The sequence below is a fragment of the Lissotriton helveticus genome, chromosome 3_1 (assembly GCF_964261635.1).
Source record: "Lissotriton helveticus chromosome 3_1, aLisHel1.1, whole genome shotgun sequence".
In the NCBI taxonomy this organism is placed as follows: domain Eukaryota; kingdom Metazoa; phylum Chordata; class Amphibia; order Caudata; family Salamandridae; genus Lissotriton; species Lissotriton helveticus.
In genome coordinates, this window is record NC_136061.1 from 1,827,024,999 (window position 1) to 1,827,169,177 (window position 144,179).

At 44.8% G+C, this 144,179-nt stretch overlaps 1 protein-coding gene across 2 annotated transcripts; it reads left to right on the forward strand.

Annotated features, from left to right (window-relative positions):
• The first annotated feature begins 4,555 nt into the window (after nucleotides 1-4,555).
• LOC144823871 (cytosolic 5'-nucleotidase 1A-like) lies at nucleotides 4,556-119,196 on the forward strand. 2 transcript variants are annotated; one of them, XM_078682753.1, is made up of 7 exons: nucleotides 4,556-4,683; nucleotides 32,778-32,848; nucleotides 41,405-41,572; nucleotides 64,700-64,829; nucleotides 67,945-68,067; nucleotides 93,254-93,432; nucleotides 116,482-119,196. In XM_078682753.1, the coding sequence occupies exons 2-7, from the start codon at nucleotides 32,801-32,803 to the stop codon at nucleotides 116,821-116,823; spliced, it is 990 nt and encodes a 329-aa protein (XP_078538879.1). In that variant the 5' UTR covers nucleotides 4,556-4,683; nucleotides 32,778-32,800; the 3' UTR covers nucleotides 116,824-119,196. The 2 variants fall into 2 exon arrangements, with proteins under 2 accessions (XP_078538879.1, XP_078538880.1); XM_078682754.1 differs by lacking the exon at nucleotides 67,945-68,067 and having other exon boundaries at nucleotides 4,566-4,683.
• Nucleotides 119,197-144,179: the final 24,983 nt, after the last annotated feature.

Sequence of the window (144,179 nt, forward strand, 5' to 3'; positions counted from 1 at the left end):
TGTAAAGCTCTGTCACAAATTTCGATCCTCAGAGCCCGGCACACTGAAAAATCTATGTTGGGAAGAGATAAGAGCACAAATGGCCCAAGAAGTACCTACATCATGGGGAGCCTATTTGATTAAATCTCTGGTGGAACTTGACATCCAAGGAGTATGGGAGAATATGGCAGAAAAGACAATATTCAACAAAGCCATGAATGTGTCCAGAAGAAAGAAGAAATCGCTCCTGGAAGACAAAAACATTTTGTCTAAACGACGTCACGCATGGACAGTAATAAACTCCTATACCCATACAAGGCCACAAGCCTACCTAGCAGCCCACTTTAGCTCCGAGATAAAAAAGAGCTTCATCCACTATCAATTGAGAATCCACGACTCGAAGGACTTAATGCCGTCATGGAAACACAATAATTAAGAGGCGAACTGTCGTTTAGGTCATTCTAACAAAACATTAACCCATTTGTTGTGTGTATGCTCAGCTGTAAAGGCCCTAAGGAAATCCTTTTCAAAATTGATCTTTAAAGAGTTAAATATTCGAACATGCAGGCAAGGCGTGATTAAATGATGGAGGGCTCATCAATTATTCTGTCTTGTCGGGGTGTAAAATATTTTACACAGATTAAGTAATACCTCCGACAAGCAGATCAAGCAAATAAAAGCACTGGTTTAAAAAATCTGAGTATAGGTGGTCCGAAAAGTATAGGCTATTTAGCACTAAGCACTCAAAAGGCTCTACTACCCTAGGCACATCAGCACTTTAAACGTATGATTGGTTTTAAATTAACATCTTTTCATGTACCCTTGCAGTTTGTGCATCACCAAATAAGAGATAGTTTTGCGGGTTGTGATAATAATTTTTATCATGTTACTTCAAAATAGAAAGAGATTTGTTTTAGGCATACCATCTTGTATTTATTTATTTAGCCTTAACACGTGCCATTGATTTTATTTTACATGACCTCACGGTTTTTACTGTGAAATTTGATTTATGCAATTTGTAAAGATTTTAATTAATCATGCAATAAAGAATAAACTGAACTGTACTTACCTGTATACTTTTGCCTTCATAAAATGTTGTTGGTACTCAATATTTGGTCTACGATATTACACGTGCCATTGATTTTATTTTACATGAACCCACGGTTTTTATTGGGAAATTTGTTTTATGCAATTTGTAAAGATTGTAATTAATCTTGCAATAAAGAATAAACTGCAACTATACTTACCTATATACTTTTGACTTCATAATATTTTGTTGGTACTCAATATTCGGTCTACGATATTTCTGTAGCACAATATATTTTTTCTCCAGAGCCTGACATAGAAGAGCACCAGTCATCTCAAGCATGGACTATGGAAGACGTTTTAACTGGTCTTTCATACAACGTTCTCTTTGATATGGAATACAAACAGATCTAACCACTCACACCGATCTTTACATACCTAAGTTGTCTTCCCATAGAACGCTGTCTGACATATAACACTAAATGAATAAAATATAAAGAGCTCCAGATGAACCCTTTGGAAGGCCTTTCTTAAAAACGTCAGATCTATGGTGAAAGAAGTGCTCTAAGAGGCCAAGCTCCACTAAAGCTCCCTGCAGGCATTCAGGTTTGTAAAAAACTGACCCCTTAAACGTTCTTTTTCAGGAAATGCAACTAGGATATAGAATGTTCTTCTGACGTTCATCTAAATAGCAACTTTGTTTTTCACCTTCTAGAGAGAGCGGAAACTATATATTCTCAAATACATCACATATATATTTCTTCACAATCTAAAAATTGCCTTTTTTGTCGAGGGTCATTATTTTTCCCACTCATCAGAAAATGTATTGCTAGCCCCCCTATAACAATGCAAATTTGGTATTATGCTGAACTCTGTGATTATCATGGTGGGAGTAATGCACGCTGTCGCCCTCTGCTGGGGACTTTACTGTGATATATCGAAAAATAACAATAAAGACAGGACCGCTAAAAGCATCTCCCGTTCTGTATCCTGGTAAGGCACACCTTCCTCACCCAAAGGGGAGATTCACCACCGTTAACCCTTAGATCCTGGGTGATACTGAGCAATGTGAAAGTTTCCTGTGGAGTCTTAACTCGTGATATTATCGAGTGCGTGGAACTTAGTGTACACTTTGCATATTTCAGTTCACTGGCGTTTACTTCTTTTTGTTTCCATCTTTTACTCATCAAATGTACTGGTTTCTTGTTTTTCCCGTCTCTTATCTGCGGCTGTACTGCACATGTTGGGTGACAGCATTCCTTTTGAGGTCTGGCTTTAGCTAAAAGACCTTTTGATTTTACTAAAATTATGCGTATAATATATTGTGGTATTTCAGCTAACCTTCTTCAACCATTGCTCTTGTATTGTGCCAGTCACGTTTTTCCTCCACCCAATGCAGCATACAGCCTAGGGCACTGCAGCCGTTGACTAACTTCACTGTGCGTGACAGCATTCTGTCCTTTCACAAGAAGCTCATCCAAAAATGCCCCGATTACTTACCGGTAAACTTCATTACTCCGAGTATAGTCTTCCTTGCCACTTATAGAGGTCAGTTGGTGATGGGTCGGCCATCTTGGGAAGGGATGGGAGGCATGGGAGGCTGACTTTTTGCTTTGGAGGGTTCTGGTGTGGAGCTGAAGCTCACTTTGTAAATCATGTGGCGAGGAAGACTAACGAGGAGGTAATGACGTAATTCCCTTCAAGTGCTCGGTTCTACTAGTGCAATATTTGCTTTAGAGGCAAACAAAATCTTTTGCTTTTAACCACTGTTGTTTTTTGATTGACTGCTTTCCCATCAATAAAGTTGTGCAAAACCAGTGACAAAATAAAACAAGCAATAACAAAATCAAGGCTGGCATCCAATGCTTGTTATGGGCTCCCTCCTGCTAATCCACCCCTTGACGGATTACTTCTACTTCCTTGCTCTTTAATTCTGTTTTTGCCAATGTCTTTTTCTCACTTTGTCTCATGTATTATTAAATCTGGAATTAGCTAAGATCTTTTAATTTTATTTAAATGATATGCATAATATACTAACTTGGATTGGCTTGCTGCTAGTCCTCTTTTTCCATTGCTCTGTTACTGTGTCATTCACATTCGTTTTACGCCCACTGCAATATTCATTATGGGCAGAGGCGCTGAAATTATGCTATTGTGCGCCTGCTGCATTTTTTCTTAATGATAGATTTGCATAATCCATCATCTGCTGCATAATCTGCAGATTTTTTGTTAACGTTTTGTTTCTTGCTCAAACGGTTCAAAATATTACAAAGAATGCAGTGACACGTGTTGCTGCGTTGTGGTTAGCCCTTAGCAAAGGTTGATTGGATCACCTTACTGTTGCTTATTGCTATGTCAGGGTGTTAATGAGGTGCAACCAATGCCCAGTGTAAAAAAGACAAAATAATGTAGCAATTCTATTGCAAAATGTTCTGCATTATGTGGCATAATTAGCCTTTTCTTGACGCATAATTTATTCAACCATGCCTCATATTTTGGCGCTCCGTGCCGCATAATCCAGGAACACTGATCATGGGGCAATGGGTCAGCTCATTTCAGCCACTGTCGAGTTTCACTGTAATGGCATCCTACCCTTTCATAAGCAGCATATCCATACATGAAGTAATTCCCGTCGATGCCACAGACTGCTTTAGCAATGGGTGCTTTTTGTGACCAAAATATTATGGGTTTTAGCCGTGTTCTTGTTTTTAGTTTGACAAGCTCCGCTCGTTCCTCGACAACGTTTTGCAAAGCCCACAACAAAACAAGCATTTACAAAGCCAAACGGATGGCAGCCAATTTCAGAACTATTTTCTTTTGCCAATGCAAGTTGTATTTCGTGGAGGCACGTTGGTCCTGCTGGGCCACTGGGTGAAGACGGTGACAGTCTTCGTGCCACGCTGTGTGTTAGGAGGCAGCAACAGACTGGTGCATGAGGCGAGATGTGCTGGAGAGGCAGCGGTCAGCTACCCTTTCATTTCCAGACTAATTTTAGCTCGTGTCCGCTGTGCCGCCCTGTTATTATCTGCCTGTATGGGATGGCTGGGAAGTATACCGCACGAGGGTCTCCACACAGGGGCGTAACACATGCCCTGGAGTGCAGGGGGTGGGCGGGGGACCCTTCGAGAGTCCCCCATAGGTGGCGAAGGGTGCATCGTGGATGGTACAAAGATATTTGAGTAAGCCAGGTAGTGAAACCGTGGTCTCATGCGACTGAATTTACCCAGCTCTTCCGGCCTTTCAGAGACAACCTTGACAGGTGACTGATTCCAAACGGGTCCCCACAGTACCGAACTCTGCGACTAGCCTGTGACAGGCAGCCGGGCAGACTGCACTAGTCCAGCCCGTTCCCTTTCAGAGGTTGGTCTTTCTCACGCCCCCGTGCTCCCTGCGGTTGGAGACGAGTCGAGCGGCCTCTCAGGTTTGTCTCTGCTCCACCCTGCGTGCCAGGAGCGGGTGCGGCAGCCGCCAGTGATGAATGCTCATCCACCCTCCAGGGAGCCAGGACTACAATCCCCAGAGTGCCACGCGGGACGGGCGTGTATTCACTACAACTATTTCTCTTCCTGCTGAAGTCCGGCTGGCTGACAAGGAAGGTGCAGGGGAGTCGAGGGCGCCAAACCACCTAACACCGGCGAAGTGATTCATCTCTGTGCCGCACAGCATCCGCAAACACCGGTAAGACAGCAGGGACTGAAATCGGTCTGAAAAATGCATAAGAATGCATGATTCGCATCCTGGTGAAATAGAAGGATTAATGTGCCTCAGGCAAATATTTGCTCGTAAGTTGCAGGTCACGAGCTAAAGTGCCTCAACACCTGGCTGGTCATATACCATGCGATCTGACATCTGAAGTTCGTAGGGCCACATTCTGCCCTGATATCCAAGTGGGTTAATGCGCTTACAAGTTTAGACCTGAAGGACACATGTGGCAATCGCGGAAAGAGTGTTCATTGGGTCCATGCACCCACGGATGGTCCTACACAGAGCTTGCCTGCCACAAGCTTTGGTGCTGTTGCGTTGACTTAGGTTTGCAAGGTTGATATAGCGAAGATCGCCTTTTATGGGCAGAGGTTTCACAGATGTTGCACTTTGGTAGAACTCTCGATAAATACAAGTTCTTTCCGCAAGTTGACATAGGTAGGCATCTATACTTTCCCTGGTCACAAAGATCAACAATGAAATTTATAACCTCATTGTGACACCTGGACATTTTGAACTGGTGAGTTGGGAATACTTTATTTTCATTCTATGTATCGCTCCATCACAATTTGTATGTTTTTAACCCCTTAGCTGCTAGGCCTTTCCCCCTTCTGTGCTAAGCCTGTTTTTTTGGCTATTTAGGGTAGTTTGAGCTTCGGCCCGGTAACTTTTTGTCCACATAAGGTATCCACGCCAAATTTGGGTCCTTTTCTGCCAACATCTTGGGGATTCTAAAGGTTCCCACGGTTAGTGGATTCCCCTGGAGGGAACTCAGAAATTAGACAAAATACAGCTGAATTTTGTTTTTGGGGAAAATGGGGAAAAAATGCTGCAAATGAAAGAGTCTGGTTTTTCCCTGCAAATGGTATCACCAAAGAGTTTGTGGTGCTGAAATCACAATATTCCCAGCTTTCAGGGACTGACAGACTTGTTTCAGAAAAGCAACATTTTTACACAGTTTTGCATTTTACTGGAACATAGCCTATTTTTGCTCTTTTTTGTGCTTTCAATGTTCTTCAAGTTAATAGTAGAAATGGGTATGAAAGCAATAATGGGTTCTGGAAAGCTATACATTTTAGAAAAGCAGACAAAACTCTGAATTCAGCAAGGGGTCATTTGTGTAGATCCTTCAAGGTTTCTTTATAGAAACTAACAGTTGAAAATTGGAACAATTGAAAATAAGTTGAAAAAAGCAGCCATTTGTGCCAATGTTTTTGCTTGTAACTTCTAAGTATGACAGATTTTTTTAAGCAATATTCTGTCCATCTGCTGGACCTTTCCGGTTGCCGGATGTGAGAAGAAAAGGAATCGCCATCAGAACGCCCGTAGTCTGACGGCACCTCCTGTCGAAATCGCCGCCTGGGCTGCATGTCAAATTAAACGCGGAGGCGTACTGTGAGCTACATATTGCCACGGCCCCCTGGTCCATTGAATGAAGACCGATGCGATTATTCATTAGACGGAACATTCTTTAGCAGGCAGAACACGACTGTTTACCCTAATCTGCCTACAGACTACGCTTCCCACCCGCCTAAACATCTATATAGGATCTCATGAAGGCGCCGAAAATGTGCTAAATATCAAAAAAAGATTGGTCGCCATCATAACTATAGCACTCTACGCTCCGCGTTGTATCTGAACGCCAGAGTGCCTGGATATCTGAAGTTTTAATTTTACTGTTCAGCACAACCCCTCCTTCCTTTTCTTTGCCCTGACGAAGGTGCGCCCTATCTTGGGGCCTGGCACCGAAACGCGCGTCGGCGTTGAAACCATCAACCCTGAACATCTCTCCATCCATCTCTGGCCTATGGCTGAGATAAAGATTCAGGATGATCTCAGAGCAAATTGTCTTTAATCGTATCTGAGTAGAATGAATGAATGAGTTTTGTTTGAGCATGATTGGGTGCGATGTTTGAAATTGTCTAAGTGTGAATGCTGGAAGGGATGATGGGTTGTGTATATATATGTTTTTATCTTAACAATATGAAAACTGTCTAAAAAATGACTTTGTGTAAATGTGCTATATATAGAGATCTATGAAATAAATAAGAATAAAATGAATTTTTTCTATCATATTGCCTCTGTCCAAACTGTATCTGACCTTGATTTATTGGTGAGTGATTAAATGGGTGACTAGTGAAAATTCCGGACTCGAACTGAGCCGATATTTGATCCTACATGGGCAGATCTACCTTCTCTTTTATGTAATTTGACTGTGGGGATATATAGGACTTGTCGGTTCACCAAGAAACTGACGAACCAAGAGCCAATAACTGAGCAGCGTTTTGCAATGTTTTTTTTATTGTGTACCGGGTATAGAGCAATTAATTTGGGAAAATATATACAATGAAAAATCGGGATGAAAGAGACCTATTTATTTCTGAAATTAGAACAAAATATAGACTTTAGAAAGAGTAGCTATTTGCACATTTGCAAAATTGTGAGTACCCATACCAGCATGAGAATTAGAGGTCATTTTTCAAAGTGACTTCTTTTTTACACATTGTCTTTCATTTGGAAGGCAGAAATGCATCAAAAGTCAACAGGTAATAACAGTTGCTCTACAATAATTCTGTGTTACCCTAAGTCTCCTGATAAAAATGGTACCTCACTTGTGTGGGTAGGCCTAGTGCCCACAACAGTAAACAGTTCAAAATGCAACATGGACATACCATATTTCTACAGTAAAAATTGACCCTTTTTTCCAAAGTGCCTAGCTGTAGATTTTGAACCCTAGCTCTGCCGGTACCTCGGGAAACCTAGCAAACCTATACGTTTTTTTAAACTAGTCACGCAGGGGAATCCAGGATGGGGTGAGTTGTCTGGCTATCACTAGGTTCTGTTACCAAGAATCCCTTGCAAATCTCAAACTTTGTAAAAAAAATAAATAAACATTTTCCTCACATTTTTGTGATGGAAAGTTCTGGAATCTGTGTGGATCCACAAAATTCCACCCACCCCACATTCCACACACCTAATTTTTACAGTGAAAACTGACCCTTTTAAGGTTGAGCCTAGAGCAGGGCGCATCCGCTGCTTTCTCAACTTTTAGTGAGGGGCTTCAGAAAGCTCCCCAAGTTCATCACACGCTCGTGCGTGTGTTTTTTTTCCCCTCACAGGCTAATGGACTTTGCGTGCGTCTTTCAAATAAAGACAGCACGCAATTGGGCAAAGGCGGGTGCATGTTCCACCTTTGCTCTGCCCCCGGCCTATTGCTTGCGGTTACCCGCACAGGCCACATCTGTTTTCAATTATCTTGCCCAGACACGGGCGCAATAATTGAAAACAGATTGCTCACTGTGGCGCGTGTGCGCGCACCACTCCCGGGCTTGTCTCTGATGCTGCAGTAAGCAAGGAACTGCTAGTGCAATGGGGTGGAAATGGGCTGGACAAGGGTGGTATGTTAATTTAAACATTAAAGAAATCAAGAAACATCAGGAGAACAATATGAAAGTTATTAAATGGCTAAAGGTTACTTTGAAGAAAGACAGATGTGCAAAGGGACTCAGTGGCCGCACCATGATGCTGTCTTTTACGTGTCTTGAGCGCATGCATTTACTCGAAAATCTCTGAGTTAGTGCATGGACTGCAGACAGCAGAAACACTGGACTATAATTGATTTATTGTGTTTACCAGCCCTCCCTTCAGCAAAACATGCACTTATTTTGCGATTTTTCAAGTTAATGGATGTGTCGAAGATGCGAAAAAAGAAAGCACAGACGATCGTCGTTGGGGCCATACAGAAAGGGGATTGTGATACGGGTCCAGGGCTTAAACCCCACAACTGGAGTGCAAATAGAGACATAAGTTACTTTTATTGTTAAATATCTCAAAATGAAAAAAGTATAAGATACTCTACTGCACAACTTGTTGTCAAGAGTTCACAACATGGCAAAGTTTTGCATCACCATTTGACCGCCTATTCACCTGGAGTTTAGACGTGAACTCACAACACATAAGAGAACCATCAGAGAAAGTGAAATGTATTACAAAAAGGATCACTTCTGCCTGGGCTGGTTATCTTGGAGGAAGAGAAGGTTCAGCCCCGACATCAGGGATGCTGTACACAAGGTCTAATCAAAGGCTCCAGAGGGGGGATGGCTGGACACCTCAAACATAGCCTCTATTTGTAAAGCCACCTTGAACCAACATCAAACAGTAAACCATTCCCTCCTTAAAAACACTCAAACTCACTCCTAGACACACATGCTGGGCTAACCCTGCTGAGATCTCAGTAAGTTAGGAAGCATCTGTGCAGCTTTTACAGCGCAGGTGATGGCAACAGGATGAAAAGCCTCCCTAAGGGGGCGTAAAGGGCGCATGTGCCCTCCTAATTGCCAGATACAATTAAATGTATCAGTGGGTTGTGACAGCAATAAGATGACCGCAAGCTGATGATGATCAGCCAACGAGCTCGCGATCTTAAGGACTAATCATCACAAATCTGGCTGCAAGTGTAATTTTTACTCAGTCTCTTTCCCAGTAATCATCAGCTTGCGGTCATCTTATTCCCTGTCCTGGAAGACCCTGTAGAAAACCGCTCTTGTTTTTAGCCCAGGACCGCTGACTGCAATCAATCAATCAATCAATCAATCAATCAATGCATTTATAGAGCGCACTACTTACCCGTGAGGGTCTCAAAGCGCTGGGGGGGGGGGGTGCTACTGCTCGAAGAGCCAGGTCTTGAGGATTTTTCTGAAGGTGAGCAGGTCCTGGGTCTGCCACAGGTGGGTGGGGAGGGTCTTGGCAGCGAGGATGTTCCAGGTCTTTGCAGCGAGGAAGGAGAAGGATCTTCCGGCGGTCGTTCGTTGGATGCGGGAAACAGTGGCGAGGGCGAGGCTGGCGGAGCGGAGCTGGCGGGTGTGGGTGTAGAAACTGAGTCGGCTGTTGAGGTAGGCTGGTCCGGTGTTGTGGAGGGCTTTGTGTGCGTGGGTGAGTAGTTTGAAGGTGATCCTCTTTTCGATGGGGAGCCAGTGTAGGTCTCTCAGGTGGGAGGTGATGTGGCTGCGCCGGGGGATGTTGAGGACCAGCCGGGCGTGGGCTTTTTCAATGCTTTGCAGTCATCGAAGGTGTTTGGCCTGGATGCCTGCATAGAGTGCGTTGCCATAGTCTAGCCTGCTGCTGACGAGGGACTGGGTGACTGTTCTTCTTGTTTCGGTGGGGATCCACTTGTAGATCCTGCGGAGCATACGGAGGGTATTGTAGCAGGAGGAGGTGATGGCGTTGACCTGCTTCGACATGGAGAGGGAGGAGTCAAGGATGAAACCCAGGTTGCGTGTGTGCTCGGTGGGTGTCGGTGCTGTTCCAAGCGTGGTTGGCCACCAGGAGTCTTCCCAAGCTGAGGGGGTGGAACCGAGGATGAGGACCTCTGTCTTGTCCGAGTTCAGCTTCAGTCAGCTGTTCCTCATCCAATCTGCGACGGCCTTCATTCCATGAAGTCCATGTGGTCTGTGTGGCTGTCTGGTGTTCGTTCATGGAGCCATTTCTTCTCCAGTTTCCAGCAGGTGCGTTTTAAGGTCTGGAGTTCTTCGGTGAACCAGGTGGCTTTCTTGCTGGTGCGGTTGTCTGCGGGTTTCTTGAGTGGGGCGAGGGTGTTGGCGCAGCCGTCGATCCAATGTCTGAAGTTGCGGGCGGCGGCGTCTGGGTTGGTGGGTTGGTTCAGGGTGAGGGTGGCGGCCAGCTGGCCCTCGTGACTTTGCTCCAGCAGTGATGGGGCAGTTGTTGGGTGCGGTGGTGCGTTGTGGCCTTCTTGTAGGTGAAGTGGATGCAGCGGTGGTCAGTCCAGTGAAGTTTGGTGGTGTTGTTGAAGGAGACGTGGTTGCTAGCGGAGAAGATGGGGTCAAGCGTATGGCCGAAGGCGTGGGTAGGGTCGGTGACGAGCTGTCTAAGGCTGAGGTTGGCGAGGTTGTCGATCAGGGTGGCGGAGTTGGCGTCGTCGGTGTTCTCGAAGTGAAAGTTCAGGTCCCCGAGGAGGATGTAGTCCGTGGAGGTGAGTGTGTGGGTGCTGGCGAGATCGATGATGGCGTCGCTGAACTGTGGCCGTGGTCCGGGGGTCTGTAGACGAGGGTTCCCCTGAGGGTGGTGTTGGGGTCAGTGTGTATCCGGAAGTGCAGGTGTTCGGCGGTGCTGAGGGTGTGGTCTGAGTGGGTGGAGACCTCGAGGGTGGACTTGTGGACGATGGCGATTCCTCCTCCAATTCCATTGGTGCGGTCTCTGTGGGCGATCTTGTAGCCATCCGGAATGGCAATGGCGATGTCGGAAGCCGAGGAGTCGTTCCACCAGGTATCAGTCAGGAAGGGGACGTCTGGGGCGAAGGTGTCTAGCAGGTCCCAAAGCTTGACGGCGTGTTCGCGGGCGGATCAGGTGTTGAGGAGTAAGCAGCGGAGGTGGTTGGGTACGGTCCTAGGTGGTTTGTCGCATGCGAAGCTACAGGTGCGGCAGGAGAAGGGTCCGTGGGTGCGTTTCGGGGCGGCCTGGAAAGAGATGTGCAAGCTTCTGCCACACAAAACACAAAGGTTATAGGCAGCACAGTAGATGCCTTCCTCACAAAACACAGGGAGCAGGGGGCATTGTAAGCCTCAGCTCTAAACAGATATAACACCCATACCAGGGATTATAGTAGCTGCAAAGTATGTCTATGTCATATGAAACACGAACATGGGCAGCAGTGATGGCATAGGTGTTGCCTAGTTAACTGGTTATACTATTTCATCTGTGATACCTTCCGACAGTTTCTCATTGTTTTTTAGCCAGAAGGACTTTGCAGACTGAGATGTTTAACTCAATTCTAGCTTAGAAAGGTAAAAACAAAAAGTAACCTGGTGCTACTTCAGAAAGGAAAGTTCAAAACTCCTGAGTTCCAGAAAGCACGGTTATTCAGAAGGTAGCACGAGGTGGAATTTGAGCAGGAACAATGGTGCAGTAAGATACCATAGTGTCCCAATGTACGCAAAACAATGAGCCTCTTACCTCGTTTAATAAAAAAATTTAACTGCAATTGGGTGCAACATGTCCCTGCATCCTGTGTGGTGGTGCACCTGCTGCACAGTTGATTGCTAAGCTCAGGTTTCTAAAATCTGTCAGTAGCCCTGTTAGTAGCTTTATATACCTAGATTTCTGGGGAAGATTAAATACAGTATTGAAGTGTTATACATTTATATTCATAATATTGAGAGCTAAGTAGCTTTTCTCATAATACAAACCAGCACCACGTTTCTAGTACTTTGCCTTTTGACTCCCAGCATATGTAAAAGAAAGGCAACATACACTTAACCTTTTACAGGATTGGTATAAACTCTTGGAAACAGTTTAGCCAGAGGCCTCTTAGATACCATGCACAGGACAGACAGACAGAGAGAGAGAGGGAGAGAGAGAGAGAGAGAGAGAGAGAGAGAGAGAGAGAGAGACAGAGAGAGAGAGACAGACAGAGAGACAGAGAGAGAGAGACAGACAGACAGACAGACAGAGACACACACACACACACACACACACTCACTCTCTCACACTCACTCTCACTCTCACTCTTTGTCCTTCTCTAAACAGTTATCAGGTCACAGGCACTGCGCATGCCAATGTATGACTACTGTGGAACAAAATTACTTGAGTATCACACTATGTGTGTAGACCAGCCTTCTTTAACATGGAGCTTTTGAGCTAATGTTAGCTCTCCAGCTACCGGGACGTCAATCAATCAATCAAGGTTTATAGAGCTCACTACTCACCTGTGAGGGTCTCAAGGCAACAGGGGTGTGGGTATGAGCAGATCTGTTGGTCATTTGAAGAGCTAGGTCTTGAGGTCTTTCCTAAACTCGTGTAGTGTCGGGCCTCAGCGGTTGTGAAGGGAGAGTTTGTTCCAGGTCTTGGCTGCGACCTAGGAGAAAAATCTACCACCTGCTCTGGCCATGTGGAAACGAGGGACGGTAGCTAGGGTAAGGTCGGCTGAGCAGAGGTTTCTCTTGGGGGCTTGGAAGGAGATTCATTTGTTGAGGTATTGGGGTCCGGTGTTGTGGAGGGCTTTGTAGGCGTGTGCAAGCAGTTTGAAGATTATTCTTTATTTGACGGGGAACCAGTGGAGGTCGCAGAGGAGTTGGGTGAAGTGATCATGTCGTGGGATGTTGAGGATAAGTCTGGCTGCGGCCTTCTGGATGTCTGGAGTTTGCAGAGGAGTTTTTTGTTGATTCCGGCATAGAGATTTTTCTGTGGTCCAGTTTGCTGCTGATGAGTCCGTGGGTGAAAGTCTTCCTTGAGTCGGGGGGGAGGGGGGGCGGGGGTGATCCACTTGAAAGTCTTGTGAAGTATGCTGAGGGTAATGAAGCATGTGGAGGACACAGCGTTGATCTGGCTGTTCATGGTGTGTGAAGAGTTGAGTATGCTGCAGAGGTTGCGTGCGTGATCCGTTGGTGTGGGTGGGTTTCCGAGGGCGGGTGGCCACCAGGTGTTGTCCCACATAGAGGGGTGGAGCCGAGGATGAGGACTTCTGTTTTCTCTGAGTTGAGCTTCAGACAGCTGTTGCTCATCCAGGTTGCAAAGTCTTTCATCCATTCTTGGAAATTACTCCTGGTGATGTCAGGTTCCTTGGTGAGGGTGGGAATGAGCTTTGTGTCATCCGCATAGGAGACGATGTTGAGTCCGTGGTTTCTGATGATGGTTGCGAGGGGGGCTATGTAGATGTTAAAGAGTGTGATCTCTGTCAGTTCTGAGAGGAATGCTTGAAGTCTTATTCTCTGTGTTCTGCCTGAAAGGAGAGACCATATCCAGTTTAAGGCTGTTCCTTGGATGCCGGCGTCGTGGATCCTGGTGGCTAGTGTGCGGTGGGAGACGGTGTCCAAGGCTGTTGAGAGATCCAGGCTGTGTGGTCTTGGTGAGGAGGGTGCGGATGTTGTCGGTGGCGGCTACGAGGGTGGTCTTGGTGCTGTGGTTCCTGCGGAATCCGTATTGAGAGGTGTCTAGGATGCTGTTGGTTTCTATGAAGTGTTCTAGCTAGGTGTGGACAGCCTTTTTGATGACTTTGGTGGCAAAAGGGAGCAATGAGATGGGCCTGAAGTTCTTGAGATCCGTTGGGTCTACGGAGGGCTTATTTAGGGGGGGTTTACTTCAGCGCGTCTCCAGACGTTGGGGAATGTGGCGGTCTCGAGGGAGCAGTTGATAGTTCGATGTAGCTCGGGTGCGATGGCAGTGGCAGCCCGTGGAATATGTTGGGTGGGCAGGGGTCAATAGGTGCTCCAGAGTGGATGCTCTTCATTGTCTTTGCAGTGTCTTCCGTGGTGAGAGCGGTCCAGGTGAGGAGGGTCTGTTGGATGGCATCCCTGGGGGTAGGAGTTGAGGTGGTGCCATGGTCTTGGTTGTCAAAGTTGTCATAGAGCTACTTGATCTTGAGGTGAAAGAAGGAGCTGAGTTTGTTGCAGAGGTCTTGGGAGGGAGGGACATCGGTTGTTTTAGTGTTGGGTCTGGCAAATTCTTGCATTATGAAGAGTTCCTTGGAATTGTTGGTGTTGGAGAGGATTCTGTCTTGGATGAAGTTTCTCTTTGTTGATTTGATGAGTTGGTGGTGTTCCGTAACGGAGTAGGCAGAGTGTGCTTCTGGGGTTTTGCTGTTTCTCCAGGTCTTTTCCAGTCATCGGCAGGAGCGCTGGATTCACAGAGGTTTGTGGTGAAGCAGTTGGCTTTCTTGTCCTGTCGTCTCGTGGTGTTCTGGAGGGGGGCGAGCGTTGGAACAGTTGACAATCCGTTGGTCAAGGTTGCTTGCCTCTGTGTTGGCATCTGCCGTAGACGGGGGAGGAGTGAAGGTGAGGGCGGAGGTGAGGTGTTCTTCGGAGACTTTGCCCCAGCTTTTGCATGGGATGGCTTCTGCATGGGGGTGCAGCGTGCACTTGTGTGCAGTAGGTTTCGAGAAGGTGAAATGGATGCAGTGGTGGTCTGTCCAAAGCGGTTCCATGGTGTGGTTGAAGCAAATGTTGTTTCGTTCGGCGGAAATGGGGTTGAGTGTGTGTCCTACTGTGTGAGTGAGGGTGGAGACCAGTTGCTTCAGTCCTATGTTGGTGAGGTTCTCCAGGAGGGCAGTGGTGTTAGTCTTGCTGTGGTTGTCTAGGTGGAAGTTCAGGTCTCCAAATAGTATGTAGTCAGTATATGCGACTGCATGGGGTGCAATGTGGTCTGCAATGACGTTGGTGAAGAGGGTGCGGGGTCCAGGAGGTCTGTAGGCGAGTGTTTCATGAAGTGTTGTTCTGGGTTTCGGCTTGATATGGAAATGGATGTGTTGCACAAGGGGCGAGGCGTCGTCCGAGTTGGTGGTTGTTAGTCGGAGGGAACTTTTGTGGATGATGGCGAGGCCTCCTTCTGGGCGGTTGGGGCAGTCTGTCCTCAGGATCTTGTATCTGTCAGTGATTGCTGTTGCGATGTTGGGTGCAGAGCTGGCGTTCGTCCAGGTCTCTGTGAGGAAGGCAACATCAGGTGAGTGAGTGTCAAGGAGTCTCAGATTTCTACGGGATGTCTGTGCAGGGAGTGTTCGCTGAGAAGGATGCCGTTCAGTGGCTTGTGTGCAGTGGCATCTGCTGAGTTGGGGTAGCTGCCTGGGTCCAGAAGTGGGTAAAGGTGCGGCGGCAGTGCCGGCAGGCGATCTGGCTCTGGGTGTTGCTCGGTGTTGAGAGCTGGCAGTTGTTGCATCCAGGGTTGAGTGCGTGCAGAGAGCTGGGGTCGTATCGGCGGGCAGTCAGGGGACCAGGGTCCCTAGCGCTCGTCGTGGTGGGGTGGCGGACGGGCATGATGTGCCTTTGGCCAGCGGTGCGGCCGCACAGCGGCTGCCATTAATTAGGGGGAGGGGGAGCAGCTTGGAGGTGGGAACAGGAGTGACAGCGGCAGAGAGCAAACAGAAAAGGCATACAGAGAAGGCAAAAAAAAAACAGGCAAACAGAAAAAGTCAGACATAAAAAAGGCTCTTCCACTAGACCACCAGGGATGAGGCACAGGCAGGAGCCAGCGGATGGAGGAGGGCATCAAACACCTACCTGAATTTCATGCTGGCACTAAGGGCAGCGCCTTACTTGTGGAGGTGCGTGGGGGGAAGAACAGTGACTCAGACCAGGAGGTCAGAGGTCTTGCTTTCCTTGGCGCGCTGCGGCCGCCATTAAGTAGGGGTCGGCGGAGGGTGAGCAGCTGGGTAGCACCAGTGGGAAGAACACGCTGGGTGGGAGGGGCTGCGGGGGCAGCAGCGGCAGGGAGCAAACAAAACGAAAAACAGAAAAGGCAGACGGAGAAGGCAACCAAAGAAGGCAACCAAAGAAGGCAACCAAAGAAGGCAACCAAAGAAGGCAAGCAAAGAAGGTAACCAAAGAAGGCAACCAAAGAAGGCAAACAAATAAAGGCAAGCAAATAAAGGCAAGCAAATAAAGGCAAGCAAATAAAGGCAAACAAATAAAGGCAAACAAATAAAGGCAAACAAATAAAGGCAAACACAAAAAGGCAAACACAAAAAGGCAAACACAAAAAAGGGAAATTCAAAAAGGCAAACACAGAAAAGGCACAACCTAGAAAAGACAAACAGAAAAGGATGAAACACACAGAGTGGACTAGCAGAAGATCAGGCTCTTACAATAGACCACCAGGGTTGAGGCTCAGGCAGGAGCCTGCGGGTGGAGCAGGACCTCGAACACCTACCTGAAGCTCATGCTGGCGCTAAGAGCACAGCCTTCATGGTGGAGCTGCATGGGGGAGAGCAATGACTCCGACCAGGAGGTCAGGGGTCTTGGCTTGCAGCGGCCGCCATTAGGTAAGGGTCTGGGGAGGGGGAGAAGCTGGGAGACGGGAGCAGGAGCGACACGCTGGGGGGGAGGGGCCGCATGGGCAGCAGCAGTGGGGAGCAAACAGAAAAGGCCAACGGAAAAAGGCCAACAAAAAAGGATGGCACGCACAGAGTGGTTTAGCAGAAGATCAGGCTCTTCCACTAGACCACTGGGGATGAGACACAGGCAGGAGCCTGCAGGTGGAGGAGGGCATCAAACACCTACCCGAAGCTCAATCTGGTGCTAAGGGCAGAGCCTTAATGGTGGTGCTGCACGGGAGAGAGCAGTCACTCCGACCAGGGAAGTAGCTCTTCTGTGCACATCACAGTCTACTAAATTAGAAGCTTAAGCTTGGGTGAATAATATAAGTATATTAAAATTTTTACTGTGTATTTGGTAGGAAAAAATATGTATTTTGGAGGAAGTGGCATGAATTTAAAAATACATTTAAAGAGTGATAAATCATGTGGTGTTGCGGAGACATTACTACTATTACCTTGATGTATGGACATTTACTTCTTTGGCTGTTATTATCCAATTAGAATAATTCCACATTGACGCTGCCTTTTTTTACATTATTGTTGGGAACAATGATGCAATGAGGTGACCACTTCTGACAATATTGCAGAGGGTGCCCACTAATGTAAGCTATTACAAAGCTAATAATATTAGTAGCTCAGGGTGACTTTCATTCAATATAAGTAGTTCTTATTACAGGAAAGGTCGGAGACCTATCTAGACAAATTATTGGGGCTCTACCTCAGAGACCTGTCCCCTCCCTCCCACCTCCCTTTCTGTGAGCGGTTGTGGTCAGCAGAGAAGGGGGCCCATGCAGCTCTTCCTTCTTGAGCAGCTCGAGCCTTGCTGCAGAGCTTTTAAAATACGTATGAATGCATGTATGTATAAAATGTTTATAAAGCGCACTATCGCTCTAAAAGAGCATCTTGGCGCTGTTCTGAGGGGAGGAAAATAACTCGAGAATGCTATGAACAAATGCGGGAATCAGATATGCGAGAGGCACAGGGAATCCGGGGCATGTACTTTATGCTGGCCAGAGGTGCAGGCTACATGACAGGGGTCGCAAGCTGTAGTCCAGAGGTCCCATCTGCGACCCTTGGTGACCTCTAAATGACATCTATGCAAACCCCTACCACTTATAAGGTAGAACTTCTGACGGCTCTACATTTTTAAGATTCGAGTGACCAGAAGTGGCTCTTTACCTTCTGCCACTAGAGCCAATGGGATGTATTACATTACAACGCATCCTTTTACCACGCATGCCTTTACAACGCGGTTTTTACAACGAAAACCTTTACAACGCATAGGGCTTTGGGGTGCTGGATAGTGAATAGTTTAATTTACTATTCCAACTCCAGTCCCCGTGGACACTAGGGAAGGTCTTGGATAGTAAATGAAACTTATTCCCTATCCTAAAGCGCCCCCCAGCGCAATGCGTTGTAATGGTTTGCGTTGTAAAAGTTGCGTCATAAAGGCACTGCGTGGTAAAAGTTGCGTTGTAAAGGATGTTTCCCAAGCCAATGGCAGCTCTGAGCAATAGCTGGCAAACTATGCTTCTTAGAATGAATGAACAGTCAACTTGTAAAGCGCAAACATTGCCCAAAGGCGTCATGGCGCCGATAGCGGAAGCCAGGTCAGGATAAGGTAGAAGTCAATACTTTGAAGATTTAAAGGCCAAAAGCCAGGTCTTTAAAGATTTACGAAATAGGGGATGTGACGCTAGACAAGAAATGGATATAGGAAGGGTGTTCCAAAGTTTAGATTGCCTTTCCGAACCTAGGTATTACCAGCCAGTACTTGTTGGTAGAATGCAGCTGTCTGGCAGGGACATTGCCCTGGAACAGGTCTTTAAGGCTTCTGGGCCAAGGTAAAAAAAGTGCCTTTTGAACAATACATAGGGCCTTAAACAAAATGCGCTTTCCGACAGAAAGCCAGTGCAGATTTCGAATGGCAGGGGATATCAAATGAAATTTCAGATCTAAAATCAGTCTTGCTGCAGCATTCTGACCAAGTTGCAACTTATGAATGGATCCCTTGTGAATGTCTAAATAAAAGGCATTACAATAATCCAATCTGAACAGAATCAGGGCAACCGCTGCGTGTTTTCACGATGGAAGGGATAAAAAAGGAAAGATCTTCCTCAAGATCCTAATAACCCAGAAACAGGATGATGGCACATGGCATTAGTTTTGTACATAATGATTCACTATGCCTTCAAGTCCCATGATTCCTTAGGCGAACATTCATCTGCAGGACGTTTTACAGTACGTGGCTTAACCTAAATACCAAATGGACCTGGTGGGGGTGGACTGGGCTGGAAGAGATTAAATTCCATCTATGACAAAGAAAAAAGATTCATCCCACACCCATTCTTGAAGGACAAATGGTAACATGTCACCCATTCCTAGTGAGTGATTGAGGGTTTGACAAAGGACACTAATACGGTATACAGACTAATTACCTACATCAGGACAGGGGTACAGGAGACACTAAATTTATTTGTGGCTCACAGGCATCCTTTGGGAGAGATGAGCCAGAGGTCTGGCTTAGCTCTGAGAGCCTAAAGCGCGAGCCTAAACATCAAAAGATATGAATTGAGCATCAAATATCATTAACAATTATGAAAAAGGCTTGATAATGGAAAGAATATATTTTTGAACATTTCTCTGTGTCTCAGATAAGTACTTATGCATATCACTGAATCGAGTGACAATTATTGAAAGCAATTTGAAAGTGATTTTTTAAAGCTTGAAACATTCACGAATTACCCCAACCGTTACCAGGTCACCACGAGTTACTAAAATGTGTCAGTTTGTCATTTTCTCAATTTATGTAGCATATGCTTTTATTAAATGTGAAGCCAGAATATTTTATATTAGCCATATATAAGTGAGGTTTTTGCATATCCTGTACTGAATTATTTCAATATACTGTCAAACAGGATGGTTAAGGAAATTTGTACATTGTAAAGCAGTAGATCACACAATTTGGTCAAGTCGTGGAGCCAGGTTTTGAGACCAGGATCGCATGTTGTGCAGTTCAAAGGCTTCAGGGTTACATCATTCTGTTTTGTGTTTAACACCAAAGTACAGTGCTTTGTGTTCAGTTCTTCAATTAGTGTTTAGTATATAGAGTTGAATAATTAAACTTATTGCACCTTAAATCAAACTTACACTAAACATATATACACATGTGCGGAGTCATACGATTTAAAGATGTACTTTTCTATTTTGAATGTTTCGGCAGCCACTGAAAATCAAACCCAGTAACTGGACATGCCTGTCTGAAATCATGACACACTTCACAAATGTCTCCTTGAAGAGGTGCAACCGAAGGAGAAAACTTAGTTGAGACTCCGAGACCTATTCGATTTTTCTAATTATTTAACTTTGGCCATTAAGGTGTTCTGCCTCGCCTAAAGTTGGTCTTCTTATCAAGTTAGCTGAGACAGCAGTAACATTAACATAAAAAAGCATCCCCTGCCTTTCCTTATTCTGCTGGTTAGCCTGGCTTGATAAACAGAACGACTTTGGTCAACACCACAACAACTACAGTGAACACATTAGTAAAACATAGAGGTCATGGAGCTCCCACAGAAATTGCTCCATAGGTTACTTCTCTTCAAAGAGACAGAAAATGTGCAGCCTGTCTTTAGAGAGACATGGTATATATGCCACTGTTTAATCCCCAGTGTCCATGTTAAAATAGAGGAGTGGGGGGATATTGTTGCCCGTGTTCTCCCCACTCAAAAATCGGGTGGGGGGGATGGAATAAATCCCCATCCGCCACCAATCGCCCACGGTTTCTACGCTCATGCACCAGGATTTGTGGTGGTTCACATAAGGGGGTGAGCATGTATACTTGGTGGCCAGATGTGGACAATGGAGGTCATTTGCCACTGCAGCGCTCCATTTGGAAAAAGTACTAATGAGAGTGACCTTGAGTTTTGGAAGGCAGGAGGTTGAAGTATACAAAATGAAATTGCCTAGGTCCCCGAGGAGGGATTTCTACTGCAGGGGGCTGAGGTGACTGAATATGAATAGGATGAGTGTAGATGGTTACTACGTGACAGTCACAGGGGTCTTCATGGCTTGTGGCAGAAGAGCATGCTGGTGAGGTATGAAGGATAAAGCCTTTGGTTCGCAGGGATGTTAAGGGTCAGACGCTTGTTTATTCTTATGTTTTTGTACACAACAATCCATCCTCATGGCACACCTTTCACCACTATTCCTGTGTCTGAATGGACCAACTGGTCAACCACTACCTCAAAATCACTGTGTTTGTCACTATCGGAGCTGCCTCTCATTGATATGTAACTCACTGTTACCTCCACACCATTGCTTTGTTTGTATGTCATTTGCTTCCCTAATCCTCTTCCCGAAGATCTACACCTTTCCTTTACCCTTACCCTGTTTTAACACTACACTGATTCCTTTCAGTAATGCTAACCCTCAATTTATGCATTTACTCTGACCTTCACTCTAAACCTACCCCATATCCTAACACTAACCATAAACCTATCCTCTCTATGAACACTAATCATAAATCTATCCCTGATCATAAAACTAAACATAAACCTAACCCTGATCCTACCCACCTAATCCTATCCTTTACTCATAAGTTCATGTCTTATAGCCCCAAAACGATCCCTTATTTCCTTTACTCTTTCCGTAACCCCAAACCTGATTACCCAATTTACCTTAATATGTTAGGTTGAGATAATGACGAGGCAGAGCCACTGAGCTAGACGTGACTGACAGGGTGAAGTCAAAGAGCTGGGTATTAGTCAAGGTAGAGTACCAGGGCTCAGCGTGATGATACCAATGACTTGGTTTAGGGGTATCAAAGTATACCAAAATACATTTAGTAATACATGTTTGCTGATTACTAGCTAGTTGAAGAAGTCCTTAGCCATTTGAAGGGCAATTTTGGGGGGTGGGCAAACCGTTCTTGTATTCAGTCTAGGGTAGCTTGATGTGGTGGAGATGAAGCTTTCTTGGTGCCTGACAGAAGTGAAAAGAGGTTGAAGATTTATACCAGAGGGGGATCACGCTTAGGTCATGGTAAACACTGGGGTCAGGGAGTGTGCATGGGGCAGTGGGTGCAGGAAAGTAGGGTATCAGTCTTGGAGGAGTTCAACATTAGTGAATGAAAAGCCGTCAAATCAGGAACTGCGTAGGCTCGAAGGTGGGGGAGGATGGAAAAGTGAAAAAGATTAGAGTATTGTCGGCATGTAGGTGACAGGAAAAGCTAAATGAAGAAATTATGTGACTGAGAATGGGGATTTGGGGGGGTGGCCGACCAGCGGGAGGCTCGCCCCCCCGGGGAATATTGGGGCACCGGGGGAGGGGGGGGGTAGGAAGATGTCACTCGGGTCTCGCCGTAGCTGGCGTTTTTGGGCTAGTTTGGGCTGGTTGGGGGGTTTTGGGCTGCATTTGGGCTGGTTAGGTATTTAACCGGCCATTTCGTGTCACTGCACGCGGTTTGGGTGCAGTGACACAGCAGCCAGGGTCGTCAGTTTTTTGTGTCCCTCCCTCCCTCCCTTTATTTTGCTGTCCTTTCTGGGTGGGGGTGGGGTGTTGGTGTTGGTCCTGGTTATGAGGTGCTTTGTTGGGTGAGGGTGCACTGGTTTAGGGTCCAAGTTGTGTTGTCGCTGGAACAGGTGTGTTGCTGGAGGCGCTTTCCTAAGGAGATAGGGTGGTTTTGCGGGAGGCCTGGGACTGTATGGTAGACGGGGGTGAGGTCATGGAGGTCACTGTGGCAGTCAGTAGAGGGGTAGGTTGTGAGCGGACGTGTGGTATGACAGTGCAATGTTGGGATTAAACTTTAGGGGTGGGGGTGCGGGGTTTGTTAGGAAGTTGTTATTTAGTGAGCAGTAGTTTTGTTCGGCACAGGCTAGGCGGGAAATGTTTTAAGTGCACCTGATTCCAATAAAAAGCGGCCTTTTTCACACACAATTGGGGTCTGTGTCAATGCTTCCTCCCCCCCTCACCTACTGGTGTGCCCCAAAAGAGGTTAGAAGAGAATTGTCATAGATGATGCGCAAAAGCTATCAAATGGGACATATCAAAGTTGGTGGAATGAAGGGCCCAGAAGCTAGTCTGAAGAGGCTTAATTAGATTGAGTGCTGATAGGTGGAACATAAGGCAGCAGAATGCAGGACATTTGCCAGTGTTGGAGAGAAAAAAAGTTGAGAGGTGTTGGTAGGTAAAGGGGAAGAAGGGAGCTGACATGAGTTTCTTTAACAGTGGTGTCGAATCATGGACGGTATATGCTAAATAGTAGGGAATGATGATTAATCTCAGGTGAGGCAGAAGAGAATATTGAGAAGCTGCAAGCATTGTGAAGTGATGAAATATTGGTGGTGAGGTCCAATGTGAAATTTGATGTGTGCTCGGTTTGAGTTTTCCTCTAATTGAGGAGCAAGTGCATTTTTATTTTGACATGGATAGCCGGGGTTATACAATATTAGTAGCATGGAAGTGATTGTGTGTGCAGAGCTAGGGTAAAAGGCCATCAGAAAAATGTTATTGCATCTCATAAAAGTTTAAATAAAGGAGAGAGTCTATGTAATTATGATTTTGACTAAGGTGTGACAGGATGGACTTGGTTGTCTAGTTTCATTGGCTAATGGTGAAGGTTGGAGCAGTTTTAATCTGGGGTGCTTGATTATGGTCATGTTAATGATGGGCATGATGGGATTGACATGCAGTGTTGGAGATGAAAGCTCATGATTAGAGTGGGTAGATTGACATATGTGTGGGTGGGGCAGGAGTGAGTTCCTATGAGGGATTATTATTTGTGAATTTGGATATAGTTTGCGTGCTGTTCTTTAATTTGCAGGTCGAGAGTTAGGTACTAATTGTGATTTGGGAGACAGAGTGAGGAGGCAAGTCTAGGATGGTATCTAGACCATCAAAAGAAAGTTCCTGCATCACTTGAGGGCTAATAAATCATAAGGATGCGAGCCTAAAAAGAGACAAGCACAGAAATGGAGATGTGTTGTAGGGAGCAGTGGGGGCGGTCAAGTGGTTTGTACATGATTTCTTAAGGAGGAGCCCAATCCTATCACTCTTGTTTTAAAAGCCTGTTAAATAAATAAATTATGTGTGGTGTACCAGTATCTTTGCGATCTATCCAGGTTTCTGTGAAATGTTTTGTTAGAGCGTGGAGTCAGAGTGTCTTTGGCAAATGTTGTCTTGTTATGGATAGATGTGGATATATTGAGGTGGGGATGTTGTCTGGATACTTGTCTGCTGAATATTGGCATAGATGTGAGGTCAGATTGTTGGAGGACTACGAGCAGATGCTGTGGTCAATGATGATGAGATGTCAAGAGGAGGGAGTGGAATAATGTGAATTCCTGTAGAAGAAACAGGGGTTTAGACTATTGTGAGAAATAATCTGCAGGCTTAGTCTGACCATTCCGGATCTAAGGACCCAAGCCCAAAGCAGGCTGATCATAGAACTGCACCCATAGGTGACTGATATATGTTTGCAGACCCCTCCGTTTGGGCAACTCTAGACCATATAGAACATCACCTTACTTCCAGAAGGTGTCTCTGAGCCGGTCATTTTTTTAACCCAAAGGCTCACCTCCTATCAGCGATCACACACCAGCACTACCTACCAGGACTCCTCAACGGAGAGGTCCTGTCTGCTTAAAGTGGCAGCCCCATGAGTAGAAGTGACCCCCAGTTTGGCCGCTCCTCACTACTCTAAAGCCATAGCTTATCATCTGACTAGCCAGATTAACCTACATTTTTGAGACAAGAGCCTGATCAAACTCCGACTATATTCCAGAACAATCCCTGCTCAAACACCGAGGATAATTGTTAACCCTACCCTCAACCCACTCTAGGTGGGTCTGTTCTACCCATCCCCCCTCCCGTCTACTCCCTTTTAGAGACTTGATCCCCTCTGCGCACTCCACCCTCACCATGGCACCCGACTCAACAACCCCCCCAAACCAATCCCTACCTGCACATCTGATATCCCACAGCCCTAACTCATTCACCATTAACTTCCCCCCACATCTCTCTGCAAAAATGAGACGTAGCTTCAAACAGAAACTAATCCGACAACACAGAGAAACCCTATTCACAGACATCTACCACTCCTCCTCTAAAGGTCTGATTAAGATGGACCTTATTTTCCACACGGAGAGGCCAGAAGACTGGATCTCCATGCTCAGAACACATCTTCACATAGCCAAAACCACATCCACACTACACAGCTGCAAACTAACAACCCTGCTCCCTAACCGCATGTCTAGAAGAGGGACCACTTCCATGACCGTCTACACTAACGGCACGGTCCTCATTCAGGCAAGTAATGAGAACCTTGAAATATTTGACTCCCTCTTCCCCTCACTTCGATCTGCTCTCCCCCTCCTGCCCCGCTCCTTCTCAACACAACTCCTGCCTACCACTACACTCAACCCTGAAGCTTTAGACCCCCTCCTCCCCCAACACCGATTGGCTCTCCCCCACATACCTCGCTCTGCCTTTGCCCCTCTCCCACCTTCAACATCTCAGCATCAAAAAGTAACTCAATCCACACCTCCCCTTCCCCCCACCGCACAGCTCCCACGAGTATTCACCCAACACGAAGTCCCTACCAATCATGCGCCACAGCTCCCCAAAGTTAGCACAACCTCACCACTCTACCGGACTCACTCATCGCAACCTCTAGAAGGCGCCCAACAGACAGCGACCACTAATCTCACTATTTACCCCACAGATCTCCCTCCTAGGATCCCAAAAAGAGACATCCTGTCATACACTATAAATAAGAGACAACACTGCTTCAACCCGACCTCTACCTCACAAGATGAATCCCCCCAAGTCGCCCTCAACCCCTCCCTCGACTCAATGGCGCAGCGACTTGCGGCACTCGAAGACCAAATAGACTCGATCTACCAGGGTCTAACCGAAATACTCTCCAACCTAACCAAGGCCCGCAGATACCACCAAGCTCCCCCCTGGGTTCCCCCCACCGCCAACGACCAGAAGAGCCCAGCCCGATCCCTAGAAACCCCTGCAACATATCCTCAGAGTCCCCCAAGAAGGGGCTCCAAACCCTGGCCTCCAACAGCCCTGACAGCAAGACCCAACAGAACAGAAGCAACCATGTCCGATATGGAAGCAGCCGCTCTAGCCTCCTCCTACGATACGCCACCCTCCGACTCACCTAAATCCAAAATACAAGTGATCAGAGGTCTCCGACAAGACCTTCCTGTCACAAAACACCCGAGACCGCCCGTCCTGACCACCATACCTAGGGCACCCAAGGAAAAGAACGCCAGCAACAAAAAGCCTTTCACCAATTGCCTACTCATCAACTGCAGGTCGGCCTCCCTGCATGCAACCGAACTAGCAGAGGCCATCCTCTCCCATGACATCGACATTGCCTTCCTCACGGAGACCTGGCTCAACAAGCTATCCCCTCCATGCCTAGACATGCTTGTCCCCCCGGGCCTCTCCCTCAGACAGAAAAGACCAGAGAGGAGGAGGGGTAGCTATCATCCATAAAGACAACATGGCCATCACGAAAATAAACTCATTCGACTACAACTCATTCGAATGCCTCTCAACCAACATCAAGACCAATGACAATGGCTCCTTACTGTGTCACCTTCTCTATCATCCTCCTGGTAAAAACTCAGAATTTGGAGAACAATTAGCCGACCTGATAGTTCAAGGTGCACTTGGCGATACCAACAATATAATTCTTGGTGACCTGAACCTACGGTGGAACGAGACCAACAACCCGTTAATCCAATCGCTAACCACTCTCCTCTGTGACAACAATCTAACCCAGTACTGCACAGAAGAGACACACTACAAAGGAGCCACCCTCGATGCCATCATCGCGCAAAGAAACAAAATCACTATCAATCACATACTTCCCGTTGACTGGTCAGACCACCACATGATCCTATTCCACATAAACCAACTTACTCTCTCTCAACCGGAACTACGAGAACCCCCCAAATGGCTGCGAAACCTCTCCGATGTTCCATTGGGAGTCCTCGAAGAAGAGATAAGCTCACTTCTCCCAGACAACACTAAAGTCCTCTCTACTAATGACCTCACTGATTGTTACAATGCCAAGCTAATTTCTATCCTCGACAAAGTAGCGCCCCTAAAACTCAAAAAGAGTAGAGCCATCCCATCCAGATCATGGTTCAACTCCGAACTCAACTCCGAAAGAAGATTTCTAAGAGCCATAGAAAGAAAGTGGAGAAATAACCCTTCCTCTATTCTTCGTGACCAACTCAAATCAGCGCGCAGGAAGTACAACAATCACATCAAAAACAAAAAATCCAGCTTTTTCCGCTCAGCACTGGACAGTGCCAAAAACAGACCCAAGGAGTTATATAGCATCATCAGACAACAAACCTCCAAGCCCATACCCTCCTCGGTGCAGGCGTCCAAAGAACTATGCAACAAGTTCGCCAAATTTTTCAAGGACAAGATTACAAAAATCGAACTCTCACTGGCCGATTTCAACACGCAGCACGCAAAGAGCAATGCGGCTGGGTCACCAGACCTTTCACCTGTTCTCTCTCCTGGTCCCTCCCCCAATTCCTGGCTCAGTTTCCATCCTATCCAAGAAACTGAGATAATCACGCTGATCTCCACCTCCAAACCCTCAGCCCATGTCCTTGATCCCATTCCTCCCCTACTGACCAAAAAAATGAAGCACGCTCTAGCCCCGCTCTGGAGCACAATCATAAATAGCTCCCTGAAAAGCGGAGTGGTTCCTGACTGCCTCAAAATGGGCCAAGTCACACCCCTGCTGAAAAAACCCGGACTAGATGTGACAGATCTAAACAACTATAGACCTGTGTCGAACCTCCCCCTTCTCTCAAAAACACTTGAAAGATGCGTCCTACATCAACTGACCCAGCACCTGGACAACATCAGCCTCCTGGACCCCCACCAGTCTGGCTTCAGAAAAGGCTGCAGCACAGAAACCGCGATCCTCAATATCATCGACGATATACATGGATCTTTAGACTCTGACCAATGCTGCCTCCTCATTCTCCTTGACCTCTCGGCAGCATTTGATACTGTTGATCACAAACTCCTCTTAAGGACTCTCCAAGAAAGAGCCGGCCTTGGCGAGGTTGTCCTCAAATGGTTCTCCTCCTTCCTCCACATCCGCACACAAAAAATAAAAATAAAAAACTTTACCTCCGACCTCCAGCAAGTCAACAGGGGAGTCCCTCAAGGCTCGGTGCTTTCACCGCAACTCTTTAATATCTACATGGAACCTCTTTCCAAACTACTCAGAAAAGCCAACATTCACTTCCATCTCTATGCAGATGATACCCAGATCTATATGGAAACAACCTCTCTCAAAGACATACAAAGACTCAATGATGTCTTGAAAGATGTCCAACGTTGGCTCACAAGCAATCACTTAAAACTTAACCCTGACAAGACAGAGACACTCCTCATCTCAAATAAGGAAGACAACCCACAAATTGCCGAGTGGTTAAAAGCCATTGATGCACTTAATGGAAATCTGATTCTAGCAGACTCTGCCAAATCCCTAGGCATTACTCTCGATCCAAAACTGAATATGACGAGGCACATCAAAAATTCGGCCAAAAACGCGTTCCTTAGCCTAAGACTACTGAACAAATTAAAACCCTACATTCCGCCCAATGACCTCAAACAGGCCACCCAATCTCTGGTTCTGTCAAGACTGGACTATGGGAACGCAGTCCTCTCAGGAATTCCAAAATCACACTTGGCTCCCATCAAAACAACGCTACATGCGGCGGCTAGAATGATCACCGGTATCAAGAAATATGATCATATCTCCCCCGCACTCAAGGAACTGAAATGGCTCCCAGCAGAAATGCGGATTAGCTTCAGAACAGCTTGCCTCACCCATAAAGCCCTTCACACCGGCAAACCAGATTACCTGGCAAAAAAACTCATAAAAGCAGGTCAGTCCAGGAACCTAAGAAGCTCAAACTCCCTTCTACTCATCCCAGCTAAGACCAGAAAGAAACAAACTGCTGACCGATCTTTCACTGGAAGCGCTCCCAGAATCTGGAATGCCATCCCCCCGCATATCAGAATCATTCCCTCTTATGTAGAATTCAAACGCCAACTCAAAGACCTGTTCCTCAACCGCTCCTTTGGAAATGGATAGTGGGGAGCAATTAACAATGATCGAGCTCCGCTCCAGCTCTAAGACTCTGAAGTTCCCTGAAAATGTCATTTACTTCAATGTGTTGCTCTTTCACTACTTTTTTCGCTCCTCTGTGGATATGTCTCCCCTCTATTCTTTATCGGTTGATAATCTGTGCTGTACCGACTGTAAAGCGCTCTGATACCCTGGGGTCTGGCTAGCGCTATAGAAAACGTCTTACATAAAAATAAATAAAAAATAACCCTCGTTGTATTGTGAAACTGACATTTTGCTCATACCAGCCACTTTCTAGAGACATACAGGACCATTTTGGACAAATTGCTAGTAGCCAAATTGGTACAAATGCAATTCATGCTCCTTTTAGCACAAGTGTATACCAGGAGTTAAGCCCATATAGGGCTCACTTCAGTCTTTGCTTGGACCCTCAGAATAGATCCTGCATGGTGGTATTACCCCTGGTCACCAATGCAAAGGGATAACAACGTCTGCAAAAGGGACACTGATGCCCTTTGGGCATATCACTCTCCATATTTATGTGCACAGATAAATGCTACAGAAACACACACATACTTACCGCTAATGTTGTTGCCTCCGTTATTACATGTGAGGCAGATGTACTCGGCCTTTTTATGGTTGCAAACCCTGTGAATCACCAAATCATAGGGTTTGAGCAAAATAGCTTTTTGGTATGTACTAACCCCATTTTGTGTTTCGGTAAGAATTACTATATGACAAAATGGGTCTATAAATTGATACTTGTTTGCAGTTCGGAAGGGGTGCATTTAGGACGTACCTTCAAAATTGCACATCGGTATGCAATGTGTAAGTGGTTTACAACCACCATCCTATTTGCAAACCATTGAAAAGTTATCAACTACTAAAAGGATGTGGTAACCCATTTGCGAAGAGGAATGGCCCCTGCCCCTCTGCGAATATTGTAAAATGTCCATGGTAATAATACTAACTCTTAAACTAAAAAAAAAAATTATGTTTAAACGTGGCCTTGTTTTCTTTAATGAAAACATGCTGCATTAAAAAAAAAAGGGTTTACTTTACTAAGAGACAATCCTAGACATGGTGGTTTGATGATCTTACCAGCCCACCATTACTCGGATGGCCTCCACTAGCAGAGAGTTTCAATTTGCGATTTAACTCACGCATATTGATGAGATAAGTCGAGTTCCACCCCACTCCGAATCCTTATTTTTCAATCCAACTTATTGGTACATTGGTCGAATAGCAAAATCTGGTTTAGTATGAAAAATGTTGGTGTACAATCTGCGACTTCTTTTTGCAAATGAAATGTTAGTACATCAGGTCCCAGGTTCCACATGAACTGGTTATGCTATTTTGTGTTAGCATAGATTTGCTTTTTTCATGCCTTCGTTTACAGTACTCACATTTTCTGTGGTAGGCGTTATATACAAACATTTCTTATTTATGAAATAACTTCACACTCAGCCACCACCTTAAACCCTACCTCGGAGTCTCTGTTTGGTGGCACAATAAATACTGTTTAGGGAGGAGTCGCTAGATCACCCCACCTAAATCATATCTTCTCACAATCTGAAGGCGCTAGTTTACCACCTATTTTGGTAGTTGTGGGTCTCTGAGGCTTCAGCTCTAATCTTGACCGCCCTCCTTTATATATTATTGTGATCCGGGCAAAACATTTTATTTTACTATATCCCAGTTTCTTCATCTGTAAAAATTGGGAAGTGCTTAGAAACCGGCTGACATTCGGTACAAGCTGATAAATAGGAGACCTTCAGTCTCTTCATGTAAGGGCTGGAAGAAGGGCCTGACCACACTATTGTTTTCAAAGTGCTATGATGCGGATGTTCATCCTGACCGCCCAACAGAATAAGACCGGAGCTTATCCTTTGCAGTGAAGTTTGCCAACTGGCCTCTACATGCAGCCATCTCTCCTCATCATGCCCTCTGACCCCAGGCCACCAATGAATGTATATCTATCCTGTATGTCTCCAAACACAATGCATATCCTCGCAGGTCACCTATGAATGGATAGCCTAGGCATGCTCACTGAGACAGTACCGTGCATGCCCTTTGACCCCCGTCACCTATTAATAGAGACTTATCTTTTCCCCGCCCACAGATTACACTAGAATAGAGGCACTATGCCTCTTAAATTTCCCTGGGCCATCTGTACCTGGATGCTCCAAACCTGCTCGGTAACTCTAGGATAATTGTGAACTGAGAATCCATTCCTATCCTCTGGCTTCAGGTAACTAGTGTAGGAGACCCCATACCTTCTCCCAGGTCACGTGAAAGAACACATGCTTATTCTCCTCCAGAGTGCCTGTGAATGAAGACTCAATGCCTTCTTAGGGTGCCTAGGCCATTTGTGAATGGAGGCCCTATACCACCACTCTGACCACAATGTATCTCTGAATAGGGGTCCAAAGCATGTTCACTTACCCCTAGGTTTCCTGTGAATTGAGGTGTCTTGTGCTTTTTTTGAAACTAGATTACCGGAGAGTGAGGTCCCCCGCCTGTTTACTAACTCAGGATCTGTTCTAATTGAGGCCCCATAGCTATTGCCTATCCCGGGTCATCTGTAATCAGAGGATACCTATCGTCTCACTGACCTCTGTACACACACACAAATAAAGGCTACGCACATGGCCATTGGCCCTAACCAACTTTTGATAGTTGGCCTCTTACTTGGTCTGTAACAGCAGGTCCCATATAAACTGAGGCCCTTTACCTGGTACTAGTCTCAGGTTACCTGGTCATGGAACCTCCATAACCACCCCCATCCTGTCCCCATTGGCCCTATTCATCTGTGAAAGGGTGCCTCTTACCTTCTGTCTTACCCAAAGTGATGTATTATTGGTTGCCCCTATGCCGGCCCTCTGATTCCAGGTCACCTGTCAATAGACCCTCCCTACCTGTTCTCTTACCCCACCTTACCTGAGGATGGAGCAGCCTTACGTGCATATTGACTCCAAGGTTACCTGCCAATAGATGCCCAGTACCTACCTGCTGAAACCTGGTCAGCTTTGAATTGTTTTCTGGTGTGGCAGTTTGATTGGTTCACAATCGGTTGGTAGAATACGCTAATTTTACTAACTGAAAACCGAAAATTACAACAGAGGTGTCGCGGTGACATGTAGTCCTTCGCTTGCTGTAAACAAAGTATTACCCGAAGGATCGTATTACTGACTAGTCGTTCACCTATAAAGCAGTACGCTGGAAGATTTAGTCCCATGCCAAACGCTTCTACAAGACCGACAGGGCTGGGTAAATTCAGTGAAATGCCTGGTTTGCCGTTTTCACAATTCTGATACGACATCTGCTGTTTTGAGTGGGACTGCAGGTTAAAGAGACATTTGCCCTCTCAGTGACCATGTTGCATTCAGTCACTGCTCTAATCTGCTTATTGCGAAGCAGCGTTTCTATTTGCTTCTTTTCTCCTCGTCGCCATGTTTGGAAAGATAACCTGGACTTCTTTAAGATTAAGTTTTCTTTATTCAGCCCCAAGCGTATAATTCAGAACAGCGACACCCTTCTCTCGCACCCATCGAACCTCTGGAACCCTGTAAACAGGGAATATGTACCTCATTACCACATAAAGTGAATCAAATTTTTCCTGTTGGAGGCGTTTTTCCAAATAAAGAATTTATTCATTTTACACTGTCTTCCTTGTGATTTTTTTAGAGAATGAATTGTTGAAGGTTTTCAATACCGGAAGTTGAAATTGGAAACCTGCTTCTAGTTGTCCAGCCATACATTGAACACCAAAAAGTTAGCAGCAAGTTTACAAACTAAGAAAAGGTTAAATTCCTTGAAGAAATTTAAAGGCTATATTTCCTCAAATTATCAAGACCAAGAATATGTTTAACACCATCACCCGTCCATGTTTGATGTGTATATTTTGATGTGCTGCCTCTGTATATTGGTGCCCATTTTTCTGTCCCGGTGTGCATTGGAGCCTCATGAATGTTTGTCAAGGTTTGCCTGCACGTCAGTGGCTGAGTTGCTGAGCCAGCATGTGTGCACATTGTGTGCCTGTGTGTTAATACACTGTACAAAAGACAGCTCTATTGGCTTTATCATTACTTGTATTTCTTCTGCTAGACCTTTCCGGGCGAGCGTGGAACATGCCTCAGGTGGATGAGCGGCTGGTAATCAACACCCTGGTGAGACAGGTAAGGACGGGTGCAGTACCTGTTTGACGGCTGCGTCATGGCGTCTTCTTGGCTTTGCTGTAGTTGCACTGCCTGATCCCAGGGTCATTGGAGCAACCCTATAGACAACGTTCTCTCATTCTGTGATAGTCTTGAGGCGATGGTGCTGCTTGGATAAGGAATGCCAACTGGCAAGTTAGAGAGCTCTGTGGGTTTATTCTCAACACACTTTCCAGGCATAACAAACATGGTCTGGGACTACCGACCGCCCCCTCCCTAGTATGCCAACACCACATACAATCCCCGTAATAATTTAGCCAGGCGAGGGATTTCTTTGGAAGGCAGGGGGTCTGCGACCCCCCGGCCGTATTTATTAAAATATGAAAACAAATAAAAATTGGTAAAATAAACATTATTTACATGATTATTAAATGCAAAATTCTGGCATTAGATTTACAGCAAGGTAGACAGGTATGAAGGGCTAACCTTAACAAATGTCTAATACAGCGTGTTCCCAACCAAATCTAACATCCTATTTATCAATTTTGCATTAAAAAATTCTGAGGCCTACAGCAAGGTCGCTAACCGGTGTCAGATCCTTTCCAGCTGCGCACTCACGTCCGAGTGCGCATGCGCAACAAGGGCCCGGTTACCGGGAGAGTAGGTACCTCTCCTGGTTACCCTCGTACGCACCGTCAACTCCATTTAACCATAACAGGAGGGCCCTTACACTCGCGCCATTTGATGACGTCATAGTGTATGTGCGGGGTGGCTACCGGCCTGAGGAAAGCGTGCACTCCCTCCCCCGCACCCTTCCAAGCAAGCTGATATCCTGCCCCTGAAGTTCTGGGAGAGACCAATGGCCCCTCCCCCTGGGCGACCCCATTCGTGAATGGTGGCGCCCCCCAAGGATCTTAAATTGCTGCTCACCGATTATGACCTTACCGCCTGACCAGTATAATAAATACGACAATTAAGAGACCTGTGAAGGGAAAAAAGGCCTAAGGAGAAAACAAGTAATTGCACATCCACATAACAATTGAGCACATTCCACTAATATTGCCTGTAAAATGGAAAAGGGCCTAAGGAGAAAACAAGTAATTGCACATCCACATAACAATTGAGCACATTCCACTAATATTGCCTGAAAAATGGAAAAGGGTCTGAGGAGAAAACAAGTAATTGCACATCCACATAACAATTGAGCACATTCCACTAATATTGCCTGTAAAAGGGGAAAAAAGGCCTAAGGAAGAAAATTACCCACATATCAACAGCGTATACTACCATCACCGATGCTAGCTACCAAACCCACACCGAAATTCTACTAATAGGGATGGTGGGTGGGAAAAATTTAGCGGCCCCTGCAGCAGGGGAGAGGAGCGGGCCCGTGGAGCGCGGGTGCAAGAGGCCGCTTCCCGCGCTCCCGGGCCTTTTCTAGCCTCCTGGTCCCACCCGTTGACCCGGAAGCACTCACCCGCTTCCGGGTCAACGGTGGGACCCATACCCAATCAGGAGTGGAGGGGGGGGGGGGCCGGGCCCAGCCATGTGTGCGTGGGGGCCGAGCGGCCCCCCCTTTCCTCATGGTCTGGGACTACCGACCACCCCCTCCCTAGCATGCCAACACGACATACAATCCCCGTAATAATTTAGCCAGGCGAGGGATTTCTTTGGAAGGCAGGGGTTCCGCGACCCCCCGGCCGTATTTATTAAAATATGAAAACAAATAAAAATTGGTAAAATAAACATTATTTACATGAATATTAAATGCAAAATTCTGACATTAGATTTACAGCAAGGTAGACAGGTATGAAGGGCTAACCTTAACAAATGTCTAATACAGCGTGTTCCTAACCAAATCTAACATCCTATTTATCAATTTTGCATTCAAAAATTCTGAGGCCTACGGCAAGGTCGCTAACCGGCGTCAGATCCTTTCCAGCTGCGCAAGTAGCATACCTGCAAGTCTGGACTATTGGCTTTGTCATTGGCTGTTTGCTGCCTAAGATAAGTAATTAGCAACCATGATTTGTATATAACATTTTGAAAAATAAATAAATAAATAAATCTGCCCATCGTTTCCTTATCCGGCTTCAGTCAACTTGCTCACTACACTTGTTTTACACTTTGCTGGAAAGTATCCCATTTCGCACTGTTCGGGTGCATTTTTAATTAAGCAAAAGAAGCCTTTTAATTAAAGCAAAAGAGGAGTGTATATTTAACTAGTGGCAATATTTTGTTCAGGGCAGAGATGAAGAGCGATTTTACCGCACAGCAATTTAGAGTGAGCGGAAACATGCCGCCACCCTTTTCTCACAGACTTGCTTCATATATCCCACAGCACCTGCATTTTTAGCGGCTAACACACAGAGGGCTGCAATTAGATCACGCGCCTGAGAAAATGATTCTCATTGTGTCCTGCGCTCTCCTCCCATCATGAATGTTCAATACGATATTCTCCATTTTTTTAAATGGCCTGATTATACATTGCATTTGTCACACGACAGCTGTAAGTGATGGATACACAACAATTGGCGCAGATTCTGACGTCCCCAGGTGAAGAAAAACCCCTTAGTCATGCTGACTACACTTCCTGCCTAATGTAACAGCAGAGCTTTAATGCCTCCCTAGCCGCATACAATTTGTACGCCCCAGCCTGCACAGGAGATCATAAAACAAAACTTTAGGATCCGTATGGTCACTCCCTCGCAAAAAACATGTAACATACCCCTCACAGCGCTGTAACTAATGAGCTTGGTGGGGGGACTGCTCGTATATTGCATGTTCATCACCCGAAAGTCAGGTTAAAGGTGGGCGCTGCCGCTGGTGAATTTTATGCTAATTGTAATTGCCTTTCCCTCGCTTGCCGAACTGTATCAAGAGAGTTCACAGCCTGTCTTCCATATGTTACATTTTTAACGGCCAGTGCTTCCTGCGAACTCCCTCCGTGCGAAATATGATTATAAATCACGTGAATTATGGATACGGCCATTGGAGTTATATAAATAGTTAAAGTGCTGAAAGTTCACCGCAGCTGCCAGTTCCTCGTGCCTAATGCAGAAGGCGGACTCTGCGGTACAGACCGAGAATATGCCGCGAACTCCCTCCGCCCTGGTGATGTTACTTCTAAAGCTCCCAGGACACAGGCTAGCCTTATCAGGCCGTCTAAGAATAAGATGTCATATCTTTTTAATTTTTTGGAACCAGCTTCGCAATTGTGTCTCCCCGGACGATACTGACTTATCCGATGCTCGAAATGCACCATTCAGAGATTATTGCCCCCCGTGTTAAAAACAAACGTGATTCCGGGCAGAAGCATTAAATATTTCCTTAGTGCCGCAGCTGGCTTTGACTCAAGGGACGTGTACTTTGGCGTTAACTGTCGCACCGCCCCTGCGCCACACCACCATCATGGATGGCTACCTCACCAACACGAAGCACACTCGAAATATCCAGCGAATGTGAAATAAATTACGCTGCCAACCAAGCGCACGCTCACCATCAATAAAAAGGAGGAGGTGGGTGGAGGCAGCCGCTCACACCGCAGCTGACCGACGCAGCTGTTCCTTCGAGGTGAGTTGCCATCTCCGCCGACGGGCCCATCACCGCATTGGTCGCACGCCAGGCCCAGCTGCTCTCCTCACACCGCGGGTCACCGCAAAAAAGGGGGGCAACCTCCACGCTCGTCCACCGGTCAGCGGCGAAGAACTTTAGGGAGATCCACGATCCGCCGGACGTCCCAGTGTTCTAACGCCGCCCTTATAACCTGCAAAATAAACAAAAAATTTAGCGGCCCCTGCAGCAGGGCCGAGGAGCAGGCCCGTGGAGCGCGGGTGCAAGAGGCCGCTTCCCGCGCCCCCGGGCCTTTTCTAGCCTCCTGGTCCCACCCCTTGACCCGGAAGCACTCACCTGCTTCCGGGTCAACGGTGGGACCCATAGCCAATCAGGAGTGGAGGGGGGGGGCCGGGCCCAGCCATGTGTGCGTGGGGGCCGAGCGGCCCCCCCTTTTCCTTTCTCTTGACACAAATTATAGAATGGGATGGTCCCTAGTGCAATTGCCGATCTTTCTGATTGATTAAATAATTGTCATTCGTCCTATGGCGCTTTAAATGTCAGACATGTGCCCACGCGTGTCTTGAGTTCATTGTGGCACAGGATTGTGCTTTATTTAGCAGAACATAGCTGTTGAATTTGTTTTTTTTTCTCGATTTGCTTTAAAACGATAACTTAATTTTAACAGTGTTTTTCCACTGAATATCTTATAAAAGTATTTGTGTTTCCTGATCCGTAACCTTTTTTGCCAGTGCACCTGCTATGCATTCTAGTGGTTTGACAAACGGTCTGGTCTGTGGTCAGGCACTGCACACAGCCGGCTGCCCGTCGTACTGATGGATACAGTGCCTGCCGTGTGGCCACGCTGTCTGACCACCTGTGCTTGCAGTCTCCCCCCGGGCTGCCGTCAGCAGCCTACTGCAAATATTGGAACCAAGAGCAGGCCCTGCACCCTCTCATCACTACACCCTAGGGGGTTGGGGGCTGGGCCAATGGCCAATGGATTGAGGCCCAGATCTCGGTACTGGGGTGAATGTTTGGCATTGTTCAACATTCTATAGGGAAGCAGCCATCACAACGCGGGCATAACAACGCAATGCCATTACAACGAAACTTTTACAAAGCAAGATCCATTACAACGCATGCTATTATCACACATGCCATTACAATGCAGATGCTATTACAACGCATGCCATTACAACGTAAGTATGGGTAAGTATTTAATTTAATTAATATTAATTTAATTTTAATTTAATGTACTTAAATTACTGTTATTATTTTAATTACATTTAATTTAATATATTTAAATTTAATTTAATTAAACCCCAACACTATCCAACACTAACCCTACTATTACACCCCCTGGAGTTAGAAAAGTCATTTTAACCCGTACACTATCCAACACTAACCCTACTATTACACCCCCCCTACTATTACACCCCCTAGAGTTAGAATAGTAATTTTAACCCCTACACTATCCAACACTTACCCTACTATTACACCCCCTGGAGTTAGAATAGTAATTTTAACCCCTACACTATCCAACACTTACCCTACTCCAACACCCCCTGGAGTTACAATAGTAATTTTAACCCCTACACTATCCAACACTTACCCTACTACTACACCCCCTGGAGTTAGAATAGTAATTTTAACCCCTACACTATCCAACACTTACCCTACTATTACACCTCCTGGAGTTAGAATAGTAATTTTAACCCCTACACTATCCAACACTTACCCCACTATTACACCCCCTGGAGTTAGAATAGTAATTTTAACCCCTACACTATCCAACACTTACCCTACTATTACACCCCCTGGAGTTAGAATAGTAATTTTAACCCCTACACTATCCAACACTTACCCTACTATTACACCCCTTGGAGTTAGAATAGTAATTTTAACCCCTACACTATCCAACACTTACTGTACTCCAACACCCCCTGGAGTTAGAATAGTAATTTTAACCCCTACACTATCCAACACGTACCCTACTATTACACCCCATGGAGTTAGAATAGTAATTTTAACCCCTACACTATCCAACATTTACCCTACTATTACACCCCCTGGAGTTAGAATAGTAATTGTAACCCCTACACTATCCAACACTTACCCTACTCCAACACCCCCTGGTGTTAGAAGAGTAATTTTAACCCCTACACTATCCAACACTTACCCTACTACTACACCCCCTGGAGTTAGAATAGTAATTTTAAACCCTACACTATCCAACACTTACCCTACTATTACACCCCCTGGAGTTAGAATAGTAATTTTAACCCCTACACTATCCAACACTTACCCTACTCCAACACCCCCTGGAGTTAGAATAGTAATTTTAACCCCTACACTATCCAACATTTACACTACTATTACATTCCCATTAAGTAAAATTAAAAAATACTTACCCATACTTACGTTGTAATGGCATGTGTTATACTAGCATGCGTTGTAATGGATCTTGCGTTGTAAAAGTTTAGTTGTAATGGTATGCATTGTGGATGTATGCATTTTAACGTCATACATCCATTCTATCCATTAATTGTTCTTTTGGCTTGACCTAGCCCATACCTTACTGCCCGTGCTGCACACTGCCTTCTTGCCTTCAGCTGTTAGCACAGTTGACATGGATTAAGGCCTGGCCAGCGACCTGGTCCTTTCCCAGGCCCGTGCCATCAACACCCATGTACACAACATTCGGCGATAAACAGCCTGCTGCACACCACACTTTAACAATAAGTAGTGCACTTTGGGCACAGGGCGTGCTTTGTATCTTGACCGTGCACTTGCCCCTGTGCCACCGAGCTGTGGCCATCTGCAGAGACTTTGGGCAAATGGCCTGGCCACACAGTGTTCACGTTCACTGTACACATCCATTGACTGCTCGCTTCACACACTGAATTTTATTTGCTCAATTTTTTAATGAATTTCCAAAACAAATTTTGGGTCCATAAACCCTGACAAAACTCACGACAAAACACGGGCTTTTCTTCTTATTTTGAGGGCAGTATCTTCCAATTTAGCACTTGCCCACATCCTCCTTCGGACCAGTGATGCTCCACAGCCTATTAGGACCAAACGCCTCTTTTAAGGATGTGGGCTAGGCCGGTTATATGTTCTTACAACGAATTCCGTTGCAACGCATGCCTTTACCACGCATGCGTTACAACGGAATGGTTTATCAACGCATAACTTTTTCCTCTAATTCGTGCGTGGTGACGTCGTACGTCGTTAAGAAGAAACTGAAGTTTCTTTCCATTTCCTCTTAAACGACGACGATTTCAGGTGAGGTTTTTATTTGGGGGGGAGACCCCCCCAAGTCCCCCTTATTTATTTTGAACCTTTACCAGGTATGCGTGGTAAAGGCTTTCGTGTTAACCACGCATGCGTTGTAATGCATGCGTGGTTAATGTATTCGTGGAAACGGCCGCGTTGTAATGGCCGTTTCCCCTAGCCTGGCATTCTGAAATTGTCATCTCAACAAAAAAATAGGTTGCTGCTAGCCTATCAGGTTTCTTTGGTCTGCTGATCCCGTCTGAGTCCTTGGACCAAACCAACAATATATATTTATGAAAAAAAAAAAATCAACCATTCTAAGCCTACCTTTACCTTTTTCAATCACAAAAAAACCGAATGCCACAAAAAAAACTCTTTGGGCGAAGTTCAACTTTTATGCCTTCTTTTGGTGCTAATTATTTCAGTTTTACCTTTTCCTCCACTGGACAGATCTGCAGAGCCAGATGTGTCAAGCAGGTGGCACATCTCCAAATCTGGCATTATTGGACTGTAATACACGTCACGTATTGTGAATGTTGTATATTATATGTTCATTCTGGCGCAGGCAGCATTAACATGATGCACGTTTAAAACAGGAATATGTTTAATGAAGTAAGTTAAACACTGGACTAGACTGCTTGGTTGGGTTGTTGTAAAAATAATATAACATGTTTCATTTATGTGTTCTGTAAGTGAATGATTGTAAACATATTTTTGCTTTGACAAAGGAGTGCATTTGACCTTAGAAGTGAATTGTTTAAAAGTTTGGCTTCGCAATACTTGCTCAGTTGACCAATTTCAAAAGAATGTTAAACTTTTGTTTACCATTATCAAAGAAATTAATCAGCTTCGAATAATGAAGATGAGCTGCGCATCGCCATACTTTCATTAACTGAGAGACTAATTAGCTGGCAACAAAGAAATCAAAGTGAACTTAGGCTTCTCTGCGGACAGATCCACACGTTACTGAATCTAGGAGTGTTGAAAACAATTTACAGGCTTCAAACAATCCCCATGAAATACGACTTTTGAAAACACTGCCTTCTTGGCAATAAAGTTAAATGAAAGACGTAATAGGTACATAGTGTTAAATTTACCTGATGTGTGCTAATCTTTTTTTTTTACCGAATGTAGCTCACATACCAGTTTTTTAAATCATTTCCTTGAGTCCAAACAGTGTTGCTCTTTGCTTATTCCCCTTTCGCTTTCAGCATCAAACACTTTCACATAATACTAAGCTGGAGCAACAGTTTCTAGGGTTTACACTTGAGAGTATCTGTGGTGTACCAGTAGGACCATGCCAACCGATTTCCTCAGATTTGGATGGGAGCAAGCCTCATAGTGTGTAGCAGGAGATGTGCTGGAGTAAATGTGCCTCGAGCACATTTACTCAAAAACACCTCCAAGGTCCGAAGTATACTGTTAAAAGTTGGCATCCATGTGCAACTGGTACAGGCACTGCGCCCTAGAAAGTGCACGTGACCAGGCTGCAGAACTGCTGACCTGATGCAAAGACTTCAGGGAGGAGCAACATTCTGCACCCGCTTCTACTCATGGCATAAGACTCGAACTTACATTTCCAGAATTACAAGAACTAAGAAAATGTAGATAGAGTATTTTGTTTGAGGTGTGAGTGAGTTGCCCAGACCAATTCCTAGCCCTAAACATTGACTAGCCTGCTCTTCTGCCATTGATGCACTCTGCCTGATCAGGTCTTGTTTCCCGCTCTTTCTCTCTGCACAGAAAGACCCGGAGCATGCATTGGTGATCGCGGTGACAACCCGTTCTGTCTTTGACCTGGAGAAGGAGCACCAGATCTTTCTGACCAAGGGGAAGGAGGAATACCTTCGACATCAGCAAGCGAAGAAGGACGAGCCCCTGCAGCCTGGCACGGCCTTTGAGTTCATCAAGGTGAGGCGAGGAGTCATTCCAAAGGAAGGGTAATGGGGAAAGTCTTCAAGGATCTCCTCCAAGCTACCTCACCAGGTGTCATCGCTTCTCTTCAAGGAGCAGAGATGGTACCTGGTGGCTGGTCCAAAAGTCTGGCTTCAAAATTGACTCAAAATAAATCCGCTTCCCGCACTTGAAGGTTAGCAATCAGGACGGGCTAATCGGTGAGATGGGCAAAAATAAAGAAATTGGAAAAACAGTCCTGCACTAATAAATGTCTGGAGGGAAGGGCCTAGGAAAGGTTTATTTTATTTTCACAATTTGATTAAGGGGAAACCCTTGACACCCAGAGGGGCAAGAGGACACTACTAAACACACAACACGGTCCAAATCAAAACTGAATACAATAACACGAAGTGTGGCCTAACAGCCAGAGCTGCCTGCTTTGGAAATTGGGGAACCGGGTTCTTTGTCCAGCGGGGGCACAACATCCTGTGATTCTGGGCGAATCACTAAATCTCCCTGTGCCTAGCCAAACAATGATTCTGACCTTGTGTAATGTAATCTGGTGCTCGTGAGCACTCCAATGCCCATGGGCAGAGTTTGCGCTATATAAAACTGCAAAAAAGCATCTGGGAGGAATAAAACACAGTGTAAAATAACACTGTAAACGTTATAAGGAGAGGGAAAAATTGGTGGAGAGGGCCTGGGTATTTAGCTTGTCTGGGAAGGGTTGTCTAGTGACTTTTAAATTAATTTCTAAAACACGTTAATTAAAACATTTCACACATTTCCATGATATCAATGGGCTAGGGGTAGTGAAGTATATAGTTTATTTAGTCTTACCATCTTTGTACTGATCTGTATGCTTCCAGGTAACTATTACACAATTAGTAGTTGTATCAGCTTAGCAGGAACTTATTTACGTGTCTGACCCACTGCTGCGTTCCTCCTTGTTGGGATAACAACTTACTTTTAAATTCAGGAATTGCAAAAAGTTCACTCCAAGATATTCTTTTTGTGCATTGATGCTTTTATTCAACCATCTAACCTCTATGCTTGCCTTCGCCCATCCGTTAATAGAGTTACTTCTGTGTGCATCTATCCACCACCATTTTTTCTGGACAAACCTTTTTATCCATCACCTAGTTTACATCCACATTCACGTTCACTTTGGAGTCACCAGTGGCATGTGGTTGGTAACAAAAATATTAACATAAATTAATACAAAAAAATCTATGCATACATTTAGGCACATACATTGCTCAACTCAAACCTCTATCCAAGCACCCATTTCTATCCTATTAGGCCTGTGTGCAATTAAAGCTATCCAGTGCACCTGTTGGCTACCTAGGACTTCTGATGCCTTTGACGATGCTTGCAAGTGTTTGGTGTAGTGCGTTTTGGGAGAGTTAAAGAACCTCGTAGCTTGCAGTACTATAGATTCAAATGATGTGCACACTCCTGCCATCTAGCGTTGAGTGCAGAACTTGCAAGTTAAAATTATTTGACAATGTGTTTTTTTCCTCTGGGTAAATCGTCACTTTTCCCTGAAGCAAAAATTACCATGGCAAAGACTCCACTTCAGATTGCCGGTAAAAGTACATGGTGTTGACCAAAGGTGGCTGCTTTACGTGTGTCTTTTTAGTGGTATGTTACCTAAGAAGCCATTTGTAGCTCCCTTTTGTCTGGTAGTATGCACTATCGGCACATGATGTAGAGTACATTTTGCTTTGGCATAACTTCGCTGCATGCATTTCACTATCCATTTAGCGAGACCCAACTTTGAAGTTGGGTTTCCCAAGTGGGGTTTTGCAAATGCAAGAAAGAGTTTTGTACAAATTGAGTTAATACGATTCATCTAATACATCAGAGCACTCTTCACGTCTAATGTGTGTAATGCCTTTCAGCCACTAACTCAAGCTGTAGAATGAAAATGGGTAAATCAGTGATTTGATTTACATGGAATGGGGAAACCATCTTTGGCAGGAAGCATGGGTTTCTCCTGAGGATAACATCCTCTTTGAGAACCGGGAGGAAAGCTCCTATACTGTTGTTAGGAATTTGATTGCTGCTAAGAATGCTACCTTCCACTACTGTTGGGCAGATTCTCATGCGGATGGGCAGATACTTCCAGAAGCACTGACTATCAGGGCTGTTGTGCCCATTTTGCGATGAGACTGAGTGTTCTGAATATCTGCTTGAGCTTCCTCATAACACAGGGATCAGAAATAGCAGAGGAAAATAGTATGTAAATATCTCTGGACTGTTGTTGTGGGTCCCTGGATGCAAATCTTGGGCATTATGCGTTTTTTGTTGTAACAAACATGTCAAACATGGAAGATGCCCACTGTTGATCTTATTGTTGAAGTTTTGGAAAATGTATCTCCCAGTCATGTACTAATTTATATGTCCTACTATCTTGACCTCACTGGAGAAGGGGCTCCCATTCAATGTCACCTTTGTTCAGAAGTGTTTCTACTTCCTCTTACAACAAATAGTTTTTGATGTTTCTGATTAATTCCATGATAGCAAGAAGGGATGTTTGGTGGTGTGTGTGACACTAAGCAGTAGCATTGTTGTACAGTGGGCAGGACCCACTTGTCTCAGGATATATCATCCCACTCTGAAAAGAATAATCTAAACCTTCCCGATAAGATGTGTGTGACTCGTAGTATTGTTAGTAAGTCACTGAATGGAGGTGGAGGGGAACTTTCCATCGCCTCCTCTGCCCCTTCTTTAACCACTGCCCTAAAATCTTCCAAGTGTATGGACTTTTGAGCCTTTCCTTCTTGGAATGGTTAATGCTTCTCGCACTGGGCAAGCTGCAGTGTTGTTGCAGCCTGTGCACTCTCTCATGCCTCAGACTTGCCAGGTTAAGTTTTTAATGCCTCTATGTCCTTTTTGGTATTAGTGTCTTTACATTTTTGACTATTTTATCCACATGAGGCCCAAAGCTATTGCAGGGGAGATTGTGAAGCTGTTGCTGGACCCATGGACCGAACACCTAGCCCCTTAACTAAGTTTGTCTACAGAGGATGATGCTAGCCCTGGAGGCAATGTAAATGGCGTCCAACGCACAACATATGTTTGCCTTAGAGGTAGTCTTGCCCTCTTGGACTGGCTCTCTGTTTTTCTTGTGTTGTGCCTTCTGAGGATACCTAACTAGTTGTTTCCTCTTTGCCCAGCAGTAGTTATCGTAACTTGCAAGGAGGCCAAACAAATTGGCTATAAGCCACTGTGTTGCTGCTCCCAGAGGAATGCACTTTCTGGTTGCGACAATCTTCTGGCTTTCATTTTCAGGAAGGCCTGCCTCCTATGTGAACACTCTCTTGAGAGATGTGCGGACAACTAATTAGTCTGGAGGGACATGGCCATCTAAAGCAGATTTGGTCCTCCAGAGCAGGCTTACATTTCATCTCAACTCTGGGTGTGACCACCCTGACATTAACCAGCTCTTTAAAGTTCTCTATTGTGCACCTGTCATGAACCATTCCATTTTAGATAAGCTCTCAACTAAAAATTCCTCTGTTTCATCCATGAGATAGGGCTACACCTTGTGCTAAATAGCATCTGTCTTAATGACTGAGTGGTAGGATGTAGTTTTGTCTGGAGCAGAAGCCTTAACTGGACATAGCCAAGGTTTGAGACATCCTGTGGGTCAGCATTGTAGTCCCATTTTCTGGTGGTACGGGGTCAAAGTATGGGTCCTGTGGGCCCAACTGTATGTTGTGTTCGGAGTCAGTGTGTAAGCGAACTGAGTGCTGTGGTGAACATTACCTTTGTAGTGATGGAATGGGGTTTGATGGTGCCTGTAGTAGTGGATGCAGTGTGGGCTGGTGTCTTGCTGCCTGTGGGTTTTGCTGATGGGTAGGTTTGGAGTTCTTCTGAGATGGCCTCCTTGAAAGTGAGTTTCCTGTTCTTGAGAAGCGTATGGTTCACTTCCTGAAGTGGAGGTCCAGCCAGATTTTTCCTCGAGGTTAGGCAAATGTAAACCTTCCTTTGCCTCACATTAGGCACCTATATAAGGTATATGGCTAAGATAGCGTTGCTCCACACAGATGCTGGAGTCAATATTTGATTCAGCGTGGGCTTGAAATCTGACTTTTGCACCAAAGTTGTTGGGTCAGCGCCTCAGGGCCTGGAGGGCGTGGCTTAGAGTTGAGGCCAGTGCCTTTGGCTCTGTGCTTTACTGGAGTGGTGGGGGACTCTTGGCGCCGAGCAGGCTCTGGGGTAGTGGACAAAGCAGACTGCCAAGGCCTCTTGCCTTACTTATGCAAAAGCAGTGCTCGGCCTCCAGTTAAGACTGTTTTAGTGATTGAGCCCATAGGGTCGATCCTTGGGTGTTGGTTGAGAAATGAGTGTCCTTAGTGTCACCTTTCTCCTTGGTGCAGGCTTCTGTAGGACCCCAGAAGTTCTTTTTTCTTTGATGTCAGAGCCATCCAAAGGTAGGGTGTTGGGCTCTCTTCCTAGTGACCTTCCCCCTAAGAAATATCCCTGTGTGGTCTTCGTGTCTGAAGACCAACGTTGACTCCCATGGATCTTGACACTGTATTTTATAATGGGCTAAGCGATGCTCTATCCTGTAACAGATTGTATTTTTATTTTTAGAGGACTGTCAAGCTGAACAGTTCACTTCCTCTGTATCGTAAGGTAAACCATGGCGACAAACTCGCTGGTGGCCTAACCATGGGAGATTTGAATTAGGGCAAAACTGGATGAATGTGTTCAAGTAGAATTTGAAGCATTAAAGTTGAAGAAAAGTCTTCTGATGTTGTGACTGAAGATTCGGGTCACTGGAGTAGAATGGATAATAATTGTTGTTCAACCGTCCTAGAGCACGAAAAGAACGTTAAAACCTGATAGTGGTAAAAATAATTTGAAGTGAGGCCTTTCTACTAGTGTCTTGTGGGCTTCAAGGGGGAACTACGAGTTATCTCAAGACCAAAACACGTTTTGAAGAAAAACAACTTCAGCCCTGCCAAGTACCACGCATCAGGCATTAGATTAACGCATTTCAGTGTGGTGTCTGCATCACTACACTCAAATGCAAAGTCACACATTATAGTGCCACCTCGTCAGCTGTCAAGCCAGAGTGCTGCTAATGCACCTCATTGACTGAAAGCTGCAATGGCAGCCTGTTGCGCTCTGCTTCCTACAGGCTTGGGGGCTGGTTCAGCTGCTCGCCACTCTAGCTGCTACAACTCTGGTAACAATGTAACACATTCACCCTGGACACCCTGCGGCATTATGCTGATACATCATGACTGACGTCAGGCTAGTCGGTGCCCAGTGGCTTCTACCGAGACAGTCAGTGAGGTGAGGTCAGGGTCATCAGGCTTGTGAAACACATTTTAACAATGACACCCAGCTGATACTCACCCTCACCAAAGACCCAGCCACCGCCAAAACCAACCTACAGGAAGGGATGAAAGACCTCACAGAATGGATGAAGCTCAGCCGCCTGAAGCTGAACTCAGACAAGACGGAGGTCCTCATCCTCGGACAATCCCCTTCCGCCGGGGACGACTCCTGGTGGCCCTCAGCACTGGGCTTCGCGCCGACACCCTCGGACCACGCACGCAACCTGGGATTTATCCTGGACTCCTCCTTCACGATGACCAAGCAAGTCAACGCCGTCTCGTCATCATGCTTCAACACCCTGCACATGCTCCGAAAGATCTTCCAGGCCCTCGTCACCAGCCGACTGGACTACGGAAACGCCCTATACGCAGGAACCACCACCAAACTTCAGAAACGACTACAATGCATACAGAACGCCTCCGCACGACTCATCCTCGACATCCCTCGCCACAGCCACATTTCCGCCCACCTGAGACACCTGCACTGGCTCCCCGTCAACAAGAGGATCACATTCAGGCTCCTCAGCCACGCACACAAAGCGCTCCACGACATGGACCCCGAATACCTCAACAGCCGCCTCTCGTTCTACACTCCCACCCCCAGTTCCGCTCCGCCAGCCTCGCCCTCGCCACCATCCCACGGATTCGTCGACCCACTGCCGGAGGAAGATCGTTCTCCTACCTGGCGGCCATAACATGGAACTCCCTCCCTGCACACCTCCGAATGACCCATGACCACCTCTCCTTCAGGAAACACCTCAAGACCTGGCTGTTCGAGCCGTAGTAGCACCCCCCCCCCCCCCTCCCCCCCATCCCCTTTCACTGCCTTGAGACCCTCACAGGTGAGTAGCGCGCTCTATAAATGTTTTGATTGATTGATTGATTGATAATAGGTGGGACGTCCTTCCGCCCGCTGCGCTAGCTGAGAAGGTGGCAGTTCAATAAAGTTAGCAGCCAGCAGCTGAGCGCACAGGCTGCGGCGGCTGCCGGAGTTGTTCCTCACTCAGCAGCCTAGAGCACACCATAGTCCACTGTGCAGCTGAGCCATCATCCTCATGGCTGGCTTTTCTGCAGGTGAATCCGAATCATTGAGGCCAGGAGGTAGCCCATACCGAATTGCCGCTCGCCTCGCAAAGAGTAAGTGCCTGGTGGAGTGACGTATTCTCTGCTTCTAATAAAAATGTCCTTTTTAGTGTGCTGCGGTTATGATGATCGTTCATCTTTAGCTGCCTGTGCGTGCCCTGTGTTACAGTTAAAGTCTGAAGTCTCACACTGCAGTCAGAGTCAGTCTGTGCTGACCTTACTGTAGTTTTCAGGACGAGCGCGTTAGTCTGTTGCACCAGCTCGATTTGGGTATGGTCGGGTGAGCCACAGTGGTTCCGGTCCAACATCTACTTTTACGAATAATTTCAGCGCTGAGCTACGGCATCACTAAGTCAGCAGAGCTTCTAGCCCTGTGACAGGGTGTCACTGGTGTGAGAACTGGTGGGCTGCGGGGCTGGGCAGTAGTGGCGTGTCGACCGGTTGCAGACCGCTCAGCTGTAGTGCTTGGTAATGATTTTTATTAGGAATAGGGTTGAGCACTAGCCTTTATAATAATGCCTGCCCGGCTGTGACCTATGTCTGCCTCAGCCCGTCACTCTGGCTTGCCCAATGCCCTGTGCTGTCTGTGGTGGCTGTTGAGTCCGTGAGCCAGATGAGTGTTGAGACTCTGTATAATTACTGGGGCCTCTCACATGCCAGTTAACACTTATCTGACACTGGGCTGTTAGCGCTGGTCTTAGTGTGTTTTCTTATTAGCTGTTTCGACCAATTGGGCGAGTGTTGTACTTGGTCTAGACGTTATGTACTATATTGTTTATTTTATGATGCAAATTACAATCTTTTGCGTCGGGTATTATCTTTTATAGTTAACTTTACGTGTGTCTGCTTATGTGCACATACCTTTAATAAAGTACTGCCTCTGAAAGACTTGTTTAATGTTTAATATCATGGCTACACATTGATTAACAGTACGATCAGGTTACAAGGGTAATGATGGGTGAGTACCCTTCCATTTCTGGTTCTTTGCAGCAGTTTAAGATCTATTTAGAGTTTCTATTTTTTCAAATGGGTGTAATTTCTGATACTTAATGTTTCACTCATCTACATTGCTTTATTTGGCTTGCGAGAAAGTGCTACTCATTTTCGTTGCATTTCACTCATAATTATACTGAAATTATGAAAATATCGCACATAAGCAATCCGAAATCTAGCCAGCTATGCAACTTGCAAGGTCTGCTTCCAACACTAGATGGCAGGAGTTTGCTGAGTATGTCATCTACATCAGCACTTATTACAAACCTGGTTTTACTGAAAAAGCCGCATATTTGCAAGCCCTTGAAATCAGCGGCTGCGTTAGAAAATATTGACGACAAAATTAGAAATAAAAGAGAACTAGTAAAAAAAATGTGTGTTTAATTTACATAACCTGCAAGCAACTTGTAAGACTATAACAAGTGCAATTAGGACAGACCAAATGATACATCTTGACAAAACAGTTATCCCCAACACATTGGAAATCCTAGCTCCTTGTTAACATGTTAGAAATGCAATCAAATATTTAATAAGTGCACTGCTGCATGTAGGCTCCAGGCCCATGTTACACTTGCGTCTTCACCTTGTCAATATTCAGTGATAAGTGAGGGCAACACCATGAGTTTATTTTTCCATTGGAAGAATGAGGTGAACAATGAATGAAAGTGACAACGTGTTTTTCTTTCTTCCACTTAATCTGGGTGTTGAAGGGTGGATGGACTCTACTTTCAGGAAACTAGTCAAAGTCCAATTGGAGTGGGGTGGTATTGAGGGTTTTCTTAGGCCTTGGCCATTCGCATGTTTGCTTCACTGCTGGAGAAGTACAGCATCACCAGTGGTTGTTTCTAGCAATGTCTCCACTTGCCAGCCTTTGCCATCATCCTTCTTGGGACCTTAAAGTCCTTGCTCTGGGTGCCCAAGAAGGATGCCAGCTAAACATGAAACCAAAGGTGAACAGACTAAGCCTGGGTGGAGTTTGTGGAGTTCAGCGAAACCCCGCCAAATAGAGCTCCACAAGCTGCAGAGTGCATTAGATAAATGCCGTTCGCGGTGATTTTCATTGCTTGATGTTTGTCTGCACTGTGCAATCATCGCGAATGGCACCATGCACAGCGCAAGCGGGCGCTGCTTCCTTTCTGCTGCTCGAGTAGATTTTTTACTCGAGCTGCAGCATTTTTTATTTTTATTTTTTTAAAGAGTTTTATATAGCGCGTACTGGACCCGAGACATCAGGTATCAGAGCGCTTTACATGAGCACCAGTTTCGTTACACAAGGACACGTTCATTTTTGTTAGGCACAGGAAGATTGAGTGATTTGCCCAGAATCACAGGATGTTGAGCTTTGTTGCCGAGACTCGAACCCGGTTCCCCAGCTTCGAGGTCAACACCTCTAACCGCAAGGCTACATCCTCTCTGCAGATTTCTCAACACAAACGGGCGGTTCCTCAATGTGAGCAGTCACGAGCATGCACAACCATTCGCAATGAGAAATCTGACCATCCAGGTTGAGAAATCATGCCAGGAGGTTGATTTTCCTCGCTTGCGCTCGCCAACTTGATGTTGATAAGTGCAAGCGAGGAAAAAAAGACTCTGCTCGGCTACACGGAGCGTAGTTTTTCGTAACTCAGCGAGCTCCGCGTAACGCAGATTGCAGAAAACTTCGCAAACTCCTCCAGCGGAGCAGAGTTCACTGCCCAGACTTAGAACAGACACAGTTGCCCCGTATTCCCCACGCATACCACAGATACAGGTGCCTCCAGAAATGATCCGATACAGTAATCCAGTGAAAAAGAGTGAATGACTCTCTCAATTAAGGAGGTAATCTGTGGATAACATATTGATCATTTACCTAGTGATTAATTGAGAGAAACATGCATTGTGCAGCAACTGCTCCTCTCCGGACCTCGACACAGCGCATTCCTGTCCATCTACAACCACTCTCACACAGCAAAAACTCCTCAGTCAGCATCAGGGCATCAACTTGCACAGAGATTGGTTGAACCTTGGTCAGAATGTGGTTTGATTTGAATGAAATAAGTTAATATCCATCATCATGCAGGTTTGCCGGCATTGCACAAACGGTAAAGGAGGTTTTAAAACATATGTGTTCAAATGGTAATTGTATATGGTAGAAACTACTTGTGACCATTGAACGGTTTAGTAGGGGACATGGAGCAGACCTGTCAAATGAGCTCTGCTCCAGAACTGCTGACATAAGCGTTTGGGCGACGCAAGACCGGACTGAAAATACCGAAGCGCTCTGTCTCCTCGAGATTTACTCTCACGAGTCCGATCACTTCGGGATCGGCTCTCAGACTTGCCGCCTGAATTACCGACCTACTACGGATCGGCTTCGGATCCTTCGCACCGGACCCCCTCTTGATTGCTGGATTACCGCCAGCCTTGGGTTATTGAATCTCCCTAACCTCTGCTCAGTTTCCGGCCTACATTGAGTCACACGACGTCCCCAATTGCCTTTGGTTTCCCGAGTCTGCCTTGACATCGGACGTACATCTGCACTTCCCCCATTAGCACTGCGCCCAACCCAGTCCTGATGAAGATCACGATTTAAGTGGATCGAAACGCCGTCGACCGTTCAGCGTGATCATAGGCGCTCCATACAAAGTGGTTCATGAACAACACAAGCGAATCATATCTAAACAAACTTCTCAAGCTATTTGGAACCACATTGTGTCATTTATTCACTGTATATGTTTTGCACCAGTCACTACGTGCCGCCCTCGCTGATTATATTGTCACTTGCGTCGTTACCGTGTTTTTCACTCACACACCTTGAGCACCAAGTGCAATTTAGGTTGCTAATATTTGTTTTATTTGTATATTGCAGTGCTGTCACAACTGCTAATTGCCCTGTTTATTTCCCCCTTTTTTTAATACTTCTACATTAAAAATGATGCCATGAGCACATACAGTAATCAGATAGTCTCCTTACCTCCTTATGATAATGTTGTATTCATATCTTGCCTAATTGCCTTTGAATTATACCAGTTGGGATATCATATGTATTTCTCGACATAAGCGTTCATCGCATTCCTAGAAACTTTCCAACATGCTTCTGCAATAGGGAAAGGTTCCTTGAAATGAGAGTCACTAGTTTTGGTTCTTTGGTTCCTGCCGCCAAGACACTACTAGTGGAGAAAGGAAAGAGAGTGGTGACCTGGCTGGAGAGCCAGCCGCCATTTTGCAAGACTGAGTTATGCACCGCATGCCATTGCGGAGAGACTCATACTTGATGAGAGTGATGAAGACTCAGATGAAACCCACATTATTGTCAGCGGCTGTTGCTTTTATCTCTTGAAAGCATGAGCCTCGCCTAATGATTGCCCCAGTCCTAAGTGTGACAACACACAGTGAAGCTGGTGGTGCCCAAGGTGTGATAGCCAGTGGAGAGCTCAAGTACCGCAGAGGGGTGACCTTGGATTGAGCAGTGCATAGTGAATGCTTGTGGCATACACCCTTAGCCACAGATGATGGGAGTGGCCTACACATCGTAGGGCTCAAACAAAGCAAGAAACCTTTTCAACCTTATTGACACACTCAACGAGGTACAGCCTCTCACACAACCAAGACACTCCAAAGGCCACATCTTTGACCTTGCCTTCTGAACATTACCAACAATCCAATGAAAACTATCTGTACCCCTGGACTGTGCTGACCAATTTGCCATCCTTATCTCCCTGCTCAGTGTCCTACCAACAAACCAAACTATGTACACAGAGCTTTCTATGCTGCCTAGCTATGGAATTCACTTCTAGTCACTTTGCATAAAACTCTGGATCGTTTATGCTTTTGTAAGGCACTAAAAAGCTGGCTTTATTTGCAGTAGTTTCTAGTTCATGGGTGTTGTGTTTTTTTAATATAGGTCCATTTTACCTTCAGCACCAGGACATCTGTACAGGTATTAGAACACTCTAAAATCTTATAACACAACATAACTGTAAAATAACCATTTTATAACCATAACTATAAGGAAACAGTAACGCAACATAACATTTCCAAAACATATACATAATCATAACATAACAATAACATACCATAACATAACCGTAGCATAATATAACCATAACATATCCTTCACTAGTTCTCCTCCTACCTTTCTAACCCACACCAGTTTGATTACAAGAGAGCCTCTAGGTCCCTATCACCTCCGGAGTCCCCTTTGGTTCCATACAGTCTCTTGTCTCCTACAAACACATTATGGAGCCACTTGGTACTCTACTCACGAATTAGAAGCATCAATATTCATCCATATACCGATGATACACAACTCTACTTGACACTCTCGTCTGCTTACAACACCCAATTCCTCAAACACTGCCTGCACATTATCTGGACCTGGATGTCCAGTGCCTACCTGAAGCTTACCCAACCAAGGCAGAATTTCTGATAGTTGTCAAAAACAACACCACAAACCTGGCACAATGACAAGAACCTTTATGGCTTGGAACCACAGCTTTGGCTACATGCATTAATATTGGCAACAAAAGTATTGCGATACCTAAACATCGCAAAAAATATCTCGAGAATGAAAATATTGTGTTCAAATACTTGCACTGTAAACTACGAAAACATTGAGACAAAAATATTTTGGACCAGGATATCATCATAAAACTGGCAAATATATAGATTTTACTCTATGTGGCATCATAGTTAATTAAATGTGACGGTTACCATCTGAAATGATATAATTCAAACATAGATATATTACCAAACTAATATAATATTCAATAAAAAGTACAAATATGTACTTTAAAAAATTGTAAACATTATTTAAGCAATTAATAAAATGACATTATTTGTTAAATAAGAAAACATAATAAAGATATATAACGAAATATTAAGAAAATTGTTGAAAAAGATATTTTAAAAAGAATATTCCTTAAAAATGAAATACAATATAATTTGCTTTTTATTTATACTTAAAAAAAATATTTGAAAATACAATATAAAAACGTTACAAAAAGATTACCACAGGGATTAGATTTACTGTTCTCACTCGTGACATATGCAAAAGTAGAGAAAGTGTTGGTCTTTAAAGTTGTCATATTTTCAATTCCCCACTCCATTGTAAGCAAGAGTAGGGAAAGTGTTGGATTTTGAAGAGTCAGATTTATGATTCCCACTCCAACATGAGCAAAGTAGGACAAGTGCTGTCCCTTGAAGAGATCACACTTACTATTACCACTTGCCGATGTATGCAAATTTAGAGAAAGTGTTGGACTTGAGAGGGATTAGGTCTACTATTCCCACTCAAGCCTTTTTAACAATATGGCTAGTGTTAGACTTTGGAGAGGTCACATTTACTTTTCGCACTCCAATATGAACAACAGTAGCAAAAGTGTTGGACTTTGGAGTGGTCAGAGTTACTACTATTCCTACTTCACTCTAATCAACTAAAGGATAAGTTTTAAACTTTGCAGGGGTCAGAGTTACTACTAATACTCTAATGTAAGCAACATTAAGGAAAATGTTGGATTTTGGAAGGGTCAGATTTACTACTCCCACTCCTAATTTAATTAAATAAGACATTTAAATATAGAAACTAATTAATACAAATTCATTTAAAATAATACATGTAATCATCACATATCCACCAGAACATTGATTTATTAATAACAAGTAAAGTAAAAAGTGGTTAAAAACAGACAAGTGGTTTACCCTAAAATTCCCCTTCCCTGTGTCGAGTTCTTATTTTATTTTCTCCTAATTGTGACATATAACCAAAGAAAGAACTTGTGTTATATGAACATTACCAGCTGAAAATTGGATACGTGTTTGAAGAAGTATTGCAACTTGCCCATTTTGGAACTACATTGTATTTTTAGTGGTCAAGAAAAATAACATTTATACACTTAAAAATTAAAAAGTAGATGATTAAACCTAGATATCAATCAATCAATAAATATATCGTTATTCGGATGCAAATCAACCATAAAAGATTACATAATAAAAACATTTCATACAATTAAAACAACCAAATTTATGTTAAAAATATTGTTTTAAGTAATAAAAACATTTACCAACCATGTTCTGAAGCCACACCGTGGTGGAAATGTATTTATAAATCATTAAACAAATAAAGTCATCTTTCAAGAGGAGCAAATATTGTACCGCAGCCCTGCACTTTCTTATATGTAAAAATCTTAACAGTGGTTTTAAAAAAGCGCGTCTAGGAGTAGTATAGAGTCCACAGAAAAACATAAAATGTAAAGTGCTCTGTGCTGATTCGGAGTCACAAGGACACAAATCCAGTTTTCTGTCACAATGTGCATCACGCATATAGAAAACCAATAATGGGCAATACCCATCCTGAATCTTATGAGATAAAACATCATAGGGTGATTAAAATAGAAAGAGAGATAGGGATCAGTACCCAAAGAACAAACCAGCAATGAGTGTTTGAAAACTCTTTTCTTGCTATATTCTAAACGATATCTGACTTCATAGCTACATGTCATAAACATTCTTTCCAGTTTAACTCTTGGAATTTTGACTATATTACCAGGAGTGTCAATACAGTCTGGGAGCCCGAGCTTCCCCAGTAACTCATGTATATACATAATCCTAGGAACTTTCTTGACACAGTCCAGTTTCAAACAGTCCGTGATTATAGCACGATTTAGGACAGTCTCTTCTTTCACCAAAATACTACGCCATTACAGAGGTGGTGATAACTGGAGACGAAAGGATAGTGGGGTTACACCTAATTCATTATGACAAATAATAACAGCAGGACTTTTAGGCACTGTTAACAACCATTTCAGAAACATATTTTCAACTCTCTGTAAACCAGCAGTATTACAAAACCCCCAGACACCAGGGCCGTACATAGTGATGGTGCACGTGCGAGCCTCATATATATCTGTGACAAATTTTATAGGCCGGGAGCCTAGTTTTTTGTGTACCTAAAAATAGCCTAAAAGTTACGATTAAAACCTCCAATTCTTGCCTCCACTAAGTGGGACCATGTGTTTTTTTTTTATTAAAACGAATGCCCAAGTAGGAAAAGGTGGGTACACAAAGTAATGTTTTTATTATTAATAAAACATGTTTTTGTGTTCATGGTAGGTTTGCCCACCCATAACATGGGCTTTAGCAACATTTGTTTTCAGTTCAAGATCCCTCATAAAACCATTAAAATTAGTTAAAAGCCTTTGCAGTCCCACCCCTGTTCTGGACATTAAAACACAATCATCGGCATATAGAAGTGCTGGAAGGGGTCTACAACCTATCTGGGGTACATCCATATTCCCATTGGCCAAATTACTCTTCAGCCGTTAAAGTAGAGGCAGAATAAACAAGCATTTGCAATGCAATAGGTCTCGCATTAGGAAAGTTTGAGCTATTGGTATTGTAAATGACACATTTTTTATTTAGGTGTTGCTTTTGAAAATAGTGAAATTAATAGCTTTGTCATTTACAAAGACTATACTTTTAACTTTCGCAAATGTGACACCTATAGCATTTGTAATGCAATATGTGTTGTAGTTACGTGACTTAGATGTATTGATATTACAAATAACAATTGCTTTTAATTTTTTTAATAATTAATACTTAAATAAAAGTTATTGTAATTTATAATGGCAATAGCTTAAACTTTTGTAAATAACTTTTGTGAAGATTATGTTCAGTGCATTTTATTGTGATGATAAATTCAAGAACAGAAGTGAAATATTAACATCTTTTTGTGACATTTGTAATAAAGCTTGAAACATTGAGAGAACATATTTGAGCCAGTTGTTGTTGAATGGTTGCACAGATTGATGCTGTGGTGGTGCTGAGTTATGTTGTGGTGGCGACGAGTGATGCTGTGGCATTCAGTGATGCTGTGGTAGCGCATAGTGATGTTGTGGTTCCCCTGAGTTATGCTGTGGTGTTGCTGAGTGATGCTGTGGTGATGCGATAGATAGATCGAGTGTAATTTTGTGGCGTGTGACTATGTGGCACTGAGTGTTATTTGGAGTGTATGTTGCGTTGAGCGCAGTGTAAATATGTAGCATATACTTATGTGGCACCGAGTGGTATTTGGAGTGTATGTTGCATTGAGTGCAGTGTAATTATGTGGCGCGTAATTATGTGGCACTGAGCGGTATTTGGAGTGTATTGCATTGAGCGCAGTGTAATTATGTAGCATATAATTATGTGGCACTGAGTGGTATTGTCTGGAGTGTGTGTTGCATTCAGTAGAGTGTAATTATGTGGCGTGTAATTATGTGGCACTGAGTTGTTTTTGGAGTGTATGTTGCATTAAGTGCAGTGTAATTATGTGGCATGTAACTATGTGGCACTAAGTGGTATTTGGAGTGTATGTTGCATTGAGGGCAGTGTAATTATGTGGCATGTAACTATGTGGCACTGAGTGGTATTTGGAGTGTATGTTGCATTGAGTGCAGTGTAATTATGTGGCACTAAGTGGTATTTGGAGTGTATGTTGCATTGAGTGCAGTGTAATTATGTGGCACTGAGTGGTATTTGGAGTGTATGCTGCGCTGAGCACAGTATAAATATGTAGCATATAATTATGTGGCACTGAGTGGTATTTGGAATGTATGTTGAATTGAGTGCACTGTAATTATGTGGCACTGAGTGGTATTTGGAGTGTATGTTGCATTGAGTGCAGTGTAATTATGTGGCACTAAGTGGTATTTGGAGTGTATGTTGCATTGAGTGCAGTGTAATTATGTGGCGTGTAATTATGTGGCACTGAGTGGTATTTGGAGTGTATGTTGCGTTGAGCCCAGTGTCATTTTGTAGCATATAATTATGTGGCACTGAGTGGTATTATGAGGAGTGTATGTTGCATTGTAATTATGTAGCATATAATTATGTGGCACTATGTGGTATTGTGTGGAGTGTGTGTTGCATTCAGTAGAGTATAATTATGTGGTGTGTAATTATGTGGCACTGAGTGGTATTTGGAGTGTATGTTGCGTTGAGGGCAGTGTAGTTATGTAGCATATAATTATGTGGCACTGAGTGGTATTGTGTGGAGTGTATGTTGTATTCAGTAGAGTGTAATTGTGTGGCATGTAATTATGTGGCACTGAGTGGTATTGTTTGGAGTGTATGTTGCATTGTAATTATGTAGCATATAATTATGTGGCACTGAGTGGTATTGTGTGGAGTGTGTGTTGCATTCAGTAGAGTGTAATTATGTGGTGTGTAATTATGTGGCACTAAGTGGTATTTGGAGTGTATGTTGCATTGAGCGCAGTGTAATTTTGTAGCATATAATTATGTGGCACTGAGTGGTATTGTTTGGAGTGTATGTTGCATTGTAATTATGTAGCATATAATTATGTGGCACTGAGTGGTATTGTGTGGAGTGTATGTTGTATTCAGTAGAGTGTAATTGTGTGTGAGGGTGCAGAGTATGTGAGGGTGCAGTGTGTGTGAGGGTGCAGTGTGTGTGAGGGTGCAGTGTGTGTGAGGGTGCAGTGTGTGTGAGGGTGCAGTGTGTGAGGGTGCAGTGTGTGTGGCGTAAAGTAGTGCGAGGGTGCAGTGTGTGTGGCCTAAAGTAGTGTGAGGGCACAGTGTGTGTGGCCTAAAGTGGTGTGAGGGCGCAGTGTGTGTGGCCTAAAGTAATGTGAGGGCACAGTGTGTGTGCCCTAAAGCAGTGTGAGGGCGCAGTGTGTGTGGACTAAAGTAGTGTCACGCATACACACATTCAAATACACATACACTGGTGAAGGCTCGCAGACACACAGAAACAATATGTACATGCTCTCAGACATACACATCAGGTGAAACTTCCCCGAGGCAGTCCTTGACATGCCCTTGTGTGTGAGGTTTTGTTAGTGTTTGTTTGCACCTAGTTCCGGGATGTAGTTGTAGGAGAACAGTGTACAGAATAGGGGCGTTGGGGCAGAATGAAGAGGCAGGACAAAATGGACGGGGTGAAAGTGAATAGAGGGCAAAGAAGGGAAATGCAGATAGAGAACAGAATAAGGAGGGGGGAAAGAAGGAGAGAAGTAATCGGAATAGGTAGAGGGGAAGAATAAGAGAAAGAGATGGGATGGGTGGAGGAGATTCAATAGAAAACCCGGGAGATCAAAGAGGGCAGAGTTAGGGGAGAATGCAACAATGAAACAGAAGAGGACAGGAAGCGTAACTGAGTGGGAGAAGAAAGGATGTGTTACTTCTAGCACTATTGAGAGTAAAATTCTCGTTTGGAATTATGTGCTCAAAGGTTGCTAAAACTCAAATTATTCCCATTGCGATTTCCGAAATATGTTTCTATCTATCTTTTTTTTTTTTAGAATAATAAATAAGACTGCAGTTCACTTGGGAATCTTGATTTTCTTGGAAGCCAGTCGAGCGGCTGGAAAGCGACAAAAAAATGGTAGGAAAAGAGTAGTGGGGAAGATGTGTTGTGGCTGCCTGCTGTCCAGAGCGGCTCAGAGGCTGCAAATGGTGTGCGATGTGCACGAGCCCACACACATGCACTGTAGGCAATCCACCTTTGGGAGGATTTCTGAGAGCCCCTAAGGATGCAACCCTGACGTACCCCGCGATCCATCTTTATTGGGGCAGTGAGCTCGCTGATTACACCATACCGCACTCTACCTGTTACACCCTGGTGCATTGCTGCCAAGAAGTGGACAATCAATGGTTCTATACCCATAGAGTGCATCTTCTCCCAGAGTCTCCCCCTCTGCACCCAGTCGAAGGCAGATGTCAGGTCGAATGAACCACAAATAAAGGGTTCCTGGCCTGGCTAAGGTGTACTTGGCAGTGACCAGGTGCAGGTTCAGACACTGTTCAACAGTGCCAAGGCCTCTCCTGAACCCATATTTAACATCTGAGAATTTCCCCATCTTAACTGCCCAAGTCTCTAGCCTCTCTAATACTACACGTCCCATTATTTTACATGTGCAATCAATATATAATATGGGGCGGTAACATTTGGGGTCCGGCCTATTACCCTTTTTGAAGATAGGGACTATTATCACTGTTCTCCAGGATTCTGGGGGACCATGGGCCGCATAACCTCTCAGTAAATTGGCCAGGAGTGGCAACCAAAGGGGAATATTGGCTAAAAACAGATCTGCTGGCATGCCATCAGGTCCAGAGGCCTTATTCTTGACTGTCTGGGATAAGGCTCTATCTACCTCTTCCAATGACGGCGATGCTAGAGAAATACCCCCAGATTGATAAGTAAGCCTCACATTAGAATTATTACAACTGCGGTACAATCCAGAAAAATTGTCTACCCATTCCTCAGGCATAATTTTAACATTGATATTATCATTGGTAGAACCATTAAAATAATCTTGATTTACTGTACGCCAAAAAAGTCTGGAATCTCTATTTTGACATGCCACGTGAAGCTGACACCAAGCTTCTTGCCTAAGCTCGGTTTTGCGTTTCTCCAATGCATGTTTCTAATTATGGCGTACATTTTTTATCTTCACAGTATCTCAGGGTTTTTCTTTTAAGGTTTTAATTAATTTACTGTGATGAAAGGTGCAATTACTATTGAACCACCATTTATTATTCTGTGGTCTAGCACCTTGCTTCCTAGTTAATATCACATTTGTGGTCTCAGTTATTGCCATAAATGATGTTGCAATGGACTCAAAATTTATATCCTCAGCTAGACAGTCTAGAATTTCTCTTAAATTGACTTCTTTGATCTGCTTAAGGACACGGTCAGGATTTATAGCTGAGCATTTCCTAAGTAACCCCTTATTTCTAGCAAGATTCAAAAGGGGTATTCTAACAGGATCATAGTTATCATCAAGTATGTTTACCAAATCTAGTGAAAGGGGATAATGGTCACTTAATCGATTTGTGTGTATATTAAAAATAACAAAAGGCGAGCTAAAATAATCAGATAAGACTATAAAATCAATCAGAGTGCCCTGGCCTCTTCCTACATATGTTGCCAAGTAAGGGCCCACGTCTTCTAGGAGATCAATAGTCATAAAGAGAGAATATTTTAACAAAAGGGAATTAAATATATTCTCACACGGGTTATGATCAAAATGGTGACCACCATCACTGTCCCCTTTAAATAAATAGCATGCAGCGCATTTAGAAAAGAGGCATATCTTACAGTTGAAGTCACCTCCCCAAAGTAAAAGAAAATCCATAGATATCTCCTCAATATGCCTAGAAAATGTGGATTCCAATTCTTGGGCAATGCAGGTATCTAACATATTAAAATTATTATGGTAAAAAGTTACAACAACCAGAGTCAGATTTTTTTTGTATAAAATATTAATAATTTGAAAGTGTGGGGACTCCAAGCAAATTTTCCCAGTTTCCAATTTAAGGTGGTTGAGACCAGGGTTAGAAGCCCAGCCCTCCTTTATTTTGTCCTCCTAGGCATACTCTAGCTGGTGTATGGATGGAGTAAAACCCATTTAAATGTGTAATGTCACGCATCCAAGTCTCCTGAAAACAAATTATGTTATATTTTTCAATAAAGCTAACCCATTCCTCTATATTTCATTTATTCTGCAGCCCAGCAAAATTCCAAAAGAGGCTTCCGTGAGTTATCAGAGTGTTCTGGGTGATTTTCACTCTCTCAACGCCACTTGGTGCTGAGACTGGACCCTCCCGGAGCACCCAATCTGTCGGTGCTTGTGCATCCAACTCAGCAGAGGCAGATGCGTCAAATGAAACTAACTTTGACTCTAAAATGGCTAAAGAACTGGTTCTAGCTATTCTGGGCATGAGGGACAGAGGTTGATTATCTATTCCCTGTTAAAGATTTATAGATGGCCCTTCTTGTGTTATATATTTTACAAGCGATGGACAATTCCTTATCAAGTGGCAAGGACTGTCCAGATCAAACTGTGTGTCGCTGGACGCACCCAGAGACTGTAAGGCCTGGGTTTTGGAACGCAACCCTGCGATATTACATGAGGTCCTCCTCCAAAGGTGGACTGCGGGGGTGGGCATGGAACTAAATGGCTGCAAAACTAGGGGGAAGGACAATCTGTACAACATGGGGCCAGGAGGTTAAAACAGAGTTCACGTTGGACTGACCGCTGGGTCATAGACAGGATACCACCATCTCTCTCTGATAAGTCCTTTATTTTCCACGAGGCAGATAATCTTTCCACTAGCTTAGTACAATCAGCTCTGCTTGCCTGCTCTAAACTACCCCCTCACAGCCCGCAGCCGGCCCTCCACCCGAATCTAAATGCGGGGGGGGGTGGGGATCAGTCAGTTAATATTTTCCAGATTGTTAAGGGCTTCAAAATAGTTGTTGACTGGGACAGCATAACTGTGCCAAGCTAACACCGAGCTGAAATCCTCTTCCAAGAAGTGCTGAGAAGGTCTGGGGGGTTGATAAAAGAACCCTAGGGGGACAACACTTATCCCCCTACTTCTGACCGGTCAATTACCCACCCTATCTAAGATAGTTCGGACCAATGCTGGGGATCTGAAGAACAGCACTACACAGTCACCGGTCAAAGCTTTATTAGAATTTCCGACCCACCCGATTCGCCGTGCCATCCAAAACTCAGTGAAAAGATTAGAAGTTTTTCCTATTTTCCCACCTAAGAAATGGACGGCTTTGTTTCGCAGAGTCGACCAATACTGAGCTTCTCCATGAGGCAGTGGGGGCACATTCACCAACACTACAGTGTATAGTGTTGCTTCTGGTGGAAGGTGTAGTTCTCTAGGGCCCTGTAAACTTCCCCAAGTGCCCTTTTGGGTACCAGAACTAATTTGATTGTGGCCCACCTGGCCCGAAATATGACCCTCTCTGCCTAATATCACCCGATTAGGGACAAGTCTTATGATGTCTTTCCCCAGAGTACTACCCTGTGTGGGATATGAGGCCTCTTGCTGTATAATCGTTGGAGGTGCAACTCCTACATCCTCAGGGGCAGATCTTACTGAGTTGCTAGGTAATGTTAGGGGGTTAGTTTATGTTGATGTGAAAGAACATTACACATAGCATTAACCCGATGATTATTTAGCTCACCTTGGCAGCGATGCACATTCTTGATTTCATTTCAAGAGATTCACTCTCTTCCTCTGGGAGTGGTGTAACACAAAGGCATGCTACCCCTTTGCCGTTGTCTAGTAAAAGTATGCCCCTTTGCAAATGGATTTAACAGAAGTAGGTTGGGGCTTTGGCCCATTGTCTCTGGCACTCTTTTTTACTGGCACTGTGGGCCTGTTATGCTGAAATTGTCTTGGTCATTAGCTTTAGTGGCATGGGTGGATTGGATGCCTGGGCCTCTATCTGCAATTGAGACTCTATATGTTTTATAGGTGTTGTGGGTAAAAGATGTCCAAATGTCGCTGTACAAATAAGGATGCACGTAAACTCCCAATGTCCATGTTCCTAGATTTAAGAAAGGTCAAACGCTCTAAGCAGGCTGTCCAGGTAGAAAAGGACACTGGTGGGGCTGGTAAAAGCGTTGTTTTCCTTCAAGTTACAAGCTTCTGTAGGACAAATTTCTTTAGAAGTTTCCAGTAGTGCAGTTCATTACAAGTTTTCTTAGTAACAGGATTCAGGTTTCCACAGCAGTTTCAAATGTAGTTCAAATTCCAACACACTCAGGTTCTTGTTTCAAATCATCGCCAAAATGTTGTGGGTAAAAGATGCCTAAATGTAGGTGTGGCGCCGCGGCCAGGGCGACTGACGCTGGAATCTGGGGATCACGGTTCGATCCCCGGCTCCGGCGGCAGATTAGCCTAGCACCATGTGACTCTGGGCAATAGCTCGCTTAATCTTCCCGACGGCCCCCAGCGCCTAGAGACCCTTACGGGTGATTGTGCGCTTTACAAATGTGGACTTTAAATGTAGCCAATCGGTAGTCACAACAAGGTTGTTTATTGTATCCAGTTACAGAAGATGAAGATGGTAAATAAGATGACAGGTTGCTCCATCAGGAGCAGCCTCCCTGCTGCTCAGCCTGCACTCACCAACTGACGCTCAGCACATCACCAGGCACCCATGCATTCTGTGACATCACCAAACATTCCAACACTCATCCTGACTGAGCAGTAGGAAGAATGTGACAAAGAGAAAGGAGAGGCAACAAACAAGTCACAACAATAGGCAGGCATGATCCCGACTCACAGGCCGTTTCAGGAGTTGTTTATGTTATATTCAGGGGAGATCCGACCTGCTGCCAGTATTTGAGGCTCTGTCAATGGACGGCAGAGACAACGCTGCAGGACAGCTTGGGCCCCCTGCAGTGCAGTGGCTACATTTACATACGTAGCACCCCTGGGAATTAAGAGGCAACGAAGTAGCAGTCCTTCTCAACATGCCCACTAGAATGCCTAAGGGGGAGATGAGCAATGAATGTACAAGACCATCTTCCTGCAAGTTTGAAAATGTGGCAGTACTCTGTTTCAAAATAAAAGGATAGTTTCATTCAAGGTGTGAATTCATTTAGTTTCTATATGGTGTGCCATGCTGACAGTTAGGCCTTCAGTGCCCATTAGGGAGTGATTTGGAACCTATGGGGGGAGATGAGGGCTAGACAAGGGGTTAGAGAATCAGATGTGGTGGGTGGAGATGGGGCACCACCATCTTTCACATTACCAGTGATGGCCTCAGGCTGAGACTTCTTTGCCATCAGTTCTTTGTTTAGTGTTTCTGGTGATGTAAATAATCTTTCCTTCTGTGTAATTTGGGGAATGAACCTTCCAAACACAAAACCTGTTTCTAATTATGTTGCATCTTCTTCAACCCGTCTCCCTCTTTCAGGCAGTCCAGAATGTCAATGACAAGCTGTTGGAGAAAGATCCTCAGACGAAAACGTTGTTTGATGTCATCATTTTGTCCAACCTCACCCCGGAGAGTGGTGTACGTGTGGTCAACAGCGTGAAACACTATGGTTAGTTGTTCAACCCATGATTACCTTCCATTTCATAAACGGTCTTATGCTCTTTAGGTACCATACCTGTGACAGCGTATCTATGTGTCCAACGTAATGGGGGAAAGAGAGAAGGCTTTTTCTTTTACCTGCTTCCCTTTTCTAAATTTTCAAATTGCTATGACCCTCCGGAAGTGAGTTAATAAACAAGTAGCAGCATTTCTCAGTTAAGTTCAGTAAAATCGAATTAACTTTTGTAACTGAAGCTCAGTATTAGCAATGGTATTGCTGTCTGTAGTGTTGATGGCTCAGTGCCTTGGTGCTAGCACTATCAGTGCGGTAGCTCAGTGGCAGTGCTGTTCGAGTGGTATCCCTATTGTAGTGTCGTTGACTTGCGGGTGCTTGATGGTGCTCTTGGCTGTTCGATTGGTAGCTCAGTCATTGTAGTTCACTTGCTGGCCCTTGATAGTGCTCTTGGTTTAATACACAGGTTGGTAGCTGGGTGGTACTGCTGTTGAAGTGGTGACTCGGTTCTCTAATATTAATTTGGGTCTGATACCTGGTAATGCCATCTTGCACTGGGTGGGAACCCAGTAGCATAAATCAACACTACAGAATGGAGAATACTTGAGTAACTTTAAGAATAAATGTGTTTATTGTCATTTTCTGGTGCTGTGTAGCCATGCTGCCAACATTTAAAGGCATAAAGTTCCACAGGTGGCCAACCCAACAACATAGAGATTGCTCACCTGTAAACATGTTTCTTATTCTAGGCAGTGAACTCATTAGGAGCTCAGATAGAAACAAAATGCAGCTAGGAATAAGTTTATTAAGCTGTCAAGTCTTAAATGAAGGCCTATGTCATAGATGGACAAGCTCAAGGACTTAAGCTGAGCCCTGTGTGCCACTGAGAGGATGTAATGGAAGTGCCAAACGAGGGAAGCTTTAGAGCAGCAAAGCTGATAGAATTTTCGCAAGATTTGCCAGTGTGCATGTTGGGGTGGGGGTGGATGGGGGGAGGGTCCGCCGTGAATAGTCCAGTCTGAGCTTGAACATGTCAAAACAGAGGAGATGTGACGGAAAAAGTGTAGGGCCCTCATAATGGCCCACCATGATAATTCCGGAATGTGTGGTAGGTAAAGTTACCACACTTAGCGAACTTATGAGTTTGGCAGTTAGCACCAACCTCCCTCAGTTTTCACATGATACATTTTAGCAAATCAAACCTGACAATTTAGCAGGGGGGGGGAATGCCCAATAATTACTGGGACACGCGGATTGTGTTGACGCAAGTACGAAAATCTGCATATTAGTTCACCTTATCTGGAACAAACTCATTATTAGATGGTATTTATCGCACCTGAAGAATTCCAACCCAATAGTCAGATGTGGAACCTGTGAATAAATACAATCGCCCTGTTTTGTTGTGGTTTAGTCTAGCATGGTTGCCTGTGATTCCTGGTTCGATATCCACAGATGTGATACTGATAATTTGTAAGCATGGGCGTAAAATCCGTTCCGCTCGCGGATTTTGCGGATTTTTGGCAAATTCGCAATCCGCGAACTCTCGCGAACTTGCCAAAAAATTCGTAAATCCGTGCGAAGCGGATTTTTTGCTTGGTCGCACTTGCCAACTAGAATACTATACAATTTTGCGGGAGTAAACACTTGCGAACACGTAGATGCGGTGGGCAGCAACAATCTCGCAATTGCGAGATTGCAAAATTTGCAATTTCGCACAAGAAATCCACCAGCAGGCAGCATAAACCTTGAAAATTATGATTTTTATCAGAATAACTCCTCAGGTTGACATTTGCCTGCACTTTTTTTTGCAAGGAGTCCATTTTGGGGGGGGGTGGGAGGAAGGAAGTGCCCCACAGTCTCCAACTTCCTGTTCCTGTCCAGCAGGCTCCTCCCAGTGCTTTCTTCATGTGCTGGTCACTTTGATTTGGATCTTGACCTGGAAGGATTACTTTTTGTGGATGCTGCTGGATATTTGGATTTTTGCAAAACTGAAAGCACTCAGCAGGTGCAAAAGTTCAATCTTATCATTAGTAACCATTCCCTGTAGTGCCTGGAAGGATTACTTTTTGTGGATGCTGCTGGATATTTGGATTTTTGCAAAACTGAAAGCACTCAGCAGGTGCAAAAGTTCAATCTTATCATTAGTAACCATCCCCTGTAGTGCTTCCTGAGGGGCCCCTTCAGAGTTCAGTTGCCTACTTGCAACTATTCTATGACCCTGCTCTGACCCTCACAGCAGGCTCAGAGAATAGCTACAAGTATACAACAAAGGTCCTGTTAAAAAAATTACACTGCAACAGAAAGCAATTACAGATAAGGAAGCAGGTGCCAGCCTGGAAGTTCAAATTCAGTGACACATTAATCAGCCCCTAATTCATTCATGTCAGTTGAGGCAGGGCAAGTGTGCTTTTCCCCCCATAATCTACAGTGATGAACTAGAGGGTGGCATGGGTGAGCCAAAGGGTGGCATGGGTGAGCCAGAGTGTGGCAGTGGTGAAACAGAGGGTGGCAGTGGTGAAACAGAAGGTGCTGTGATGAACCAGACGTAGAAACAACATGGTCGCGACCGTTGCTACCAGACAAGTAAGTTCGCGTTTGCGAACTGGTAAAAAACCCTTGCGAAATGGCAGAAACACTTGCGAACACAAAAAAAAGGAATCCGCAAAATTCGCGAGAGTTCGCGGATTTTGCGGATTGCGAATCCGTAAATACGCAATTTCGCGGATTGCCAATTCGCAAAATCCGCCCATGCTTAATAATTTGAGTCAGCAGCAGTCTCACAGCAAACTGCCAGTGGCTTATATAGTTGCCAAAGCTTAATACAGGGCAGAAAGATCTTAACCAGAGTCCAAATGTACATGGTGAAAAATGAAAGTGACTGAGCTGAAAGCAACTTGCAGATGCCAAATCCTTAATGCCACGATTCTGCTAGAAGAATGAGCGAGGTGTGATAGTCAGATTCAAAGGCCGGTGTAGGGTTGTGCATATGAGCCAATGTACTGGAGTGGAATCTGGGCATTCTTTATTATTTAATATTTTTTGACTCCCCATTACTCCAATCTAATGCCTATATTGTCTTCTTTTTTTTTGCTGTCTCCACTGTCCAATCAAGGTTTGGAAATATCTAAGTTCTGCTTTGTCGGGGAGGAGGACTCCACACTGTACCTGAAGTCCAACAATGTGAAGCTGTTCCTTTCGCTGGACCGACTAGATGTGTGCAATGCACTCAAAAGAGGTCAGTCAGTGGCGTTATGGCCTCTCCAATGAGTATAAGGGTGTGGATACTATAGGGAGATGGCTCTATTGGGACATGGCTTCTCCAGTGGAATCAGGGGTATGGACGCTCCAGAAATATACAGCTATGGAAACATATGTTGAGGCGTAGCCTCCCCTGGGAGTTTTTTTTTAGGTTCAGGAGAGGTGAGCCTTTGTAAGTAATTTGGAGAGGGGAACACTGAAGTCAGGGGAGTGTGCTGCCCATTGTATTTATTTGTCTGAGTTATCAAGAAAGATACACCTGCGGGGGCATCCTCTTTCCATTGAGCTTGGGGGTATATGTATTCATGAGAGCTGAATGTATACTCTATGCTGTATGATTAATAACAATAAAAATATTCAAACAAAAAAAAATGAGAGCTGAATGTATGGTCACACAGCCACTCCATTGGTTTTCATGATGTGATTAAAAGAGATGGGGATGCGTGTGTTTCATTTTGGTATATGGGTGTAGTGCTCAAGAGGGGTGAATTTGTGGGGAATGACTTGGTTCCGATGAGTTTACCAGTGTGGATGCAGTAGGGTGGTGTTACTGTGTGGACCTGTGATCTGGAGAGCTTTTATGGGTATAAACATTCAAGAGAAATGAGTCTACGAGGAGCAGCCCTCCGTAGTGCATTCAAACGTGTCGGGATGGAATTCAGGAGCAACCATTCTGCCATTAATCTCGCCTGTCATGAAACTACACTGTTTTCTCCAAACTCTTCCAGCCATGTTTCCTGGCTCTTAGGTGCTGCTACTTTAATAGCATTTCCTCTCTTGTCTACCATGATAGTACATGTTCATTCTTAAAAATGCTATATAATTGGGGCTTGGCCAACAAGATGGCTGACTAACCACTTTCTTCACTGGTTCCGCCGGCTCGTTTTATAATCCTGCCTTAACCCTGCCCTTGTCGCACCATCCAACCCTCAAACCGTCTCTAGAGCTCCAAGACTGACTGCTGCAGAGACTAAAAGCTCCACGAGACATCTCTGATCCCGCCACAGACTGTAGACTGAAATCCAGCCAGCAGACCGGAAGGACATCCCAGGTGAGGCTGAGTGGGTGGAGGAACCGGGCCGGCATCTAAACACAAGACCTGCGAGACGCTGCCGCCACCTAGAGCCAGTGAGTATGCGAATCTTCTGGCCTGAGACCTGACTTGTAACACCTGCCCCCAGCCGACTGTACGTGGCTGACCCGGATCCAGACTGCAAGGCCCTGTTTGGCCCTGCCGTAGCTGGAAGGTGGAACCAGACCCGCTCCTGTACTGAACAGAGGTGAAGATGTGCAGAGAGGCTGCCGGGCGAGACGGCATGCCGGAGGTGATCGGAGAGGAGTGATCAGCCCTGAGACCTCAAGCTGCAAAGTAGAGGAACCGGGATGTGTCTGTGCTGATCCTGCCTGCTGGGCCCTGCAATTGGCCTGAACTGCCCTGGCAACTTAGCTGGCGAGAGCTGAGGCCTGGATACCCACCCGCGATGCATTGAGGAGGCCTGACCATACGCCTGCACTGCAGGTACCAAGTAGTGGAGGAGTGGATGTGAGCAGTGTGCCCCCTGGATGACGAAGGTGAGTCACAAAGACCAAGGGCGCAGTGGGGACTCCAGGGGCCTGTGTGGAGGGACTGAGAAATGGAAAGGCCGAAGACGGGGCCCACAACTCTCTCAGCCTAGGAACCCGGGATGGCTTCTCAGGAGTGAAGGCAGAGCTAGTACTAGCCGTTCCCCAGCCTCCTGTTGTTCGCCACTTAGATCGAGGAGGTGACGGGGGGAGCAAATAGTGCTGACCCCAGCGGTTGAATGCCAAGCTGTTTGATCAGGAGGGGGTGCCCGTCCGGGGCTTGACCACCGTGCTGAAGTAGAGGGCAAGCGACATGGCAGACAACGGCGACCCGTGAGCGCCAACTGAAGAAACCCAGTGTCTCCCCACTGGGGCCCTCGATGCAGACTCCCCCTGCTTCTGTACCGCAGAAGTCGTGAGATGGCTGAGACCACTGATGGAGGCGACAGTAGAATAAAGGGGGTGCCCAACTGACCCCACCCCTGAGCATATTGTACTAGGAGGTAGTACTCAGGCACCTAGACCTAGCAATGGCTGACAGAGACACCACTCTACCACCTGGATCCTCCTAGATACAGACACCTGGTTACTGCACAGACCCGGACATCATGGCTAAAGACAAAGAACCCAAGCAGCCAAAGCAGGGCAAAATGGACCGGTACACAAAGGTAATGGGCCCCCAGGCTGGACTGAAGGGGGGCGACTGGCAGTGCTCCTGCAGGCCATAAACACCTCAAGGAAAGCCCCAGAAGGGAGAATTGGAGAAGTCCGCTCTGATGTTGCCCTGCTTCGGCAGGGCCTCCGTAACGAGTTACGCATGCGGAAAATAGAATATCTGAATTAGAAGACTCATCACACACCCCCACCCGAGAAGTCACGGCACTTTGGTCATGCTGATAATAGTGTGAAAAGAAATATTTGTGAGCTTTCCGGGGGATGTAGAGGACCCTAACATGGGGCGTTTCAGGAGCACTGGCCAAAAGACTCCCTCCCGCTAGTGCAGTTCTCCTCGTGTTTTGTCATCAAACGGGCTCATAGATCCGTAAGCACAAAACCCCTGGTGTGAGTGCCGCCATGACCCATCATTGCCCACTTTCTAAATGGTCAGAACCGGGACATGATACTAAGAGAGGTGCGATGACTGGGTGTGGTCCAACACGCCCAGTCCAAGACATGGTTTTCCCTGTCTACTCTAGGGAAATAGAGCAGCAGAGGCAGACTTTCGATTCAGCTAAATAGAAATTTAGGGCATTGAATATACAATATATGTTATTTTCAGCTAAACTCAAGGACATATTTGAGGGGAAGACTATCTTCTTTCAGACATAAGAGGAGGCATGGGCTTGGATAGAGGAACATTCATCCTGGCATTGGGATAGGGGCAACCGGGAGACACAGCAGAGAATAACACAGGAAGGAGCTAGACCCAAAACCCAGGGGCTTGTAAGAAGACGCTGTGGCGTTGTGGCACACAAACAATGAATGAAGCCCCCCCTCCAGCAGAGGCAACGAGTCCCAAGGTCTGGCACCTCTACCAATACAGAGGGGGAACGGGCCGCAGACAGCCCAAGAAGACAAATCAGGGCAAGTCACAGAGAGTTGCCACGTCGAACCAATCATAATATGAACACTCAACCGATTCAGAGGACAGCCACCGACTGCTGGAGGCGATAGCTAACATTGAGGCATAGTCGAAGTTTCGGGCCTCCCTGGAACCTGGCACAGACGCACCACATGACAAGGAAAATGACTGACAGATTGATCAAGACTGGCGGAGCACCGGAGGTTGAAGATCGGCATACTACGTCCCCGTAGAGACTCCCCACTATATGTGAGAGGGAGCCAGTTCTCTTAACTTCTTTGAATATTTCCCTACAGGTTTCAGACTGAGTAGTTGGTAACATTCTGGGAGGATAGTTGACGGTGCGTGGGAATTTAAATTTGGGGAGTGAGAGCTACAGACCTCTCTGGCTTGACCCTCGATACAGTTGTCATGTTGATGAGTAGGGGAAAGGGGGTTTGGGGAGAGTGTGGGATTCAAGGGGAGGAAGGGGTTGGGATGTTGAGTGGTGGTAAGTTGTTGCTACATGTGGGATGCATTGATATATATACATATATATATATATATCAAGTAGTTCTCCTCAGTTTCACAATTCCTCTCGCAGGATACCGAAATGAAGAGCACGGACCACAGATGTTGGAATACCTTCAGAATTTTATTACATTACAGATACAAAAACAGATGGGGCAGCCATGACGCGTTTCGTCCCTGGCTTGGGACTTGATCACATGACGCCAATCCACCTATACACTTCATTTAAAAAGTGATCCACTTTTTTTACTTTTTCTGAGTTTTTTTCTTTTTTTTGTCAGTTTTTTTCCTTTATTTAAACAGCCACCTATGATCTTGTGATCATGTAATACCCACACATTTTAAAGTGATAGTCACGGTGCTCGCTAATATACAGTGATTTTTACTTGTCAACCTATAAGCAAAGCAATTTTTCCCCCCACATATAATATTTCTTCTTAAATGCTACATTAACCACTTTTTTGTTTCTTTGTTCGTTTTTATATACATTTAACGGTCCTTTGGTTGCTGGTCATGACTCATTCCACCAATACAAATAAATAAATACATTTTAATATTTTATACAAATAAATAGTCAATGAAAATATAGATACATTATATACATTCATATTTACATATCCATATTATCCATACAAATATGTTTAAAAAAATGTTGTATAGAAAAATATACCTGAATAAATACACAAAATATACTGTATAGGTGCTTAAATAAATAGTTAAGAGTCCATGGAATATTGCAGGGTCTCCTCTTGTCCACTGCTCATTCGTTAGTTCATTTTAGATTTAATAATGACCAATACCGTTACCTTATTAATGGGACTTAACAAAAAAGCTACATAGTTTAATTTTATTTCAATAGATGTTTTAACTACTCCTTTAATTTTGTGGTCATAAAGGGCAAGTGGAAACCCTAATTATTGTAGGTTGTCAATATTTAAACCTCACTGGAATTGTCTAAATAGGAAAAGTGTATATACCCACGTCTAACTCCAATATCCTATTAGTGTCTAGCACCATGACTGAAGTTAGAAAAAGTAAAACCAATACATTTTTAAGTGATATAAAAGTTGATAAGGTGATTGAAAAAAGAGCAAATTTTAAGAGATGTATAAGGCGCAACAATGTTCTAAAGTTGTATATGCATATATACATACTCATTCAATCTTATTTTGACAATACCGGATCTCACAGTTTGAAGTCCTAATTGCTTTATTCAGTTGCATGGCATACTCAGGAGATTTAAATTGTGAACTTTTTTTATCAAATTAGTTTCGAGAGAGTTGTCATTAAATATTGTAATTTGAATACAGTAACCCTTTTGTGCCTTATAGGCTGGCATATAGTTCTTCCGAACTATTAAGACCATTCGGGTGTTTACTGTCCAGGCTCAGAATGTAATGCATTTCCAGCAGTCTAAGACTTCTCTCTCTATACCCACCACGTTTTTTCTTTGGGACAGAGTCTATGAGGTAGTACCTAAGATCTTTCGGATTACCCTCATGTCGTTCATGGAAATGTCTGGCCACTGGATAAACCTGATTGTGATTCTTAATTGCTCTAATGTGTTGGAGTACCCTCTTGTGTCCTGGTAGGGTAGTACTTCCGATGTATCTCAGTCCACATGGGCACTCCAACACATAGGTCACATGGTCAGTTTTGCAACTAAGTGCTTTTGTAATCACCCTGTTTGGCCCTCCAAACGGTGTTGGAAATTCTGTTGTATTTACACCGTGCTGACAGGCTTTACGCACCTTACACTTAAAGAACCCTTTTCTTTGTGAAAGCCAAGAGCCCTTGGGTTGTGGTCCACCTGGATCATTTTCCACAAAGGCGTCCTTCATTGACCCCCCTCTCTTGTAGGTTATCATCGGGTTTTTGGGAACAGTCATGCCAATAACTGGATCCTGTTTGACAAAGTGCCAATTTCGTTTGATAATCTTTCTCACTGCTATATGTTCCTTACTGTAGTCCAGAATAAATCTGAACATGCCAGGGGCTTCCTTTTGGGTATTGGGGGCCATATCGTTTCTAAAGAGCTGATTTCTATCAACCAAATTGCATTTGTTGAGGGCCTTTTTAAGACATTGTTTGCCATATCCTCATTCCTTAAATCTGGCTAGGCATTCTCCTTGCGTTATTAGCAGTGTTTCCTTATTGCTACAAATTCTTTTTGTGCGCAAGAGCTCGCCATAAGGAATGCTTTGCACGAGGTGGGTGGGATGAGCACTACTGGCGTGCAAGATGGCATTGCCGGCAGTAGGTTTACGGTGTAATTTAGTTTCAAGCCTCCCCTGGTCTATGTAAATTTCCACATCCAAAAAAGTAACTTTGGAACGACTCATGGTAGCAGTGAAATTTAAGTTTAAATCATTTTGATTTAGTGATTCAATGAAATTATTTACATCACACTCACTGCCTTCCCAGACCAGAAAGAGGTCATCAATATACCTCCACCAATTTCTGACATACTTGTTAAAAACGTCTGAGTGTTTTGACATGAGGACCTGCTCCTCCCACCACCCCATGTGTAAACATGCATAGCTGGGGGAGAAGCTGGCCCCCATGGCTACACCTCTCAACTGTTGATACATCACATCTTGGAACAAAAATGCATTGTTATTGAGACATAATTCAACCATATTAACAATCATTCTATTATGTTCCTGATAGTTTGGCCCTTTCTTTGCTAAATAATATTTTAAGGCCCGCAACCCATCACTGTGTTTGATTAATGTATATAGTGATGTTACATCTAAAGCAATCATTAGATACTCATTTTTCCATTGGAATTCTTTCATCTTGAACAGAAAATCTCTAATGTACGAGGCCAAATTTGCGACAAACTCTTGAAGGAAAAAATCCACATAGATTGAGGTATTTTCAAAAATACTGCTTTTGGCCGAAATTATTGGCCTACCTGGTGGGTTCATTTCATCTTTATGCACTTTGGGTATGAAATATAGAATCGGGATAGTTGGACTTGGATCCCACAAATATTTAAATTCATCAATCGTTAACATACCCATTTCTCGCCAGGCCCTGAGTTTCATTCGAAATGCCGCATGTGTAGTGTTCCATATCTGTTTGTTACTTTTGCCATAACACTGCTCATCGCTAAGTTGTTTCAAACCTTCCTCTAAATAGTCTTTTCTCCTCCATAGGACAACATTGCCGCCCTTGTCGGCGTTCCGCACTACAATTTCTTTGTTGCTTTTGATTTTTGTCATAAGTTGATGATATTGCAAAGCCTTTTTATTTTTGCGTTTGTCTTCCATTGTAGCTTTAATGGTCACTTTATTGAGGTTCTTTAAATCTTGAAAGACCTGTTCTTGGAACATATCGATGTTGTCTTTAAGCATCAGAGGATAAAACTTAGACGGTGGTTTGAAAGGTGTTATGCATTTGGTCCTTGGAACATTATCGGCAGAAATAATCATGTCATTTGGATGGCTGGTTTCCTGCATCATGTCAAAAATAGAATCCACCAATTGTTGTGAATTTAGATTCTGTATGGCATCTGTATCAAGTGTTGGCACGGTTAGAGCACCGGGCTCTGCTGATGGGTCCCCAATCTGTACTTTTCCAGTTTGAGCATGGAATTTACGGAGCTTCAATTTCCGAACATTTTTTATAAACATCCACCCTGGATTTGGTATAATTAAATGAACTCTCCGGACAGAAAGAAAGACCTAAGGCAAGTAATTGTGTCTCAGCAGCATTAAGAGTCATATCGGACAAATTGATGACAGTTTTAGAACTGCTTGTTTTTACATCCGATGATATAATTTTTTCCAATGTTTCCTCCACGGTTTTTTCTGCTGCTGTTTCTTGATTACTCCTCTGGCTTGACCCTCGACACAGTTGTCATGTTGATGAGTAGGGGAAAGGGGGTGGGGGGGAGTGTGGGATTCAAGGGGAGGAAGGGGTTGGGATGTTGAATGGGGGTAAGTTGTTGCTACATGTGGGATGCATTGACAATCTATAGACATACAGGGGGTGGAGCCACCCTGTGGGATGGCTGGACACCAATACGCAGCATAGATGATGTGTGCGGATGAGCAAGATGATAGGAGGCATTCTGTAATGTCATGGAATGTCAGTGGGCTTAAAAATAATATCTTAAGAGGGCTGGGAACCAGTATTATTAAGAGGCATAAACCTGCAGTGGTCCTATTGCAAAAGAAGCACCTGAGTGGGTCCCACTGCGGTTTCGTGGGTAGAGGGGCCTATACAACACTGGCCCATGCGAGATTCAATATGGGATCTTTCGGACTAGCCAACCTGATCAGGAAAACTCCCCCTTTCTGAATAGAGAAAACATGGACTGACCTGGATTGGACATACGTGGCAGTATCTGGGGACGGAGAGACATGACCCTGGTCCTCATATATATGCTCCCCCTCCAAGACTACATATTCAAACAATAAGTAAGGTGGTGGGTAGGCTACTAGAGGCAGGTTCTTCCATGCGCATAGTGGGGAGCGACTTTAACAAGATTATGCACCAGTGCCTAGATCGCACTAGCCCACTGCAGGAACCGTAGAGGGAGACTGTGCTGGCAGGCTTTGCAAACAGCATGGGGCTCTTGGACCGCTGGCGCCGGCATCATCCTAATGACCATGACCACGCATACTCTTACTTTTCAGGTGCCCATAAGGTGTTTTCCAGCCTGAACTACATCTTAGCTCCAGCCCGTGAGATGAAAGTGATAGACAAAGCGGAATATTTGGCATGGGGCCTGTCAGATCTTTCGCCACGTTTGGGGCACGACCATGTAGATATACAACGGGCTGGAAACTGAACATCTGGGAACTAAGGGACAAGATGGTGGCCAGAGAACTTAGACTAGATACGGAATTCTACTTTAAAGATAACAAAGACTAAGTGACATTGGCCATTATCCTCTGGGAGGCCTATAAACCAGAACTTAGAGACAAGGTGCAAAACATTATAGCACCTAAGAGGAAAAAAGAGGTGTATGAAAATGATGACCTGGAAAGGACAGTCATGGACTTGGAGGGCCAGCCCGGGGCAGAGTCTGACTCTGATATAATGAGCAGGATCGCAATAGTTTGCAGGAAATACCAGGCCTTGACCCATCAGGTAGCTAGAGTCTTGCTCTTGTCCATGCAAAATCACCTTTATGACACAGGGGACAAAGGTGGATGGTGGGTGGCTACTAGCCTAGCTAGGTAAGAGGGAAGCCGAGGCACGGTGAGTAAATAGTATACTGGGAGACAATGGTGTTTCCTATGTCACGTCTCTGGAAATTGCAAATGAGTTTGCAAGATACTATACCACCATCTATAAGGCCCGGCAATTAGCAGACACCATACAGATACAATACTATTTAACAGAGGTGACGGTCCCGACCTTGATGAGGGAAGAGCGCCTGGCCCTTAGGAGGATGTGGTCCTTCTGGAAGTACTGGTGGCTATAGGCAGTTTAATGAAAACCCGGTCCCTACGGCATGCCAGTGAGGCTTTTTAAAAAGAATGCTCAGCATCTTGGGCCCCTACCAGCTCAAGATGTTTAGAAAGCGAAAGAGGAGGGTGTCCTCCCGCTTGACCTCCTCAGCGCCACAATAGTAGTGATTCGTAAACCGGGAAGCCCACAACACAATGCAGTTCCTACAGCCCGATCTTACTCCTAAACACTGTGACGAAAATATTGGCCATAATGCTTAGAACCACACTCCTAACTGCGATTACCACCTTAACACATAAGGACCAATCAGGCTTCATGCCCAAAAGGTCGACCAGACAATCTCCGCAGACTATACAACTGGCTGGAGACGGTCCAATTCAGGAAAGACCCTAACATAGTCCTGTCCCTGGATGCTGAGAAGGCATTTGATGCTGTTCACTCGCCCTTCCTGAAACACGCCCTGGTGAGGTTTGGGTCCGGTTTAAAATTTAGGGCCTGGATAGGCCTGCTCTATAAAGACCCAGTAGCCAGAGTAAGGGTGAATGGAGAGATGTCTGCTGAATTCCCAATTGAGAGGGGCACTAGGCAGGCATATCCTTTATCCCCCCTCTTGTTCGCCCTTGTGCTGGAGCCCCTAGCCTCTTATCATTCAAAAGCATCCAGACCGTACAGGATTTAGAAAAGGGGAGGAGGCAATGGGGGACGAGCAGATATCACATATCCTCTTCTATGTAACTAGAATGTGTACAAGGCTCCCCCGAATTTTTCAGATATTTGAAAGATGGGGTGCCCTTGCAGCTATTAAATCGACTGGAATAAGTCAAGCCACTACCCAGCAGGTGGTCCTTTTGACGCCCAGGACTGCCCAGTGCGGTTACGAGTTGACAGAAAAGGATTTGGCTATTTGGGGCCATATATGTGACCGCGAAGAAAGAAGACAGTCTAGATCATGACATTCGGAGGGTACTAGCGGAATTTCTTTTATATATATTTATATATATATATATATATATATATATATATATATATATATATATATATACATATATATATATATATATATATATATATATATATACATATATATATATATATATATATATACTTATATATATATATATATATATACTTATATATATATATATATATATATATATATATACTTATATATATATATATGTATTACCTACTGGCGATAGCCAGTAGGTATATATAGTTAGGATTTTTTCTCTATGGGATTTCTGAAAATTCTATGTCTAATAACTTTGGCGTTTGTGGACGGAATTGGCTGAAATTTTCAGGAAAATGGCACATTTTGTTTCTGAGCAGCCCCTGAAAATTTGGGGGGGTTTCGTTAAGGGGGGGCCGAGAAAAAAGGGGGGTCCCAAAACGTGTTTTTAACATTGAGTTTTCCATAGGGCGGTTGGCCTCACTTTTAGCTCGAACGGCTGAATGGATTTCCACAAAACTTGGCAAAATTGTAGGGACTGGTAGCCCGATGTGCCTTTGCTATGTCTCAAGATATATGCTCCAGTGGTTTTTACGAAAATTAACTTTGAAAAATATATATTGGGCTACATTGGGCTATATATATGTTGGAGCCCAAATGTAGCCCAATGTAGCCCAATGTAGCCCAATGTAGCCCAAAGATGGCCACCAGAGACAAAAGAGCCCAAATGTAGCCCAAATATCAGCCAGATGTAGCCCAACTATAGCCCAGTGACAGAATGTCCCAGAGTGTTCTAAAGAACAACTAGAGCGCTAACAGTCTTACTTATGACAAAAGTATGGCACACCTGAAGTCATCTTGATTGGAATAAAGTGTTAACACTTAAAACATTTAATTTGCAAAGGAACAAAATGAGGGGGTTCATTTTGCCATAGAAATGTCATATATATATATATATATATATATATATATATATATATATATATATATATATATATATATATATATATATATATATATATATATATATTACCTACTGGCGGTCGCCAGTAGGTATATATAGTTAGGATTTTTTTGAATAGGGATTTCTGAAAATTCTATGTTGAATAACTTTGGCGTTGATGGACGGAATTGGCTGAAATTTTTAGGAAAATGGCACATTTTGTTTCTGAGCGTCCCCTGAAAGTTTGGGGGGGTTTCGTCAAGCAGGGGCCGAGAAAAAATGGGGGTCCCAAAACGTGTTTTTAACATTGAGTTTTCCATAGGGCGGTTGGACTCACTTTTAGCTCGAACGGCTGAATGGATTTCTATGAAACTTGGCAAAATTGTAGAGACTGTTTGCCCGATGTGCCTTTGCTAGGTCTCAAGATATGTGCTCCAGTGGATTTTGAGAAATTAACGTTCAAAAAAATATATATATCTGTGACAGTGTCCCGGTTAGCGCCCCGGTTCGCGTACCAGACGCGTAACGGAACTTCGCGAGGAGAAGCGGATTGGCTCTCCGGTGACTCTCAACATTCTAAATAGTCCGGAGCGGCCACCATCTTGTCTCTCGGTAGGATCGAGAGACAATAGGTGGAAATAAACGAAGGGGGAAATGAATGAAAGGGGCAAGGTAGACCCCTCCTGACCCCCTAGGATTGATGTGGGGGCTATTAAAGGGCCCCGCGGGGCAAAAGAATAAAATACATTTTTTTTCGATTTTTCGCGGTGGAAGTGCTACCCGGTACGCGAACCGGGTAGCTCACCGGTAGCGTAACGGGAGTCCGCCATCTTGTGTTTCGGACGAATTTAGTCACCAGATGGAGGATAAACAATGTTGGGAATGGGTATAAGGGGGCACGGGAGACATATCCTGACCCCCTAGGTTTTCTGAGGGTGGCTGAGGAGGCCCATATATGTAAAAAAAAAACACCTTTTTTTTTTCAAATTTTCGCACGGTTAGCGCCCGGACCGCGCACCGGGTAGGGTTCCGGAAAGCGTAACAAGGGGAAAACCAAGGGAAATAGTAAAATAATATTTTAGAGTGCTTTGAGGTAGGGTAGCTCTGAATAGAGCTGTTGTGTTGTGTGGGTGATGTAAGCACTAACATGTAGGTACCAATGAAGAGTCTAAAATTCAATGTACACCGTCTCCTCTGTAGATATTTTGTATGTTCTAATATGGGTTATTTAAATGTAAATGTGTGGAAAAGCACTTCATGCTTTAAAGCAATTGTATTTTTGAACTGATTGTTCTTTCCTCTTAGTCCTCCTCTTTGGGTTTTTTTCCCCACACTCTTCTTCAGCATGATAGTTGATAAATTTGTTCCCTCAACAAATTTATATACATAAAAAAATTATATTAAATAGATATAAAATATATTTTTCCTTTAAAAGAAGAATACATTTTACAGCTTTTGATATTTGCTATTAAAAAACCATTGAAATTCACTGAAAAAACCATAGGTTATAGACCATATATAGTTAGGAATTAGCATTTACAAAACCTTGAAAATTCACTGAAAAAACCATAGGTTATAGACCATATATAGTTAGGAATTAGCATTTACAAAACCTTATTTTACTCACACAAAACCATTGAAATTCGCATATATAGTTAGTTGCACTAACTATATATCGCGCACCCGCAATCCACTGCTGATCATGTCACATATTACATCATTCATGACATGGTCAGTGACATCACTGATGACATCACTGATGACATCTCAAATGACATCACTGATGACATCACTGATGACAACATCCAGTGACTGTATGTTTCTGTAAAGTTAAAATATGTCTTACATATTGAAGAATGAGTGGTTGTATAAGTGTCTGGATGAAGGATTTAGTAGGTGCATGACTGACTGTATGAGTGAGTGATTACATGTGTCTCACTGAGTGCATGGGTTAGTGACTAAACTGTTTTAATTTGTGCATCATTATGTCTGTTGTTCTGTAAACTGCTGCATGTGTTGATCAGTAGCTATAGGAGTAACTATATGGGTTATTGATTGGTTGCCCAAGTATTTGTATGGGAGACTGAGTGTGTGTGTGGGTGGCTGGGAGGTGTATGACTCTGTGCATAGATGTGTGAGCAGTTGATTCACTAGATGTATGGGTTCAAAAGTGCATGTGGAAACAGCTGTATGGGCGGTTGACTGTGTGCATGAGTGTATTGGTGAGTGAATGGATATCTCAGTGCTACATGTCAAAGTAAGTACATATGTAAAACACAGTACATGTGAGAGTTGACATATATAAATAACTGTGCATAAGAGCCAGTGAATGTGTGAGTGGCTGTATGGATCATTGTGAACTTGTATCAGGGATTGTATAAGAGAGTAAATATGTGTTAGTATATGTTTGAATAAGTAAGGTGTGTATAACTGTATAGTTGAGGAAATGGAGGTGTGATTGATTCTTTGCATGACTGACTAGGTGTGTGAGTAACTCCATGGATGAGTGACAGTCTGTGAGTGTCTGTTTACACTGAGTGTATCTAAGGTTATATTAGAGTCTGAAGAGGTTCATCGTATTATCACATGAATGATGTCATCAGTGATGTGATCAGTAATGTCAAATGAGATGTCATCAGTGATGTCACCAGTGATGTCATTTGAGATGTCATCAGTGATGTCATCAGTGATGTCATTTGAGATGTCATCAGTGATGTCATCAGTGATGTCATTTGAGATGTGATCAGTGATGTCATCGGTGATGTCACTGACCATGTCATGAATGATGTAATATGTGACATGATCAGCAGTGGATTGCGGGTGCGCGATATATAGTTAGTGCAACTAACTATATATGCGAATTTCAATGGTTTTGTGTGAGTAAAATAAGGTTTTGTAAATGCTAATTCCTAACTATATATGGTCTATAACCTATGGTTTTTTCAGTGAATATATATATATATATATATATATATATATATATATATATATATATATATATATATATATATATACCTTTAGAATGCATACCGCAAGACCCCTGACGTCTTTGTTAAAATGTAGGGTGAAGTTGGGATGCTGCTATAGAATAGGGGGGGGGCGGTTGCCCTAGGGTGGAGCTGGGAACACTGCAGCAAAATCAGTATAATGGGGGCATATCCCTCCCCAACATCGAGGAATATTACTGGGTGGCACACCTAATTGTGGTCAATGATTTGGGTCATATCCCCGGAGATCACACGACATATGCACTAGAGAGAATCCAATTATAAGCCCGTTTATACCTAAACTACCTCTACAGGGGAAGGGGTGAAATAAAAATAGTCATCTGGGCTGCTGTCAGCCCAGATAACTATTGAAGCCTGGAAAGGGGTGGAGCGATTAACTAAATGAGGCACACAGGTTACTCAGAGATGTCCGTTTGGGTAGGAACGTGCCTCAAAGAAATTGGGAAGCTGAAGGTATTTAGACAGTGGGACACAATTGGGATATCCAAGCTGAGCAACCTCCTAGAAGAAAACACCTGTGACAGGTCTTGGGTAACAACTCTCATCAGCCAAGTTAGCTTGAATCCAGTGACACAGCGAGCAAGGGACCCATGTCTGGGCATACCCTTGTCCACTTAGGGCTAACATATCAAACACAAGAAGATGATTGACAGAGTGCTGACATTTTCCAACCATTTGCAGTCAAAAGATCTGGGTTTAATCCATTGTTTTTTTACTCACTATGACACCCCAATTTGGACCCAGCCAGCTTGGCAGTTCAGGCTTGACTCTTCCCATAAGGAGCAGGGTCAAGACTGAATTGCATACAGCTGGGTCCAAAGTGGGGTGGCATGGTGAGCAAAACAATTATGGATTAAATACAGATATTTGTGACTGGGGGTGAATGTTTGCATTGTACAGCATTCTGTCCATCATTTGTTCTCTTTGCTTTTGTTGCCGTAAATGCCCAGTCACCTGAACCCCATCCTGGATAACTTCCCTTGCTAGGTGGGAGCCAGTCTCTCAAGGGGAAAATGATCGACTTTGTCTCCAATTAAAAAAGATCCCAGCGTATGCCCTGAACACCTCAAGGATGCAGAATACAGGGGATAGAGCATTCCAGTCGACCACATATAGTATTATATCATCCGCGGAAAGCTCTATCATATCTTCTTAGTCTGAGTCCCATTTCAAGCCCCTGAGAATTGTGCTAACACGGATCCAAAAGGCCAGTTGCTTGAACGCCAGAACAAGAGTGGTGATGGGGGGCATTCATGTATGATACCCCTGCTGAGTCTAACTTTCCTCAACCGTTTCCTGTTACGCAGACCCAGGGCAGTGGTTCCCAATACAGCAGCCCTACCAATTCCAAAAACATTGTCCAAAGCCCCTTTTCCGAAGGGCTGCCTTCAGATATGGCCATTGTACAGAATCAAATGTTTCTTCAGTGTCCATTATTATCTGCAAAACTGGCTCACCAATTCGGTCTCTCCTGGTTAGACAGCTGGACAGGTGCTGCACGTTATGTCTGGTCGCCCTGTGTGGGGCATGAAACCTGACTGGTCGGAGGCTATTAGCCTACCTTCATGAGCCTAGATGCAAGCACCTTTGCTTTTGCTTATAGTTTCTATATTCAGTAGGGAAATCGGCCTATAGAAGGCACAGTTCTGTTTCCCTTCCTTGTGGATAAGGAGTATATCAGCCTGCCTCAAATCCTTTAGTAGGATTCTTTCCCACAGTTCTTCTACAAACATCGCTTTCATGGGGACCCACATACAGGATTTCACCCCTTGAAGATCTCCAGCAGGAACCTGTTTGGGCCTGGGTCCTTCGGGTAATAAGCTGGGCCATCTCATTGGGAGAATTCTTCCTCTGTCATTTCCATCTTTAGGACCTCCTCCCAGTGGTGGCAAACCAATTTCCCTAACAAACTATGCCATGTCGGGCATAGACCCATCTAGTGTCAAGCTGTACAGTCCCGTCGAGTGGTCTGCAAAGGCTTGCTCTTTGATCCGGGGTCTCCTCTAGGGCAACCCCCGGAGTGAACACTCTTTCTACCCTTCTTTGGCCTTCCTCCTTTTTTGGCAGCTTTCTAGCTTTAGCACTCTGCCCTCTGCGTCTCAAGACTTAGTGCCCTTTCCCTTGTAGGGTGGGGACACATACTCCACCTCTCCTCTGACCAACTCATCTTCCAGTTTCCGGCATCATTTCTCGCTTTCTACGCTTGTGTGGGTTATCAGTTCCCCTCCTCACTGCTGCTATAAATGCCTCCCAAATTGTCTCGCTGGAGCACACTAACTCTACATTCTCCTTAAAATAATATTTGGTGACTTGCCTTATGTCACACATTCTCTTATCTGTTAGTTCCCAGGGGTCTAATCTCCACCACCTCTCAGTTCTGGGTAATCTTGTCCAGAGTGTTGGCACTACTGGGGCATGGTCTGAGATTTCTCTGGGCAGATATTCTGTGTTCCCATAGACTCACACTAGGTGGTGCAGCTCCAACAGATAGTTCAACCTAAACATTGACCCCATGGCATTGGAGGCATAGGAGTGCTGTCGTCTTTGCGGATTACGGGCCCTCCCTATGTTGGCCATTCCGGTCTCATCCAAAAAATCCTGGAAAAGCCTGCATGGTATAGGAGTATATAGAGACCCTGGCTGAGGAACTTTCAGTTATTTCCCACCAAGTGCGTCTCTTACAACAAAATCACATCCAGATCATGCCTGGCCATGTATTTGGTTACTATTCCCCATTTCAATTTACTCCCATTCCATGACAGAACGTTGGGGGGGAGCCCCTCACCAATTTGCTGTGTCCTGAGTTCAGCCATAACCAGTCTTTTGGAATTCTCCCTCTCTATTAAGTCCCTTTAGGTGATGGCCTTCCTTGTGGATGATGTGCTGCTCCTTTCCCCTCCCAACCTCCCATATAAACTTCCCCCTCCCTACACCCTCATGCTGCAGGCTTTAAACTACCAGCTTCCCTAACTTCCGAGGTGTCTGTCTTCCCAACCATGTTAACATTTACAACAAATAAGTCACACAACATTACCTGGAGACAAGTCTTGGCTTGGGTCGACCTGCGGAACTTTAAAGGAGCCCCCATGCACCACCCACAAGGGCTCCAATGCCCTAATCCCCATTACCAGACTCACTGTCCCCCAGTCAGGTTGCATCCCAGCGCCTCTGTCAAATTATCACATGTGTTGTCATCGGTTGAAAACTGGGGGACGGCGGCACACCATCCAGGCAGAGCCAGTCCTTCTGCTGTGACTTTGGCTTGATTATAGTGAACCCCAAGGTTCACCCTTGTTTAGTGGTGGTTTAGTCAAAAAATAAATTCCCCCTTGGGCAATATTCAACCTAGGCAATCATTAAGCTCACCAGACATAAACATCAACATATAACATCACCTAAGGAAATGCAGAAAGAATAATTGTATGCAAAAGATATACAGTTTATTAAAACAAATTAAAATCAACTGAGACTGGTACTCAGTAGGCCTGACAAATACATCTATACATATACATAAATCAAATCATTTAATAGTAATAAAACACAGGTAAAAGTACAAGTTTAAAAACAAATCAAGGGACAGAAGAATAAGGAAAAATTGTTTCCTATTAGTAAAAGGGAGAAAGTACAGAGGTAGATCAGAGATCATAAACTAATCATTATTCTTATTATTTCATCAGTATTTTATGTCTCCCAAAACTCAAAGTAGTTCTCCCTTTTCTTGTGCATCGACGCGTTTCGGTGGGCAATCAATATATAGCCATCACCTTCTTCAGGATAATATAATTAACCATCCCTTTAAAAACAAGCCTTTAAGCTCTCTTTCTTTCTTTCACAGTAATGCAGCTAAATACACGATCTTTATCTGCGGAACGCCCTCCTTTTCTTAAGGTACATACAGCTTTTTCAAGATATTCGTTGTGTAAGTCCCCTTACTGGGAAGTGTAGTCAGAAAATGTCATGGTAACACAACACAGACTCTACCGTTCTTGATATGCAGCAAGAGGGTCTGGAAGTCAGATCCAATCCCCAGAACGTTGCAATATATAGTGGTTCTCTTTTTAAACCATGTTGCCACGCCGTTTACTTGAGACAGCAAAGGGTTAGCTCAGATACAGCACGAATATCAACCCGAGTTGCCGATAAATCAAAAAGTTCACTCAAACCACCCCTGTTAAGGGTTGCGATTCTAAGACACCAATGGTAGTCCAGACGGGGCATACGCCTCCGTATCGGGGATTTTGCTGCGAAATAGATGTATTTGTCAGGCCTACTGAGTACCAGTCTCAGTTGATTTTAATTTGTTTTAATAAACTGTATATCTTTTGCATACAAATATTCTTTCTGCATTTCCTTAGGTGATGTTATATGTTGATGTTTATGTCTGGTGAGCTTAATGATTGCCTAGGTTGAATATTGCCCAAGGGGGAATTTATTTTTTGACTTTTGTCTTATGGTACCCTACTCCCTTGGTTTTTGGGTCCCTCTCTTTTATTAGGTCTCGCTCTCGAGACCTATTGTCGTCGAGTTGTCTCTCAAGGGACACAGACCGGTGCACGAGCCGCTTAGGGTGTGTGGCACGCTTCGCGCGCGTGCGCACACACACAGCGTCACTGAGGCCGGCCGAAGGCACGCACACAAGAGCATACAAACACAGACAGACGCATACACACACGCGCGCAAACATACACACACCGCCGCCGCCCCCCCCCCACGCACGCACACACACACCCAGTGCTGCACACCGCGCCTTCTCTTTGAGAAAGGCTCCCCTCTGTGTTCCCTTGAATTGTCCCACCGACCCAGAAACGCTAATGCACTCTACGGCCGACACATACCTGTTTCTGCAGTGATGAATCCAACAACCGCCTCCCTGGTCCGGCTACTTCCTCCGGCGAAGAGCCGCAGATGTGACAGTGACGTACGGCGGCCCGGAAGGACAAACTGCAACAAACGCGCAGCCGTATTGGACGGCCAGCAAATCACCATAGAAAGCGAAAGGTAAACTGTTGAGAGTAGCTGCAAGCTCATCTTCAGTTTTAATGAAAATATTATTTATTTTCCGCTCTGACATTTCGAAATATTTATTCAGGCAGCTGTTTGGCGAGTGGGGTCTCATGCATATCAATATTTTAGATGGGAAATTTCCGATTTCTTAAGCTAAAGATGACGCTGTTTCACACATGGCAACATTTCAAAACAGAAAAGCAAGAGACATTCATACAAATAGTGAGATATTATTTTCTCAGTTTTCTAACATTGTAAAAGATGCGATTTTAGAGGAGAGACAGCTAAAATACAGCCACTGTTTGCTTTAAAAATCCGTAGTCTCCCGTTCAATTGGTCCTGTTAGTGTGTATGTTTCTGACGGTATTTGAAACCCTGTTTAATGCACACACTGCTTTTTAGGTCTCGCTCTCGAGACCTATTGTCGTCGAGTTGTCTCTCAAGGGAGACAGACCGGTGCACGAGCCGCATAGGGTGTGTGGACGTGCTTCGCGTGCGGGCACACACACAGCGTTACTTAGGCCAGTCGAAGGCACGCACACACGAGCATACAAACACAGACAGACGCATACACACACGCACGCACACACACACATCCAGAGATGCAAACATACCGCCCTCCTCCCCTGTTTTTCATGTATCTCGCCGAGTGTGAGTCACAGTGTCACGACGTTTACTTGCGACTCACTTCTTAATCGCTTGTCCTGCAGAAAGCCCTGCCCAACTCCAAGGGAATATATTCAAATTAATAATAAATCTAATATGTGTCATCATCATGGCGGCCACGGGTCCGCGCGGCCCTTCTTAGTTTATGCAGACGCAGTACTTACTGGCTGCCAGACAGTTGATCGATTCCTGCTGCTGCACACAGGCTGCCCAGCTCTGCCCTTATCATCGTCGGTCGGGCCGGGGCTGCAGGGCTAACTTAACGTCCATGATGAAACTGCGCTGCTGTGGTGGTTATGATAGGAGTGGCAAAGTGAAAAAATGTGCGCGTTACCGTGCGCACAGCCTCTGCCTATCCCTTCTGAACCCTCCAGTCCCATCCCACGGCCCGCCCAAATACATCAGTGTTTTCAGTACTGAGTGTGTCTGTTCCGAACTTTGGCTGCCCGTCCTCTGGCAAGTCAAGTGGCAAACAGATAGTCAACAGTACCACATGACAGTACTGACGGTCTGGCAGATTGCGGCCTAGACTGGTAGTACTGTTGCAAGCAGACAGCACCAGGCCGCCGCATACGTACTGATTAAAGCAAAGTCAGTGGCAGTGCAGCCATCCTTGAAAGAGCTCCATAATGCAGATAAACTCACTCAAATGGGGGTTTACATAGTGTGCGGGAGGCTTAGCGCGCAGTATATTTACTTCACTGCACTCAGTTGGAAAAACCACTCTCAATACTACAGGTAACGTGCCGCTCGGAACTGAAATAAACACGCGCAATTCTAGCGCCACCGAGCCCTCTTGGCGCGTTTCTAAACAACTGGGTCCACTTCTTTCCCAAATCAACGCAGGGCTCGGCCCGTCTTCAGAAACCCTGTGTGCCGCAAACTCGGGCGAGAACGCCGCCTGCCTCTCAACACAAACGGGAACAACAGGTGTGTGCTGGGTAAAGGTGTGTGTCCCTGCCGACCGGCCCCACACGATTAACGGTAAGATTTGAAGTTAAACAGTCATTGTAAACTAACTAACTTTAGTAGTGTTAGCTAAGCGATGCCAATGCTATGCCGTCACCGACCGTGCCAAAACCAACGCTGTTTTGTTTGGGTAGCATGATGGCATTGGTCCGATTCTAACTTGTAAGATCACCGGCAGTGGGACTGGACAGCTGCCTAGTCTTTCAGTGGTGGTATGTAAATATTCGGTGTGGCGTGAAGGAGTCGAAGCAGAGCACTGCCTCCTCACAAGCTCTGCCATACACACACCATCTTCAGGCTCAAGCCTTTCCTTGCATCTCATCACAAACGAACTACGGAGCCAGCATTTTAAGAAACAGACTGATATCTGTTTTCTTACGCCAGCTTGCTGTTCACTGGGGTTAAATAATTTATTCTGCAGTGATAATTAATGTGGATCTCAAATTAAAACGCTGGAAACGTATGTGTTGCACATGAGTTCTGTTTGCAAACTGTTCATACATATGATATCAATTTGCAGTTTGGAATAGACCAACAACACATCTCTTCCAAATTGCAACTCTGCATCCATTTGGAAACCCACTTCAAGCATCAATAAAAGTTTTTGGACTCGTAAATAACTTTTATACACAAAACAAATCTATTTTCGGGTAGCAACATGTGTATGGAAATGTTTGGCACCACTATCCAGACCGCGGTAGTTTTGTGTACACTTTGTTCCTCAGGCAGGGTGCAGCGTCGGGGGTTGCTCAGAGTTGCAGCAGAGCGCCTTTTTCACGGTGCATTGTCAGCGGTTAATTCACGCCAGGATGAAACCTAGAAGGGGAACCCAACTCCCATCCCAGTCCTGGATTTTAATCAAATCGGCTGCGGAAGTGTGTACCGAAAAACACGACAATGTAAACTGCCTTGTAAATTCTTCTTGTTGCCAGACTTCATTATGTACAGTTTAGTGTGTGATGAATACTGAAACTGCCAAAGAAAATATTCTCCAGCGCAACAAATACCATTATAAGGCTCTTTCGATCTTAAATGTGCCATTTCCTTTCATTTTCTACTCCAATATTTGAATGTTGTTTTTAACCCTGCATTAGTCTTTCTCCTGGGTCTGCACAGCCTACGATACTGTTTTTTCTAATCCTTAAAACGCCTCATATTCCATTGATGCTTACACAGCAAGAGCTATGCTTGAGGTTTTTTGATGCTTAGTTTTTATGTTAGTGGCATTTGTATAGCGCACAAACTGCCATTGGTAAAAGCATAGCAGCGCTTTCTAAATCTGCCTGTGCATCATTATCAAGGTCAGAACCATATATTTAACATTGATCTTTTTTTTTTTGCACAGTATCAAATATCACAGTTCTGCTATTTCTTAGCACACTAAATAACAGATGTTACTATTACTCAACATATGTTAATCAATGGATCCACCTTGGAGGGATGAAAGGCTGACTCAGCCTTGAAGCGATTCAAACTCTTGTTTTATCTTCCCTGCTCCCTGAAGCAAAGACAAAACAATTGCTCAGTTTAACAAGCATTTGCAATGCAATAGGTATTGCATTTAGGCAAGTTTAGGCTATTAATTGGAATTTTAAAAGACAATACCATTTATTAATCTGTTTTCAAAAACAACATATAGATAAAAATGTTGTCATTTACAATGCCAATAGCTCTACCTTTTGCAAAGGAGAGACCGTTGCATTGTACTCTACTACTCAGTTTATAATACCCCACTCACACTATACTAATAACTATATCTACAATATACTACTGACTCGTCACACCTCAAATACTCTATACTACTCACTCAAATACTCTTTAATACCCTAATCCTAATACTCTCTACTACTCTACGCACTAATAATTCTCTACTACTCAAAATAATTATACTACTAAGTTTCTACAATATTAATACCTATTACTCTATAGTACTCACTACTACTCTACTACACACTGTATAAAACGTTCTATTACTCACTATGACTCACTCTACAACTCTCTCTCTCTACTACTAACTCTCTAATAATCAGTTTATAATACCCTACTCAAACTATTCTAAAAACGATATCTACAAAATGCTACTCATTACTACTCACTATAATACTCTGAATTATAACTATCTAATACTCTACTACACTTTACGAACTACTCACTCTACTACTACTGTAAGCTACTCACACTTTACTCAATCTCTACTACTCTAATACTCTCAATTCACACTCTACTACTGACTCAACTAATCACACTAATATACCCTCTAACTACTCTACTACATACAAGTCATACTCCTCACAACTCACTAAATTACACTATCCACAATTTTATACTCACTCTCTACTACTCTACTACTTTCTACTACACTCTAATACAAAAAAATACTAACTACTGCTCTCTAATATATACTCTATTTTAAAATTAATTCGCTACTCACTCTACTAAATAGATATACTACTCCATATACTATCTATAACTCACTACACTACATCTATTTCTATCTAGTACTTTTCATTACTCACTACTACTCTGTCTCTACTACTCACTAACTCCTACACGCTCTCTACACACTATCTACTGCTCACTCTATACTACTCTCCACTAATCTACACTACTCACTACTATTGCCTACAACTCACTCTTACTTTACTCTATACAAGTATACTCTCTATTAATCAACTAGTCACTCTCCACTAACTATTAATCACTGCTAATACTCTCTACTACTCTCTAATGCGTACCTATTGCCATTGTAAATGACAATACCATATATTTATCGGTTTAAAAAAAAAACAATAAATGAAAAAAATGACATTTGCAATGCCAATAGCTCTAACTTTAACAAAGACGAGACCATTTAATTGTAAATGCTTGTTAGAGATAGTGGTGGTTTAGGCCAGACTGTGGTGAGCCTGCCTTCAACAGCTGGTCGTCAAGATAAGAGGAAACTGTAATAACCAATCTCTGACAGTGGACTGCGATCACCACCATCACTTTCATGAATTCTTGGGGGGCACTGGCGAGGCTGAAGAGGAGCATGGCAAATTGAAAAGGCTCCTAACCCACCTTGAACCGCACAAAGTGTCTGTAGGACTGCAGGATGGGTGCCTGGAAGTAGGTGTTTTGCAGGCAGTCCCCATCCAATCACCTGAATCCAGAGCAGACAGAACGTGTGCCAACATAAGCATCTTGAATTTGTCCTTCCACATGAACATGTTCAGAGTATAGAGATCTAAAATAGGATGAAGGCCTCTGTCCTTCTTTGGTATGAGGAACTAGTGGGAGTAACTGCCAGTCCCTATTTCTAGGGCCAAACCCTTTCTATGGCTCCTTTGTCCAATAGAGCCTGCACTTCTTGGAGCAGGATGGATTGGTGCTCCTCTGAAAGAATCACTAATGTCGGTGGGAAATGCTGCGGGTCAGAAAGAAATAGAAGGGCATAGCCTCTTTGAGCTATCTAAAAGACCCACCTGTCTGGTATATTTAGCCACCGTTGGAGGAAAGGTCTAATCCCACAGGGTGGTTTGGTGCCACTTAAGGCAAACTAAGGAGGCTTGGAGGCTGATGCTGTAGGGGCGGGGGACTTAAAAGTTTGCTATTATCAACTGATGGAGAAAAATTGGGGAGCGAGCTCCGGATCCAGGTACAAAGGTGTGGAAAGAAAGCAACAGACGTTGGCGCACAGGGATTGCTCTTATATGCAGCTCTATCGTCACTTCCAGGGCAGAATGAAGGCAATGCGAAGCTGCACAGCGCCAGCTGCTGGCTTGAGGGAACAGTTCTGTTTAAATCTTCTGGAACCTGTCTGGCACCTGGGGATATTGTAAAAGTGAAGAATCTGCGGTTCGAAGAATCCATTAGAATTACTGGCACAGGCACCAAAAATGCAAGTGGCATGCATCTATAAACCGCAACTCTGCAAGCGGTTTTGGTTTTACATGTGGGATGCACTTGTACCGTCTTATGCATTTGAAATCATATTGGGCCAGTAACAATATACCTTCCTTAGTAAAAAGAAATGTTGATGCATTGATACGTGCCACCATAATAAGTTGGGTGGGGGTTAGTTGGTGACAGATGAAAATTTCAAAGTGAATCAGCGAGGTTGCGCAGAAAAAGGTGGATCTGGGAATATACATGTGTGTGTCTCTTCCCTAAAACTGGCTAACCTCTCTATTCATCTCAAATGCACCAGCTGAGACCAGACTGCTTTGGCCACAAAGCCCAACCATATTAACCCAACAAAACATCCATTGCTTGCTTTTATGACTGTTGATTCACGCATATCCCTATTTGCATGGAGGGCAATCCACACTTGCTTCTTCCTGTATCAAAGAAGTGTTCCCCCTTGGTGTTTTTAGAACATTCCTCACAGATTGGTTTCTGATTTCTGCCACTCTCTCTGCCTTAAGTGGGCATCCTCCGCACCCACGAACTGGCTCTGCTTCACCCCTCTGTCTATGAATTGCTCTTTTAGTCGCTGTACCTTTGAACAGCTTTTTTTTTACCTATGACTTCATGGTAATCTCTTTTCTCTTGCATCTATAGGTGTGTCGGCTGCCATGCTCTTCCAGCAGGAACTGCATCCCCCTACCAATCAGCTCCGGGTGGCATTCGATGGCGACTCTGTGCTCTTCTCGGATGAGACCGACCGAGTATTCCGGGAGAAAGGCCTAGATGAAGCTGTGAAGTACGAGAAGTCCATGGAAACTGTGCCAATGGGCAAGGTGGGTACATTAGTGGCGAAGTGTAAATAAAACATTGAATCTCAAAACATAGCTTGACATGCTACCCACATTTAGCATCTCTTCTGTCCACTGCTGTTACATACTGGCCTCGGCCACACAAAATAAACCCTCTTAAAATCTATAATTCAAATCTGAACTCTCCAGCTAGGACCCTGGCTTTAATAGACTCACCCTGTCAATCAAAATTTAGAGCATACCAACTATCTAGAAAGCTTCTGCAACAAATACTGGCAAAGCCAGTAGGTCTGGCTTGCATTTCGAGTCCTGATGTTTTTAAAAAAGCCTCTACATTTAAAAAATGGCTGTTTTGTGTAAACACTGCAAGTCAGATACGAAAGCAAGCACCCAATAGGAGGTGCTGACAAACAGCTAATGGCATGAGGGTAGAGGCAAAAATACTCCTCTGGAGGGTGCCAAAGCCCACTCTGTGTGTGTATTTTAAATAGTGGGCAACTATAGGTCAAAAAACGCATTGGCAATGCCAATAGGTTTCACCTATGCAAGAGCCATTGGCTTTGCCAATATGTTTTAGCAATGTTGTACACCAGAAATGATGCTGTTCAGGATGGCTAAACGTTGGTTGGGTAAAGGAGAGTGGAGTGGAGTGGCGTAGAGTGGAGTGGCATTCAGTAGAGTTGAGTGACGTGGAGTGTCATGGAGTATCGTACAATGTCATGGAGGGTGTAGAGTGTCATAGAGTGGAAGGACGTAGAGTGGAGCAGTGTCAGAGTTGAGTAGAGTGTCCTAGAGTGGAGTGGTATAGAGTGTAGTGGACTGGTATAGAGCAGAGTGGAGTGTCATAGAGGGTGTTGCGTAGAGTGGAGTGCAGTGGAATAGAGTAAAGTGGTATAAAGTAGAGTGGCGCCGCATTGATTGCAGTTGAGTGGCGCACCGTGGAGTAGAGTGGCGAAGAGTACAGTGGTGTAGAGTAGATTGTTTCAGATAAGAGTGAAGTGGTTTGGAGTGGAGTGGTACAGGGTAGAGTAGAGTAGAGTGGTCTGAAGTGGTGCAAAGTAGAGGGGCCTAGGCTTGAGTAGTATAGAGTGCAGTGTCAGTATAGTGGTGCACAGTAGATTAGATGGCATGAAGTGCATTGACGTAGAGTGGTGCAGAGTAGAGTGGCATAGAGTGCAGTGCTGCAGAGTAGAGTGTTTTACAGTGCAGTGGTTTAGAGTGCGGTGTTGTAGAGTGCAGTGCAGTGGCATAGAGTGCAGCTGTATTAAATTGAGTGGTGGAGTGGGGTAGAATGGATTGGCGCAGAATGGAATAGGGTGGCGTAGACTGCAGTGGCATAGAGATGATTGAATCAGAGTAGAGTGGAGTGGCATAAAGTGCAGTGCTATAGACTAGAGTGTTGCAGAGTGCAGTGGTGCATAGTAGATTAAAATGGATTGGTGTAGAGCGCAGTGTTGCAGAGTAAAGTGACGCAGAGTGAAGTGGTATAAAGTGTAGTGGTGCAGGGTAGAGTGGTGCAGAGAGGAGTGATGTAGAGTATATATAGTGGTGCAAATTAGAATAGCGTGGCGTAGAGTGCAGTGGAATAGAGCAGAATGTTGTAGAGTATGGTGGCGTGTAGTGCAAAGTAGTTGGCATTTGTAGTGACGTAGGGTGCATTGGTTTTGAGTAAAGTGGTGTGGAGTGAAGTGGTTGTAGTGTCCAGTGGTTTAGAGTAGAGTGGCGTAGGCATAGAGCGCAGTGGGATAGAGTGGCGCAGTGTAGAGTGCAGTGGCATAGAGTGGAGTGGCGTAGAGTACAATGCCTTAGAGTGCAGTGGTGAGGAGTAGATTGTTTCAGTGTAGAGTGGAATGGTAGAGGGTAGAGTACAGTGGTGCAGGGTAGAGTGCAGTGGCACAGTGTAGTGGCTTAAAGCACCGTGGCGTAGAATAGAGTGACGTAGTGCCATAGAGTGGAGTGGGGCAGAGTGGAATAGAGTCGTGTATAGTGCAGTGGCATAGAGTGCAGTGCCGTAGAGTAGATTGTTTCAGAGTAGAGTGAAGTGGCATACAGTGGAGAAGAGTAGAGCAGAGAGGTGTAGCGTGCAGTGGTGCATAGTAGTGTAGGGTAGATTGCCCTGGCATAGAGTAGTGTTGTTCAGATTAGAGTAGAGAGGAGTAGAGTGCAGAGTGGAGTGCTGAAGAGAGCAGCAGTGAAGATTGCAGTGGTTCATAGTAGAGTAGGATAGAGTGCACTGGCAAATAGTAGAGTGTTGAAGAGTAGAGTAGAGAGGTGTGGAGTGGTGTAGAGTGCAGCAGTGAAGATTGCAGTGGTGCATAGTAGAGTAGGGTAGAGTGTACTGGCATAGAGTAGACAGGTGCACAGCAGAGTAGAGCGGTGTAGAGTGAGGTGGCATAGAGTGCAGTGGTGCCTAGTAGATTAGAGTGGCGTAGAGTGAAGAAGAGTGGTGTGATGTAGAGTGCAGTGGCATAGAGTACAGTGGTGCAAAGTAGAGTGGCAGAGAGTTCAGTGACAGAAAGTGCAGTGCAACAGAGCAGAGTGGCATAGAGGGCAGTGGTGTAGAGTAGAGTGGCATAGAGTAGAGTATAGTGGTGTATAGTGCAGTGGTGCAGAGTAGATTGACATACATTGAAGTGGCGTGGAGTGTATTGGTTTTGAGTAAAGTGGCGTAGAGTGCAGTTGTGTGGAGTAGTGTTGTGTGGCGTGGCAGAAGAGTGCAATAGAGTGGCGTTGACTGCAGTGGCAGAGTAGATTGTTTCAGAGTAGTGGAGTGGCATAGAGTGCAGTGGTGCAGAGTAGATTAAAGTGGATTGGTGTAGAGTTCAGTGGTGTAGAGCGGCAGAGAGTGTAGCATTGCAGAGTATACTGTTGTAGAGTGCAGTAGTGTATCATAGAATGGCGTGGAGTGCATTGGCGTAGAGTTCAGTGGCGCCGAGTAGTGTGGCGTAGAGTGCATTGGCACATAGTCGAGTGGCGTAGAGTATAATGGTGCAGAGTAGAATAGAGTGGCGTAGTGACATAGAGTAGAATAGAGTGGCGAGGAGCACAGTGGCATAGACTGTAATGGTTTGGAGTGATTTGGTGTAGAGTGCATTGGTATTGAGTAAAGTGGTGTAGAGTGCATTGGCGTAGTGTGCAGTGTTGCATAGTGGAGTAGTATGGAATAGAGTGCATTGATATAGAGTGAAGTGGTGTGGTGTAGAGTAGAGAGGTGTAGAGTGAGATGGAGCAGAAAAGAGTGCAGTGATTTAGAGTGGTGTAGCGTGGTGTGGTGCAGAGTAGAGTCGAGTGGCGTGGAGTGGAGAGGTGCAGAGTAGAGTGGAGTGGGTTAACGTGGAGATTCCATGGTATATTAGTGTGCTGACATTACACACATTTTCAATTGAAATGACCATTGCATTTGCATTCATACAGTTTTAGATTTGTTTTTGGTAAGCTAATAAAATATAGTGTACAATTACAGTGGAATTACATAAACAAGAGCAAAAACAAGAGAGACCAAAACATACATTTAGTCACAATAGGGTTTCAAAAAGATACAAATAAATACATGATACTTAAACCAAAACAAGATAGCAGAATCAAGATCAAAAGGAGAGAGTAAAATAAAATAACAAGAGAAGAGAGAGACGACATATAAGAGTCCTCATAAATTATACATGAAAGTGTATACAAACGTATAGGGCTTCTCTAATTTCATCCTTCATTGGACACAAAAACATAGATAAACACCCATAAAGAAGCCAGGGCATGCAACAAGACAAAGACAAATTTAAATCATAGTCATTTTAAATGGTCCACTAACGCCCCCATATCATAATACCTAACCTACGTTTCTGTTGCCCTTTAAGGGCATAGAGACTATGTTCTAGCTTGCATATGGCGTATAGTGTGCCCCTCCACGTTTCAAAAGATGTTGGCTCTTTTTGCCTCCATAGTGACGCTATGCATAGTCTAGCCACCGCAACAGCTATGAATATAAAGTACCTGAATTCAAACATCCCCTGTGTGGCTAATGATTCCTCTAATACACCCAAAAGCATTCCCATGGATGTAATCACAGTCTATCCCCTGTCACCTCTGTCAGTAAAGTCTCCATCTTATCAGTTGTCTGAATTCTGGGCATTCAAAAAACTTGTGCAGACTATCAGCTTGAACCATCCTACAGCGCGTACATTTGCCCTCATTTACCCCCCCCCCATACCAACCGTTAAATTTTGGCAGGCCTATAGTGTACATTAAACATGGTTTTATAATGTTGCGCTTTATGACTGGAGGAAATCAGAAGCTTATTTGCCAAGGCAATTGATTCTTGTAAGCTAGTCCCTCCCTGATCTAGTTTAGTGTTCCATTTGAGATTCTTTATTTCCAGATCATCACTTTGTAGTTCAATAAGACTTTGATACATGGTGCCAATCCTTCCATGCATCCTGATAACCTCCAACAGGTTACTTTTTTGGCCATATTTGCTACCTCTACTCTTTTTTTAAAAAATAATCCTGAATTTGTAAATATTTAAAAAAAAATCAGTTTTAGTGAGATCATATTCGGATACCAGCTAAGAGTAAGCCTTGATACCATTATTATCAATGAAATCCCTCAAGGTCAAAAGCCCCATTTGTCTCCATCTAGCCATGGTGGTGTCGGAGAAGATGGAAGGGGGTAGTGCTTGGGAGGAGGTAGGCGTATACAAATGAAGTTTACCGATCTTCAAATACTTTTGTATTTGCAGCCACACTTTGTGGGTAGCCTGAACCACCTGAAATCGAGTTATTTTTGTAGTAACTGGGCTCTAAAATCTGAAAGAAACTCCTCTCTGCTTTTGAGCCCAACAGCATCTGAAAAATGTTCGGAGACTCTTCTACCCTTACCTCACCTTCCCCTACCAGTAGAATTCCCATTTGTAGTAATAAACACACCCAATGATAAAAATAGAAAATTAGGAACAGCCCCCACCCCTTGAGATTGTGGTAAGATCATATACTTCATCGCTCGGCGGAGCTTACCTTGCGCCCCCTTAGAAGCGATTACAAATGGATTGAAGTTTCAGAAGTTGCTTCCCAGTGATTTCAAGTGGACAGATCTGAAATAATACAGCACTTTAGGCAAAACATCCATTTTTAAAACATTACACATTTGATAGATGTAGGCCTTCTATTCTGTCCAAATCCCTTTTTATTTTCCGCACCAGGGATTTCCAGTTAGATAATACCATCTTATCCAAGCATGCGTTTATTCGTATCCCTAAATATGTAGCATCCTCTATAACCCTAGGATCATTAATGCGTACTTGCTCAGTACAAGCTATTTCAGTTTTTGTTATATTTAATTTAAAACCAGATCTTTCCACAAATACGGCTGCTAATTGTTCGATCTCTCTCAAGGTCTTGGCTGGGTGTGGTGAGACAACCTCAATGTCGTCTGCATATACTAGTATAGTAACCTCCATCCCAGTTCTCGCCAGCAGCCCAATTAACCGATTTTCCAATAAATTCAAACAGGGATTAATGTAGAGGGCAAATAATAGGGGGGAGCAAGGACACCCTTGCCGGGTACCTCTTGATAATATAACCGAATCAGACTCGAGCCCCAGCGCACATATCTTTGCTTTAGGGGATCTATACATAGTCTGGATAGCCTCATACAATTTTAGCACACAAACGTTGTGTGGAAATGTCATCATCCAATGTATTGTTATGATCATCAGAACAGTTTATTTACAAACATTTAAATGCTTATAACACACGTACAGGCTTCCTCAAGCCAACCCCCCTCTAGCCAGCATGATTGTCACATAAAACCTCTCACTTTGAAGTCAGAGAAAGAATAAAAAACTCTCTGGAAGACAGAGCCCAACATTTGACCTTGCTCTTTGAATATATGGCAAATGTGACAAGATAAGAACCAGATATAAAGGCCTGTTTATAGAAAGGGAGTTTGTGGAAGAATACAGTAAACACAGTTTTGGGCAATGGAAGGGACAAACTCAAGCTGGACAGCCTAAAGCAAATAAAGCCAGCAATTAGAAAGACAAAAAATGTGAGTTACAAACCACAAAGCCAATGGAAAGCAATGGGGGGGAATGCATTTATAGGTTAACTTTCTGAATGTCCCCAAGATGTCTTTAGCAAACCAGACAGCTTTGTTGTCTATAAGGCTGCGACCCAAAAAGCTAAGCTATCAAGCCAGACCAAAACATCAGAGATGGACCACATAAACTGTCATATAGTATATAACCAATTATTGGTTTATGATACATTTTAAACTTGCATTCTGCATTCCTTTAACACCCACACCTGCTGGCTTTTAATATAAGGACAACTTACTCTAGATTAAAATATAAAACCTCGAATACATACAGCTGGTTATGTAGAAGCAATGTGTTCAACATCATTAAAACCATATGAAAATGTATGATGTACAATTTATCCAGAAACACTAGCAGTTTGCAAAGTTCATACGCTTACTACAATCAGAACTAGAATACAGTTAAGCAATCAAAATGATATTTAAAACGGCCTCAACATTGGCACAGTCTGATGTTAATTCACAGAAATATAGATGGGAAGCTGTCAATAAACGGGGGTTAATTTTATCCAAGGAGTGAAGCTTGAGTAATCTCTAATGTCACTTAGAAAGCCATAGTAAAAACGTACTCTTTATTGCTGTCACTCCCATCTGTTATTTTATGTTGTATAAGGCTTATTCATGAGCACCACTGTAGGCCAGCTGTGAAAGGGGGAGCTACACACAAAGTTAATCGTCAACCCTGTCCTGGCTGATAGATTAATAAAAAATATCTTTCCTAACTACAAGCCACAAAATGAGCTGCAAATAACACAGCTTAGAACCACAGAGATGTGTCGGTTTCTCCCTTTTTGACCTCTGCATTCTGTGTCTGTTGTATTATGCCATACTAGTACATCTATGGTAAATGAATTAATTTATTGAAAAATAGATGTGCTGTCATGGACGTAATTTGAGAGTAAACAGGGGTCGCAGCTGTGACCTGTAGCTTGCTCCCTGCTACTCCTGGCACTTCTGTTGCGATCCATGGCCTCAGCCACCAAGGGGACAAAATGTTTGCCTCATCTGAGGCCAGGGAGTAAAAGTTAAATTCATACTATCAGGATGGGATATCCAAGCATAAATTAAACCTTGTGATTAAATAGCGTTTGTAAACTATTTTTGTGTTTTGTTAGGAATATATTTGGACAGAGAGCGTCCATCTATAAAAGGGTCCTTAAGTTGATTATAGTCACCCCCTACAGTAAGGTTATCTTGAGAACATACATTTTGAACACAGTAAAGAATCTGTCGCAGAATTGAAAATCTACCCCAGTAGGCAGTGGCATGGGTTGCCAGCACCCGGGACAAGATGAGTATTGGGCGTGCAATTTGCACCCCCAATTTTGTTCCCTTAAGAATTTTGTGCCTATGACTCCCCCATGCTATGCCACTTCCAGTGGGAGCATGTTATGTTATGTTGGAAAGATTTGTACAGCGCATGGCTGCCCCAGCAATGGGGCGTCCCAGCACTATCCAGGTAACACATTAAAGGATGGAAAAACCGAGGAGGTGTACAATTAGGTCGGGAATAACCAAGTCTTTATAGCCTTTCTAAAAACAAAATGGTTCTGGATGCCTCTAATAGACACAGGTAGAGAGTTCCAGAGACCGGCCTCCAACGCCTTAAAAGAGCGACCACCGGAACTTGCTCTTAACACTCGGGGCGTGCAAGCTAGGTGCTGATCGGCTGAGCGCAGCGTACTATGCGGTGAATAAGGCGCCGCCAGCAGGTGACATAGGACAGGAAGCGCTTGTTGGATCATAATTTTGTGGGCAAACATAGTGTATTGAACTGGATTTTTTTATCAACTGGCAGCCAGTGAAGCTTAGGCATAAGCTTTGATGCTGAGCAGAATTTAGTGAGAGCAAAAAGCGAGTGTGCTGTTTCATTTTGTACCCTCTGTAAGCGCTGAATCCCAGATTTAAGTGTGCCTAAATAGAGGAAATTGCAATAATCTATTCTGAACAGAATTGTAGACTGGGTAAGGGTCTGGCAAGTTTGTGAGTCAAAAAACCCCAGGAGAGGCTTAAGCCCACGCAAAAGCCCATAGCAGACCCCGCAACCGTTTTTGTATTGCATTGCATTGCATATAGATATTGGTACATTGTTAATTTTTAGGTATAAAAGAAAGCCATCTACCTTTTTTATCTAGAACGTCTTTGTCTATATCAAGGCTTAAGGATTTTTGAAAGGCGGGTTTCCTGTAATAAAGCGATCTGAATTGTAAGTCTAGATAAATATGTCAAAACTCTCTGACTTTTTATTGGGTTACATAGACACTTAACATTCCATGAAACTATGTCTAGGTTTCTCATGGTGTACAGTGGGAGAAAAAAGATAGTGTATAAAGGTATGTAACGTATTCATAACATTACAATGAGTGCTCATCCTATAAACAATAATAAGGAAAGGGAGATAAAAGCCAAAGGAGTAGGCTAAGTTAGAAAGGATAGAGAGAGACAGGATACAAGAAAAAGAAAGAACAGAAAGGGGTGAAAGAGAGGGTGGAATAAAAAGAGAGAGATGAGAGGGAGAACAAAAACTCCCATTGATAGATATAGAAGAGATGGCTAAAAGCCAAAGGACTTTAGCCATAAGTAAACAGGTAAAAATAGGAACAAGAACAGTTAACTGGGAGAGTGGCAGAGCGCAGAGACAAAGACCTTCCAAGACCTGCCTCCCCACCGGAGAAGAGAAACAACAATAACATTTACAAAAAGATGTATAGAAGACCAATTTCCTGGGTAAATAATAGACATTGTTCTGGTAAGGAAAGCTGAAAAAGCATAGAAACAAAACTATAGAGAACAGGAACACTGACCAAAATAACACTTGGCGATACAAACAGCAAGCATTGGAAATGCAATAGGGCTCGCATTAGGAAAGTTTGAGCTATTGGTCTTATAAATGATTTTTTTTATTTATGTGTTATTTTTTAAACTAGCTAAATTAATAGCTTTGTCATTTACAATGCCAATAGTTATAACTTTCGCAAACACCTATAGCATTTGTAATGCAACATGTTTTGTATTTACGTGACTTAGATGTATTGATATTACAAATAACAATGGCTTTTAATTTTTTTAAATAATTAATACTTAAATAATTTATGTAATTAGTAATGGCAATAGCTTAAACTTTTGTAAATAACTCTTGTGAAGATTATGTTCAGTGTTTTTTATTGTGACGAAAATCCAAGAACAGAAGTGAAATATTAACATCTTTTTGTGATTTGTAATAAAGCATGAAAGCTTGAAAACAGCTTGAAACATTGAAAGAACATATTTGAACCAGTGATGCTGTGGTTGCGCTGAGTGATGCTGTGGTGGTGCTGAGTGAGGCTGCGGTTGCGCTGAGTGATGCTGTGGTTGCGCTGAGTGGTGTGTGCATCGGTGGAGCTTAGTGGGTGCATTGGTGGAGCTGTGTGGTGGGTGCATTGGTGGAGCATCGGTGGAGCTGTGTGGTGGGTGCATCGGTGGAGCTGTGTGGTGGGTGCCTCGGCGGAGCTGTGTGGTGGGTGCCTTGGCGGAGCTGTGTGGTGGGTGCATCGGTGGAGCTGGGTGTATCTGTGGAGCTGTGTGGTGGGTGCATCAGTGGAGCTGTGTGGTGGGTGCTTTGGTGGAGCTGTGTGGTGTGTGGAGCTGTGTGGTGGGTGCATCTGTGGAGGTGTGTGGTGGGTGCCTTGGTGGAGCTGTGTGGTGGGTGCATAGGTGGAGCTGTGTGGTGGGTGCCTTGGTGGAGCTGTGTGGTGGGTGCCTTGGTGGAGCTGTATGGTGGGTGCCTCGGTGGAGCTGTATGGTGGGTGCCTCGGTGGAGCTGTATGGTGGGTGCATCGGTGGAGCTGTGTGGTGGGTGCATCGGTGGAGCTGTGTCGGTGGAGCTGTGTGGTGGGTGCATCGGTGGAGCTGGGTGGTGGGTGCATCGGTGGAGCTGTGTCGGTGGAGCTGCGTGGTGGCTGCATCGGTGGAGCTGTGTGGTGGGTGCATCGGTGGAGCTGTGTGGTGGTCGTTCGGTGGAGCTGTGTGGTGGGTGCCTCGGTGGAGCTGTGTGGTGGGTGCATCGGTGGAGCTGTGTGGTGGGTGCATCGGTGGAGCTGTGTAGGTGGAGCTGTGTGGTGGGTGCATTGGTGGAGCTGTGTGGTGGGTGCATTGGTGGAGCTGGGTGGTGGGTGTATCGGTGCAGCTGTGTCGGTGGAGCTGTGTGGTGGCTGCATCGGTGGAGCTGTGTGGTGGGTGCATCGGTGGAGCTGTGTGGTGGGTCGTTCCATGGAGCTGTGTGGTGGGTGCCTCGGTGGAGCTGTGTGGTGGGTGCATCGGTGGAGCTGTGTGGTGGGTGCATCGGTGGAGCTGTGTAGGTGGAGCTGTGTGGTGGGTGCATCGGTGGAGCTGTGTGGTGGGTGCATTGGTGGAGCTGGGTGGTGGGTGCATCGGTGGAGCTGTGTGGTGGGTGCATTGGTGGAGCTCTGTGGTGGGTGCATCGGTGGAGCTGTGTGGTGGGTCGTTCGGTGGAGCTGTGTGTTGCTGTTGCGCTGAGTGATGCTGTTGTTGCACTGAGTGATGCTGTGGTGGTGCTGAGTGAGGCTGTGGTTGCTCTGAGTGATGGTGTGGTTGCGCTGAGTGGTGTGTGCATCGGTGGAGCTTAGTGGGTGCATTGGTGGAGCTGTGTGGTGGGTGCATTGGTGGAGCTTAGTTGGAGCATCGGTGGAGCTGTGTGGTGGGTGCATCGGTGGGGCTGTGTGGTGGGTGCTTTGGTGGAGCTGTGTGGTGGGTGCATCTGTGGAGCTGTGTGGTGGGTGCATCTGTGGAGCTGTGTGGTGGGTGCCTTGGTGGAGCTGTGTGGTGGGTGCCTTGGTGGAGCTGTGTGGTGGGTGCTTCGGTGGAGCTGTGTGGTGGGTGCCTTGGTGGAGCTGTATGGTGGGTGCCTCGGTGGAGCTGTGTGGTGGGTGCATCGATGGAGCTGTGTGGTGGGTGCATCGGTGGAGCTGTGTGGTGGGTGCATCGGTGGAGCTGTGTGGTGGGTGCATCGGTGGAGCTGTGTGGTGGGTGCATCGGTGGAGCTGTGTGGTGGGTGCTTCGTTGGAGCTGTGTGGTGGGTGCTTCGGTGGAGCTGTGTGGTGGGTGCATCTGTGGAGCTGTGTGGTGGGTGCCTCGGTGGAGCTGTGTGGTGGGTGCATCGGTGAAGCTGTGTGGTGGGTGCCTTGGTGGAGCTGTATGGTGGGTGCCTCGTTGGAGCTGTGTGGTGGGTGCATCGATGGAGCTGTGTGGTGGGTACATCGGTGGAGCTGTGTCAGTGGAGCTGTGTGGTGGGTGCATCGGTGGAGCTGGGTGGTGGGTGCATCGGTGGAGCTGTGTCGGTGGAGCTGTGTGGTGGGTGCATCGGTGGAGCTGTGTGGTGGGTCGTTCGGTGGAGCTGTGTGGTGGGTGCACGAAGGCCATGCCGCATGGTAGGAAAGTTATCATGAGGACCACTGTACACGAGAGGGCTTTATGTCTAGGCACCTTGAAGAGTGGCTTTATGGCAATGTCAAATAGTAAGGGGGAAAGGTGACCCTTGAGGTACAAGATTCCAGATTGACTCACTATGTCCAATCCTATAAAAATGAACAGAACCGCGCAAGTCATTCATTGAAACATGAGCCACACGCCACCACCAAGATGGGAGAAAGTAAAAGTACACTGTACGCCAGGTATTATAGCGCAATCTTAAGACAAGGAAGGATGACCTAAGGGTCTTGGCAATAGTCTGAATAGCAAGCGAGTCAGTGTGTGAATCTGTACCAAAACGGGGGGTGGAACCAAGTGGCTTTGAAATTTACAGTAAACATATACCACTGAATAGGCGACTCTCAAAGAAAAATCTGTCCTTAAATGTCCCGCACAAGAAAGACACATAAAAAGTGCTGCTTCCAAAGAAAGAATATATTCAAAAGAAACCAGCGACTGGCATTTTTAGTGGCTTTAGATTGACCCAATGACTATGCCGGTGTAGGACTACCATACACCTCGATTTACAGTCGAGGTGGAAGCATTAAAAGCAACAGTAGGCAACGATCTGCACATAAAGTATCCTTGGATCACCCACGCGAGTTTGCCTTTCAAAAATGAAAGCGTTTTCGCCACAAAGAATTTAAGAGATTCTGGAGCGCATGAGATTCAAAGACAAACATTAGTAACGTGCCCTATATTCAGGAGCACAAAGCATTAACCCACTACTTAAGTAAAATAAGTGAAATAAAAATAAAACTCAGCCAAATTGTAAGTTTAATATTTAGACTAGGGAACCATGGTGCATTATTTACAACAGAAATTAATGAGAGATAGACCGAAACAAGACTGCAACACATTAATCAACGTTTAGTTCACGTGCATAGGGCAGTTTAAGGCAATCTAAATCAATGCAATGCAATGCCTTCATCTTACGGGTTAAAATGTATTGAAGCTTGGCTTGCACCAGAAATCGGGCATGCAGTACATTTTCTTTTAACAAAAAAGATTGCATTGATTCTGGAAGAACACATACTAAAATGGTGAAATGTTGAGAACGAAATAACAAGTTTTAAAACAAGAAGGGTAAGCGAGCATGAATTGCTGAGGAGGGAACACAGAACACGGAGCCTTGAGGGAACTGTATATGAAGCAAAGAGGGAACCATACTGTGTAACAGAAACATAACGAGAACAACCTGTGGAGTACAGAACAAGCAACAGAAATATTCAGAAAGAAATGCGAGAAAGCGCCAAAGAGGAAAGGAGAAAGCACGGAGTGAAAAGAAAACAAGCATTGGCGCAGCGCGGCAGAAACTGAAAGCATGGCCGGCCGGCCTTGAAAAAGCCTTTGATGCAGCAGGGGGCAATTAGGGGAGGAGAATGGCTGGGCTGAGGCAGAGCGCAAAGCCTTTGATGCAGCAGGGGGCGGAGCGGGAAGAGCTGCTGGCGGCACCAAGCTGACGATTTGATGCTGTGCACGCGCATTTTAACTCATTGCGCTTGCGCAATGAGTTAAAAAGCATATGCACTGCATGGAATCGCCAGTGGAATCGCCAGTAGTTAAACTCTGTTTAAGCCACTATAGAGCTTCGCCAGCTATGCGCATGCACATCAGCAGGCGAGCCCTAAAAATGGCTGTAGGAGTTGGGCAATCATAACAAATAGTACCACAGTACACTGCATACATACACCGACAGACACAGAACCTGGGAAGGAAAAATATAGCAAGTCATTCCACACCTTCTAAAACAAAACGTCAAAAGCAAACAAACAGATAATGAATCATGACAACAAGATGGCAGAAGAATTCAAGTGTTTCCAATTTCCATTTCTTTTCCTTTGTAGGTTTTGAATAACTTTCTCAAGGGCACTGGGTCATTAAATGTGAAGGGCTGTCTTTGTATGTAACTTTAAAAAGGCAATGGTGAATAAGACAAAAAGAGCATTCATGCATTGAAGTGTAAGACGTGGATCAATGAACTCCTTTCGTCAAAGAGCTTTGGAGCACACAACATCCTGAGCAAAGAAGATCTTATCGCCTGACAAAAGCATTTGATTTTGTTCTTTAGAAGCAGAGAGTGCCGTCATAAGATATGAATATTGTAGGAAGTAAGTGATAATACCTCGTGGGCAAACAGAATTGGATTTATACAGAAGTGGTGTTCCAACAAAATATGTTCTTTGAATATTAAGAGTGGCACAATATTTGAGCCCAGCAATTTTAGAAATGGTGAGCTGTAGTAAGGAAATCATGTCAGAGACCTCTAAACCTTCAGGAAGGCTGTAGATTCACAGATTATTGTGCCTATTGCTCGATTCTCTAGATCTTCTGTGTGCATTTTGAGTTGGGGGATGTCCTTTGACTATGAATCAACTTGAGTCACTACATCCTGAGTGTTGCTAATACATTGTTCAATATCTGATACTCTTGAATCTGAATTAGACCATTTCTCCTCAATTCTGTAAAGTGTGAGGTTTGGTTTCATAGAAAATGGCTTGAAATGTTTGGTTATATCCATGAGATTGTCCAAAGTAAGAGGCAATGGAAATTTAGATGGCAAAGCTAGATCTTTTTTAGCCTGTTATTTACATTCCCAGTTTGTTCCTTTGGGGATTATGAGGGAGAAGAATAGAGGGATTTCAATGTAGACTCTAACAAATGATCCATAATGTATAGTTAGGGCAAACAAATTTAGCAATCGTGGAGAAGATAGAAGAGGTTTGTTGTGATACCAGTGCATAGAGGATTCGAATAAAGTCAATAATGGATCCAACTGCATACTGTAAAGGAAAAGTGATGTAAATTAACATGGTAGTGTTTATTTGTATATGGGACTGAGAGAGAGAGAAGAACTCAGTTCTTTACCTTCTGTGTTATTCATTTTCCATAAAATATTAAGACTATTTGACCTTGCTTCACCTCTTTTACCCTACGACTTTTACTAGATATAGTGTATGGGGGAATTCCTCGCTGTGCATCCTTGAGCTTTTCCCTAGCCAGTTCATTAACCCCTTTCAGGTAGTAACCAAGTGCAATTGCTATTTCTAGATGTTCCATTCTTAACAGTATATTAATTGCGTGGGCTGTCAATCTTATGTCATATTTAATGACTAAAGGTCGCAGAAACCATTTCCTCACTTCCACACTTAAGGCAATCAAGTAATATGTGCATTATTTCGCACTTACTCCCTAATCCACACTTGCATATACCATCAGGGTGCATCATTTCTGCCATAACTCTCCCCTCCCATTGCCAGGGGATGATGCCGATTCTTATTTTTAAGATATCCCACCTGAATCCATAATTCGGTAGGGCTTCTGCTTCCCATACTTCAATCATGTTTTGGACTGATTTTTTATTTCTTAAGTATCCTAGGTCCTGTATTCTGGAATGCTCCCTTCTTTGTGCTCTAAGTGCACTTTTTGTAAAGTCTACCTCTAAGGAATTTTGAGTTACCCCCACTTTCAGGCAACAAATTAACTCCTTTATTTTCTTTTTTGCCTCAGATGCCCATCTTAGGCTACTATGTCGGATTTCCTCGCTGCACCAATGTGAGACCTTTTGTGTTTCCCCTTGGGATTGGCGTTTCCAAAATCTTGCCACCACCATTTTGGCCTGGGTATTCCACCCTATCATTCATGTTTCAAGTCTGATTGCCTGTAACATTGCTGACTTAGGCAAGGACAAAAGCATTTTTAGAGCCTTACCTTCCTCCCGCTCCCAACCCCCTTTGCCACTAAAGAAGAATACCTCTGCACCATACAATACTTGGTGGGGGACCATGGCTGTAAAAGCTTTTAGCAAGGGTTTGTGTGACTGAGGAAACATCACTTATTTGAGGAGAGAAGGAATGGGAAAAAATGAGCGTTTTTCCCCAAGAGAAGATATTGGTAATATCCTCAGTGGACCTAGAGAGAAGTGATCCACAAAATGTCCACATTTATAGAGCATCCAGAGCACGCAAAGGAGCTCCGTTAAGAGGAGAGATGATGTAAAAAGAGCTCAAAATGGCATCCACAAGGTAGCTTGGCAAGCCAGCATGATGGACGTGTGCTGAGCGAGCTCCGACCAGCCCTTAATTAATCCTCCATCATCCTGTTCCTCCGATAGCTATTTGAACCCCATGGAGAGTCTGCAGCCCCGGGGCATGGCGACGCCTCTCTGAGCTTCCTTTTGTCATCCGCAGGGGCTTATGGCGGTGAATCGGGGTCTCGGCAGAGGCAAGGCCCTTTAGGTGCGGCATAGCTGCCCAGTGCGAAACAGGGACGTCACGCTGGATGCTGCCTGGATCCGCAGGCTGGGAGTGGGCGCCCCCATTGAAGCTGCATCGCTGCTGGGGTGAGGAAGATTGTGCCCTTGTGTCAACCAGGCGGATGAGCATATACGAAAGGGAGTCAGCCACCAATCCGTGTCTCTGATCGATGCGGATGAGAGCTGTGTTGCTCGGTGGCTGGATCGGGCTGCGGACGTGAGGAGGGGTGCTTGTGGGCGGCTTGGGCGGCGGACCTCTGGCCATGCTCTTGACAGTGAGGCAGTTCTATGGCCCCGGAGTGCGGGTGCGCCCCTCTGTTGCCTGATGCCCTCTACCCCGTAGTGAAGGCCTGGAGTATGTGGTGCCCCTCTGGGCTCACGGAGAGTGGGAGCCTGGACTCCTATGCCTGGTTTCTCCCCCTTCCCCCCTGCCCACATATCAACGGGGTCCGGCAGTGTCATCGAACTGCAAGGGAAGTTGACAGGGGACCGTGGAGGACTAGCGTGCTCGTCGGCAAGTACCTGGGCCGAACCGGGGCTCTACGCTGTGCTGATTTCATGCCCCTCTCTGGCTACAAGGGGCACTCACTTCGACGGTTGTTCAGACTGCGTGGGTGCCTCACCCAACCCTGTTGCTGGCTTGGACCTGCACGGGCCAGTCGTGGTGTGAGGCCTGGGGTTGTACTGTCCAGGGCGTCTGCAGTGGAAGCCGACGGTTGAGTGCCTCCTATTCCGATTCTTAGGCACCTTCGCATCGGCTGTCGGTCGGGCCGCGCAAGCGCCATTGGGGGCCCCTGGCCAGGTGGGGTCCGATGCTGAGTAGGCCTCTAATATTGCTGTTGACCTCAGCCCTCAGGTAGCTCCATACGCACTCCTACTCGGTGGCTGGATCGGGCCACAGGAGTCTGGTATTGGGGTTTCTCTCTCCCCCTGTCCTTTCTGGGTTTGTGCTGGGATCCCTGAAGATGGCCATGACGAGAGACAAGGGCGGCGCGACTCATCCAAGCAAGGCCCCATAGATACATTTACTGGCCCAGGTGCAGCGGCTGTGCCGTCTGGGGGACAGCAGGGGACTATGCCGGCTAATGCGGCACTCATGGCCGCCATTACTCAGTCCAGGGACATGCTGGATGCTAAAATCGGGGCAGTTGGCTCTGATGTCATGCTTCTGCGGCAGGACTTGCGCAATGCTGTGTCACGCATAACCGAGGTTGAGACCCGTATCTCCGGGGTGGAAGATAACGTTACCACACTAAAGAAAAAGAAGTCCGCCATGGAGACTGCTCAGAGGGGGCTTGCGCTGCAAGTGGTGGATGCCGAGGGATGGGCCAGGCGCAATAATCTTCGCTTTGTTGGGTTCCCGGAGGGATGTGAGGGGGGAAATATTGAAAGCTTTCTCGTGCAGTGGTTGGAGAGTTGGCTCACTCCGGAGGCTTTGTCCCACTGTTTTGTGGTGGAGCGGCCCACAGGGCACTTATGCAGAGGCCCTCGCCTGAGGCTCGTCCACGGCCAGTTATAGCGAAACTCTTGAATTACCTTGATCGTGATGCGATACTGAAGCAGGCCCGGATCAAGGAGCCCTTGCTCTATGACAATGCTCGCATCCTCATTTTCCCTGATTACACATGGCTGGTGCAGCAACAGCGGCAATCATTCCTTGCGGCAAAGGCCAGTTTGAGAGACCTTAAGCTTCCATATGCTCTCCTGTTTCCTGCCTGCCTACGAGTTGTATACCGCTCCCGCACCAATTTCTTTGACTCACCAGAAGATGGACTGATGAGACGGTGCGGGTGCGAGCGCATACGCCGCCTGGAAGGGAATCCGATTCCTCATCGGGCTAAGTGACCCGAAAGGGACCCCGGTTGCAGCAGAAAGGTACCAGACTGTCACGGTCCCAGCGCCGCTCTCAGTCTTGTGACGCTTCCTCCTGGACAGGTGCGACCTCTGGGCGACAGACTTCGGCGGACTGATTGGTGGGTCTGCAAGGGGCTGTAGCGTCATAGACTAATTTGTTCTGATCGGAGGGGCTCGTTATGGGCCGGAATCTCTGCTAGGCTCTTGCTAGCGGACAGCACGCCCAGGATACCTGGGCTGTATGTTGGGGATCCATTGGTCGGTGTGGCTCGCACCCTTCCGTTTGGGGTTGGAGGTCATTCCCACCGCGACAGATGCTTCAGTGTTTTTGAAGTATATGGTGGGGGTTTGTTGGGTGGGGGTTGTTTTTGTTTGCAGATCGCACTTTCACACATTGTCTGTTGTTCTTCGCACATGCACCGTGACGTATTCCTCTCTCCTACATTAGCTGCTACAGTCCCAGATGGCCGGTATATCCACTAGGGGGCAGGTGTCTTCAGGTACTCTCCGCATCATTAGTTGGAACGTGTGAGGAGCCCTGGACAAGATTAAACGTGGGGCCATATTCCAACATGCTAAACGGGCTGGGGCGGATGTCCCTATGTTACAAGAAACTCACCTCATGGGAACGAAGGTCCTCTGCTTTCAGCTCTATGGGTTTCAGCATGTATTTCACTCTGGCTTTGCGAGGGGATCACGCGGGTGGCAATTTTGATTAACCGCAGGGTCCCCAATACACATACCAAGCATTGGACGGACACTCTGGGCGTTATTTATTCCTGCAGTGCAAAGTCGGGGAAGATCCTTTGGTGCTGGGTAGTGTCTATGCTCCCCCCCCTCCCCCGCAGTGGAATCTGGAGGAGCGTCTCATGACCCTTTGGGCGAATATGCCAGATGGCTTATCCGTAGTTGTCGGAGATTGGAACGATGTAATGGATATGGCCAGGGAGGGCTGGGGGCGGTCCAGAGGGTGGTCGTTCCACGAGGTTGTACTCCTTACTGATGGGGCTTGATTGGGTTGATGTATGGTGGCCTCCTCCGCAGAGATGGTCGGGAGTTCACGTATCTTTCTGCTGTCCATGATTCTTATTCCAGAATTGATTACCTTTTTGTTGCATATTATGCAGTTCTGTATGCCCCTAGGGAATGCTTTCAAGCCGCCACAATAGATAAGTTTATAACAAATCTTCTGCCCAAGGCCCTGTCGGACGAGGTAAGGGACCAGTTGGAGTTACCCCTGACAGACGAAGAGCTGGGCACTGCTTTGGGAGAGCTTATCTCTGGGAAGGCGATGGGGCCCAACGGGTTTCCCAGTGAATTCTTTAAAAATTACTTCTTGCAGTTGGGTCCTCATACCGATCTGTGGTGGAGGAGGCTCGAGAGCAGGGCTCACTTCCTCCAGACTGGAGACATGCAGAAGTGATTGTCTTTCATAAGCCGGGCAGGCCCCTGGCGCAACATGCATCGTATCATCCCATCTCTCTCCTGAATGTGGAGGCTAAAATCCTGGCTAAGGCCCTGGCAAATCGCCTTCTGCTCCACATTACCACTCTGGTCCATCCTGACCAGGCTGGATTCATGCCCCAGAGAGCGACCAGGCACAACATCAGGCGGGCGCATGTGGCGGTGGCAGCTATTCAACAGCTGGGGGAACCGGCGGCGCTCTTATTGGCTGACAAAGATAGGTCATTTGATTCCCTAAGCTGGGTGTACTTGTTCGCTTTGTTACACAGACTTAACCTTGGACCGTGATTCCTTTCCTATCTAACTCTCCTATATACCGATCTAACAGCATCAGTATGGGTTGCTGGCATGACCTTGTCCACGTTTTCTATCAGGCGGGGCACGAGACGTGGCTGCCCCCTGTCCCCCTATTTATTTGCACTGGCAATTGAGCCTCTGGCTGCATAGGTGCTCTCCCATGTGTTTTACTCTTGCTTCTCTCTCATATAACTTTCCCTTAGCCACTGTCTAGATGGTTGTATGATAGAACAAGACTCCCTAAACCACGCATGCCTTAACAACTACTCCGTCTTTATCACGAATTTCGTTGTACAGGCATGATTGGTAAAGATCACACCTCAGCCCCCCTGCTCTGAGCCCTAAAACCCGGCCCCAAGCCCCACAATCTACCCACCCCAGCCCTACAAACTACCCCAACCTCCCTCCCTGAGCCTTAAAACCTGGCCCGCACCCAAAAAGCTATCACAACCCCTCACCCTGCGCCCTAAAACCTGTCCCCCAGCATAAAAAAAAACTACCCCGACCCCAATGGCCCCACTCTGAGCCCTAAAACCGGCCCAGCCCTACTTACCAAGCCGCATATTAATCCTTCCTTCCTGTTCTTCTCCCTGCCCATCCACTCTGCATCTAAAGTGCTGACTGCGTTAACCACGCATATGCCTGGTTAAGGCATATGAGTGGTTATGGTGAGCGTTGTTCAGCTTGCGTTGAAATGGCACATGTGGATAAGCCCGCTTTGTAAATGCTGTTTCCTGTCTAGATGCATTTCTTTTAGTATCTGTGTGGGTGTACCCCCACATAGGTGCCCCCTCCCTGTATCTATACCTAGGGCTATCTTCCTGGCCCCTTTAGTAGTTCTCTATTTTTTCCTTTGGCTGCTAATCATTGTTATACTTTAGCTATTTTGTCCCTGTATTTTCTGTTACTACTGTAGCCCTGTCTGCTGATGCTGCTGTACCTCTTTGTTTCCCTTTAGCTGCTTTCTCACTGAGTCTTAAACTAACTGCTCTCTGTGACTCCCTATGTAACACTCAGTCAATATCTTCTTCTCTATTTGTGTGAGCTTTATCCCAGCTGATGTGACCTGTATGTTGCCTCATCATTTTTCTCTGTTTTGTAGCTGTTCTTTCCCTTTCTTCCTTCAGCACATCTAGTCATTTCTGTCTGTCTTTGTCCTATCGTAAATAACATCTTTCTGTGTCTTTCCCCTGTGGCTCTTTCCGTGTCTTGCTCTGGCTGCTATCTTCATGTATTTTTGTTGTAGGCTTTTTATGTATTCATCGCTTAACCTCCCTCTGTGCCTTACCCTAGTTGTTCTGTTCCCTTCAATGCTCTCGTCATTTGTCTTGACCTAGCAGTAGTACGTGTTGTCTCAGCTACCGTGTTCATTTGCAGCCTCAAGCTAATGTCTAATTATGTCCTACTCCAGATGCCAGAATTATGTCTAACTCTACGAGTTCACAGAAAGTTTCTGTATATGCATGTTGGCAGTATGCTCTTACATACATATATGTTGGGAATGTCCAGGTACAACTAGGGGGCATATTATCAAGCCGAATACCGCCTTTTAGCGGCCTTTTTCGGCCGAAAAGCAGCGATTTTTTTTTTTTTTTTTTTTTAGCTCACAATTTTCAAGGACACGCTAACGCGTGTTTCCTTGAGTAAGCAGCCCTTTCAACTCCACTTTGAATGAAAGCGGTGAATATCACTAATGACATGCAAAGTAGGTGTTTCTTTCCATTTCTCCATGGAAATCTGCGCTGACACAGCAGTGCAATATCAGCAAGACTCGTGCAAACCCGCGATGTGATGAAATAAACCGCACTAACCGCGGTTATCGCGGGTTTGTAACGCCTGGTTTGTAACTGACTTACCCTTACTTATTATGGCAGGTGGATTGTATGGCTGAGGCAACGGGGCATATCATCAAGGAAACGTGATAAATATCGCATTTCCCGCTTTGCGCGATTCTGTTTCATGCCGCTATTGCAAGATTTAATTGCCGTGGAGATATGCGTTGATAATAACGCGATATCTCGGTGATTAAATCCAGCAATACGCAGCATTAAACAGAATCACGCAAACCAGGAAATGCGATATTTATCGTGTTTCCTTGATCATATTCCCCTAAGTTTTTGAAGGAGGTAGTCGAAAAACTATCTTCTTTAATGGGTGTAACTTTACGAGTGAATATTCAAATATGTTTATTGGGTTTAGTTCCCAGGAGTCAATCTACTAAATAAATGTCTAATGTGGCGGAGTTGGGCCTTGTGGCAGCTTAGAAATGCATTGTTATACGATAAATTAGGAAAACAACCTTAACAGTGCAAAAATGGAAAAATGAAAAGGTTAGATCGGTAAAAGATGAATGTGAGTTCCGATTTAGTGGCCAAGGTGATCTAATAGAAGGGCATCCAATGAACACTGAATTGGAACAAATGGTATTGGACCAGGAGGAACAGAGAGACCACACTGTTGGCACCAGTTAAAATTATAAAAATAGAACTGAGATGTTGCAGTGATCACCTTCAGGTTCTGTGCTATACAATAGTATGAAATTTTGATCTAATGGATATGTTAATATAATTGGTGAAGTAAGCTCCACTGGGAAGCGGAGAAGTGTGGGGGCGTTGATTTGTCTTCCAAACATTTTTTGTAAAGTCTCACTTTGAATGCAGTCTTTTGTGTCTCCCCCCTTTTGCTCTGAGTTTTGCCGTATCTACTGTCTTCATGTGTAGTCCAGAGAGTCGTCACCTTGTGTGCCCCCACTTCTCGCCATATCTTGTCCTGGTTATGTATGTATGTGCATTTATATAATTCAGATCTGGATTGGTGGCACTACGTTTCACCATTTTACACAATGTTTACAATTGCATTTCATATATTGTTATATTTAGGCACAGACAGGAAATATTGCAGTGCTGGTGTTCGTTATCCAGAGTACCTGTCTGCTCCTGAAAGTGCTGGTACTTTCCCATTAAATGTATTGCAGTGGTGCTGAGAATAGCAGGTACTCTCCAGTTCAAATTAAACCAGGGCAGGCACTCAGTACTTGGTAGAACTAGTCCATTTGAAGCACTGGCACAAGTAGATCAATTGATTTTCCCAGAATCACACGATTTTCAATCAAGTGTAATTCCAGCTAGTGTCTGTCCATGAGTCAATGGGGAACACAAGTAAAACCTCCCAGATTGAGGAATGACCCGCTGGACCTGAAATTAATAGGTCTTCTTGCAATTTTTTTGCCTGTTCTGAGGCGTTTAATGCTTATATATACTACTGCTTCAAGCAGGTTGTAAATGGGAGGAGGGAGGCCCACCCGGTTCCTGTATTGGAACCATGGGATGGAGAGGTTGCTGGGCTAAAGCAGGCTTAAGGGCAGTTGGAGGGAGCTTTGCATACTTTCACCACTGCTCAATCTGAGGTTGAGGTGGAGATCGGCCTGATCCTCTGCTCGATGTCAACCCCAAAGACCCGTTGGTGGATAGACTTATCATAAAACCGGGTCTAGTGTTTTCACACCCAAGTGTCCCAGGTTTAGGGAAACTGCGCTGGAGAAGTGTTCCCGCATCCTGGGGATACTGCTCCAACCAACTTGTAATGGTATTCGTGTAGCAGCATTTATAATGTCTCTCTCTTCTTTGGTGTCTGGTCTCATTTTTTTCTAGGGTCCCTTACTGGAGTTTGCGATGCTGCTGGGAAAGATAAGGAAGAACTTTGACTGTGAAGGAGGACCCCTACGTACATATCTTGTGACTGCTCGCAGTGGCAGAGACATGGGTATCCGCACCATCCGCACCCTTCGTCAGTGGGGATTGGCCATCGACGAGGCATTCTTCATGGTTGGAGCTCCCAAAGGTCCAATCCTCAGGCAGATCCGACCTCACATCTTCTTTGATGATGGCGAGCATAACATCGAAGGGGCCCTGGATGTGGGCATCCCTTCAGCGTGGGTTCCCTTAGAGTGCGCTTCAGCAGATGGGAAGCTGAAGGTGATGGGTCAGGAATAGAAGACAGCATGAAGTGGCAGATCATGTACCACTCAAATCCTAAACCAAAAGAGTTGGTGCATTTATGTTCCACAAGGCAGAGGCAAATTGAGTGGACTGCTGGAGCTCTAGTCTTTTGTGGCACTTGTGCTATGACCAGTAATCTAACCTGTAATCATCTGGCATCTTCTTACAGGAATCCTGCAGACTCTCTAAAGGAGACATGGCACATCATGGTTGGACTGGTTGCCCGCACCGTCAATGTTTCTTTATGGATTTGCCTTTACAGCTGGGTAGTAATTGATTGGCAATCATCAACTACAAATTTCTCAGGGACATTTCACACAATCTTACTATTCTCTCCCATATTTATTGTATTTTCCCACACATTGTTTATGTCTACATAGGGTTGAGCACCTGTTCCATTATCACTGAAAGTCATATGGAACAGTATAGGGGTCCAATGTCAAACCAGTACAACTAATAATTCTCTTACCACTCTTCCTTCCCTTCCTGTTCTTATAGAATTAACAGGTTTTATTGAAACTCATCTGAGATAACAGGAAGACAGCAGACCCTCTGTGAGACATTTGACAGGTGTGTCTCTGGCAAACAGATGTAATCACTGCTGGAACACTGTTTGCCTATGCTCTTTAGGACCTTAGCCAATTACATTGTCTGGTTATTAGATTTTGTTTTTATGCCAGTTTTCTTTCTACAGAACCTTGGCCATATCCATGTCCTCACCAACGAGTGGCTGTCGCTCCTGCCCCAGGTTTTAGTTAGAGGCTAGACAGATACTCCCATCAGTAATTTTGCCAAGTTCCTCTCGCATGAGGAGCCAACTTTGAAGAACACTTACTTACCTGGGTTTGAGTGTGTTGCTGTAGAGTACTGATATAAAGTAGATGTAGACAGCTTTATTTCTGAGAACATAAAGGGCACAATTCCCACTGCATTTCTGTTCCTCGTGGAACTAGCTGGCCCTTGGTTTGTCATATTTCTCCATTATGCTGGTCATGGCCATTTTTAGCCAATAATGTTTGGTGTGTCAAGGAATCGCTTGTTTCATGTCTGTTAACTCTTGGCAAGGTCACTTTTAAAAAACAGGTGTTCGACGCATCACCATTTAATATGAACATAAACTGCATGCCAAAGAACTTGCTGTTATCCTACATAAGACACGTAGGTGCAGTGAGGAACTAGACCAAAAAAGGGTACATCTCCATCACAAATTATCCCTTGGTTTCCAAGAAAAGTACATTATATATATTAAGGGCTCAGAAAGCCTGAAAGAGGCCTCATCGCCCAAACAAATGCCATTGACTCATAGCTTCCATATACCAGAGGGATCCTGTCTTGTTACTCATTTCCTGTCCATAGGCACTTGACCCCTTAACGCAGTCTCCTAAATAATCGCTTTCCTCTATCTATTCCTCTTAAGAATACATTCCTTAATGGATTATCCATAAGGATTTCACTCCATGATGCAGTATACACATAAAACGTTATCCTCAATGCAGCCAACCTAACCTTGTCTCTTGTCTGTGAGGACTTAATCGTTTGTATCCTCATTTGGGACTTCCTTCCTCGCTGCATTCCCTTTAAGTAGTGCGTTCCTTGGTGAAGACAACACTTCTTAAAGTTTTGGTAAAAGCACTTACCTCGTCAATGTGTTCTGCTTAAGAACTTCCCACTTTAATGCAGGCTTGATTCCTTAATGTGTTGTTCATTAACAATGTAATCTTAGATTCACTGCCAACCAAAATCTCCCTTTACGTGTAACCCATTAGGATGTCCCTCTTTCATATTCATTCCCGAACAACATTAGTCCTTGATGTGTTTTCCATATTGTCTGTTCCCTCGGTGCACGGCCCACTGGTCTGTCCTTTGCTGATTCGTAGTCAATAAGCACTTAACTCCTCACTATGCTACCTCTATTATGCATTCTTTCCAATGGTATCCAGTGTATGAAGGCCTCCTGCTTTCCACACATACTCATTTAACTCATGCACTCTGCAGATATGGATTCTGTCCCATCGTCCCCTTGGAAAACACTGCAGATTAACCACACCTACATTTACACTTGTTTTAAAAAAACACAAAACCAATCACAACCCTCAAACCTTGTGTGAGGGTGAAAGGAAATTACTTACTCCCCACCTGATGTCTTCCTTCCTAGAAACATATTAAAGAATTTGTATTTTTTTTCCTTCTACAACTTTTTCATATTTGTAGAATTGTCACTTTGTATGGATGAATTGGTTTTCTTTATGTTAAATATTTTTTGTTGTCACTGCTTGTTTTTAGGTCAATTTACTATGTTCTTACGGGTTTTTTTAGGAGAAAAAAGGGCTTTTGCACGTTCTTGCAACAAAATAAATATTTCTTTCCTTACCTTTTTCTATCCTTTTTTCTTAAAAAATTTGCACATAAGCTACAACTAAGAAACTTGGTTAAAGATGAATTTTTTTCTGTCAGGTATTTAGGGAGCTTGTCTTGTCTCCAATCTTACTTCATAACCAAGTCTTTTTCCAGGCCCACTAAACATTCGCACATCACACAATTCGTCAAAGTAACAGTAAGAACGTCAAAACTAACGTTAAAGGCTTAAAAATAACACATAAACGTACAATTTAAATTCATTATGTCTGAACTAGTTGAGGAACGTGTTTACAAGCAAATACTCGGGAAATGCTTATAATTGGGAGGAAGGCACCCACATCTTTGAAAACATCTTTGCAAGAATAAACTGATATACAAGTTAGCTTTATTACCTTAGGGAGACATTTTAAGTGTATGTGTTTGGGGGAGGGGTTTTTGTAAACGTAGACCCAGTCAAGTGGGAAGCAGGGGATGGATACATTGCTGTTTGGCAGTGTTTAGCCATTCGCGGTCCACTTTGTTACTCAGAAGAATGTTTTCCAGAGAATTGGAACCAGAAACAAAATACACCAAATGCATTTAGGCCTGTATGAACTTTGCGTTAAGTCCCACTACAGCTCTAGCCCATCCTCATAATGAATCAATGGCTCTTGTCAAAACAGCTCAGTTCAACCACCCAACCCAACAGAAACGACAATCTAGGCTTCTTCTAATGGACGTAATGAGTGATGTTGAAGAAATGAACGTCAGTGCACTGTGTACCAAAGTCCAAATTCCCAGAGCCAGATGAAGAAAGCCACCTAACAGTAAAGGACCCCAAGTCTCAAAGGCTCCAGTTCAGGATGAAAAGGAGTTTGGAAAACTGGTTTGCGCTTTTCAGGTGGAACTCAGGGTGTTGTTTAACTTCAAAAGCTGGTAACCTGGTTGGTACCAGGCATTAAATGAGTTTCTTTGTGTTGGTGACACCAAGGGTACCCACTGTAATTGAGGAGACCGTAGTTTTAAGCAAAAGTGGCACAATTCAACAGCAAGTGACTTATCCTGTAGTAAAGGGTTCAGACAAGTCGGCCAGGATGATTCAATAGTTGTTACCCCAGGGATCTGCTGAGAAGGAGGGCTGGCTTGTGTATATCTTGATACAAGACTCACTGGATACAAATATCTCCAGAATGAAGAGCAGGTCACTCACCAATTAGATTTGGTAAAGCAATACAGCAAGAACAATCTGGCATTTGGTTCCTTTTTATGTTAGGCCTCATGTAAGAAGCTGGCTCCTTCTGTGATATACCAATAATTGGTTATATTGTGTAAGGAGCCCAGAGATTCCCCCATAAGTGTACAGGGCTCAATGTAAATCTTAAATGCTCTATCTGTGATAGTGTGGTTGAGCAGCCTTAGACCAAACACAGAGGAGTGTAAGGCATTTATTATACACACAGTGAATTATACACGATTCAAAAAGGAGATCCACACCAATTTTATAAAAAATAAGCTTCTTTCAAGATTTGTTTTGAGACCAAGATGTACGTTGAAAGGTACATATGTTTTTCAATAAAAAATACTTTTCACTTTAAAAAGTGGGCAGTTCTGCAATGTTAACCTTTGGGAGGAAAACATGAATTCAGTTTTGAAGGTAAGTACACAACTTACAAATCCAGTCTTGTGGGTTTCAGGCCAACACAAGGCAAGGTTCAAATTAGTACCAAGAGTGCACCACCAGCAGCAAAGGGGCGACCGGGTGTTGAGGTCAAACTCTGGGTTGGGCGCCCAATGTTAACCAATGGAGACTGGGGGTGATCGAAGCTGCGCTGCTCACAGGTAAGCAAAGTGGTGTCAGGGGTCAATCTCTGGGAGTTAAGGTAAGCACAGGCCACAAGACAGCACAAAACTTACACCCTGAGCGGCACTGGGGCTGCCGGGTGCAGAGTGTCAACATAGTGTTGGGCACCCAATGCAAATCAATGTAGAAGATCAGTTTTGGAGAAAGGCTGCAAGTTCGAGTCAGGAGGCTGAACGAAGAAAACCTACAGCTGCCCATGTACGTTCTGATAATTGGGTACATAGGGACATCGTTTGGCAAGCTCGCCAAGGCCTAGGGACTTTGGGTGCAGGAGGGGTTTCCTTTTGCATTGGGAAGAGCTTACCGGAAAGGTCTTGGTAGGGGGCAGAGTCTGGCAGGGGTCAACCCACGGTGGACTCTGGCTCAGAATCACTGGGGAACGTTTGCAGGACCGGTGAGCCACTTGGACTCAGGCCATGGGTGTTTGGTGCAGAGGTGGGTCCAGAGGCAGTTTGGCGCTCCCTCAGGGCAGAGCTCTATGGTTTTAAAGTTGGTTTCTTCTTGGACAGGTCTGCTGTCCACTGGAGTTTCTTGATCTTTATAGAAGGCAGATAGTCCTCCCAGGGTTTTGGAGATCCCTGAACCCGCAGGATGAGTCCAGGTTTCTAGCAAGAGTGAAAGGCAGCAGACATGCTGGCAGGGCTGGCGCCAAGTCAGTCACTGGTCCTTAATGTTTCTTGCTGGGCCGGCTCTTCGGTGTCTGGGCTTCGTAGGTCATCAGGAATACTAGATTTAGGGGTGTTACAGGGGAGTGACAGGTAGGGACAAATCGTTTCCTTACCTGGGGTGTCTACACCCTGGGAGGAGGCATAACCCTAGCCGTGATTGGACAAGTCCCACCTTCTTCAAGATGGTGGGCACCGACAAATGTGCTTCACTTCGCCCCCAGCAGCTAAGGGTGGAGTTGGAGAAGGGGGGCACACCTCCTATTCTCACCTAGTTCCACCTTGTTCTCCCACCAATAGTGAGGGTTTGAACCAGGGGCTGCCATCTGCTGCTAGCAGCAGAGGCTGGGGTCACATTACAAAGGCGGCAAAGCTTCGAAGCTTCCCTCTCGAGCACTGTTCTCATCCTGGGGGAGGAGGTGTGACACCTCTCCCCAGGATATGCTCTGTTTGTGGCTTCAGAGAGCAGAGGCTCTCGACCCAGAGGTCCTGAAACATGTCCTGTGGTGGCAGGCTGCTGAACACCAGGGTTTGTAGGTTTTCAGAGGGCACCTCTGAAGTGTCCTCTGAGTAAATGTTTCAGTAAGTCCAACACTGACATCAGTGTGGGTTTATTAAGAGGAGTTATTTGGTACTTAACACTACTGTGTTCAGTTAAGCCATCATGGTGCTGGGGAACTCAAGTTGTTGAGTTTCTAGCCCATGTACTTTCTGTGGCTTCCCTGGCACTTTAGAATAGATTTAAATATTGGAGGGGTATGTCTGCTCATGCAGATATGCCCACACCTGAGATATAGTGCACCCTGCCTTAAGGCTTGTAAGGTCTGCTGGAGGGGTGTCTTACCTATACCTTAGGTATTGCTGCTTTGACATGGCAAACAGGCAGTGTGTCAACTCTGTCGTTTTTGTCGGCACCAAGGCATGCAGGCTGCAGTGGCAGTTAGCATGGTGTGTTGAGTGATTCCTAGGGGGGGCTTCTTCAGTCCCCATGCCATAGGTACAGGGGTACTATTAACTAGATACTTACAGGGGGAGCTGAAGTTGTGCCAATCGTGGTACAGTTTTAGGGAAGAAGCTCTGGCACAGGGGACCTGGTTGGCATGGACCCTGTACACTTTTAATTGAAACCACATCATGTTCCAGGCAGAAGGTGAGGGGCCAGCCATGTCAAAAGAGGCACTTTCTCACACCTGGTTTGTCACACAGTAGATCCCCGTGGTGTCTGGGCTGACTCTTCAAGTCAGTCCTGATGGCTGTGGTCTCGGATGGGCTTAGGGTCTTTTCCTCAGGTCAGATACAACTCCAGTCACAACAACCCAGCTGCTGCTCAGAATGTGGCAGATAGAAGCTTCAGACGTCCATCTTGTTCTTCATGCTTGATCCTAGCCATATGTAGTTCAATGAAAGAGGGCTCGTCCTCGAAACATCTCATCTTCCCCATCTGCCTTTCATATTCTGGAGTTGTGACTACCACGGGTTCCAGAAGTTCTATGCTGATCCAAAACCCAGAATACTGATGAAAAGCTAGTTCCATGTTGAGGTTCATACCCTCTTAACCTTCAGTCCCTAACCAACCAGAGCAGCGGGCATCTTTACATTCCTTTTTCCAGCCCAGGCATGAGAGTGACAGGAGAAGGCAAGAGACGTGTGATGGACATTTCATCCCTGATTTCTGGAAACAGCAAGCATAAGACTTACTTTGCAAACACCAAGAGACTGCTGCTGCCAGAGGGGAAACCACGGTGTGTATTATAGCCATGTGAACAAGACAACAAGTTCTCACTTATGCAATGCTGAGAGATGACTGCATGCAAAATGTGACGTCTGCAGGGACTAGACTTTCTGTGGTAAACCACCGTTTTGAGTTGCATTGCTCATGATAGGACCCTCACAAATGGAAAGAAAATCGGATCCAAGATATACAGGACTCACCTTGTATTGTAAAGCGTTACTAGAGCCTCACCCGAGGGCAGTGATGCTGGAATACTTTTCAGAATGGGTGTGTTGGCCTTATGCACCATAGGAGTATGCAATGTCTGTGTCACTGTGCATTTGAGTATAGCAAAGTACTGCCCAGGGGCGTTTAGATGTACACCACCAATGATCTGAAATGGGGTCAGCGAGCCCAGATCATAGAATATTTTCGAAATACATTGCTACAAAGAATCTTTTGATTATTCTACTGTAGGAGGTTTGTCTTTTGAAAGATCCTGATTTTCATTTTGGTAACTGTTATAGAATCGAGGGCATGCTGCAGCACCCTCCGTACCCCTACTTTCAGTGCCACTTACCCAGGGCACAGGTGCAAAGGCCCTTCAGACAGTAAACCCAATGCCACCTGTGGTTTTGCAGGCAGATTGCACCTTCCTCCATTAGCTGTGTGAATGCACCATGGGTGTGACCCCACTCTGGCCGAGCTGAGTACTCTGCTGGGACGAATCCAAAGCCATGAGGCTTGTCCTGTGATGGTCTCGATGATTTGACCAAGGAACCCAGGTTCCGAAACACATCGGGGCAATGTTTGCCACAGCTTTTTAATTAAATAAAGCACGCTAAGAAAGAAATTGGGACTTGGCGCAATTATATATATATATATATATATATATATATATATATATATATATATATATATATATATATGCACAATCGGCGATTGAAGTCATTCGCCGCTTACTACACAGTCCAAACTGAAAGTCTCCAAAAAGAACTGCCCTTACAAAGCACTTATATAACTTGGTCTTTATAAGTTTAAAACTGCCACTTAATTTGGTCCTCCCGTGCCTCATAAATTCTAGTTGCCCTATATAAAGTACTGTTGGGCATTTTTGGGCAATTATTTTTGGGGACTTTCAGTGTGAACTGTGTAGTAATCCTGTGACTCCATAGCACAGTCACCCACAAACGTTTGATTTGCTATACACTGTTTAATAATATTTCCCCAACATAAAAATGATTTGCCGTGGGAACTGCGGGTGTTTATGCTTGTCGATGATGAGGAGTACCAAGTTCTAGAAATTTGTGTCAGGAGAGGGGTCCTCAAGCCTGAAAATTTTGACAGGGGGGTCTCGGCAATCAAATGTTTGAAGACATCTGCTCTAAAGGATTAATGGTCCCAAATCACCAATCACTGGGAGGACACTTTAACTCTGCCTCTGTCTGTCTGACTGGACTCATCTCATCATAGGAGTCCCCTTTCAAAAGGAACTGCCCAGGCAGACTCTGGTGACGAATGCGTCCCTTCAGGGATGGGTCGCTCATATGGGGTCACTACAGATCCAAGGAATGTGGTCAGAGAGAGAACAACTATACCACATAAACATGCTGGAGCTGAGTGGTGCATCTGGATCTCAGGGTGTTTTTTCCTTCCATTACATCGATTGCTCTGCTTGTTCAGACGGAAAATACAACAACGATGTACTACCTGAAAAAGCAGGGGGGCACCAGCTCCAGACCCCTGTCGCTGGAAGCACAGGCGAATTGGAAGTGGCTTCTAGCACTAGACCTGAAGATCTCCGTAATTTACTTACCAGGCGTCCTCAACGTCCAAGTGTACGGCCTAAGCAGACATTTCGCAGAAACGCATGACTGGGTGCTAAAACAAGAAGTGGCACAAGACATCTTCCACAGCTGGGGAACACCAGACCTAGATCTCTTTGCGGACGCAGAAAACGCAAAATGCCACGTCTTCGCCTCCAGATACCTGCAGCCAGGCTTCAAAGGGAATGCTCTATTGATAGACTGGTCAGAGACATTGCTCTACGCTTTTTTGCCAGTCCCCCTCATTCCCCTGGTGATCAGGAAACTGTATGAATCCAGGACATAGATGATTCTGGCTGTTCCAGAGTGGGCTCGCCAGTGGTGGTACCCGGACCTTTTGCATCTGTCCAAAGTACCACACGGGGTTACCATGTGATCCGGATCTGCTGACCAGGGCGGGCGGCAAGGTGTTCCATCACAACCTGCCATCCCTGGGGTTAGCAGTATGGCTCATGAGTTCATCCAATATGGACATTTAGGTCTCTCTCAAGACTGCATGCAGATCTTGAAGGAGGCTCAGAGACCTTCTACGAGAAAGTCTCACGCTTTTAAGTGGAAGCGTTTTTACATGTGGTGTACTGCTGAGGGTCATGACCCTATTCGAGGTCAGGAACAGGTACTGTTACCTTACTTACTGTATTTGGCCAAAGCAGGTTTGCAATACTCCTCCATAAAGGTTCACCTGGCAGCGATAACCGCTTATAGGAAGTCTCCCCCTCAGACTTCTTTCTTTCAGAAGCCAGTTGTTAAGGATTTCCTGAAGGGTCTAAGAAAGGTCTACCCACCCGATAGGTCTCCATCTCCTTCCTGGGAGCTTAATGTGATGCTTACTAAGTTAATGGGTCCCCCATTCGAACCTATCCACAAAGCTTCCCTTCAGTATCTTTCGTGGAAGACTGCTTTTCTCATGGCAATCACATCTGCTCACAGGGCAATCAAGATACAAGCCTTATGCTCTACAGAGCCTTTTCTCTTTTTTCATGCGAACAGAGTGGTGTTACGGACTCACCCGAGGTTCCTTCCTAAGGTGGTCTCGGAGTTTCGCATCAACCAGGCGATTACTCTTCCTACTTTCTTTGCAAACCCTGTCACTCCTGCGGAGAGAGCTCTGCACTCTCTAGATCTAAAAAGAGTGTTAAAATTCTATCTAGATAAAAACAAAAAGTGTACGTAAGTCTGACCAACTGTTTGTGAATTATGGTCCTTTGAACACTGGGTTCCCTGCCTCTAAAATGTCCATTTCTAGATGGATAGGATCATGTATCATATTTTCTTAGGAACTGGCACATAAGCAGCTCCCGGGCAAGCCGAGGGCTCATTCTACAAGAGGCAAAGCTGCTACGATAGCAATGCTTAAAAATGTACCTTTTCAGGAAATTTGTAAAGCAGCCACATGGCGTTCGGTTCACACTTTCGCACACCATTACTTCCTTGATTCTGACACTCAAGCAGATGCTCAATTTGGACAAGCATCCTTGAGAAATTTGTTTGGTTAATATATGTTTTGGTAAAATAGTTTTGATATACTGGTGTTCGTCCACAGGGTACGGGTATGGGCTTGCTACTCTATTCAGTGCTTATGACTATTGATGAGTATCCCCTGGAAGAGAAGGATAAGTTACTTACCTGTAATGCTAGTTCTCTTCCAGGGGTATACTCATCAAAGTCATAAGCAACGCTCCCTCCTCCGAAGAATACCATGGCCATATATATGTATCGGTTACCCATGCTGTGTTTACTCTGTTATACACCGTCCAAAAGAACTGACCTAACTGTCACCTGTGGTGCATGATGGGCGTCTGGGGGTTCCTGGAGATCTTAAAGGCACGGCGTCAGTTTTTCCAATTGTTTCTATATGCAGCCTCTCTATGCTATTCTGCCTCTATGATCTTGCCTTTTTCCCTTTGAAAATAAAGGTTGTGTGTTTCAAAGCAAACTCAAAGCAGTTTTCTTTATATGTATCATGAGAATTTCATGACTTATGTTTCTTTATATTTTCAAATATAAAAGATTTACAATGCATTTGTGGCAGTTTTGAGTCTAGTAACATTTTTTCAGGCTGCATTTGTATATATATTGATATTATCTATATATTGGGTATTTATATATATATATATATATATATATTATCGCTCGAACTCTCCTTAAGATCCTTTAGGAAAGAGGCAGCACTCGCGGACCAAGAGTAAACCAGAGTTTAATTAGAGGGAACAAAAAAGCACAGACGCGTTTCGGCGTGAGCCTTCGTCAGTGTGTGTATATATATATGCATATTGTTTGCTATTGCTCTGGGGTCCCCGCCCGCACGTGGGCGGGACTATTCAATGCTTATGACTTTGATGAGTATACCCCTGGAAGAGAACTAGGATTACAGGTAAGTAACTTATCCTTATTGACTTTATCTCTTCCCCTCTAATTTTTCTGGATCTGATCAATGCAAGAGAATTTCAGGAGTTCTCGATTACCTTGATGGAAGGTTTCAAAACGGCTGTCGACAGGATAGGTTACATCCTTTTTTGTGATCACACACGTGTATTGCCTAGAAAGTCCTTTCCCTAAACGTTACATAGGGAGTACAAAACACCCAACAAAGAAACGCATCCTTCAACACATGTGTGCAATCACAAAAAAGGATGAAACCTATCCTGTCACCCGCCACTTTTTAAAAAAAAACTTTATTTATCATTTTCATAATTACATCATAACACGATTCAGTTCCAGATCCGCGACTATGGATAACCAAAATTGCCCTATGCATAACTTGCCTAGTAGCCATTATATAGAACTACAACAGGATTAACAGAGTGATCACATCAAAAATAGTTGTACATCCAGTGCTGACCCACTCCTACGGTTTCAACCTCTGCGTTTGTGAAGTAGATGGCGCTTGATGTTGGCAATAGTCCCAATCGTAACACCAAGTAATGTGTGAGTAAGTCTGGCACGTGGATAGAACCCTCTTAACTAATACCTGCAGGATCCAGGCCAGAGTCCAGTCGTTCGTCTGGTGTAGACTGTGATGTTGCTGTAAATTGTTTGAACGGGCCCCAAATGGCGCGTGGACGGGATGTGCTCGGCAGTGTGGATGCATATAGGTCATAGTTCAGATTGCAGTATGCTATACTGTTTAACCAGTCTTTACTCGTCGGCACCGCCCTCTTCCTCCATTTCAACGCTATTTCCCTTTTCGCCAGGAGTAGCCCAACTGCTATGAATTTCTGGACCCACTTCGGTACATTTTTAACATAACCCAAAAGTGCCACTTCCGGAAGTGGTAATAATGTCAGGCCTGTCCTTTTCCCCAGTAGTTGGTCAGTCCAGAATGAACTAATGTTACTGCAGGTCCATGTAAGGTGGGCGAAGTCCGCCTGTGGAGATTTGCATTTTAAGCAGTGATGGGGTCTGTCAGGGTCTATACTGTGGGATGTTGCGGAGTAATGTAAATTCAGCGCAGAAACCTGAAATGAATGAGTTTGTGGTGGCTATTTAACGATATCTCCTTAGTTTGCCGACAGCATTCGGCCCATTAGTCATCTGTTATTTTGTGACCTAGCTCCGTCTCCCATGCGGCCTGGACTTTAGCGTCCTTGACTGGGACAATATCCATACAGGATCTATACAGTTTAGAACCCAGATGTTCCCCAGTGTCGATGCCTATGACTGTGGTCAAGAGGGGGAAAGGAGCAGGTTCAACCGGGTAACCAGGGAGTGTGGCCCGAGCTGCGGCACCCAGTCACGCCAGTATAAACGTATCCATGAATGAGGCTCCCTCAAATTTGTCTCCGTCTGAGGCCGAGAAGATCTGGCCATCTATGCAGAGGTCCCCAAAGGAGGTCATGTCAAACCGTGTGAGAGTGCGCTGTACAATTCCCTCCCCTGTGATTCGAATCCACCTTGGATTCGGGAGAGGAAGGTTAGGGGAGTAGAGCGGAGATAATCCCAGCACACGGACAAGTTTTAGCCAGGCCCAGCTTGTCGTGGACACTGTTTGAATGTTGACTTGGTCACGCGGGTAGCCCAGGCGTAAGACTCACCCGCCACTTTGAAACCTTCCATCCGAGTAATCGAGACCTCCTGACATTTTTGTGCATTGATCACATCCAGAAAAACGAGAGGGGAGGAGACAGAGTCAAGAAATTGCGTATCCTGGAGTTACAATATATAATAAGTCTTCAAACAAAGGCTCCAATAGAATTGAACAATGATGAGGAGATGTGGAGATGTTAGGATGAGGTCCATAAGACATTGAGAGCAGGTCCCTCTTACTAAGGAATCATTAAAGGATATTGCATCTTATCCCTTAGTCGCTTAACTGAACCTACGTAAAATGATTGCCCATTCAGGGCTTAATAACAAAAACGAGGGAGACACGTTGTCAATATGTATATATATGCATAAATGTATTTGACTTGAAGATGTAAACATCGGCATGTCATAGATTTATAATGAATTAGTAATATCAATTTGATATAATACATGCAACAATACAATAATATTGTTCCCCCTCCATAGTTGCTTTTTTACACTTATATCACTTATGAGTTATATTTATGTCTTAATTTTATTATTATGTTTTCACTCGCCAATGTTCCAAATCACGTTACAAGATGGCCACCATGAATTCTGGTATTTAACCTTGACTTATAGGCCATCATTTGCTTCTGTAATTCACGTATGACACACTGTTGGGTTTAAAATGTTCCCAGGAACAACAACATACTGACATAGAAGAAGGCGCAAAGCCGAAATGCGTCTGTCTGTGCAGGGGGTCTGCACATTAACTTCTTCGCCGCGGGGCTAATTTCCCCACGGCGCGAGGGGAGGGGGGCCACGCGCGGTGCCGCGGTGTTCATGATGAGCTCGGCTCGTCATGCAGCACGGTGGCGCTGTGCTGATGACGAGCTGAGCTCGTCATGACCACACCCGTTCCAATGGAACGCCCAGCACAGCAGGGGAATTATCCCCGCGTGGGAGTTCCGTAACGGTTATGACGAGCTCAGCTCATCATCAGCACAGCGCCACCGTGCTGCATGATGAGCTGAGCTCGTCATGGGCACCCAAGAGGTCAAAGCACTTTGTTCTAACTACTTCAATGTGTACTCTCATACTTGCCGTCGGATGACAATCGCCAATAGTGCTTTCAGGATTAGCGGCTCACCACCGCTGGAGTCAAGCACCCTCGGACGAGTGGTGCAGCGGCGGTGACACACTGTTTATTTATATATATATATATATAATCTCATAACTGACTGTAGAAGCCAGTACTTTAGTAACTGAATGTGTTAACTCACGAGTATGTATTTGTGAAAGGACATGGTCTGCTTCGAGTGGCATCTGATTAAGCTTCAACCACAGGAAACAGAAGCCTCTTTATTCAGAGGCTTTATCCGTTTATTAGTCAGATGCTTCTGTATCCAGAGCGGGAAACAGCAATTCTTCCAAACTAGGACACCATTGAAGGAAGGGATTTGTTGTTTAATCCTCTACGTTTGCAGTGATTGCTTGAGACTCCTTTAAAGACAGATCTTTTTATGCATACCACACAAACAGTTCTTCCACAAGGTATATCTTTGTCCCATCAAACATGCGATGCAGGTGGAAGGAGATGAACAGAGTTGTAGTGAAGCTGTTACACTCTTAAGGAACCCGAAGACTAACTATGGATATTAATGTCCTACTTGAGTAATATGCATTCTGATCTAGTCGGGGAGAAAGAGCATATGGTAGCAGCAGCGGCTGCTACAGGGAGTGGGGGGTGGAGGGAGGGGGTGGCGGGAGAGGAATAAAATAAAAAGAACTTACCTTTAACGGCTGGCTCCCGCCTCTCCTCCATCGTCGTCCTCTTCCTTCTTGCCGTCTAGGCAGGCAGCAAGAAGTACCTGGACACACAGGCTCATATGAGCCAATCACAGCGCTGCAATGCAGCATTGTGATTGGTCGGAGCACTGTGAGTCAGCGCTCAGACGGGAACAAGGAGCCTGGGCATGTTCCTCAGCAGGCTGTGTAATGGGGAACATGCAAAGTGCGCATGAACTGTTTGGTTGGCGCAAGAGGGCTGGCCAAATAGTTCATGCGCACTTAGGGAGTGCACACCACTCCTCCCCCTGCTCTGGCCAGGCCCGCCCGCCATCCACTGCCTGCAATAGGAAAAATAAAATGATAATAGCAATGCGTTATGATCATTTTCCTTTTCCTTTTGAGGAGTGGGGCGGCGGTCCTTCGCCTTAGCCTTAGTATGGGAGATAAACTGGTCTAGCGGTTGACAGTTGTCTGCAAAACCTGCACATTTGAGTTCTAATCCTACCTTCACCATGTGTTCAAAATGTGCGACTCTAGTGGGCATATTTATGAGAGGCTGGCGTCGCGTGTGCACCACGCAAAGCCACTTTGCATGGCTTAATAAATCTGGAGTAACGCAGCGCAAATCGCTGCGTTGTTACTCTGCCCTCTGAAGGGGTTCTGGGGGTGCTGCGTGGGTGTTCTCGCGCAACTTCTATTGATTTTGACACATTCCCAGATTTAACAGAATTGGTAAACCTGACTGTGCACCAAAAAGACACTTCTTCTCAGGAGAGGCAGAACGAGGAGGAATAGCTCTATAATTCCTTGTTTCTTTCTCTTTCTATGTAGCCTGCATTCTGCAGCTCACATTGAAAGAGGAATATGCCTCCCAGGATTCTTTTTCTGCAGTTAGGTGCACCCTCCTGCATAGAAGAAATCCTGCATGCAACACAGGCACCCTTCCACCATGGTGCAAGGGTGCCTGCTTTGGCTCTGGGCTGCCAAAAGGGCACCAGTGCATGGGAAAGGACAGGAATGTGCTGCATTGCCTTAAATGCCCTTTCCCAGAAACGCAGTGTAGCTCAGCAAGGTGACTTATTGTGCTTCACTGTGTGACCTGGCCATAATTATGGCCCTTGATACATAAAAATAACCTGTGTTTCAGGGCTCTCTTCTGTCGGTGTGAGTGTTTTAAAGAACTTGCTCAATTCCTTTATCGTTGTTGTGTGAAACAAAAATGAACAAAGTTTCGATTTCCACAGGTCAGATTTCTGTACATTAAAAGAGGCACATTAACACATTTTTAGAGCAAAGAAAATAATCTTCATTTGTAGCAGATCCTTACGTTGCATTTTCAAGTCGGTCTTAGAGGCAGCTTTAGCTGTATCGCTAGGTAAATGTAATAAAAACTCATAAATAAAAAATAATTCATATGTACATACATAGAGTGCTTTTGAGTCAGGCCTTTTCATTAACTGGTCTGTTTAACTCACATTCACATTTTGCTTCTGTCCATAACCGCATACAGCCTAGAGCAATGGGTGAGCTCACTTCACCCATTTGCTCTCTTGCCCTCTGAGTGATATTTTTTTTCCTGATCAGATATGCACGTCTGCCTAAATAGAAGTTCAGTTCAGAGCTATGGCTGGCTGGCCAATACTTTACTGTGCCAATGATTTTTTAGTTCCATTCTTTTTACTTTTTGTCATGATATGTATTTTATGTTATATCTTCAGTGTACAATACTACAAAATCAATATTACCCTTTCTTTGGGCAAATAAGAAAAATATTTTCTGGTAATGTGAACTAAAACTAAAAGGGGTTCAATGCCAGCTCTAAGTACACCTCAGTGTATTAAGAGCACTCAGCTCCTTGCTGTCACATTTAGGAAGTGGAATGTCTTCTTTTTTCTACTTTTTAGATTTGTGTGGCACTTGCTTGCAAATTAAAAATACATTGTTATTGTGCCTGCTTGCCAGGCCCAGCAACATTAGCTTTGCTAATGCTTGTTATTCTGTGTGTCCATTGTAAATAATGTAGTTGTTCATTGTCGAGTGCATATTCTGGAAGTTGGAATTGGGAATCTTGAGTCCCTTTTTTAACTGGAATAAGTAAGAGTGATAGATTTGGGTTGTGAATGAGTGTGTGGTTGATATTGGGGGGCTCAGAGCAGTGTAAGAGGAGAATAAACAGGGGGGAAATGGTAGTGTGTAATAAATAATGTTCTGTCTTAAGCCACACTGGAGATTGGTGTATCTGAACAGCTGCCTATGGTGTCACAAAAAGTGAGTCTTTAAAGTGAAACATTATGCAGGAACTCTCATGGTTTCGCCCTACATAAGGGTTCAGCTAAATCTCCAGGCCTTAAGGTAAGATTTATTTTTTCAGTATCAAACAATTTTCAGCACAATATAACTAAGATTTTATCTTTTACATATTTTAGTTACTGCAATGGAATATAAGGAAGATCATGCTGCTCTCCGGCAAGAATTCCAGTTGGGTTATACAAAAATAATTGCAGATTCCAGGTCTGAGAGAAGTTGAGCAATGAAAATTTATAAGCATCAAAATGTAAAATAAAAAATACTCTAACTCTAATAAAACTAATACATGCTACCATTTTCCCCTACAAATATTCAGATAACCCTCCCCACTCCTATTTGCAACCATAATGAAAAATTTACTCCTCTTCGGTAATGCCATATCTGGTAGAGACTGTATCTAGCAGCATATTCCTTACCTTAGAATTTTCTCTCTAAGTGTGAGACAGAATCCAGAAGTGTTTTGTGTGCAGTACCCCTGTGTGCTGATATGTGGTGTTGTTCAGCTCCGCTTGGTGTCGGCATCTTCTGCGCTGAAAGTGATGTATGCTGTGCCTAAATAGGCACCACCCCAGCGAGCTGATGTCAGTTTCTTTTTTGGTACCCTCCACGTCAGGAGTGCTGAGCCAGAAAGAATACTGACGATTGGTGTAGAAAGCTAGGGCCCTGAAAGGGGAAAGCCCTGTCCCCAGAAAGCTGTTCTCAGAGCTGGGAGGATGGGTGGGTCGGTAAGGAATCTGCAGCTAGAGAACTTTACCAGATAAGGCATTATCAAAGGTAAGTAACTTGTTCATCTGATATAGACTTCTCGTGACAGATTACTCCCAGAGGTGGGTCTGCAAAAGTGTTTCACACCAAAAAGTGCTGCAGGACTGAATGGACACAGTGCCCAACCTGACAAGCCTGACTATTCAGGCATTAGTTAGAAAAGTCCAAAGGAATGTGGAGAGTGCTATTTAATATCTCAAACACAGTAAATGATTCTTCATAACTCCTATCCAATTATTACGGAACCGTCATTAAGACATGTTGATTATTCATTCAATCAAGCAACAACAAACAATCTCAATCAAGTTGATACCCTTTACTCAAAATGTGCCTCGGGTCACGTAACTGGCATTCGTGAAGCTGTTCCTTATAACCCAATATCTAAATGTACTGTGTCCCTTCTGCTTAAATATAGGAGCACATTTTGAATAAACAATATCTACTTGATGGAGATTAATATTGTTTGTCATCTTTCTTTATCCATGATGAAGTCCTCTTGGAAAGGACAAAATGCATTGGCTGGGTTGAGAACATGTAGGAAGAATTACAAATATATATATATATATACATATATATATATATATCCAAGCAAGACTCCTCCAGCAGAAGAAGAAGAGACCACAAGTGGGGACGTTCTGGAAGCCTTTATTCGGAACACAAAACCACGGCAAATGCATTTCGGCATATTTTCAAGCCTTCCTCAGTGCCTAGAAGTGTTCACAGGGTGCGCGATGCAAATCACGGTGTAAAATACCCAGCTGCACCCTGTGTGTGAGTGATAGCTCCGCCCCCTTGATGATGTAGATTGTGGCAAATGGAATATCGCCTACAAGTCCCAGAATGCCATCTTCAGGTAAGAAAATGTCCGGGAGGGAGGGGGACGGCATCACATAGTTCACCACCCTAAAAGTTAATGTGCCTCCCAAAATAGATGCTTCCTTGGGTCCCCAATACCGCATCAACCTCCAATCCTCCGGGCCAAGTGGAGGCAGGGGCATCGGGAAAATTTTCCACATAGCCCGCCGCCCAGTTTCTCCCGAGATCGATGGTGGGTTGTGGTGAAAATCCAGTACCCTGGAGCACAGCAGTCCGTCGAAACAGAAGCCAACAACACCACAGCCACTTTGTAATGCGGGGGTCTCTGAGCGTGGATGTTGGCGTCCACGCGAAAATATCCAAGCAAGACTCCTCCAGCAGAAGAAGAAGAGACCACAAGTGGGGACGTTCTGGAAGCCTTTATTCGGAACACAAAACCACGGCAAATGCATTTCGGCATATTTTCAAGCCTTCCTCAGTGCCTAGAAGTGTTCACAGGGTGCGCGATGCAAATCACGGTGTAAAATACCCAGCTGCACCCTGTGTGTGAGTGATAGCTCCGCCCCCTTGATGATGTAGATTGTGGCAAATGGAATATCGCCTACAAGTCCCAGAATGCCATCTTCAGGTAAGAAAATGTCCGGGAGGGAGGGGGACGGCATCACATAGTTCACCACCCTAAAAGTTAATGTGCCTCCCAAAATAGATGCTTCCTTGGGTCCCCAATACCGCATCAACCTCCAATCCTCCGGGCCAAGTGGAGGCAGGGGCATCGGGAAAATTTTCCACATAGCCCGCCGCCCAGTTTCTCCCGAGATCGATGGTGGGTTGTGGTGAAAATCCAGTACCCTGGAGCACAGCAGTCCGTCGAAACAGAAGCCAACAACACCACAGCCACTTTGTAATGCGGGGGTCTCTGAGCGTGGATGTTGGCGTCCACGCGAAAATATCCAAGCAAGACTCCTCCAGCAGAAGAAGAAGAGACCACAAGTGGGGACGTTCTGGAAGCCTTTATTCGGAACACAAAACCACGGCAAATGCATTTCGGCATATTTTCAAGCCTTCCTCAGTGCCTAGAAGTGTTCACAGGGTGCGCGATGCAAATCACGGTGTAAAATACCCAGCTGCACCCTGTGTGTGAGTGATAGCTCCGCCCCCTTGATGATGTAGATTGTGGCAAATGGAATATCGCCTACAAGTCCCAGAATATATATATATATATCTACATTTTTTTGGGGGACTCTACACCATTGGCTTTAATGGGCGCAATGAAAAATCAACAGTTCTTATGGACTGCTCCATAATATCTGGAAACAAGTTATGAAGAGTCATTGACTGTTTTTGTGATATTGAATAGTACTCCGCAAGTTTCTTTGTAGTATGGTGAGGGTTCATGAACAGAACGACCTTCGGAGGTGAAGCGCAACCATTATATATTGTCTGGCTACTGTCACTTGTGCAGCTTTGCTGTGCTGTTTCTGCTATATCTGTAGTTGTTAGTATTTAATGTCCAGGCAGTAGTGTTTTGTGAACATGTGCTAAGAGGCCCAGGTTGCTGCCTGGCCGATGTCCAGGACCGGGGCCCTGCGTGCTAATGCCGTGGTCGCAGGCTTGACTCTGGTGAAATGAGCACACAAGCCCACTCACGCCCCACCCATGGAACACCTCCCTGGGGCAGAGTAATGCAAGGCAGCAATTTGCGCTGCCTTGCTTTACTCCAGATTTATAAAGCCATGCAGGTCCACCAAGGTGGCCTTGCATGACTTGATAAATCTTATGTTAATGTTGCATCGCCCTTGCATGGTGCTAAGGCAACACTACACTATGATAAATAAGAGCCCAGTGAAGAGTCAAAATCAGCAACTGTGGAGAGTGAGGAGCTAAGTTAAGGAACACAGCTTTGTGCGACATACCGCTCAACCAGAATGAAGCCTTTGTATTGTAAAGGAAAAGGAAATGACATCAAACATCACATGACATGAAACATAGAGAATTGATTAATCAAGGAAGAAACAGAAATAATAGAGAATTGAAAGAAACAGCAATAAAAATTGAACCAGACTAGCTGTGGAGCAGCTTTAAAAGACAGCTGCAAACCCTCAGGCAGGTAATTGCCAGGCAGGTAATTGCCATTTAGGAACTGGAGAAGCAAGGAAAAACAGCTAGGAGGATGAGGGATGGCAGCTCCAAGTGAGTGAAACTCACAGCCTGCAGATGAAGGGTTCATGCGGAGTTTCCTGGGACCTGGGAACCAAAGTACCATGGTTCTCTTCCAGGGGATCCTCATCAATAGTCATAAGCACTGAATATTCCCGCCCATGTGCGGGGATCCCGGAAATAATAAAAATTATAATGGAGAACATATATATACAGCTCTATATATATATATGTATATATAAACATATATCTTTTTTCTCATTCCAATGCAGCTCCCATCTAGGAGGCTAAACAATGTAATAAAACACATAAACTGCTTTTGCAAAATACATAATATATATATATAAAAACACAAGAGGGCAAGTAGCACTTAAACTCTGTCTTCAATGAGTAATCCTCATTAAGAACAACCCGCAAATAAAGCAGACATTTTTAGCCTACAGGCTGCATTGTAAACCAATAGCATAGACAATGAAAGCATTTTCATATATTCTGGCACCGTGCCTTTAATGCAGCCATGACCTCTAGCTATCCATCATGCATCAGGGGTGATAGTTAGGTCAGTTGTTCTTTCCGGCTCCTTCAGTCTGGACCCTGGATTCCTTTTTTTGGCTTTCTGTCAAAAAATATCTGATAATTTTGAAGATTTTTTACTTTCACTCAACGTCTTTTTGCCTTAGAGTGAGAGTGATACCTTTTTTAGTTCCAGAAAAGGTTTATTTCTGTCAGAAATGCCTTCTTTATTTGATCCTTGCCCTGCCTGTGGCAGGAAGAAGGCTTGATCAGACACACACCCTGTGTGTATCCTCCTACTCCCTGATTCTCACTCTTCTAACAACTGCCATCATTGTCACCAAAGGGCAGCATCTAGACCTCTGCTACCATTGGTACAGGGCCTCGTTGTCGAGAAGGACCGTCAAAGACAGGGAGAAAATTCGACTTTATGGCCTCTCTGAAAGAGGTAGGTCTCCAGTGAGGCAGCAGAAAAAGAGAACTCGGTCGACGTCGAGAGGCAAGGTCCCGACCTGTTCTCCAGCGGTGTTGGGATCAACGTTAAAGCTGTCAACGATGAAGAAATCGGCCTCAAAGACTACAGTGATGCCGGCGCATCATTCTTCCAAGAAATCGACAACTATATCAACGTTGACGAAGGTAACGGGTCCTCTGTTGTCATCAACCAGGCGACGATCAACGTTGAGGGAAAAGTCGCCGTCGATGCTGGGTAAGCGATCGATGTCGAGACACATCACTCCGTCGTCGCCTCGTCAACAGCAATCTATGTCGAGGCACAAGTCTCCGTCGAGATCAATCCAAAGATCTTCGACGTCGAGGAGGAAGACTCCATCATCGACGTCGAGGCAGATGTCTCCGTCAAAGTCAGCTCAAAGATCTCCGATGTCGAGGCGCAACACTCCATCGTCTGCATCAAGGCAGAAGTCTCCGTCGAGGTCAGTGCAAAGATCTTGTCGACGACAGTGCACCTCCGGTGGACGTCGAGACACCTATCTTCAGAACAGAGGAGGCAGATGTCAAAAGAGTACTCCGTCGGCGTCGAGTCGATGTTCGAAGTCGAGAGGCCGGTCGACTGCAAGATTGACCCCTCCATCCAAGAGGACAAGGTCAATGTTGAGGAAGGCGTCTCCGTCACCGAGACAATGGTCTATGTCGAGAAGCTAATCTGTGCAAAGGCGTTTCAGATCAACGTAGAGGCACCAGTCCAAAGAGGCCTCGCGTCCGGTAAGCCTGTCCACGTCACCATCACCGACATCGAGAACAGGTTCTCCCAGCTCTCACAGAGGTTCAACGTCAAGATCACCGGAGGTAGTGATCTCAATGTCCAGCAGTCCAGTGTCCAGGGGACACCAAGATTCTTGAACCAGGCCTGCACAAGAAAGTGTGAACTCTCCTCCTCCTACACATTCTTCTGAGGAGTGAGAAGGGCAAAGATCAACTTCAATCCATCTTTCGCCAAGATGGAAAAGACCCTTACATCACTGAGCCTCAGCTACAACCACAAGGGCGCAGCATTACTCTAGCCCGCTTCACAGATCTCCGTTAGCTCGACTGATGCAGGCGGTGGATAGAGAACGTACTCCAAAAAGAGCCAGAGATCGCAGCCGCACTCCTGCGCACTCTCACAGAAGGAGATCTAGAAGCAGGAGGAGAAGGCACAGATCTCCAACGCCTTCCTCCTCTTCCACTCATCCGTCACACAGAGACTACTCACCTACTCTCACTGACAGCCCGCCATCGAGGGTCTCTCTGGTAGATGATGTTACCACTTTTCAGGATGTTCTTGGTAGAGGGGCAACGAAGCTGGGCATTCCTATGCCGACTCAACAGAGTTCGTCCTCGGTTATCTTTGAGACTTTACACCAAACATCCTGGCTCTGACTCACAGCGATCAAACCAGAGGCACAGTTGTGCATCCTGATTCTCCCCTTTTTCGGATCATCTCTGTTCAGGGCTCACAGAGATGAGGAAATGTCTCAGATGAAGGCGGAACTAGACACACTAAAGGTCTAGAGGAAAAGAAAGAATTCTGCAAACGATTCAGACCTTACAATCGGTGATCCTCCCAACAGAGGGTTCAAACCCCTCATTGGCAGAAAAACCAGGATCAGCCAGGTCAACAAAGATCTCAGTATCAGGGCAGGCGTTCCTCCGGCGGAAGAGGAAACCAGTGTCATGCTAACACCTCCGCCAAGACGCAGGCCAAACAATGAGTGCCCACTTCCCCCATCTCTGTTCACCACTCCAGTGGGGGGAAGTATTGGAAATCATCTTGAAGAGTGGTGAGCTGTCACAAAAGACCAGTGGGTGTTAGCTACGCTGCAGAATGGGCACTCCCTACGTTTTCGACACCATCCTCCCTCAATCCCTCCGTTTCCATCATTGTGTCACCAAATGAAAATATTGCAGAGCGAAGTTGCCACCCTTCTGCAAAAATCAGCCATTGAGAAGGTGCCAATGTCTCAAAGAGGGAGAGGGGTCTACTCAAGATACTTCTTAGTAAAGAAGAAGGGTTGAAAAGCAGAATACATTCCCATTGTGGATCTGAGAACACTCAACAAATCAATCAGAAAGGAGACGTTTTGCATGTTGGCTCGCCATCAAATATATCCACATCTCAGGCGAGGGGATTGGATGTGTTCGCTGGATCTACATGATTCATACTTTCACATTCTGGTCAGTCAGCATCACAGACATTACCTGAGTTTCCTGGTGGGATTTCCTCACTACCAGTTCAAAGTACTACCCTTCGGGTTGAAGTCGGCTCCCCGAGTATTGACGAAGTGCATGGCAGTTTTGGCAGCCGCACTTCGCTGCAGTGGCATCTTCGTGTATCCGTACCTGGACGACTGGCTGTTGAAGGGTCCCTCACCCCACAGTGTGAGGAGTTATTAACTGCAATGCTTAGAGCTTTGTCACCGGCTGGCCCTTCATGTGAACTTCGACAAATCGACTCCACAACCCACACAGAGAATCCATTATCTAGGAGTTCTGGTAGACTCCAAAGTAGGAAAAGTGTTTCCTTCGGAGGAGAGACAGTTTTCCATCATACAGAAATGCAAACTTGTTCTGGACAACAGAATGCTGTTGGTTTGTCGGATTGCTTCTCTGTTAGGGTCAATGGCATCCTGCATTTTCCTGGTCCCCAATGCCAGGCTGCAAATTTGTCCTCTTCAGCAGGATCTAGAGGACAAGTGGGGCCAGCACACCGCTCGCTGGGACGACAAAATAAGTCTCTCAAACGCAGCAAGAGCATCCATCTCATGGTGGATGGAGAGGGAGAATATGCAAGTCGGGATACCTTTTCAACAAGCACCTCCCTCAAACACTCATCACAGACGCTTCCCACCAGGGCTGGGGAGCCCACATGGGGTCTCTCCAGACACAAGGTCAATGGTCATCAAAAGAGCGGTCAGGTCACATAAACATGCTGAAGCTGAGGGAAGTTCATCTGGCCCTTAAGGCTTTCCTCCCATCGATTCAGACAAGTTCAATCTTAGTACAGACAGACAATACCACCACCATGTTCATGTACCTGAACAAACAGGGGGGAACTCGCAGAGTGAGTAAAATACAGGCCGTCTGCTCTAAGGAACCTTATACTGTTTTTCATCCTAATAGGGTCGTATTGAGGACTCATCCCTCTTCCTTCCCGAAGGTGGTGTTAGATTTCCAAGTAAATCAGACCATCTCTCTGCCACCTTTTCCCCTAATCCCTCCACTCCAGCTGAGAGGGCTTTACACTCTCTGGACCTGAACAGAGTTTTACAATTCTATCTGGATAGGTCCAAGTCCACAAGAAAATTGGATCAACTATTTGGTAACCAAGGGTCGATGAGAATGGGTTTTCCAGCTTCAAAGCAGGCCATCTCCAGATGGATAGTTTCATGCATCAAGTTAGCTTATCAATTAGCGCAAAGGCCCCTTGGGCCTACTCCCAAAGCGCATTCACTAGAGGAAAAGCGTCTACGACTGCTTTTCTACAGAGCGTGTCTATATCTGAAATCTGTAAGGCGGCAACTTGGAGGTCCGTCCATACATTTACGAGACACTATTGTCTAGATTCAGACACCCAAGTAGGCCAGGCCTCCTTGAGGAATCTGTTCAACAGCCGATTGCGGCTGTTATTGTATGTTGTGTCATTCACTCTCATTTGCCTGCAGTTGGAAGATTGGGCTTGCTATTCTATTCAGTGCTTATGACTATTGCTGAGGATCCTCTGGAAGAGAAGGATAATCTACTTACCTGAAATCCTAGTTCTCTTCCAGGGGTATCCTCATCAAAGTCATAAGCAACCCACCCTCCTCCCCATGCAAATGAGATTTTTACTCTTGGTTAAGGAATATCTTTGTGCCCTGTTCTTCAGGGTTACGCAAAGAATAACTGACCTAACTGTCACCCCTGAGGCATGATGTGAAGCTAGGGGTCATGGCTGCCTTAAAGGCACAGTGCCAGTTTTGTACGAAAATACTTTCATTTTCTATGCTATTGGTTTACAATGCAGCAAGTAGGCTAACGATGTCTGCTTTATTTACAGTTTTCTTCATGGGGTTTACTCATTAAAAACAGAGTTAATGTGCTACTTGCCCTCTTGTGTTTTTTCCTATATATTATGTATTCGGCAAAAGCAATTTATGTGTTTTATTACATTGTTTAGCCTCCTAGATGGGAGCTGCATTGGTATGAGAAAAGATTATATATGTGTATATATATATATATATATATATATATATATATATATATATATATATATATAGCGGTATATATATGTTTTCCATATATAATTTCTATTATTTCCGGGGTCCCCACACATGGGTGGGAATATTCAGTGCTTATGACGATGATTAGGATACCCCTGGAAGAGAACTAGGATTACAGGTAAGTAATTTATCCTTCTCAGACACCCAAATGGCCAAAACTCTGCGGTTGCAACAGACTAAAGGTCTCTTGGAATTCTAAATATGGCCTGCTCTCTCTCATCTCACTTCAGTGTGGGGTTTTTACCTCTCTACCTACAGAAATGCAGGCAAAACACCTCCACTATCTGGTAAGCTATCTCACCCCATCCTAGTGCCACACTAAACCAAGGGCATCCAAATTGACCCTACTTTGCTTTGGTAATTAATGATATGAGGCAAACTTTAAGGATAAACATCAGAAGACAGCTGCTCCAACATTTGCAGTAGCATTACTTACCCATTATATTCTCTCATGTTACTTTTATTGTTGCTTCATTCAAGCGCAGCCTGGAGCTCTATTTCCCTATGTATGCACCCAGCCATTACCTCTAGCAGTAAGTAGCCTGGCACAGAACAGACTGTTTATCTGCTACTAGGGTATATCGAAAAGTCCCTAATAATGCACTGTCTTGCACGCAAACAATCATGATTATTTCTACAATGTTGCATCCTCAGAGTGCATGCTACCTCAAACGTCTCCTCTGTGTTCCTAAAAACCTGCGTGAAAAAATAAACTTTGTCTTAAAACATCTGATTGTCACCTTACCTTTTTTTAATGACCCTTCCCTTACTTTCCATCCTGTGCATGCCGCCTTTATTTTATGTGTATATCTGCATTATTCTCTAATATTGTATGTCAGAAAATTTCCCAAATTTCATCTCAAAGGTCACTGTCTGTCCTCTTTGAAAGTCGTACCCTGCAACCCAGCAATACATAATCTGCTCTATCTAATCTATTAATCCCAATACCATGTGAATGAACTCACATGCCCCTAATGATGACATCTAATTCCTACTAATTAATTCCACCATAAAGACACTGGAGTAAATGCATGGAATGGTCTCCGGGAGAGCACCAGGCTAATCCTGAAATCCAACAATAACCAGTGGATTAACCTCTAGCCATGTTGTGTTCCTGAAGCTTCATTCTGCCAGGCTTCAACTCCTTATCAGGAATAAGCACTGTATAAATGCAGTTACAATGCTCAGCCTGGCTGAAATTCGCTGATTCTGTGATTTATGTGTATAGGACATAGAGTTTAAACAGAGAAAAAAGTGCTTGTGTAAAGTGTACGGTTTGCACATCCATATCACTTTTTACTACAGAGTTACCCAAAACCCCTTTTAATATGAATTTTGATAGCATGACCCAAAGGTAACATATACGGTAGATTCTGAAATAAGTGATTCGGACCAGGCCCGGACTGGCCGTTGCGGGCACCGGGCAATCCCCCGGTGCGCCACAACGGTGGGGGCCGGTTTTGGGCCCTGGGGGCCGTTTTTGTTACAGGGCCGTTTTTGCAGCATAGCTGCAAAATCAGCCTGGTAGGCATGTTGACTTCTCAAGATTCAACAGCCGTTCCTTATTTTCGTTTCCTCAGTGCAGAGGTCAGTTAAAATAATGAAATAGATGTAATCGAAACCCGGATTACTGCTGGCAGTAGATTGTGCTAAGAAAATATACATCTTGGCTACAATACAAAGTCACAGATGAGCATCTAACCCCTCAGAAAAATGAAAGCCCAAATCAGGGCCACAGCTTTGTACAATAGACTCATATTAAGGTTCTCGTGTAACAAGCATTTGAAAGCTAATGGCATTGGCAATGACAATACATTTTATTTATATTTTAAA

What these genes read in the sequence shown, in the direction of transcription:
- LOC144823871 (XM_078682753.1), top strand. Translation starts at nt 32,801, where the DNA reads ATGCCTCAGGTGGATGAGCGGCTGGTAATCAACACCCTGGTGAGACAG. An exon ending in CAACAGCGTGAAACACTATG is followed by an intron (nt 64,830 to 67,944) that starts GTTAGTTGTTCA and finishes TGTCCAATCAAG; the next exon opens with GTTTGGAAATATCTAAGTTC. An exon ending in GTGCAATGCACTCAAAAGAG is followed by an intron (nt 68,068 to 93,253) that starts GTCAGTCAGTGG and finishes TTGCATCTATAG; the next exon opens with GTGTGTCGGCTGCCATGCTC.